Source organism: Hyla sarda, chromosome 5, assembly GCF_029499605.1.
Source record: "Hyla sarda isolate aHylSar1 chromosome 5, aHylSar1.hap1, whole genome shotgun sequence".
Taxonomy (NCBI): Eukaryota; Metazoa; Chordata; class Amphibia; order Anura; family Hylidae; genus Hyla; species Hyla sarda.
This window is the reverse complement of record NC_079193.1, coordinates 88,459,517-88,574,533: the sequence shown is the minus strand read 5'-3', so window position 1 is coordinate 88,574,533 and position 115,017 is coordinate 88,459,517. Positions and strand designations below refer to the sequence as shown.

The following is a 115,017-nucleotide window of genomic DNA, read 5'->3' as shown; positions in this document are numbered from 1 at the left end:
ACAGGAGGCTTAATAGGAGATCAACGCGGGATTGGAGGGGGAAGTATGTAACAATTTTATTGTTATTTTAACGAATTTCTTTAGTTCTGTATATACGAAGGAAGAGGGAGGAGCTGACGTAGGCCGGGTCAGTGCTGGTAACACATCATGTAATGTACTGAACTGGTTTAAATAGAGATGGTACAAGGTAAATTAAGTATATAATATATTTATATAAAATATAAATGTAAGCAAATCTCCAGGACCAGATGGATAACAACCTAAAGTTCTTAGAGAACTAAGTTCAGTAATTTCTGTACCCTTGTTCATGATATTTAGAGATTTTCTGGTGTCTGGTATTGTGTCGAGGGACTGGCGCAAGGCAAATGTGGTACCAATCTTCAAAAAGGGCTCTAGGTCTTCCCCAGGTAATTATAGACCGGTAAGTCTAATGTGCATTGTGGGTAAATTATTTTAAGGACTTATAAGGGACTACATGCAGGAATACATAGGGAGGAATAGTATTATAAGCAGGGTTCAAGTCCTACAGGAATTCATGGGAACAGAGTTCCTGCACTTTTTCCACTGCAGGAACCCTGTTCCCATTATCAAGAGGCCTGCCAGACCAGTCCTTGAGTGGAAATCTTGGGTGAGTTCCCACACTTTTTCTTCCATGACTTGACCACTGGTTATAAGTGATAACCAGCATGGGTTTACTAAGGATAGAAGTCGCCAAACCAACCTAATTTGCTTTTATGAAGAGGTGAGTAGAAGCCTTGACAGAGGAATGGCTGTGAATATAGGGGGAGATTTATCAAAACCTGTGCAGAGGAAGAGTGGTGCAGTTGCCCATAGCAACCAATCAGATCGCTTCTTTCATTTTCCACAGGCCTCTAAAGAGGCCTGTGGAAAATGAAAGAAGCAATCTGATTGGTTGCTATGGGCAACTGCACCACTCTTCCTCTGCACAGGTTTTGATAAAGCTCCCCCATAGTGTTTTTGGATTTTGCTAAACCGTTTGATACTGTCCCTAATAGACATCTGATAGGTAAGTTAAGGTCTTTGGTCTTGGAAACTTTAGTTGGTAACTAAATTGAAAACTGGCTCATGGATCGTACCCAGAGAGTGGTGGTCAATGATTCGTACTCTGATTGGTCCCCGGTAATTAGTGGTGTACCCCAAGGTTCAGTACTGGGCCCGCTGCTGTTTAATTTATTTATCAATGATATAGAGGATGGTATTAACAGCTCTGTTTCTATCTTTGCAGATGACACCAAGCTTTGTAGCACAGTACAGTCTATAGAGGATGTGTATAGGTTACAGGATGACTTGGATAGACTAAGTGTCTGGGCATCCACTTGGCAAATGAGGTTCAATGTGGATAAATGTAAAGTTATGCATCTGGGTACTAATAACCTGCATGCGTCGTATGTCTTAGGGGGGGTTAAACTGGCAGAGTCACTGGTAGAGAAGGATCTGGGTGTACTTGTAGATCACAGACTACAGAATAGCATGCAATGTCAGGCTGCTGCTTCCAAAGCCGGCAGGATATTGTCATGTACAAAAAGAGGCAAGGAATCTAGGGACAGGGACATATTACTACCCCTCTATAAAGCACTGGTACAGTCTCACCTGGAATATGCTGTTCAGTTTTGGTTATCAGTCCATAAAAGGGACTTTGTGGAGCTGGAAGGGGTGCAGAGACGTGCGACTAAACTAATATGGGGCATGGAACATCTTAATGAGGAAAGGTTAAAAGAATTACAATTGTTTAGTCTTGAGAAGAGAATTTTAAGGGGGGGGGATATGATCAATGTATATAAGTATATAAATGGCCAATACAAAAAATATGGAGAAAAACTGTTCCAGGTTAAACCCCCTTAAAGGGGTACTCCACCCCTAGACATCTTTTCCCCTATCCAAAGGATAGGGGATAAGATGTCTGATGGTGGGGGTCCCGCCGCTGGGGACCCCCGCATTCTACCATGCGGCACCCACCTGTAACGGCTTCCGGAAAAGCTGGAGGCCCTCAGGCTAATACTATCCCGACCACAAGAACGGAAGATTGTGACGTCAGGACTCTGCCCCCGTGTGACGTCACACCCGCCCCCTAAATGCAAGTCTATGGGAGGGGGCGTGACAGCTCATCCTTGCAGTTTGCTTTGTAGATTTGTCCTTATCCTACCATAAATGCAATGATAAATGTCCCCCATAGATGATGAAAAGATTCCACGTGTCTAGCTTCTGACTCTGGATTTTAAGATGAACTATTATTTAAACATCCATCCATTACTTTCATATTGCACAACCTGTCCAAAATACTGGTTCAGATGAATGAAACATAAGTTGCAGTTTCCTAATGTAAAATAATAGTGTCACATTACTTTGCAGAAGCCTTACACATATTGACTTCCATATTCTTTGCCAAAAATGGATACAGATCATAACAGCAGGAAGAAGCAAATGTTTTCTTTTTTCTCTAATTGGGATCCAGTCATCTTTTTATGATGACAAACATAAAACACAAACACATAAACACAAACAATCATAATATCACAGTAATGTGCACAGTATACGAGAAAGCCATAATGCAAACTGTGACGTCATGTGAAAACATACGTGTCACATTGATGCAGCACAAGGGAAACAGTCAGATCATTTCAACAGGCACATACTGTAAGTACAACCAGAAGTTCATAAATACTAATAGCAGAGCTGCTCATCTAAAATAGCTGTGTATATAATAACAATAATATGTGGATCGGTGCAGTTGATATTAGATCAAGTTATTAGGTTAAAGTGTCTCCAGCAACGTCAAGTTTGCATAAGAAAGAAAAACAAGGTATACTTAAATCCTGTCTATTCAAGGAAAGAAGAAAACTAATCCTCAGAAATATACCTGAAATAATGTTTTTTTGCAAGTGAAGTTAAAGGGGTACACCGCCCCTAGACATCTTATCCAATCCAAGGGATAGGGGATAAGATGTCTGATCGTGGAGGTTCCACCATTGGGACCGCCCGCGATCTCAATGCAGCACCTTGTGTTTTGAACATTATGTTCAGAGCGCTCGGTTTGGGTGGCCGTGGTCGTGCCTTCTCACCATGCCCTCTCATGATGTCACACCACGCCCTCTCCATTCATGTCTATGAGAGGGGGTGTGACGGCTAGGGGGTCCAACCGCTGGGAGCACTCCAGCCCCCACCTTCTGAGAGGTACAATTCATGGCAGTGATGGCCCTCTCAGCCAATCACTGGACGCAGTCATGTACTGCCTTAGCTGGTGATTGACTGAGCAGGCCGTCCCTGCTGAGAGCAGTTTGTCTCGGAAAGTGGGAGCCAATGCGCTTATCGGTAATAAGTGGTCACTGTTCTGGAGATTACTAAGGATAGGGGATAAGTGTTAGATCGTGGATCTTCCGAACGACATCCAGGTTCCGTGCATGGAATGAGCATTTTCGACCACAGCACAAAGCTACGGCCGACACGCCCCCTGAATGCAGTTCTATGGCAGAGCGGGGGATTGCCAAAAGCAGCACTCTGGCTCTCCCATAGAGCTGCATGGAGGAGCCACTCGGGAGATCGCAGGGGGCCCCAGCGGTCGGACCCCCCCCCCCCCCCTCCGTGATCTAACACTTATCCCCTATTCTTAGGATAGGGGGTAAGTTGTTACATCCCGGAGTTATCCTTTAATTAACCATTATAGATATTATGGATACCTTTGAAAATACCTTTTTTTAACTCTGGTTGTTAGCATGAATACAACATTTCAGCCTCACTAAACAAAGAAAACGATTTTCTCTCCAGGTGGGATATCTAACAGATATAATACTGTACAGCTTTAATAACCATGAGAAGAAACTATTCCAAAATGTATTGATTACATGACCATATATCAATACCCCATATTATACATCTGATCTGCAGAGCTGTTGAATAATATGAATGGCTATATTTTTACCTTTTATCTTTCTTTTGTACTGTCAAGGTAGACTTAGGTTTAATTATTTTCATATATCAATTGACATCTGTGTACTCTATTTCTTTGACACATATGCAATTGTAAATGTACCTTTTATTTTATTTCTCGTGTTACTTTAAAATTGTCAATAAAAAACTATGTAAAAAAAAGTTTCTTACTTTTTAAGTTGGGGCTACACAGGGACTCTCACTGGGACATGAGTCACACAGCCAGATCAATGTGCCAAACTGCAGGGATCATGCTGCATTGCAGCTTAGGAAAGTGAATGAGGTGGCATAACGACCCACAAGTGGCCATGTCCACACCCAAAAGTGGCAAAAATATTCATCAAGACAATTTGCTTGTGACTGTCAGGTTGTGACCACTTGTGAGTCGCAGTGCCACCCCATTCACTTACCTTAGCTGCAATGCAGCACTATCCCTGTAGTTTGACATGCTGATCCTTGGCCTTTTGTCCCATGTCCTGTAGTCCTTAGGCTATGTTCACACGGGCGAATGTCCGCATGCAAAAATTCTGTGTGGACATTCCCCTGACAACGGAGTGCCGGCAGAACATGCTGGCGCCAGGACCGCTTGGAAATGCGCCGTCTCATAGACTGCAATGTCAACTCCACAGAAAGAATAGACATGTCTACTCTTTCCTCCTCGTCCTCAGGCAGCACAGATGGGATATTTCATCCCCCAGACTCCATCCTAGGACCGTCCACCTAGCAAGATAAATCAAGAAATTAGCATAGTTAATTGCTGACCTGATAAGACCCTCTCCTACAGCTCACATATGTATATTAAATAGAGTTAAGTCCTTCTCCTGAGAATTCCTATTGTTCTGAGAATATTCGCTGAGGCTCCCTTGTATTTCTTGCTTAAATACTTTTAGAATTTCATAGATAAGGAATGTGTGGTAGCCTGGGGTGTAGGGTATATGGGGTGTAGCTGTGCGGTAACTAAAGGGTGCTTGCTTAACCCTTATCACTCGTGACTCCAGGGTGCGGGCACCTCTGTATATGCTTGTCCTATCGCCACCCATCCCAAGAATGATAGGGAGGTATAATAAATGATTGTCCACAACCGGAGGTTTTCATAAAACTGTCGGAACCTTTACTGCAGCTTTTGTGCCACATTAAACAGGAACAGTCTTTGTACAAGAGTCTATTACAATCCTGACAGTTGGTTGGGACCTCGTGAGTTCTGAGCTTAGAAAAGGAATAAGTGCTGTTCCGCTGGATTTAGGGGATTGAGTTTAGGTCCAGTAGGCACACTAGCTTTAGCGGGGATTGATATCGTAACTCACGATTAGATTCAGGCTGGGGCTGGCAGGCTTCAGGCCTAAGCTTGTCTTTGTAAGAAACACGGAACTCCTCTCTCTCTGATTGTCCGGCACCCAAGAGAGCGATAATTGGTTGCAGCTCCCTTACATGGGTAGTGGCTGGCCTTAAGCTCACTGGTCCATACCATCTGTCATTCACTTTACAAGGAATTATGGTCTAACCATGTGACCACGTATGAGAACTCCAAAGGTCCTTCAACACACCTTACTGGAATTAGTCATGTGACCTAAGGTCCTGCGACACTATAATACTAATTAAATATACAATTATTTATACATGTAAACATCACAGAATTGCATAAGAAAGAGGCGACTAGGGGCTATCCCACCAGGAGGATGCTACTGGAACGAAGTAACTGACTTTGGGGACCACCACACAAGGTACAGTATACAATACGGTACCGGGACACCTCAAATGCAGTTTATGATTCTACCATGTTTAACTCAGGTGGCAGAGGAAACTTCCTTTCTCTAGTAAGGATTGTTTTACCAGTCAGCTTCCACCTGCTGGCAGAGAGGGTCCAATTTTTTTTAAAGAAGTCAAGAACGCAGCCTCCTAGTCCTTACTGTTAATCTGTGAAATACTATGTCTCAAGATTAAGGCTTCAGCCTGTAACACTGTTGTCCTGTTTTCTAGTTTTACCCTTTCTATGGTTTTCTACTGTAGATCCCATTTGTGCTGCCTGAGGATGAGGAGGAAAAACAAAACTTGTCTTACCTGTAATTTTGCTTTCCTCGAGTCCTAAGGCAGCACACAAATACACTCCCAATAACTAGTTTTTCTGTCATTCATCTATATTTAATACACATATGTGAGCTGCAGGAGAGGGTCTTATCAAGTCAGCAATTTACTATGCTAATTTCTTGATATATCTTGCTAGGTGGACGGTTTAGGATGGAATCTGGGGGATGAAATATCCCATCTGTGCTGCCTTAAAGGAGTACTCTAGTGCAGAGTATTCCTGCTCCGTCCTGCCCGGGCTGCAAAATAAATGAAAATAAACCATCACTCACCTCCCTGGGTTCCCGCAGAGCGCCACTACAGCTGATCGGTCCTCCGGTGCATCTCCTTCATACTTCCGGGTGTAACGAAGCGTCACATGGCGCTCAGCCTATCGCCGGCCGCCGCGATGTTCAGCCTCGGCCGGCGATAGGCTGAGCGCCATGTGACGCTTCATTACACCCGGAAGTATGAAGGAGATGCACCGGAGGACCGATCAGCTGTAGTGGCGCTCCGCGGGAACCCAGGGAGGTGAGTGATGGTTTATTTTCATTTATTTTGCAGCCCGGGCAGGACGGAGCAGGAATACTCTGCACTAGAGTACTCCTTTAAGACTCGAAGAAAGCAAAAGTACAGGTAAGACAAATTTTGTTTTCTGTGGACTCCTGAATTGGGATTTCAGCAGCAGATGTTTCTTATTACGGCGTGTGCACAGTACAACAGAATCCCATTGCTGCCGCCTCAATGTCTGTGCGGAATTCTAATGCGGAATGCATGGAAATTCCATTGTGTGAACATAGCCTTACACAGAAAACTTTTTCTCCACAGGTCTGATCTATGGGAAAAAAAACAAAAAAATGCCATAGTCTTAGCATGCTGTGATTTTTAATCCATCCAGGATACAGGGTGTACAGGTATGCCCTCATGTCCTGGGACTTAAGGACCAAGGGCGTTCCTAGGGTTTAAACCATTATCACGAGTGGAGAATGGGTTAAACCCAGTGGGTCCCGGTTGCTATGGACAGCCAGGACCCACGTCTTATGCTGGGCACTGCCGATCGGGCTGATGCCCGGCATTAACCCTTTAGACACCGCAATCAAAGTTAATTGCGGCGTCTAAAATGCGGGGTTAACTGTGCCGGTAGCTCAGTGGAGCTGATCGGGACATCCGCGGCGACATCGTGGTCGATCTGCTGAGTGGACAGTGGAAGGGCCCTTGCTTGCCTCCTCACCATCTGATCGGTTTTCTTTTGCTCCTAGCCTGCTATGCAGGCTAGAGCAGCAGAGCGCCTATGACACTGATCTATGCTATTCTATGGCATAGCATTGATCAGTATATACAATCAGAAGATTGCATGGTATAGCCCCCTATTGGGGCAAAAAAAAAAGAAACTGTAAAAAAAAGTCAATAAAAGTGAATCACCCCCCTTTTCTCATTTTTAAATAAACTAATGTAATAAAAAATAAAAATAATCATATGTAAATGTCCAAACTATTAAAATATAAAGTTAGCTAAATGACACAGTCGATGGCGCACATGTAAAAAAAAAAAATACCAAAGTCCAAAATTGTGCATTTTTGGTCACTTCATATACCATAAAAAATTTATAAAAAGCAATCAAAAAGTCCCATCAAAACAGAAAGGGTACCGATAAAAACTACAGACCACAGCGCAAAATAATTGCTCTAATATAGCCCTGTATGCGGAAAATTAAAAAAGTTATAGGGGTCATAACAATTTTAAACATACTAATTTTGGTGCATGTAGTTAGAATTTCTTAAAGTAGTAAAATTAAATAAAACCTTCATAAATATATCCTTATAACCGAATGGACCTACAGAATAAAGCTAGGGTGTCACTTTTACCAAAAATTGCACTGCATAGAAGTGGAAGCCCCCAAAAGTTAAAAAAATTGCGTTTTTTTTTCTCAATTTCACCCCACAAATATATTGCTTTTGGTTTTGTGTTAGATTTTGTTATTAAATAATTGATGTAATTACAAAGTACAATTGATGGCGCAAAAAACAAGCCCTTATATGGGTCTGTAGGTACAAAATTGAAAGTGGTATGATTTTTAGAAGGGGTGGAGGAAAAAACGAAAGTGCAAAAACGAAAATTGGCCTGGTCCTTAACCCCTTAAGGACTCATGACGTTCTCATACGTCTTCATTTCAGAGTCCTTAAGGATTTATGACATATGAGAACTTCATGAGCTTTCCCGGCCCCCCCGCAGCCAGCTGGAGCGGAGCCGGTGCCCGATGCCTGCTGAAATAGTTCAGCAGGCATAGCGGCATATCGCCCAGGGGGGTCATGATGACTCCCCATGTCGGCGATGGCCGCAGATCGCTGTACAATTCAGCCCAGCGATCTGCGGCAGATTCCGGGTAAATGGGGTCTCCAGTGACCCGGTGACCTGGAATTACTGGCTGATCGGGGCCGTCAGAGACAGCCATAGCCAGCCATAGCCAGCAGGGGTGAGGTGGCACTGGTGTCACCTCACGATCGCCCTGATTCATCGGCCGGTTTACCGGCCGACCAATCAGGGCACCTGCTGCGGGTGTCACTCCCGAAACCCGCTCCGCCCCTCTTCCGGAGGATGTGAGTGGGTGCGGGAAATGGACCCCGGCAGCTGGGGACCCCGATCCCCAGCGTCCCTGTTGGGATCGGGGCCCCAGGAGTGGCGGCGACAAGGGACTGACATGTGTGCGGGAGCAGCAGTTGGAGGTGAGTGACAGCCTCCTTCTGTTGCTTAGCAACAACTCCCAGCATGCAAAAAGGGCATGCTGGGAGATGTAGTTATGCAACAGCAGGAGGCAGACCACCACAACTCCCAGCATTCCCTTATGGGCATGCTGGGACTTATAGTTTTGCAACAGCTGGAGGCAGATTTTTTCTATGGAAAAGTGTACCTTCAGCTGTTGTATAACTACAACTCCAAGCTTGCACAATCAGCTAAAGTGCATGCTGGGAGTTGTAGTGGTGCATCTGCTGAAGGCAACTCCTGTCGGTGACTGCTGAGAGTTGTAGTTTTGCAACAGCTGAAGGCACACTGGTTGTGAAACACAGAGTTTTTTTTACTTAACTCAGTGTTTCACGACTGGTGTGCCTCCAGCTGTTGCAAACTACAACTCCCAGCATGCACCGTACATGCTGGGAGTTGTAGTTTTGCAACAGCTGGAGGCACACTGGTTGTGAAACACTGAGTTAAGTAGCAAACCAGTGTGTCTCCAGCTGTTGCATAACTACAATCCCCAGCATCCCCAGCCAAAGTAGTATGCCTCCAGCTTTTGCAAAACTATAACTCCCAGCATGCACTGATAGACCGTACATGCTGGGAGTTGTAGTTTTGCAACAGCTGGATGTTTCTCCCCCCCCCCCCCCCCCCCACATAGGCGGAGGTTTGCAGTAAGTATCCGGCTGCAAGTTTGAGCTGCGGCAAATTTTCTGCCGCAGCTCAAACTGCCAGCGAGAAACTACTGTGAACCCCCGCCCATGTGACTGTACCCTAAAAACACTACACTACACTAACAAACAATAAAAGAAAAAGTAAAAAAACACTACATATACACATACCCCTACACAGCCCCCCTCCCCTCCCCAATAAAAAGGAAAAACGTCTGGTACGCCACTGTTTCCAAAACGGAGCCTCCAGCTGTTGCAAAACAACTACTCCCAGTATTGCCAGACAGCCACTGACTGCCCAGGCATGCTGGGAGTTTTACAACAGCTGGAGGCACCCTGTTTGGGAATCACTGGCGTAGAATACCCCTATGTACACCCCTATGTAAGTCCCTAATTTAGGCCTCAAATGCGCATGGCGCTCTTTCGCCGTACTAGGGAGAAAATTGTGTTACAAATTGTGTTCCCAAATCTTTGGGAAACCAAGCATTTTAGGTAAAAAATTTAATTTTTATTTTACATATGCAAAAGTCGTGAAACACCTGTGGGGTATTAAGGTTCACTGTACCCCTTGTTACGTTCCCCGAGGGGTCTAGTTTCCAAAATAGTATGCCATGTGTTTTTTTTTTTGCTGTTCTGGCACCATAGGGGCTTCCTAAATGCGGCATGCCCGCAGAGCAAAATTTGCTTTCAAAAAGCCAAATGTAACTCCCTCTCTTCTAAGACCTGTAGTGCTCCAGCAGAATCGGGAGAAATTGGGCTTTAAATGTTGGGAGTTATTTTCTGCTATTACCCTTTTTAAAATGTGAAATTTTTGGGAAACCAAGCATTTTAGGTAAAAACTATTATTATTTTTTTTACATATGCAAAAGTCTTGAATCACCTGTGGGGTATTAAGGTTCACTTTACCCCTTGTTATGTCTAGTTTCCAAAATGGTATGCCATGTGTTTTTTTTTTTTTTTGCTGTTCTGGCACCATAGGGGCTTCCTAAAGGTGACATGCCCCCCAAAAAATATTTGTCGCTCCTTCCCTTCTGAGCCCTCTACTGCGCCCGCCGAACAATTAACATAGACATATGAGGTATGTGCTTACTCGAGAAAAATTGGGTTTCAAATACAAGTAAAAATTTTCTCCTTTTTACGCCTTGCAAAAATTAAAAAATTGGGTCTACAAGAACATGCGAGTGTAAAAAATGAAGATTTTGAATTTTCTCCTTCACTTTGCTGCTATTCCTGTGAAACACCTTAAGGGTTAAAACACTTACTGAATGTCATTTTGAATACTTTGGGGGGTGCAGTTTTTATAATGGGGTCATTTGTGGGTTATTTCTAAATCCTTAAAATCCACTTCAAACCTGAACTGGTCCATGAAAAATAGTGAGTTTGAAAATGTTGTGAAAAATTTGAAAAATGCTGCTGAACTTTGAAGCCCTCTGGTGTCTTCCAAAAGTAAAAACTCGTCAATTTTATGATGCAAATATAAAGTAGACATATTGTATATGTGAACCCCAAAAAAATTATTTTGAATATCCATTTTCCTTACAAGCAGAGAGCTTCAAAGTTAGAAAAATGTAAAATTTTCATTTTTTTCATCAAATTTGGGGATTTTTCACCAAGAAAGGATGCAAGTTACCACAAAAATTTACAACTATGTTAAAGTAGAATATGTCACGAAAAAACTATCTCGGAATCAGAATGATAACTAAAAGCATTCCAGAGTTATTCATGTTTAAAGTGACAGTGGTCAGAATTGCAAAAAACGGCCGAGTCTTTAAGGTGAAAAAGGGCTCGGTCCTTAAGGGGTTAAAGGGGTACTCTGGTGGAAAACATGTTTTTTTATCAACTGGTGCCAGAAACTTAAAGAGATTTGTAAATGACTTCTATTAAAAAAATCTTTACCCTTCCAGTTCTTTTTAGCAGCTGTATGCTACAGAGGAAATTCTTTTCTTTTTGAAATTTTTTTTTTGTCTTGTCCACAGTGCTCTCTGCTGACATCTGATTCCCATATCAGGAACTGTCCAGAGCAGGAGAAAATCCCCATTGCAAACCTATGCTGCTCTGGACAGTTCCTGACACGGACAGAGGTGTCAGCAGCGAGCACTGTAGACAAGACAAAAAAGAAATTCAAAAAGAAAAGAATTTCCTGCTAAAAAGTACAGGAAGGATTAAGATTTTTCAATAGAAGTCATTTACAAATCTGTTTAGCTTTCTGGCACCAGTTGATTTAAAAAAAAAAATAATAATTCCCCCGGTGTACCCCTTTAAGGTCAAAATGGGCTTTGTCCTTAAAGGACAACTGTAGTGCAAGACTTTTATATATTGCTGTGCCCGGACCTCAAAATTAAACAAAATAAACTTTAACATACCTTCCTACGTGCCCCCGTTGGTCCGGCACAGGCCTCACAGTCCAGCGGTGCGAACCTCATTCAACTTCCTGGGGAAGGGGATGCCGCAGAGCCGTCAGCGTATCACCGGCTGCAGCGATGTCTCGCCCAAAAAGATGCCATATGCCAAATTTGTCATTTTTTGGTGGGGCATTGTTTCAAAAAAACAACACCGACAAAAACAAAAAAAAACTAAATGGAAACACATCCACAAGGTGTACTTATAGTCAAATTGTCGCAATTCTTTCACAAGCAGCACAGAATTGGGATTTGACAGTGAACTGTGAATCCACAATCGGCAGGAAAACGGCAGTTACAAAATCCTATACGGCCGTTAGAAAATCCCATTATAGTCTATGGGATTTTTGTAATAGACGTTTTAACCCGTTATAGCCTGTTATTGATAACGGACGTTATTTTATGACGGAAGATAGTAACGGGAGAAATAGTTCACAAAATAACGGCCGTTATTAATAACGGGCTATAACTGGTTAAAACAGCTATTAGAAAAATCCCATAGACTATAATGGGATTTTCTAACGGGCGTATAGGATTTTGTAACTGTCGTTTTACTGCCGATTTTCTGACGGAACTTCGAAAACGGAGTCATTATGTAGTGTGAAAGGGGCCTTAATAATAATGGGGGGGATTTATCCTGGCGGTTTTGCCGGTTGACAGTTTCTTTTTACCCTTTTTTTTTCACTTTGGTTTTCGTGGACATGCCCCAAATTTATCATTTGGTACAAGTTGTTAGTAATTTTGGCGCAAATGGTGAAATCAGCTGTTCACAGCGCCTTTTACACAGAACTTACCGCCACAGAGGACGCGTATTTTACCCTGTAGAGCAGCCATTTCGGAGTCCCCCCTGCAGTATATCAGCAAGCGACAGGAGTTATTTTCTTTTGTGGGGTTTATAGCCACCATGTGAAATGGATTTTGTTTTCAACTTGGGTAGTTTTTTATTTTTGTTACTTTAGTGCAGTGGTCTTAGACCTGCAGACCTCCAGATATTGCAAAACTACAATTCCCAGCATGCCCGGACAGCCGTTGGCTGTCCGGGCATGCTGGGAGTTGTAGTTTTGCAACATCTGGAGGTCCGCAGGTTGGAGACCACTGCTTTAGTGCTTACCTTTCCTGAACCTATGTGGCCATGTCCAATGCTGGCTCAACGGAGGGTGAAGGTCCCTCAGAGACAACTATGTCGCAGGATAGTATTGCGCAGCCCCGGAGGCGTTGCTGCTTTCACAAAAAAAATGTTCATGTATTTTGACGCCTTTACATTTTCTGACATTGCTAATAGAGATGAGCGAACTTACAGTAAATTCGATTCGTCACGAACTTCTCGGCTTGGCAGTTGCTGACTATTCCTGCATAAATCAGTTCAGCTTTCAGGTGCTCCCGTAGGCTGGAAAAGGTGGATACAGTCCTAGGAAAGAGTCTCCTAGGATCCACCTTTCCCAGCCCACCGGAGCACCTGAAGGCTGAACTAATTTATGCAGGAAAAGTCATCAACTGCCGAGCCGAGAAGTTAGTGACGAATCGAATTTACTGTAAGTTCGCTCATCTCTAATTGCTAAGTGTGTTTTCCATGTGCAAAATTTCTTAGCGGTGAATTGCGCAAAAAAAAAACAAAAGGCGCAAAATTGCGCCATAGATCGATTGACGCAAATGATGAATTACTGACTAAAGTTAAAATCACACACAGGACCGTGTGATTTTGAGAAAGTTGTAAAAATGACAGTGGAGAAAATGCGCCAAACTTTGGTGCAAAAAGACCAATGTCAAAGTGCCAAAGTATTGCGCCAAAGTTACGTGAAAAAAACCACATAAATCCTTTGATAAATACCCCCCAATGATCTGATCCATAATCTGGATTCTGATAATGAGGCCTGCTAGACTAGATCTACTAGGACGTGACCAGATTGTTTACTATATACTGCAGTGTTTCCCAACCAGGGCGCCTCCAGCTGTTGCAAAACTACAACTCCCAGCATGCCCGGACAGCCAACGGCTGTCCGGGCATGCTGGGAGTTGTAGTTTTGCAACAGCTGGAGGCGCCCTGGTTGGGAAACACTGATATAGTGGGTGAGTACTGCAGTCTGTCCAGTGCTCTGCTGAGAACCTTCACTGTTGCAGAATCCAAGCGATCTATAGCACCATCTACAGGTCAAGTGAGCGATTGCAGCCAGTGTTTTCCCCAGCAGCCCCGGGCCCAGTGTTCACGTGAGTCATAAGACACAGCCGAGCACTGCCTCTCCACTACTGCTCGGGACCGGGGAGGCCGCACTCTGCGCTCTGCTACATCTGCTGTGTGTCCGGCTGTGTGGAATGTGAGTACTGCGGGCAGTGTATCCTGTCGTGTGTGTGTGGTGCTGCGGTATACTGAGGGAACTTCCTGTTTGTCTTTCGGAGCCGCCCGCTTCTCTGCTGTGACTAGAGGGCAGAAGCTGCCTAGGGGGGAGCAGGAGGTTTGGCAGTCAGGGCTGTATATGTTACACTAGTGATCAACCAACCTGTGTAAGAACTACAACTCCCAGCTTGCCCTGCAATGTCACAAAATGAGAATCATTGTGCTATACAATATACAGTGACCCATCGACCTACGATGGCCCCGACATACGATAAATTTCAACATACGATGCTTTTTTTTTATGTCGGGGCCATCGCATAAACTGCTATCCGGCAGCGCTGACTGCTTCAGCTGCCACCGGATAGCCGTTTATGGTGCCCCATGTGGTCCGCTGACGATCACTTACCTGTCCTCGGGGCTCCGGCGCGTCCTCTTCAGGATCCCTTGCATCGTCAGCGCTCTCCATCGTCGTCATCACGTCGCTGCGCATGACGTCCCGTCATCCAATAGGAGCGGCGTGCGTAGCGACGTGATGGCGGCGACGGAGAGCGAGGATGTCGGGGAAGCAGAGGCCTTGCCGGAGCGTTGGGGACGCGGCAACAGCAATGCATCATCCCGCGCAGCAGTGACGGTCCGGAGCGGCGGGGACAGATGAGTACAACTTCCTCTAACAGTGGTCTTCAACCTACAGACCTCCAGATGTTGCAAAACTACAACACCCAGCATGCCCGGACAGCCGTTGGCTGTCCGGACATGCTGGGTGTTGTAGTTTTGCAACATCTGGAGGTCCGCAGGTTGTAGACCGCTGTCCTATACTCTACATTGCACGGATCTCTCAACATACAATGGTTTCAACAAACGATGGTCCGCTTGGAACGGATTACCATCATATATTGAGGGACCACTGTGGTGATATTTGGGCTACATGGGTGACAAAAATCTACAGGAGGGTGATGTGATCAAGTGCTTCTATAATTACCAGATTGCACAGCAGTGTTTCCCAACCAGGGTGCCTCCAGCTGTTGCAAAACTACAACTCCCAGTATTGCATTTCTATGTGGACTCCGCAGGAAAATTTAATTGTCTACTCTTTCTGCAGATGTGGAATCAGAAACACCTGGCGTAGAAATTCCACCGTGCGCACAGTGCAGCAGACTCCCATTAAAATCAACAGTTTTTGGTGTAGCGGATGGCTTGCATGCGCCCTAGCAATATTTGATTCATCATTTATTGAATCAGAAATTTGGGCCGCACTGCCAAGGATCTCCATTTCTCACCCCAATGATTATACGGCATTGCAGCTTAAAGGGGTACTCCGGTGAAAAACTTTTTTTTTTTTTTGTTAGAAAAAAAAAATGGAGGCTCTTAGCGCACTTTTTGATCAAAACGTGTGCCCCCCCCCATCCACCACGCGGAGGTGGCCTCATTTTGGATGGGAGACTAACACACATTCTGAGCATAACACACACCTCTGCTGGGCATATAGCCTCTGACTGGGTGACATGCTGGATCCATTATCAATTTAACCCCTTAAAGCGCAACTGTCATGACATTTTGGTGCAATAACCTGCACACAGCCTTTGTACTGTGTGCAGGTGGTGGGTATAAATGTTTTTACCTGAAATTTGGCGGCTTTCATGACTGCAAAAAAGGCTTTTATTCAAAGCCACTGACTGTCGGATAGGCGTGGCGCGAGGTACGCGATTGACACACAGGTCTTGCTGGATGACACACAGCAGCACGCTGATTAGATTAGCTGAAGGGCACATGCGCTGGGACCTGTGTGTCAATCACACAGAGGTCCCAGCGCGGACGTACGGTTGGGCGTGGCGGCTGCGGGGCATCGCTTACCTCGCGCCACGCCTATCCGACAGTCAGTGGCTTTGAATAAAAGCCTTTTTTGCAGTCATGAAAGCCGCCAAATTTCAGGTAAAAACATTTATACCCACCACCTGCACACAGTACAAAGGCTGTGTGCAGGTTATTGCACCAAAATGTCATGACAGTTGCGCTTTAAGGATGCAGGGTTTTTCCATTTTTGCATTTTTTTCCTCATCACCTTCTAAAAATCATAACGCTTTCAATTTTGCACATAAAATTCCACATGATGGCTTATTTTTTGTGCCACTAATTCTACTTTGCAGTGACATCAGTCATTTTACCCAAAAATCCACGGAAAAACGGAAAAAAAATTCATTGTGCGACAAAATTGAAGGAAAAAATTTAATTTTGTAAATTTTGGGGGCTTCCGTTTCTACGTAGTACATTTTTCGGTAAAAATTACACCTTATCTTTATTCTGTAGGTCCATATGGTTAAAATGATACCCTACTTATATAGGTTTGATTTTGTCATACTTCGAAAAAAAATCATAACTACATGCAGGAAAATTGTAAAAAATTCTCATCTTCTAACCCCTATAACTTTTTTTTATTTTTCTGCTTACGGTCCGGTATGAGGGCTAATTTTTTGCACCGTGTTCTGAAGTTTTTATCGGTACCATTTTTTTTTTTTTATTGATTGGACTTTTTGGTCACTTTTTATAAATTTTTTTTCATGATATAAAAAGTGACCAAAAAAACACTATTTTGGACTTTGGAATTTTTTTACGCGTACGCCATTGACCGAGCGGTTTAATTAACGATATATTTTTATAGTTCGGACATTTTAGCACGCGGCGATACCATATATGTTTATTTTTATTTACAGTTTTTTTTTTTTTTTTTTTTTTATGGGAAAAGGGGGGTGATTCAAACTTTTAATAGGGAAGGGGTTAAATGATCTTTATTCACTTTTTTTTCACTTTTTTTTTGCAGTGTTATAGGTCCCATAGGGACCTATAACACTGCACACACTGATCTTTTACATTGATTAATGGTTTCTCATAGGAAACCAGTGATCGACGATTCTGCCGCTTGACTGCTCATGCCTGGATCTCAGGCACTGAGCAGTCATTCGGCGATCGGACAGCATGAAGGCAGGTAGGGACCCTCCGGCTGTCTTGTAAGCTGTTCGGGATGCCGCGATTTCGCCGCGGCGATCCCGAACAGCCTACTGAGCTAACCGGCACTTTTTACTTTCACTTTTAGCTGCGTGGCTCAACTTTGAGCGCGCGGCTAAAGGGTTAATAGCACGCGGCACCGCGATCAGTGCTGCGCGCTATTAGCGGCGGGTCCCGGCTTCACTATGACACTGGGCCCGCCGTGATATGATGCGGGGTCACCGTGGGACCCAGCGTTATATCACGGAAGAGGGACCAAGGACGTACTCGTACGTCCTTGGTCCTTAAGGGGTTAAATTCTCAACCTTTTTATATGTCTTTAATGTGATAGAAAAAACGGCTACTAGGTGGCTCTGTTCTGTTCCCTGACGCAAGTCAAACTGTTAATTTGGTCTCCTCCTGGCCTGGCAGGAGACCTAACTCAGAAAGCGCATGTGGGGAATGGCGAGGCACAGCTCTCACAGGCTTCAGTAACATTGCGCCTGCTGGGGAAAGCCCACTTTCTCCTGTGAGGAGCTCACACAATGTGAGCAAGGGGAAAGGTATGATACAGTGCTTTTTAATGCTCAGAATTTTATTTTTTTTAAAGGGGTACTCCGTTACCTTGCTGTTGGAGCTCCGCTTTCCAACGTCCGGAAGTTCTTGTTCCAGACGATGTGTGTGCGGGCTTCAGTGTTCAGGGCCGCGCCTCGTGACGCCGGCGCGCCCCCTTCCCATAGACTTTCGTTGAAGGGGCGGGCATGACGTCACGAGGGGCGGCCCTGAACACGGAAGCCCGCACACACATCGTCTGGAACAAGAACTTCCGGACGCTGGAAAGCGGAGCTCCGACATCAAGGTAACGGAGTACCCCTTTAAGGGCAGGAGGGGTGTTAGGAGTAGTTAGGGAATATGATCCGACTTAGTTTAGAAAATATGGTTTGACTGGTACTGTTTAATTGAAATTCAGAACAATCCATGCAGTACAACATGGTGATCTTTTGTCATGTGTCCCCTGAGATTTATCTAAACCTGTGCAGAGGAAAAGTGGTGCAGTTGCCCATAGTAACCAATCAGACTGCTCCTATTAACCCCCTAAGGACCTGGCCCATTTTGGCCTTAAGGACCAGACAATTTTCATTTGTTTTTTTCCTCCTCGCCTTCTAAAAATCATAACTCTCTTATATTTCCATCCACAGACCCATATGAGGGCTTGTTTTTTGCGTCACCAATTGTACTTTGTAATGACATCACTTATTTTACCATAAAATGGACGGCGCAACCAAACAAATATTATTTATGGGGGAAAATTGAATTGAAGAAAACCGCATTTAGCTAACTTTGGATGGTTTTGTTTTTGCGCTGTACACTTTCCGGTAAAAATGACATGTTTTCTTTATTCTGTGGGTCAATACGATTAAAATGATACCCATGTTATATGCTTTTCTATAATTGTACCGCTTAAAAAAAAATCTCAAACCACTTTAACAAAATTAGCATGTTTGAAATTGCCCTTTTTTGACCACCTATAATTTCCTAATTTTTCCGTATATGGGGCGATATGAGGGCTAAATTTTTGATCCATGATCTGTAGTTTTTATCAGTACCACTTTTGCTTAGGTTTGACTTTTTTATTTTATTTTTTTATTTTCTTTTTGGAATAAAATGTGACAAAAAAGCAGCAATTTTGGACTATTTTTTTTATTTTTTAACGTTTACGCCATTCACCGTACGGGATAATTAACAATATATTTTTATTGTTCAGACTTTTATGCACGCGGTGATACCAAATATGTGTATTAATAATTTTTTTATGCTTTTTTGGGGGTAAAATGGGAAAACGGACATTTAACATTTTTATTGGGGGAGGGGATTTTTCACTTTTTTTTTCACTTTTTTTTATTTAACATTTTTTTTTGCTTTATTTATTTTTTTACACTTATGTCCCCATAGCGGACTATTCATAGCAATCAGTTGATTGCTAATACTGTTCAGTGCTACGTATAGCACTGATCAGTATTATCGGTGATCTTCTGCTCTGGTCTGCTCGATCTCAGACCAGAGCAGAAGACCCCGGGAGACAGCCAGAGCCAGGTGAGGGGACCTCCGGCCGCCATGCTGGATGATCGGATCCCCGCGGCAGCGCTGCAGGCGATACGATCATCCAACCAAAGTACCGCACTGCTGAAGATGCTGTGATCTGTATTGATCACGGCATCTGAGGGGTTAATAGCAGACATTCGCGCGATCGCGGATTTCGGCCATTACCGGCGGGTCCCTGACTGCTGATATCAGCCGGGACCTGCCGGGCATGGTGCTTGCGATCATGGCGGTGCGTAAATGTACGTCATGGTGCGCTAAGTACCAGGTCACCATGACGTACATTTACGTCCATTGTCATTAAGGGCTTAAGAGGCCTGTGAAAAATGAAAGAAGCTATCTGACTGATTGCTATGGACAACTGCACCACGCTTTCTTTACACAGGTTTTGATAAATCTCCCCCCAAGCCTTATGCGCAATCTTTGTGTCAGATCTGCTTTTTTCTATCGCACCAGACCGTTTTCTAATGAAAAAATCCCAGAAAGTCCCCTTAAAATATAAAGACAAAGGTTGTCTTTAACAGGTCTAGTTTTTTCTTCTGTTGCATGTCTCATCCACCCACTAAATTTACCACAACAAAATTGACAGCTTTTATTTCTGCTCCCCTTCTCTTTATTTGCATTGTGTGGGTGTTGTGTCTGTACACTTGATCAGCTGGAAGTGCTGATGTCATGTTACAGGAGCGCCAACATACTTATACTTTCAAAAGAGTTTTTATAAACCTGCAAGGGGATTTTAGTGCTCTCACTGCTGCTATTGAGTGCCTGAGAGCCTCCACCATCATGCACAGCTATGTCTCATTCTCTTTATTTAAGGGGGTGGGACCAAAGCTGGACTGTTTGCCAGCAGTGCACATATGTGAACTTTTTTTCTTCCCAGTCTTAGTACACCATTTCCTCCTCTCAGCTGTGCCATGACATAATGCTGGAGAAAGTGTTCTGGACTTTACAGGCTTGTGCTGCGCTGGGGGCTTATTTACAATACACAACTATAGATGGCATGTAAGTGATAAGATTGTTATACATTTTCTGGGTTTGCAAGGTGCTGTGAAAGGAAAATAGCAACAGCAAGGAAGAGGTTACATCATAAAAGCATCCCTGATCTAAGCAGTAAACCACTGCAGCTGAAAATGACAAGCTAAAGCGAGGGGGAAAAATGGAATGCATTAAAGAAAAACTGATAGTTGGGTCACACGCTTAAACCCAATACACAGGGTTATAGTGCGGGTGAACCGGAGTAAAATATATTACTCAGATCTGTGGTCCTGTTGTAGACTTAGAGCCTCCGTTGCAAATATGCTCCTTTGGCAATGGACATGAGGGCTGGCTTTCTGTGTTTCCCTTCCTTTCTCTGTTGCCATATGCCTGACCATCTCTGAATATGCACATCCTCTTCAGAGGAGTCACATGGGCATAGACTCTCACATCATTAGAACATGCCCACTCTGAAGAGGATATGCATATTCAAAGATATACCCAAAGACTGTATATTGCAAATGTATGGTGTGTGCTGTGGATACCACTTTAAGCCTCGCTATACTTATTTTGGTTTAAGTAAACCAGGAAGTATTTATTAATAATGGAATCGAGAATGGAGGAAAATGGTAACTCTTGCTTTGTGGTTAACATCTTAGGCCTTGTGGCTGTGGCTCTGGAGAAGTATGGCATGCCCCAAAAAAAGCAGGTTGGGCACATTAGGTTGGTGTCACTCAGCATTTTTTGGAAAAACTTTGCAGTTTTTTCTTTCTTTTTTTTTTTCAGTTTATTTGAACCAAAGTCAAAAGTTTCAAAAGGAGAGTAATACAGTAAGTGACAAAAAGTTAATAAATAAATGCACCAAGAAGGAGTTGCTGGAATTGAATGAAACTTACTGGATATATGTATATTACTGAGCTGTCAGAGTCCCTCGTATCGCTACTAGGGGTGACTGACTGTCATGTGATGGCTCCCGAGATCATCACACAAGCCTCTATACATGAACCGGACAAGAGTTGTTGCTAAAGACCATAGGGTTCTAGTCTATAGCAGTCCAGGATTCTCGTTCACGACACCACTGTAAACAAAAGAGATGATGACTGGCTGTCAATGGCAGGACAGTAACAGGACAGGCAGGCTGTCAATGGGCACTGTAAGGCTAAGTTTCCACTTTTCCTCTTTTTTTATTTTTTTAAAATTTTTTTTTTTGGGGGGAGGGGAAGAACACCAAGAAAAAAAATGCCAATTCTGCTGCATGGCATTTTTTCGGCCAAAAAAAGCTGTAAATAAATGAGAAATCACAAAATTATTTTTCCACTTTGCGTTTTTCAGTTTGGCGTTTTTTAAAAATCCTTTTGCCATTTTTTCACTCTTGGTATTTTTCAGCTCCTTGACGGTTTTGCAAAGTCGTGGCCAAGAAAAACGACATGTGGGTTTTAACATTGGCATTTATGCAGGCGGCTCTTATTATTATTTGGACTTTAGCGATCCAGAAAAGTGATGGAGATACCCTTTTTATTTTTTTTTATTTTTTATTTTTTTTATAAAATTTTAAAGCGTACCATTAAAAAATATATTAAAAAAGATAGAGTAGTGATGGAAAAGATTGTATTTAACAAAATGTATCTTTATTATAACAAAACTTTTATTCATTTTTAAACAGGGATCAATATAATAATGTATAGATGCGGCGGCCGCTCTTCTATGGTCCCCTGCACTGGTGTATATATACAAAGATTCATATTTCCCGCAGAGAGCTGTGATTGGCCAGATGGTTCCAGCCAATCACAACTCTCTGTGGGAAATATGAAGAGGTGTAAATATATGTCAGTGCAGGGGACCATAGAAGAACGGCCGCCAGCATCTATACATTATACAGGATCACAGCAGGTGTCAGGAGTGGCATTCACTGCGATCTGTCTATTAATGCAGGTACTACAGCTCCCAGCATGGAGCAGAGTGTGCTCCATGTTGGGAGCAGTAGTACCTGCAGTTAAGGACAGATCACAGCGGGTGTCACTCCTGACACCTGCTGTGATCCTCCTGTATAATGTACATCCTTCATCCCTGAGATGCAGAGCGGCTTTCTCCTGCGCTCGCAAATGTGCTCTGTACTCTGGCTGGCCACTCATCTGCCACCATCCGGCCAATCCCCACTCTGGGGGAAAATATGAATGAGTGATGTGAATTTCTATTCACGTCATTGGCCAGCCAGAGTATTGTGCAGAGATGCGAGTGCTGTATAGAGCTGCTCCGCATCTCTGCTATATTATGGACAATCGCATCGGGTGTCAGGAGTGACACCCGGGGCAATCTGTCTGTTAGTAAAGGAACTACTACTCCCATCATGGAACAGTGTGTTCCATGCTGGAAGTAGTAGTACTACCTAAAAATATTTAAAAAAGAAAAAAAAAGTGAAAAACACACACACTATTTTTATTATTGTCGGCTACATTTTTAGTGCCCTGCCCACCCACATAACTTGATCAGTTTAAAAATTTCGTAAAAAATATTTCCATCACTACTGCATTTTTTTTTTTTTTTTTTTTGGTTACCCTACAAATTTTGAAAAAAAACAAAACTCCAAAGGGGCCAAAAAATGCTATTTCACTCAAATGCAAAAACGCCAGAAAAAATGTCAGACGCAAAAAACTGCACTGGCGTTTTTTCTGGCATTTTTTTTCACACAAAAACGCAGGAAAAAAAAAACAAGTGGAGACTTAGCCTCACACCAAATATTCTTCCACTTAGTGCCTGAAAATTATCTGGGCAAAGACAGGGATGTGTAATGAAGGTGACACCTGGATCGTTAACAAGGAAACAAATTGCTGCTCCCGCTTGTTGACAGATCAAACTATCCTCTCTACTGTTGGTCTGTCTGTGCTGGAGTTTGTTCACTGTGTGTGCATGTGCCTCATGTAACCATTGTTCCCAACACCTTGTTATAGCTTATTCAACACAGCCTGGATGGCGGAAAATTGTCTAAATGACCATCCTACCTCTCTCCAATAAGCCACTCCCTCCCAGAGTCTGTAAACTGGGCAAAATGTGAAGAATGTCTAGCAGTTGCACATCTCTCACCGAAAGGTACCCTACTCAAAAGTAGCCTCTGAGAGCCTTTTTATAGGGCAGCATCCCTTTTATGCCCCCTAGTGGCAACACCCAGTGTCTAATCAGATCACAACTGTAATAATTTACATACCTGCCTGATGCGTATATTTTACAGCAATGTAACATATCTATTAGGGTGCATTATTTTATGTTGTGAATTTATCTATATAAAACTCAACGTGTGTATATGTACACTGCTCAAAATAATAAAGGAAACACTTAGATAAAACATCCTAGATCTGAATTAATGAATGTACTAATCCTATGAAATACTTTCGTCTTTACATAGTTGAATGTGCTGACAACAAAATCACACAAAAATTATCAATGGAAATCAAATTTATCAACCCATGGAGGTCTGGATATGGAGTCACACTCAAAATCAAAGTGGAAAACCACACTACAGGCTGATCCAACTATGATGTAATGTTCTTAAAGGAAAACTGTCATATGTTTTATCCTGCACTATCCACGAGTACCTGTGGATAGTGCGGGTGACGCTGAACATTCTGAGTCCTATTTTGCCCGGATCCGCTGAGCCGTTCGCCCGTTATAGCTGGTTTTCGATATATTCAAATTAGCTGCTAGCTGGCACGGGCGGGGTTACTGCCTTCAACTGGCACTGTGACGTTACCGCCTCCCGGCCTGCAGCACCACTGGCTAATGAATATTCGTACGTTGTCTTACGCTCTCTGTCTCATCTCGGCCGAGTCCTGGACGATACTGTGCATGCACCCTTACTCCAGCACTGCTCCAGACAAATGAAGCAATGCTGAAGACCGCTTCCGGGTATAGTAGGAAATCCCGCGCATGTGCAGTATCGTCCAGGATTCGGCCAAGATGAGAGAGTGTGTAAGACAACGTATGAATATTCATTAGCCAGCGGTGCTGCGGGCCGGGCGGCGGTTACATCACAGTGCCAGTTAGCAGCTAATTTGAATATACCGAAAACCAGCTATAAGGGGCGAACGGCGCAGCGGATCTGGGCAAGGTAGGACTCAAAATGTTCAGCGTCTCCCGCACTATCCACAGGTACCCGTGGATAGTGCGGGACAAAACATATGACAGTTTTCCTTTAAAACAATTCAAAATGAGGCTCAGTAGTGTGTGTGTGGCCTCCATGTGCCCATATGACCTCCCTACAATGCCTGGGCATGCTCCTGATGAGGTGGCGGATGGTCTCCTGAGGGACGTGCTCCCAGACCTGGACTAAAGCATCTGCCAACTCCTGGACAGTCTGTGGTGCAATGTGGCGTTGGTGGATAAAGCGACCCCTGAGGAAGTCACATTTGGTGACGGAACGCATGGAGTTTGCTTTTGTGGACATGTGTTAATTGGGTTACCTCCCCTTCTTCCTCCATCTGTGGCCTGCATATTGTTGTTCATCATTTTTTTGATTCATTATTTATTTTGCTATTGTATTTTGTCGTTTACAATACGTTGGTGTGTCTGTTTATTGTTTGGGCCAAAGTATTGGCTCAGGTTAAAGGGGGCCCTTATATGTTTCACCCATGTCCAGTGGTGATCTTTATAGGTCCCACTGTTGTAGTGTGGCTTTTTATAGCCCTGTTTAATTAGTTTTTATTGTCTTTTTCTATATTTGCATATTTTGTTTATAAACTTGTACTTTTGCATTACATTGTGCATTGGGTGTGCGTCCATTGTGGCATTTCAGCTTTTCCTTGTTATTTATGGTGGATGAAGCGAAACATGATGTCCCAGATGTGCTCAATTGGATTCGGGTCTGGGGAACGGGTAGGCCAGTCCATAGCATCAATGTTCCACTCCAGCCACATGAGGTCTAGCATTGTCTTGCATTAGGAGGAACCCATGGCCAATCGCACCAGCTTATGGTCTCACAAGGGGTCTGAGTGAGGATCTCATCTCGGTACCTAATTGCAGTCAGGCTACCTCTGGCAAGCACATGGAGGGCTGTGTTGCCCCCCCCAAAGAAATGCCACCCCACACCATTATTGACCCACCGCCAAACCAGTCATGCTGAAGAATGTTGCAGGCAGCAGAACGTTCTCCACGGCGTCTCCAGACTCTGTCACGTCTGTCGCATGTGCTCAGTGTAAACCTGCTTTAATCTGTGAAGAGCACAGGGCGCCAGTGAGGAATTTGCCAATCTTGGTGTACTCTGGCAAATGCCAAACATCCTGCTCGGTGTTGGGCTGTAGGCACAACCCCCACCTGTGGATGTCCGGCCCTCATACCACCCTCATGGAGTCTGTTTCTGACCGTTTGAGTGGACACATGCACATTTGTGACCTGCTGGAGGTCATTTATGCAGGGCTCTGGCAGTGCCCCTCCTGCTCCTCCTTGCACAAAGGCAGAGGTAGCGGTCCTGCTGCTGGATTGTTGCCCTCCTACAGCCTCCTCCACGTCTCCTGATGTAGTGGCCTGTCTTCTGGTAGCGCCTCCATGCTCTGGACACTACACAGACAGGCATGGCAAACCTTCCTGCCACAGCTTGCATCGATGTGCCTTCCTGTATGAGCTGCACTACCTGAGCCATTTGTGTGGGTTGTAGTCTTCATCTCATGCTACCACTTGAGTGAAAGCTCTGCCAACATTCAAAATGTCCAAAAATCAGCCAGGAAGATTAGGAAATGAGAAGTGGTCTGTGGTCACCACCTGCAGAACCACTCCTTTATTGGGGGGTCTTGCTAATTGCCTAGAATTTCCGTCTGTTCCATTTGCACAACAGCATGTGAAATTGATTGTCAATCAGTGTTGCTTCCTGAGTGGACAGTGTGATTTCACAGAAGTGTGATTGACTTGGAGTTACATTGTGTTAAGTGTTCCCTTTATGGTTTTTTGAGCAGTGTATGTTCCAGCATTCCTTCAAACAGGGCCGGACTGGGACTTCAAATAGTGTGAATTCAAATAGAGAAAACTAATGCTTCTCAGTAACATTTATTAAACAGGTCATTAGTGTACTTTATGATCATGAAGTGCAAGCCCACTAGCCATATAATGGCCACCTGTAAGTAGTGGGTCCCTAACATCCCTAGCATAAAATGGCATAGCACTGAGTGGCGACCACCACCGCCCAACACCGGTGCCCAGAGGGGGAAGGACCCACTGGCAGAGCAGCTCCAATGCCACTCAAACCAGTCCCAGGGCCACGCCTCCCCACAGACAGTGCGCTGCAGCAGCAATGGACGCTACACAGCACCACACCAGTGTGAACATGGTGTAAAAGCTCACTTACCATGTGCTCACAGTCAGAGACTGGGAGGCTGCCAGAAAGGAAGGGGCCCTGTGCAACTTCCTGCTAATTTAAATATGCCTGGGCTGAGGCATTATAGACTAAGCCACCCATTTCAGTCATAGGTTTGACTATATGAATACGGGGCCACAAAGGAGAGGGGCCAAATGTCAATCATAGTTGGGTGTAATAGGGTACCTTATGAAAAAATTATATACACACACCTCTAAATTAATCATATTGGGGGACATTTATCAATGCATGTAAACCATTTTCTGGTGTTTATGTGGTGCCAATTTTGTGCAGTTACCGAAGTTACTGCTTATTTGTGCATTTTTTTTCCATAGAGCGTTATACAAAGTGGGGGCCACCACAACCCCTCCATATAGCTCTGTGGGAGAGCCGTTCGACTATGTTCGGCTCTCCCATAGAGCAATAAGGAGTGGGTATGGCGGGGGGGGGGGGGGGGGCATGGTGTACCGCTCTGGGGGAGAGCTTGGGCTCCATACAGAATATTGTGTGTGTGTGTGTGTGTGTGTGTGGTCGGACCCCCCCCACTATCTAAAACTTAACCCATATCTTGCGTATAGGGGATGGGTTTTTCACCACAAGACTTTTTCCTTTTAAACCTAGCTCTGCAGTTCCCTGGTTGACTAGATATGCCTAATGTGGCTTGCTAACAATTAGATTTTGTGTTAGAACTTCATTTAAAGTGTCTGGTTTAAAGGGGTACTCCGTTGCTCAGCGTTTGGAACAAAGTGTTCCGAACGCTGCAGCCGGCGCTGGGAGCTCGTGACGCCATAGCCCCGCCCCCTCCTGACGTCATGCCCTCGCCCACTCAATGCAAGTTTATGGGTGGGGGCGTGACAGATGTCATGAGGGTGGGGCTATGATGTCACATGCTCCCAGCAGGAAAGCAATACAGCCATCAAATGTACACTGCTTTAGGTGTGAGGTAGAGGTCTGGTGGAGGCTAGAGCTGTGTGCTGTATTTTATTTTTTTGCGCAAAAGTTATCAAGTGCCGTTCCCAATTTGGTAAATTATGCAGAGCTGCGCAAATAACCCACCAAGCAAATGAGGGTAAAATCTCTGCTATCTTACACCAACATTGATAACCCCATTCCCCATTGTCACCAAATAACATCAATATACAAGAAGGAAATATAATCACCATACATATTACCATCATACTGTTACTGATTTTACTCTTGTATGCAGGTCAATGTTACTCATTTTATTATTGTTTGTCATTTTAGTTAATATTTTAAATATAAATTATTTATTTTTTTACTTCTCCAATATATATATATATAAGCACACTGAAACTTTTTTGTTTCCTTGTTTATGCTTCTCTGGACTTATTCATGTGACTTTGCACCCACACAGAACTTCCTGTTTGGTTTTATGTGTAAAAATGTTTCTTCCAAAATATATAGATGTTAAAAGAAATACATATGTATTGGACATCACCTATTCAATATTTATTGCTTTTATTACATCAAAATATGCCCATCAGCTACCTAACCCAGGAACCTACCACACAGAGTGAGGTAAACTCTAGGAAACATTATTGGTGCATTGCAGCTCTGTATGGAAAAATTCTTGATACATAAGAGATGTAGCGATTGAGGCCGGGTTCATACTTGCGAAGCTCCAGATAGAAAATGCGGCCAGCTGAACCACGCTAGAACCGCACAGACATTGCTGTACCCATAGACAGACAGCAATGTCTGCGGAGCGGATTCCTCCAGAACATTGAGCAGGTTCAATGTTCTGGTGGAATTTTTTGATCAGACTTTTCTGTCAGAAATTCTGACCCGAAAATTCAGCTGTGTAGATGGGTTCACGAAAAGACCCATTCACCTGCCTGTTAAAGAGGCACTGTCATTATGAATAACTTTTTATAGCTTGTTGTACTACTGATTACTTTTTTTCAAATGTACATTTATTTAAAAAAAAAAATAAAAAAAAAATATTTTACTAAAACATTAAAAATTTAAATAGCCGCCACTAGGGTAATCTATCTTTATGCAGACAGACTACTCTGTATTTTGCAGCATACTGAATACCGGCCGTAAAGTGTGTTGGTATCCAGTTTTGGAGATACTATACCACTGCAGCTGTTCCTAAACTACAATTCCCATGATGGGAGTTGTAGTTTTGCAATAGCTGGGGGTACAATCCTTGTAAAACTCTGTTTTACTGCTGTGTTCCTCCAGCTCTTACAAAACTACAGACAAATGATGTGTGGACATGCTGGGAGTTGTAGTTTTGCAACAGCTAAAGACAACACTGCTCTAGCACAGTGCTCTATAAACACTGCAGCTCCAGCTGTTGCAAAACTACAACTCACAGCATGCTTGAACAGCCAAAGCTTTCTCTGACTCCTGAATGTCTGATCAGCTTCTTTGTCATTCAGGAGTCTGTGAAAGCTTAATGACACACATAAAGACAGCTCCAGCATCCAGCTTTACTAGGAACAGATAGAAAATGTATGCAAAAAAGCTACTGTGCAGTGATTTGCAGACTGCCAGGCTGCTCTCAGACTCAGAGCAGATGAGTCATCCACAGTGAGGGAGAGAGATGGACACGCCCCCTCCACAAGGCACGAAGATAAAGCAAGTGAGCAACATATAAATGCTATTTGTTCTGGATATATAGGTCCTAGACACATAAATATTATATGTAAATGATCAACAAAAATTCCTGAGCAGAATTCTGGTCGGAAACTCCATAGTGTGAATCCGGCCTAAAGGTATGTTTACACGTGCATATTTTGCTGCTCATTTCCTGCTGCTTATTTTCTACTTATTGAAGTCAAAATTCTGCAGCAGAAAATCTGCATCAAAATATGCACATGTGAACTTTAACCCTTATCCCTATTCAGCAAGGGGACAAAGGGCTCTCATATTTGTGATCTGTAGGGGACCGCCTAGCTCCAATCCTGTGGTAAGAGATAAGGTTTAAATGAGATCTGCAGCCTAGTACAACTTATCCCCTATCTGCAGATAGGGGATAAGTGTCTCATCATGGGGGGAGTCTGAACGCTGGGGAGAGCTTTGCTTAGGCTCTCCTGTGCAGGAGGTGTGTCGGCCGCGCCGCATGACACCGCAACCGACACGCTCCCTCCATGTATCTCTATGGGAGAGGCGGAGATGCAGCGTTCGTGCATCCCCACCTCTCCCATAGAGCTGTATGGAGGGGCGTGTCTGTTGTCCTCTTAGTGAGGTCGATGACACAAGCATTAGCTGCGCAGAGCCACGACAGTGCCCCCGTACGGGAGATCGTGGGTGGTCCCAGCGGTCAGACCCCCCCCCGCGATCAGACACTTATCCCCTATCCTGCAGCTAGGGGATACATTTTTTATGGCTGCAGTACTCCTTTTAATTTTGAGATAACCTCTTTAAGGGTACGTTCATACGTACAGGAACTGCTGCATATTTTGTGTAGCCGATTTTGCTACCCATTAAAGTTATTGGGAAGCGAAATCAGCTGCACAAAATATGCAGCACATCCTGTACGTGTGAATGTAACCAAAAGGGGCATTCTGGTAGTAAGTTATAAGCTCTTCACTAGATAGGTGAAAACTGCTAGATAGGTAATGGTCCAAACAGTTAATAAATCGGTGGTAAGAATGCCTTAGCTGGCTACTTACTGTGTATCATGTGATACATTAAATCAATAATTTTTATTTATTTATTTTTTAACTCATCGCATAATTGACCAAGCCAGTTTGGCCCTTATTGACAGAAGTTAATGGTGAGTTCACATGTGGTGGATTCACTACAGATTATACTTGTGGAGATGGCCGTGTTAACTCTGCAGCAGTTACAGTATAGTCAGGGCTCCGTTTCCAGCACTGAGCACTGTTTCCAAATCTAGTTCCTGCACTATAAATACAGGAGTGTACAGGAATGAGATTTGGAAATTGCTTGGCTTCAAGCAGGCACAGGGATAGAAGGGGGGAGTGAGGAGGGAGTGACCAGCAATTTGGAACATAACTACTAGCAACAAGTTCTATATCATGCAATGTTTCCTATCATGTCCATATGTCCTCCTGCCCATCCTCAGTAGTGAAGAAAAAACTATTTTAAAACTTTCCCTTTTGATATGCTAATAAGGGTGAACTAATCATATGGGTGTTTGGCAACCAAAACAGTCACTGTGCCCCCCCCCCCCCTGCTGTAATCACACCTATCCATTCCCCAATCATGCCTACTCAAATGTGATTGACAGTCTGGGCACGGCCAAGGTCACAGCTCTTCTCACTGAATGTCCATGGCGATCTCTAACCTCCAGAGACTGCCTGACGTCTCTGTCCAACAGCATTAGGACATGGACCTGTGGGAGAATACAGTAGGGCCATGTTCACATTTAAAAGCTCCGTGTGCTAGGACCACTCAAAAATGCAATGCATTTCCGAGCGGAACCCGCAAAAATTAACTTTTTGCAGATGCTGAAATGCACAGTGCAGTAGAATGTCCGTGCGGAATATTTCTGTGGATTTCCACAAGGAAATTCCGCCGTGTGAGCATGGCCTTAACAGCGATGATGTCGGTCATACCTTGGCTGTCAATCACGTCTAGGCACGCCCCGATGAATGGTTAACCCAAGTATGGTGCAGGGGAATTTTTAAGCAGTTTTTCTTAACTATGGAAGACTGACAGGAGGATATACGGGCATGGTAGAAAACATTATTGTATGATGGAGGATTTGTTGCTGGTAGTAGTTATATAGGGTTAAACCTTATGACAGGTTCCCTTTAAGTGATAAGAGAACTGCTCCATATTTTGGCCTTTTGCATGAAGGTTGATGTCACTATTGTGTGATTGACATTTATTTTATTGGGTACAATGTAGATATAATACATTATCGTTCACTTTTCTGTGTATAAGCTAGTTAAAAGGGTACTCCAAAGAAATAAGAAAAAAATGTTTTTAAATCAACTGGTGCCAGAAAGGTATTCAAATTTGTAAATTACTTCTAGTTGAAACTCTTTAGCCTTTCAGTACTTATCATCTGTTGTTTGCTCTAGAGCAGGGGTACTCAACTGGCAGACCGCAGTCCAGATCCCGGACCTCGGCCGCCAGTGATGTGGACCGCCCGCCGACTTTCCCCTTATTCATTTGTGTAGACAGGGCATACTGTTTTTTTTTCAATAAAACAGATGCGGCTCAGACCGCTCTCAACAACTCTTCCCTCCGCATGGCCCCCTCTTGCGTAATGCTCTCCTCTTCGGCTGGTCCCCCGGCCCCAAGTAAAGTAAGCTGGGCCAGGGGTGCTGCCGCTTTAAGACGTCTGCGCGTATGCACGCCTGCCGTCATGGATGCGTCCCTGCCCCGGCTGCTACGTCGCAGAAGGAGATCCCACCGCTGCTGAGAGCTGCAGCTTTTACAAGATGCGGCCAGTACAGAGGGGTGGGCTGGTTTTGGCTGGGGATGCAATGTTTAGTTTAGGATGGCGGGGGTGTGTGTCACTGTAGGAGTATGGAGAATGACAAAGGGGGGGGGGGGTACTGTAGGAGTGTGGAGGAAGGGGGGCTGTAGTATTGTATTCAGGGGTACAGCATGTGGAAGTGTATTCAGGGGTACAGCATGTGGAAGTGTATTCAGGGGTACAGCATGTGGAAGTGTATTCAGGGGTACAGCATGTGGAAGTGTATTCAGGGGTACAGCATGTGGAAGTGTATTCAGGGGTACAGCATGTGGAAGTGTATTCAGGGGTACAGCATGTGGCAGTGTATTCAGGGGTACAGCATGTGGCAGTGTATTCAGGGGTACAGCATGTGGCAGTGTATTCAGGGGTACAGCATGTGGCAGTGTATTCAGGGGTACAGCATGTGGCAGTGTATTCAGGGGTACAGCATGTGGCAGTGTATTCAGGGGTACAGCATGTGGCAGTGTATTCAGGGGTACAGCCTGTGGCAGTGTATTCAGGGGTACAGCCTGTGGCAGTGTATTCAGGGGTACAGCCTGTGGCAGTGTATTCAGGGGTACAGCCTGTGGCAGTGTATTCAGGGGTACAGCCTGTGGCAGTGTATTCAGGGGTACAGCCTGTGGCAGTGTATTCAGGGGTACAGCCTGTGGCAGTGTATTCAGGGGTACAGCCTGTGGCAGTGTATTCAGGGGTACAGCCTGTGGCAGTGTATTCAGGGGTACAGCCTGTGGCAGTGTAGTATTCAGGGGTACAGCCTGTGGCAGTGTATTCAGGGGTACAGCCTGTGGCAGTGTAGTATTCAGGGGTACAGCCTGTGGCAGTGTAGTATTCAGGGGTACAGCCTGTGGCAGTGTAGTATTCAGGGGTACAGCCTGTGGCAGTGTAGTATTCAGGGGTACAGCCTGTGGCAGTGTAGTATTCAGGGGTACAGCCTGTGGCAGTGTAGTATTCAGGGGTACAGCATGTGGCAGTGTAGTATTCAGGGGTACAGCCTGTGGCAGTGTAGTATTCAGGGGTACAGCCTGTGGCAGTGTAGTATTCAGGGGTACAGCCTGTGGCAGTGTAGTATTCAGGGGTACAGCCTGTGGCAGTGTAGTATTCAGGGGTACAGCCTGTGGCAGTGTAGTATTCAGGGGTACAGCCTGTGGCAGTGTAGTATTCAGGGGTACAGCCTGTGGCAGTGTAGTATTCAGGGGTACAGCCTGTGGCAGTGTAGTATTCAGGGGTACAGCCTGTGGCAGTGTAGTATTCAGGGGTACAGCCTGTGGCAGTGTAGTATTCAGGGGTACAGCCTGTGGCAGTGTAGTATTCAGGGGTACAGCCTGTGGCAGTGTAGTATTCAGGGGTACAGCCTGTGGCAGTGTAGTATTCAGGGGTACAGCCTGTGGCAGTGTAGTATTCAGGGGTACAGCCTGTGGCAGTGTAGTATTCAGGGGTACAGCCTGTGGCAGTGTAGTCTTCAGGGGTACAGCCTGTGGCAGTGTTGTCTTCAGGGGTACAGCCTGTGGCAGTGTTGTCTTCAGGGGTACAGCCTGTGGCAGTGTTGTCTTCAGGGGTACAGCCTGTGGCAGTGTTGTCTTCAGGGGTACAGCCTGTGGCAGTGTTGTCTTCAGGGGTACAGCCTGTGGCAGTGTTGTCTTCAGGGGTACAGCCTGTGGCAGTGTTGTCTTCAGGGGTACAGCCTGTGGCAGTGTTGTCTTCAGGGGTACAGCCTGTGGCAGTGTTGTCTTCAGGGGTACAGCCTGTGGCAGTGTTGTCTTCAGGGGTACAGCCTGTGGCAGTGTTGTCTTCAGGGGTACAGCCTGTGGCAGTGTTGTCTTCAGGGGTACAGCCTGTGGCAGTGTTGTCTTCAGGGGTACAGCCTGTGGCAGTGTTGTCTTCAGGGGTACAGCCTGTGGCAGTGTTGTCTTCAGGGGTACAGCCTGTGGCAGTGTTGTCTTCAGGGGTACAGCCTGTGGCAGTGTTGTCTTCAGGGGTACAGCCTGTGGCAGTGTTGTCTTCAGGGGTACAGCCTGTGGCAGTGTTGTCTTCAGGGGTACAGCCTGTGGCAGTGTTGTCTTCAGGGGTACAGCCTGTGGCAGTGTTGTCTTCAGGGGTACAGCCTGTGGCAGTGTTGTCTTCAGGGGTACAGCCTGTGGCAGTGTTGTCTTCAGGGGTACAGCCTGTGGCAGTGTTGTCTTCAGGGGTACAGCCTGTGGCAGTGTTGTCTTCAGGGGTACAGCCTGTGGCAGTGTTGTCTTCAGGGGTACAGCCTGTGGCAGTGTTGTCTTCAGGGGTACAGCCTGTGGCAGTGTTGTCTTCAGGGGTACAGCCTGTGGCAGTGTTGTCTTCAGGGGTACAGCCTGTGGCAGTGTTGTCTTCAGGGGTACAGCCTGTGGCAGTGTTGTCTTCAGGGGTACAGCCTGTGGCAGTGTTGTCTTCAGGGGTACAGCCTGTGGCAGTGTTGTCTTCAGGGGTACAGCCTGTGGCAGTGTTGTCTTCAGGGGTACAGCCTGTGGCAGTGTTGTCTTCAGGGGTACAGCCTGTGGCAGTGTTGTCTTCAGGGGTACAGCCTGTGGCAGTGTTTCATTCAGGGGTTCAGTCTCTGGCAGTATTCAGAAAATACAGGAAACAGTAGTTTTACAGACTCCAGTCGTTTGGTCTATTTCCTTCATGGCACTGTGGCCACTAAGTGTGAACCAGGCCTCAGCGCTTTGCTCGGACCTTTACCAGTGGCAGACCTGGATAAGCGGACCCTCACTAAAAATAGTTGAGTACCCCTGCTCTAGAGGAAGTTGTGTAGTTCTTTCCAGTCTGACAATAGTGCTCTCTGCTGCCACCGCTGTCTTTGTCAGGTACTGTTTGGTGCAGTAGAGATTTGCTATGGGGATTTGTTCATTCTTTGGACAATTCCTGACACTGGCATCAGCAGAGAGCACTGTGTTCAGACTGGAAAGAACTACACAACTTTCTCTAGAGCATACAGCAGCTGATAAGAACTGGAAGGATTAAAGGGGTATTCCAGGATTTTTTTTTTTTTTTTACTATGCTACAGGGGCTGTAAAGTTAGTGTAGTTCATAATATAGTGTCTGTACCTGTGTGACGGTTTTCTCACAATTCTTATGTGATTTTCACCCCAATATTTATTTTTACCAGCATACAAAATGACTGTTGTCTCAGATTTTTCCCAGGCTGCAATGTGGCCGAGACCTGACTCACTAGTCAGCTGATGACAGGGACCCTGTCTGCTACAATGGGTGGAAGAAAGATCAATCTTCAACTAATGCAACAGCAGTAGGCACCCTGATCGAAAACAACAGATCTTTTGAATGGATGCCGCTCATTTATGTTTCAATGGGTGGGGTGGCTGATGTGTGGGAGGGAGGAAAATAGAATTCTGGGATTTGTAGTCAAAAAAAGAAAAATCAAACGGGAAATACCAGTTCACAAAAATCTAGCCACAGTGTTATGGTAATCTCACAACATAGCCATTTAGCCCCAAGACAAGCACAGATCCTTCCTAAGCATGTCCATTACTGCCTGCCAGGTACATACTAAAATCACCTTATGGTGGATAACCCCTTCAAGCTTTACAAATCTGTTTAACTTTCTGGCATTTGTTGACTTGAAAAAAAATTTCTTCCTCCGGTGTACCCCGGAGGGGCATTCCAGGATTTTTCTCTTTGCATATGCTACAGGGGCTGTAAAGTTAGTATAGATCCTAATATAGTGTCTGTACCTGTGTTTCATGGTGGTCTTGAAATTTTTTTTTCTCCCAATGTTTATTTTTAACAGCATACAAAATTACGTGTCGTCTCAGGTTTTCCCAGGTTGCAGTGCAACCCAAGACATTACATCACTAGTCAAGTGATGACCCGGGAGCCTGTCTTTACTTCAATGGGTGGAGTGATCGCTGGGTGGGAGGGAGATCATTCTACGGGAATTGTAGTTTTGCAACAGCTGGAGGCACCCTGATCAGAAAACACTGGTCTATTGCATAATGTAGAAAAAAACTTTGTTTAGACCAGGATTCGTGGCGCTGGTCCTTAAACTACGGCCTGGAGGACATTTATCCGGCCCGCCGCTGCCGTTTAAAAACGCAGGGGCCGCTGGGAAGGTGGCGCACGCAGGGACGTCACTGATGCCGTGCGTGCGCCCATAGCAATGGAGCGCGGAGGAGCGAGGCAGTGATGAGGACGTGCGCTGGCCAGCAAGGTAAGTGTTACCAGCGGCACGTCAACTTCGGTGCTCCGACCACCGCTCCTTCGGTCCCGGGACTTACTGCTATGTCCGGAGCGGAGGAGCCGTGGTCGGAGCACTGAAGTGGGGCAGAACACAGCCTCCAGCCATACACTGTATGGCTGGAGGCTGTGTGTCTGTGGGGGATCTATACTCCACCTAATGTGGGGATCTATACTCCACCTAATTTGGGGGCTCTATACTGCACCTAATTTGGGGGATCTATACTGCACCTAATGTGGGGGACATTATACTGCACCTAATGTGGGGGAACATTATACTGCACCTAATGTGGGGGAACATTATACTGCACACCCTAATGTGGGGGAACTGTACTGCCAACCCTAATGTGTGGGGGGGGGGGACTGTACTGCCAACCCTAATGTGTGGGGGGGGGGGGACTGTACTGCCAACCCTAATGTGGGGGGGGGGGGGGGACTGTACTGCCAACCCTAATGTGGGGGGGGGGGGAGAACTGTACTGCCAACCCTAATGTGGGGGGGGGGGAGAACTGTACTGCCAACCCTAATGTGGGGGGGGGGAGAACTGTACTGCCAACCCTAATGGGGGGGGGGGGGGAGAGAGAACTGTACTGCCAACCCTAATGTGGGGGGGGGGGGGGAGAGAGAACTGTACTGCCAACCCTAATGTGGGGGGAACTGTACTGCCAACCCTAATGGGGGGGGGGGGGAGAGAGAACTGTACTGCCAACCCTAATGTGGGGGGGGGGGGGGGAGAGAACTGTACTGCCAACCCTAATGTGGGGGGGAACTGTACTGCCAACCCTAATGTGGGGGGGGGGAGAGAACTGTACTGCCAACCCTAATGTGGGGGGGGGGGGAGAGAACTGTACTGCCAACCCTAATGTGGGGGGGGGGGGAGAACTGTACTGCCAACCCTAATGTGGGGGGGGGGAGAGAACTGTACTGCCAACCCTAATGTGGGGGGGGGGGGGGGGAGAGAACTGTACTGCCAACCCTAATGTGGGGGGGGGGGGGGGCGAGAGAACTGTACTGCCAACCCTAATGTGGGGGGGGGGGGAGAGAACTGTACTGGCAACCCTAATGTGGGGGGGGGGGGGTGTAACTGTCCTACCAACCCTAATGTGGGGGGGGGGGGGGAACTGTATTGCCAACCCTAATGTGGGGGGGGGGAACTGTATTGCCAACCCTAATGTGGGGGGGGGGGGAACTGTATTGCCAACCCTAATGTGGGGGGGGGGGGAACTGTACTGCCAACCCTAATGTGGGGGGGGGGGGGAACTGTACTGCCAACCCTAATGTGGGGCGGGAAACTGTACTGCCAACCCTAATGTGGGGGGGGGAGAACTGTACTGCCAACCCTAATGTGGGGGGGGGGGGGGAGAACTGTACTGCCAACCCTAATGTGGGGGGGGGGGGAACTGTACTGCCAACCCTAATGTGGGGGGGAGAGAACTGTACTGCCAACCCTAATGTGGGGGGGGGGGGAACTGTACTGCCAACCCTAATGGGGGGGGGGGGAACTGTACTGCCAACCCTAATGTGGGGGGCGGGGGGGGGGAACTGTACTGCCAACCCTAATGTGCGGGGGGGAGAGCTGTACTGCCAACCCTAATGTGGGGGGGGGGGGGGGAGAACTGTACTGCCAACCCTAATGTGGGGGGGGGAAAGAACTGTACTGCCAACTCTAATGTGGGGGGGGGGGGAGAGAGAACTGTACTGCCAACCCTAATGTGGGGGGGGGACTGTACTGCCAACCCTAATGTGGGGGGGGGGGGGGAGAACTGTACTGCCAACCCTAATGTGGGGGGGGAGAACTGTACTGCCAACCCTAATGGGGGGGGGGGGGGGGGGGAGAGAGAACTGTACTGCCAACCCTAATGTGGGGGGGGGGGGGAGAGAGAACTGTACTGCCAACCCTAATGTGGGGGGAACTGTACTGCCAACCCTAATGGTAGGGGGGGGGGGAGAGAGAGAACTGTACTGCCAACCCTAATGTGGGGGGAACTGTACTGCCAACCCTAATGTGGGGGGGGGGGGGAGAGAACTGTACTGCCAACCCTAATGTGGGGGGGAACTGTACTGCCAACCCTAATGTGGGGGGGGGAGAGAACTGTACTGCCAACCCTAATGTGGGGGGGGGGAGAGAACTGTACTGCCAACCCTAATGTGGGGGGGGGGGGGGGAGAACTGTACTGCCAACCCTAATGTGGGGGGGGGGGGGGGAGAGAACTGTACTGCCAACCCTAATGTGGGGGGGGGGGGGGAGAGAACTGTACTGCCAACCCTAATGTGGGGGGGGGGGGGGGAGAGAACTGTACTGCCAACCCTAATGTGGGGGGGGGGGGAGAGAACTGTACTGCCAACCCTAATGTGGGGGGGGGGGGGAGAGAACTGTACTGCCAACCTTAATGTGGGGGGGGGGGAGAGAACTGTACTGCCAACCCTAATGTGGGGGGGGGGGGGAGAGAACTGTACTGCCAACCCTAATGTGGGGGGGGGGGGGGGAGAGAACTGTACTGCCAACCCTAATGTGGGGGGGGGGGGAGAGAACTGTACTGGCAACCCTAATGTGGGGGGGGGGGGGGGTGTAACTGTCCTACCAACCCTAATGTGGGGGGGGGGGGGTGTAACTGTCCTACCAACCCTAATGTGGGGGGGGGGAGAACTGTACTGCCAACCCTAATGTGGGGGGGGGGGGAGAACTGTACTGCCAACCCTAATGTGGAGGGGGGGGGGGGACTGTACTGCCAACCCTAATGTGGGGGGGGGAGAGAACTGTACTGCCAACCCTAATGTGGGGGGGGGAGAGAACTGTACTGCCAACCCTAATGTGGGGGGGAAACTGTACTGCCAACCCTAATGTGGGGGGGGGGGAACTGTCCTACCAACCCTAATGTGGGGGGGGGGGGGAACTGTACTGCCAACCCTAATGTGGGGGGGGGACTGTACTGACAACCCTAATGTGGGGGGGGGGGGGGGGGGGAGGGAACTGTACTGCCAACCCTAATGTGGGGGGGGGGGGGGAGGGAACTGTACTGCCAACCCTAATGTGGGGGGGGGGGGGAACTGTACTGCCAACCCTAATGTGGGGGGCGGGGGGGGGGGGAACTGTACTGCCAACCCTAATGTGGGGGGCGGGGGGGGGGGAACTGTACTGCCAACCCTAATGTGGCGGGGGGGGGGGGAGAGCTGTACTGCCAACCCTAATGTGGGGGGGGGGGGGGGAGAACTGTACTGCCAACCCTAATGTGGGGGGGGGGGGGGGGAAAGAACTTTACTGCCAACTCTAATGTGGGGGGGGGGGGGGGGGGGGAGAGAGAGAACTGTACTGCCAACCCTAATGTGGGGGGGGGGGGAGAGAACTGTACTGCCAACCCTAATGTGGGGGGGGGGGGGAGAGAACTGTACTGCCAACCCTAATGTGGGGGGGGGGGGGGGGGAGAGAACTGTACTGCCAACCCTAATGTGGGGGGGGGGGGGGAGAGAACTGTACTGCCAACCCTAATGTGGGGGGAAACTGTACTGCCAACCCTAATGTGGGGGGGAAACTGTACTGCCAACCCTAATGTGGGAGGAGGGGGGGGGGAATCTGTGCTGCGTACTTAAAGGGGTAGTCCACTAATAAGATATATAAGTGTGCATAGGAATTTGTTCATGTTTTGTTATCTATAGTCCGGCCCTCCAACGGTCTGAGGGACCGTGAACTGGCCCCCGTTTAAAAAGTTTGAGGACCCCTGCTATAGATAGTCCCCTATGGGGGACATGAAAAGTGTATAAAAAAAAAGTGAAGAATTCCCCTCCCCCAATAAAAATGAAAATTGTCAGTTTTTCCCATTTTACCTCCAAAAAGCGTAATTTTTTTTTGAATAAACATATTTGGTATCGCCGTGTATGTAATTGTCCGAACTATCAAAATATAATGTTAATGATCCCGTACAGTGCATGGCGTAAACGTAAAAATTAAGTCCAAAAATGCTGCTTTTTTTGTCACATTTTATAAAAAAAAAAATTAATAAAAAATTATCTAAAAGTTTTATATATGCAAATGTGGTATCTAAAAAAAAGTACAGATGACGGCGCAAAAAATGAGCCCTCATACCGCCCTATGTACGGAAAAATGAAAAAGTTATAGGTGATCAAAATAGGGCGATTTTAGATTACTGATTTTGTACAGAGTTTTAGATACTTTTATATTTTTGTACCGCTTAAAAAAAAAAAAAAAATCTAACTATGGGTATCATTTTAATCGTATTGACCCACAGAATAGAGAACACATTTTTTCCATAAATTGTACAGTGTGAAAACTAACCCCTCCAAAATGTGCAAAAGTTTGGTTTTCATTAAAATTTCCTCCCTAAAATTTTTTGGGGGGGTTCACCGTACATTTTATGGTAAAATGAGACATTTCATTACAAAGTACAATTGGTCACGCAAAAAAAAAGCCCTTATATGGGTCTGTACATTGAAATATAAAGGAGTTATGGATTTTAGAAGGCGAGGAGGAAAAAACGAAAACGCAAAAATAAAATTGGCCTGGTCCTTTAAGGTGAAAATGGGCTTGGTCATTAAGGGGTTAAAGAATAGTAAGACTTAGCTAGCATGCTAAGTTGCAATAGATGTCTCCTGATGTGTTAGTAAGTACATGCTGACTACATTTCATTAGATATGAAGGAACTGTAGTAATAGGACTGGCTTGATGTGTAGCCAGAGCTGAGTTTATGCAACTTTACCACATACTTTTTCAGTTCCTCACCATTTCCAAGGTTTCATTTTCTGTATGATTAAACTCATTTATGTTAAAATTTAAAGGCTAACCTCTACACTGACTTGTCATGTTCACATGAACATTTTGCTACAATGTGTCATTCTAGGCTACACTTTGGGAAAACCCTTACACTTACGCAGCAGATTCCACATAAATTCCTTCCAGTTACGCAAAATTTATTATATACACTTGTCGCTTCATACATTTGCAGAAATTAGAGAAAGCCCCTGAAAAGTGCAAAAGACGTGCGAAGCTCGCATCCATTTATACGCCAGCTGGTACGCTTGCGCAAAAATAATTTTTTATTGTGATATAGTCCGGACAGCAACGAGGGCATCTGCAAGTGCAAAGCATGAGAAATGATGAAGTCAGGGCAAACATGAGAAATGATGAAGTCAGGGCAAACATGAGAAATGATGAAGTCAGGGCAAACATGAGAAATGATGAAGTCAGGGCAAACATGAAAATAGGGGGGGGGGGGGGGGCGGGGAAATGGCGCACCCAGTGCATGAAATTTTGCCGCCACACGTCAGGTGATAAATCCGCCCTTTATACGTTTTCCTCTGCGTTTACCACAGGCTGCATTTATTCTTCCATTCTGTCAGATTTCTAGCTGACAGACATTCCTGACTATTGCAGAACTTGCTTACATGTGCAGTCCTGGTCCTGTGGTTAATGTGTACTAATATATAACTATTACAACACTTTGGTTGGTCTTCGGCTTTTCGAGCGGAGCTTTTTGTTAATGCAGAAGAACAAGTGGATTCCTGCACAGCTGACCGGCGAGCTGAACCTGTGCCGTGGTTGGTGAGGATTCCTTTATTCCCTGACAGTGCTTTGGTACCAGGCTGGGTAGATCTTTTTATGGTTATGTTTAACTTGTGGAAGGGACAACTGTCTGTCATAGGTTTATACTGTCTTCAGACATTGGATTTGGTGGGATTGTATGAAGCATTCCACTAAACATGTGCCCCAAAAATGAGTGCAAAACTGCTTTATCAAACTTATCAAGGCTTTATTTTTTAAAAAGGCCTCGAAAAATGAAAGCTGGAATCTGATTGGTTGGTATCAGCAGCCACTCCAGGTTCCTCTGCATAAGGTTTCCTAAATGTCCCCCACGCAGGGGCCTATTAAATACCACTTGATAATATAGGTTCTATAGACTTCAGGAGCTATGCGGAAGGATTGCTTAATCTGTACTATATCATTAGACATTATATACTCTATACAACTGCATACATCTCATATATATGCGTAAACACATTTTTAGGGGGATTTTCTCAACCAGAAACTATTTATCCTGTTCACCATGAAACTTCACAGTCTGTGAATAGAGCAGCTCCAAGATGGGTGAGAAATAAATGCTTTACACCTTTGAAACCCCCAGGAAGCGACATATGTTGATAACGTATGGAAAAAAGAAATCCAACTTGCTGAACATGAGGTTTTGCATATTTTTTTTTTTGGTTGTTTTTTTAACACGTATGGAGGTGTAAGTTTTCAGCACTGTAGTGTAATAGTAGGGAAATATTGTTCATTGTCCTCATTGAGATATATATATATATATATATATATATATATATATATATATATATATATATATGCAGGGCAGTGCACGGAGTGAGGACATGCAGGGCAGTGCACGGAGTGAGGACATGCAGGGCAGTGCACGGAGTGAGGACATGCAGGGCAGTGCACGGAGTGAGGACATGCAGGGCAGTGCACGGAGTGAGGACATGCAGGGCAGTGCACGGAGTGAGGACGAGCAGGGCAGTGCACGGAGTGAGGACGAGCAGGGCTCTGCGGAGTGAGGACGAGCAGGGCTCTGCGGAGTGAGGACGAGCAGGGCTCTGCGGAGTGAGGACGAGCAGGGCTCTGCGACATGCCCCTGGCTCACACATCAGGATGATTGACAAACAGCTGCATTGGCAGCATTTTTCACCCAAAAATATACAACTTTTTTAACCAATGTACATTACAAATATACATGTATAATAATATATGGTATTACCTGCATTATAGTAAACGTTATGGCAAACGATAGGAACACTTTTAGTTGTATTGATCCACAGAATAAAGAAAACATGTAATTTTTTGTTACTATTTGGTGACTCACTTTTATGCCAAAATTGGTGCATTTTTGGCACACAGCACCAAATTTTGTCCCATTCCCTTTTCATTAAAACTGTGTCTGCTTTCTGGTAAGCTTTGCCTTCTTGTTGAGTGAAACAGAGAAGTTTTATAGAGTTGAAAAATGTGGTACGACTCGTGTAAGAAAATGTTTTTGTTTTTTTGTCGCATTATTTATAACCTCTTTATTTGAAAATATTATGCCTTCCAGTACTTATCAGCTGCTGTATGCTCGTGACCACAGTGCTCTCTGCTGCCACCTCTGTCCGTGTCAGGAACTGTCAAGAGTAGAAGCAAATCCCAGTAGCAAACCTCTAGTTCCTGATGTGGACAGAGGTGGCAGCAGAAAGCACTGTGGTCACGAGCATACAGCATCTGAGAAGTGCTCAGTGGTCAGACTGGAAAGAACTACACAACTTCCTCTGGACAATACAGCAGCTAAGTACTGGAAGGATTAAGATTTTTAAATAGAAGTAATTTACAAATCTGTATAACTTTTTGGCACCAGTTGGTTTGAAAAAAAAAAAATTCTCATCGGAGTACCCCTTTAAGTCACTAGGAGGCAAACATCTATCTGAAAATGTAGAAACTTTTATTTTTATCAAATTTAGAAACCTGCCACCAAGAATTCTTTAAAATGTGTTTGACATGTAAAAAACAAAATGCCTAAAAAAAATAAAAAATATATGTCCTCTATCCACAGGATAAGTGTCAAATCGATGGGGTTCCGACTGCTGGAACCCCCTGCAGTCTCCTGCCTGGTGCCCCGACTCTCCGCATGAATGAATGTTGTCATGGCACAAAGCTGTATCTCACCCGCACCCCCTATGTATCTCTATGGGAGAGCCGGATATACAGCGTTTGGGTCGACACGTTTGGTTCATCCAGAGAGTTGGAATGCTGGGCAGGAGATCATGGGGGATGGGGAATTGTATTCCTCTTCATCTAGAGGAAATTAAAAATAATAATTCTATTAAATCTTTGTCTTGCTACAGGTAAAGAAAATGGACGGTCTCAAAATTTTAACACTTTTGATAGTTGCTATTGTGGAACTAGGATATGCAAGTTCTTTAAGACACCTGTTTAAAGGGATAAAGGTTCCTCCAACAACTAAAGGGGATCCTGGAAAACCTCTATTTCTCACACCTTACCTTGAAAGTGGAAAGATCGATGAAGGTAAAAATAAAGTTTGTGAATTAGCGATGCATGGTCACCTTGTTTAGTTCTAATTTCCCTTCTCCAGTTAATAGTATTTTAAGGTTCCAGTGTCCAGCAGCTTATTTACTGCACTGGTCCAACCAGGATAGAACAATGACTTTATGACTTGGCTTTGTTGTTCTGCTCCTGCAGTCTCCATCTGGTGACTCTCTGTGTTGTGGTTCACACACAACATGTGGAATTACAGGTTCAAGAAAACTAATAATAATAATAATAATAATAATAATAATAATAATAATAATAATAATAATAATAATAATAATAATAATAATAATAATAATAATAATAATAATAATAATAATAATTATAATTATAATAATAATAATAATAATAATAATAATAATAATAATAATAATTATTATAATAATTAATAATAATTAAAGTTGGCAATAGCATTTATTAGTAGTCACAAATACGATTAGAAATGAATATCAACTGACCATAACAGTCTATTCATTGAAGACCAGCCTAGGAGTTCCAGGTATAAATAACCATTGTTAAAAGGGTTTTCCCAAGGTTAAAATATTTCCCTTATTCAAATGATAGGTGATTACTAGCTTATCACTGAGGGTCTGACTTCTGGGACCCCCCACGTCATTAAAATAGAGGTCAGTTGTGCCCCAACTGAATGGAGGAGAAGAGTGCATGCTTGGTCACAGCAATGTTCATTTCCATAGAGAATGAAAAGCTAAGTGGTAAATGCTATGTTCAAAAGTCCCAGAGACAGTGAATGGGGCAGTTGCCTAGCATGTGTGCTGCTGCTTCCTTGACTTGGGAGGATAATTGACCTGTCTTCTTCTCATCCGTGGGGGTCCCAGTGGTTGGACCACCACTGATTAGCTAGTTATCCCTATCCTGTGAAAAGAAGGATAACTTGTAGCTGGTATATGTCAGCTTGATATCATGCTCGGAGATGGGGAGATAACTGGTAGGGAGGGAGGAGGCATGCATGCTGCAGCTCAGCCTGGCTTCTACTACTCTTCAGCTTAATGGCAAACCTAATTTTATAACATTGCAAACAGCCATCAGCTGTCAGCAGCTCTGAGAATAAAGAGTTGACATTCCCTTTAATCTTTTTAAATAAAGATCCTGTACATCCATATTTTACTGGGCATATTTTACCAACAATGGCTGGTGTTGTTTCCCCCCCAAGGAATCTGCTGCTGCTATGTTTTGTGTGTAAGACATAGCAGATTGTACTGGTGTCTGTACCGTTCACACTGCCGATTGGACACTTTTCACAATGGACTCTGCCAGGTTCCAATGCATCCCATTGACTTGTATATGGTCCGTCAGGAGTTGAGCGGAGAAACCAAAAAACACATGCAGTATTTTTTTCTCCACTCAACTCCAGTCCTTTAAACCGGTGAAGCGACGGAGAACCCTTTAGCCAGCGACAGCGGGAACTTAGTCATAGGTGGGTGCAGCAATCACAGGTAAATTGCCAATGTAAGTGTTGTCTGTGTATTTTGGAGAGAAGTGCCAAAAAATAAGAAATGATTAGAAACACAAATAGAATCATCACCTGAACATCAAATGGGTGCTACCAATGTTTTCACTCCTCATTAACAACACAATGGACAGAAGGCAAGAAAAAAACACATCATGAGGCGCACACCAAAACTATCAATGTAAATACTGCTTTGTTACAAATATAAATAGAGGATATTGCACAAAGACACAGAAAAAAAACTATTAAAACACTGCTGTAATCCTATAATCCTATATGCCCCCCCATACCTTCCTCAATGGTAAGGTAGCCTGACCTTGTAAGGCCTTATTCACATTTATGTATTTATTGTTTTTATTTTAGCACGTGAACTAAGCCTCGTAGGAAAACTGCCAGGATCAAATGTCAAGAGTTATTCGGGATACCTCACTGTGAACAAAACCTACGACTCCAATCTCTTCTTCTGGTTCTTCCCTGCACAGGTATAAACACAGACTACTTTATAGATAACAATATCAGCGTTTCTTCCCCCATTCAGTCTGATACATCTAAAAGTTTTGTTGCCTATAAAGCACAGGCTGCAGAACATTGTAAAACGCTATAGCTTGTGCTGCTGCGACATTTGCATCAGGAGAAAACTTTTTTTTTTTTGTGGAATTGTAGACTAATATTTTCAGGAACTGAATTATTCAACATATTTCAATATGTAGTATAATACTTTACTCTGGACAGAATTATTGGAAAACAGTCAAAGGGGTTATCCAGAATTTTTTTTTATATATATACCCATCTCCCCTCTCCCCTCTCCCCTCTCCCCTCTCCTCTATTCTATCCTATCCTCTATATCATCCACTGGCTCCATAAACAGATTTGTAAATTAATTCTATTAAACAATCTTAATCTTTTCAGTACTTATGACCTGCTGAAGTTAAGGTTGTTCTTTTCTGTCTAAGTGTTCTCTGATGACACCTGTCTCGGGAACTGTCCAGAGTAGAAGCAAATCCCCATAGCAAACCTCTTCTACTCTGTGCTGTTCCTGAGACAAGCAGAGATGTCAGCAGAGAGCACTGTTGCTGTACAGAGAAGAACAACTTCACTTCAGCAGCTGATAATTGGAAGGATTACATTTTTTTTTTTTATAGAAGTAATTTACAAATCTGTTTAACTTTCTGGAGCCAGTTGAGAGATATATATATATATATATATATCAGCTCATTACACAACCTTTTCAGGTAGTGTTCCCTGGTATCAGCTTAGCTCCTGTTAAGGAATATAAAAAGCTGAACGGGATATATGCCAAGCCAGACTACTCCCCAAAAGGGAAGTTTCGACCCATCTGCAGACAGCTGTTTCGGGGTTTTTGTCCCTCGTCAGTACAGAGCAGGGTGATCTGGCTTGGCTGTGGTGAGAGGCCTGAGGCTTTAAAAGGGGTCAGTACTTTCCTCAGGGAGAGGACACCTCTTCAGGTGTAACGGAGATTCAGGTTAGGCCATTTAGCACTCCGCAGGCATTCTGGGTAGGGGAATATGCAAAGCAGCTCATTACACAACCTTTTCAGGTAGTGTTCCCTGGTATCAGCTTAGCTCCTGTTAAGGAATATAAAAAGCTGAACGGGATATATGCCAAGCCAGACTACTCCCCAAAAGGGAAGTTTCGACCCATCTGCAGACAGCTGTTTCGGGGTTTTTGCCCCTCGTCAGTACAGAGCAGGGTGATCTGGCTTGGCTGTGGTGAGAGGCCTGAGGCCCTTTATGTAATATCTACTGTGTCCTTAGAGGATAAAGTTTGTTTACTGACACTTCGTGCTTTTAGAACTTTGCATGAATGTACATTTTTTTGTTTGTTATTTTAAGAATAGGGCAGCAGATGGCGCTGTTACACTTTTTTAAGAAGTCATGAAATTCAGATACTATAAGTATTGTAGTTTTCTTTGTGGGTTTTAATTCCCTACAAGTATTTTTCCACGGTATTCACAAGGTTTCGCTACATTTTGCACTTTTCCCTACATTTTGCTTTTCTTTCTTTTTTTTTTTTTTTTTTTTTACATTTATTTATTTATTTTATATATACACATTGAAAAGCTGGAGGAGAATTCTCCTCCAGCCTTTCACACATGCTCTGTGGGGTTTTCCAGAGTTTAAATCCACCACATGTTCTGTGGAAACCTTAGTAAATATGTTGGGTTTTTGTGAAAAGTCAGGGATACGACCCCTTTTCCCGATGGCAACACCAAATTTGTTGGTGTTTTCTTTTTCATTTTTTTTTTTATTTATTTTATTCTGGTGCAAATCCTGGTGCACAACCAGACAAGACATGTCGGGTTTACAATAGTAAATCGGGGCCATTGCCTTGTTTTTTATATTTCTAAAACTTATTTATTTTAATTTTTTTTCAATTGTGATAAATTAGGCTTGTTTCACACTAGCAAATTACCGTATTTATCGGGGTATACCACGCACTGGCCTATAACACGCACCCTCATTTTACCAAGGATATTTGGGTAAAAAAAGTTTTTTACCCAAATATCCTTGGTAAAATGAGGGTGCGTGTGTGCGCGTGTATACCCCCAGGAAAGGCAGGGGGAGAGAGGCCGTCGCTGCCCGCTTCTCTCCCCCTGCCTCTCCTGGGGTCTAGAGCGCTGCTGTCGGCCCTTTTCACCCCCTGGTTATCGGCGCCGCTGCCCGTTCTGTCCCCCTGACTATCGGTGCCGGCGCCGACAGCCAGGGGGAGAGAAGGGGCAGCGGCACCCATTGCCGGCGCCGCTGCCCCGTTGCCTCCTCCCATCCCCGGTGGCATAATTACCTGAGTCGGGTCCGCGCTGCTCCAGGCCTCCGTCGTACGTCCCCAGCGTCGTTGCTATGCGCTGAACGGCGCGGCGCATGACGTCAGAGCGCCGCGCCGTGCATAGCAACGACGCTGGGGACGCACGACGGAGGCCTGGAGCAGCGCGGACCCGACTCAGGTAATTATGCCACCGGGGATGGGGGGAGGCAACGGGGCAGCGGCGCCGGCAATGGGTGCCGCTGCCCCTTCTCTCCCCCTGGCTGTCGGCACCGCTTCTCTCTCCCTGGCTATCGGCGCCGACAGCAGCGCTCTAGACCCCAGGAAAGGCAGGGGGAGAGAAGCGGGCAGCGACGGCCTCTCTCCCCCTGCCTTTCCTGGGGGTGTATCGGCGTATAACACGCACACAGACTTTAGGCTAAAAATTTTAGCCTAAAAAGTGCGTGTTATACGCCGATAAATACGGTACTACGTATAGCAAGTTCCATCGCTAGTTCCGTCCTAAAATCAGCTGTCACCGTCAGTAACCAAATCCTATACGTCCGTTGGAAAATCCCATTATAGTCTATGGGATTTTTCTAATATCTGTTTTAATCCATTATAGTCCGTTATTGATAACGGACGTTATTTTGGGACGGAAGATGGTACGGAAGAAAATAGTTCATGAACCATTTTCTTCCATACTATCTTCAGTCACAAAATAACGTCTGTTATCAATAACTGACTATAATGGATTAAAACGGATATTAGAAAAATCCCATAGACTATGATGGGATTTTCTAATGGACGTATAGGATTTGATTACTGCCGGTGACAGCTGATTTTAGGACAGAACTAGTGACGGAACTTGCTAAACTGAGTCATTTGCTAGTGTGAAAGAAGCCTTAGGTTTTAAAGGTTCATACCAGAAAGCATGTATTAGTTATACCAGCATTAACTAGTTAGGCCAGTGTACTTGCTGCAGATTTGTCACATGAAATTTCAATGCAGAAAATCGACAGTATTTACAGTAGCGATGAAATGGTTGGAATGTGAAAAATTCACATTTCCTGCTTCAGATTTTCCTCATTGGCCCCAATAGGGAAGTCAAAATGTGCAATAATGCACAGCTGTGGAAACGTTGCAGATATGCACCAATATCGGCATGTGTGTGTGTTTAAATATAGGGGGAGATTTATCAAATCCTGTCCAGAGGAAAGTCGCTAAATTGCCCATAGCAACCAATCAGATCGCTTCTTTCATTTTACTACGGGCATAGAGGAAACAGACTGTACAGCACTCACCAGGAACTTTCGCCGGGATGGCACTTTCATTATTGCATATAGAACGGAGTTACAGCAGCATGCTCGGAGGAAGAAGAACCGGTTCTATATGCAATAAAGAAAGTGTCAAATCCACCAGTGCGGATCTATATTGGCAGATTTTACAGCTTCAAATCCACAACTGTTTTTACAAAATTTGACTTGACTGATACTGTAATCCAGTGTGAAAATCCCATAGCAAATTTGCTGAGTGTGCATTTCACCTTAAAGCTGAACATCTTTTCATCTTTTTCACAGAGAACTTTTTAATTTTGTAAGTTTTGGGGTGAATATCGGCTGTACATGCAATAGAGATTTGTGGTCGACGAGTGATGGCTGCAAAGAGCCGCACAAACGATCTAGTGTAATCTGTGCAGCCCCTTCCACACAATGCTTGAGCCTTGTAATAGGCAGTGTAAATGATGAGCGCTGATCTGAGACCAGCTCTTATTTACACCGATCTGTGTTATAGGGCCCTTATAAAACACCTAGGGGGAGATTTATCAAAACCTGTCCAGAGGAAAAGGTGCCCATAGCAACCAGTCAGCTCGCTTCTTTCATTTTTTAACAAGGCCTCTGCAAAATGAAAGAAGCAATCGGGTTGGTTGCTATGGGCAACTGGGCAACTTTTCCTACTTTTGCTCATGGGCTGTAGCTGGTATTGCAGTTCAGTCCCATTCAGATATAGAAAACATAACAGAGAAAGTACCAGACATGCCGTAGCAATATGCCATATTAAAGGGGTATTCCGGGCAAAAACATTTTATCCCCTATCCAAAAAGGATAGGGGAGAAGATGTCTGATCGCGGGGGGCCCGCTGCTGAGAACTCACCCCCCCCTCCGATCTCCCTGCAGCACCCACATTCTCCCTGCAGCACCCCCTCCATTCATGTCTATGGGAGGGGGCGTGACGGCCGTCACGCCCCCTCCCATAGACATGAATGGAAGGGACGTGGCGTGACGTCACGTCCCGGAAGCCTGGAGGTTTCAGAAACTGGAGATTCAGCACCCGCTGAGAATGCGGGTGCTACAGGGAGATCGCGGGGGGTCTCGGCAGCGGGCCCCCCGCGATCAGACATCTTATCCCCTATCCTTTGGATAGGGGATACAATATTTTTCCCGGAATACCCCTTTAAGTTCTGCAGAGTCATTTATTTACCTTGCATAAATGAGTGTTGTCATTCCTAATTTCTGTTTGGGTAAATATTTGCATTGCCCATGAAGTAACAATTCTGGAATATCTTTTCGTAAAATTCTGCATTGTGCCGCTTCTCTGTTAGATCTTCTGGATATTTATAAATGAAGTGACAAGGGTCAAAGGGCGTTTCAGCGCAGATTGGGCACTGTCACACGGTGGAGCAGCACCCTTTTCACTATGCTTGCTGGTTATTGTGTTTTGATGTTTTTTTGATTGTTTTCCCCTTTTTTTTTTTTTTTTTTTTTTTTTTACCACCTAAAGCTGAATCCAGAGACTGCCCCAGTTTTACTGTGGCTGCAGGGAGGACCAGGAGGTACATCCATGTTCGGCCTCTTTGTGGAGCACGGACCTTACATCGTGAAAAAGAACCTGACGTGTAAGCAGTTCCCTTTTTTATGTTTGTTTTACTGCATAAAAAATTTGTAATTTGGGTTTGCATGAAAAAGGATCAGTAAGAATGTTAGAAGGAATAGGTTTGTAGTCAGTAAGCAGGAAGGCACACAGTTCTGCTTTTAGGAGCTGTACACACATCTGTGAAAGATTTTTTTTTAATTTTATGTAGATAGAGCAACAAGGGGAATAGGGTTTAAAAAGTTAGCATGAGGACATTGCATTTTATTAATTTGCATCTAAATTTGCAGAGAGACGCATATCAAAAGTTATGATCTGTCGGGGACTGTGCCGAGACCCGTACCGATTGTTATAGGAAACAAGTTGAAGCACACGGATGCGTGCTTCACTCCCTTGCTTTCTTTTAAATTCCGTCCAGTTTTACTAGATGGGCTCCATAGACTTTAATAGATGAAGATTACAGCAAGCCAGGTAGTATAGCATACAGTCATATGCTTCTCTTTGTTTGTTCTAATGATCGGCATGGGGTCTTAGAGACACATCAAAACTTTTATTTGCTTGGGGTGCTATGTCAATATGTGAAAAGTTGTTTTTCTTTTAACTGACAAGGACACTTTTAATAGCCATTCAGTTTAAAAAATACCATTTTCCTTTTTTCTTATAATTTTTTTTTTGTGTGTGTGGGGGGGGGGGGTCTGTGGGCAGTTTTTTATGGAATTCTAAAACATAATGTGAACAAAGCCTTAGAAAAACATTTGTATGGATCCTGTTTGTTGAAGTCTGTTAGATCAAAGGTAGCCATACACATAGGAAAGCTGTCAGTCAAACTCCTGATCCCTCTCCTGATCCCACCTAAAAGCGGAGCGCTTCAGGCATTCACTCTCTTGTCCGCAGCTTACAACAAAATGATGAAGCCATGTTCCCACAATGGAACTTCCATGTGGAATTTCCACATGTACATTCCGCATTGCTTTCAATGGGATTCTGCTTCACTGTTCAAGCGGCGCATTTCCAAGTGGTCGGGGGAATGTCCGCACAGAATGTTTCCATTGGGACATTCACCTGTGTGAACATAGCCTTAGGCACTTTTAATTGAACATGATGATCCTTCTCTCCTCTCTTTATTTTTCTGGGGACATTTGGGATGTCCTCATACACATCAGATGGTTGGCTATTCCTGCCAAAAACAGCAGGTTCAGCTGACAAATGTCCATGTATATGGGGACCTTATCTCGTGTGTACTTGTTGGGGAGTGCAAATATTGAACAACTGTTGCATTATATTTATGATTTAAAGCACAACTGTCACAAATTTTTCACCCCCAGACTACTACCAATATAGTACTGATGTCATAAATCGAAATACAACCATACCTTTGGCTGCCCTTGTTCATCTTTTTTCATGTTTAAAATCTTAATTTTCTGTGGTCACCCACAGTCAGATAGGCGTGGCTTGGGGTTTGCCATGCCTATCCTGTCATCACTGGAATCGCTGTGCAATAAGACACCTCGGTACGCAGTGCATGCGCCCCACTGGCTCTGACGTGCGCCTGTGAATTCAGAGCTCCCTCCCTCCCTTAGTGCTCTGTTCGCAGTATGACACCTCCGTGCGCATGTGCAGTGTTAGAGGCAGAGAGCTCGCTTGCACCCTGCCTCTGTAAATTCACACGCGCACATGTCAGAGCCACCAGGGGCATATGCGCTGTTCACCTCTGTCTTATTACACAGCGGTCCCATCACTGACAGAAAGGATGGGCGTGGCAGCGGCGGGGCTTTGTGAACCCCCAAGCCACGCCTATCCCACTGTGGGTAACTGCAGAAAAGAAAGATTTTAAACATGAAAAAAAGAGGAAATGAAATCACAGGGGGGTACACACTTAAAATATAACTTTTAATCAGACACGTGCTAAAAGCATAGGCCCCACAACAAAATTAAGCCAGTATGGTAATTGGATACCAGATCTGTATTGTGCAATACAGACCGCATGAGACAGGGTGCGTCTGTATTGAGGGATAGGGTCGGGGAGAGCAGCGTCAAAAATGGACAATCGCCCTAAAAATCCCTGTCGGGGAGATGTGGTGTAGTCTACCTCTGCTCCCACAGGGACTGTCGGAGAACTCGCCCTAGAAAGGGGACCCCTGCCCCGATCTACCCCTTGGACTACGCCCTAGAATTCCCTAGCAGTAAAAAATTATCCCTTGTTCTGGTGCAACCGACGCGTTTCAACCACATCGGTGGGTTCTTCAGGGGTTAACCAGGCAATATACAGTACTAGGATAAATATTACCAATAATTAAACTAATTACAAAAACAGAAAATTGTAAATAGTAGGGAAAAAGCGGAACCGTGAGCGCACATGTAGCTTGAGCACCTATGCGGATTATGCAATATTGGTGCCACAACTTATGCTTCTATTAGCCTGGTGGCAATGTTGCCATCAGGTGGCTACTCACGGTTACCAATGCTGCCGCAGTGGCGGTATCCCTAGGTGCACTACCACAGTGGTGGGCAGTGCCTTCAGCCGATCGGTGTCCTGGCTTACCTGCCGCGGACACCCATGCTGTATTTATGTGTGTCTGAAGTGAAAATCACACGCGCACACTAGCCGCCGCGCGTCATTTCCGGTCATGACGTCTGACTTCCGGTGACGCGTCTCTCAGCGCTGAGCGTTGCTCGTTGCTAGGCAGTGCTCAGGATAAGAGTGCAGCGCTGTCAGCAACTAGTAGAATCAAAGTATTTAGCCGGACACAGCAGACAAGCGGACCATATATACAAGGTGCGAGGTAATAAGTCATATCGCGAATAGAATCGCAAATTAGTAACTTAAATAGAGGACCTCGGTACCTGCATATATATGTGCAGAGTGTCAGTAGGACAAACGCACAAAATGGAGGTGAACGGCTGGTTGCTACAGACGAGCGGGGGGGGGGGTTATGAAATGAGCAGATTTTTAAAAATGAGCTAAAATTTAGAATAAATAATAATGAAATCATATTGGAAGTGTGTGACTAGGGGAATAGGATGTGGCCTTAAATGGAAAAGGGGGGTGTTCAGTTGGTGAGATTACTCCAAAAAGCAGGCATAACTCAGAGCCTCATTGAGTCCACTGGGAGACTGTGTCCGTAGGGAGAATATCCACAGTCTCTTTTTTGAGGATCAACCTATCCCAGTCTCCTCCTCTGGTGGGAGGTCTGACAAGTTCTATCCCCACAAATCTCAGGTTTTGGGCGTCCCCACCATGTTGACCATTGATGTGCCGAGCTAGTGGCTTGTCGGCCAGATTAATGATGTCTCTCAAGTGCTCGCCAACTCTTCTCCTGAACTCACTGATTGTCTTGCCAACATATTCCATACCACAACTGCAGGTGGCTTTGTAAACAATACCTTTACTCCGGCAGTTGATGAAGTCACGTATGGAATAAATCTGCCCAGTATTGGTGCTAGAGAATGTTTTGGTCACTTCAATATGTTTGCAAGCAATGCATCCGCTGCAACGGAAGCATCCTTTAATCTGCCTATTCAGCCAAGTTCCTTGTGCCTGAGGTGGCACATAGTGGCTCTTCACAAGCCTGTCTCTCAGACTTCGGCCCTTTCTGAAAGAAATCTGAGGATGAGATCCCAAAACATCCTTCAGATCAGGGTCCATCCTCAGAATCTCCCAGTGTTTACTGAGAATACATCTAACATCTTGTGCTCACCCATCATAAGTAGCTACCAGTCTAATGAGATTGTCTGTCTGAGTTCATATCCCGGGGTTTGGGTACAAGCAGACTAGCTCTTTCTACCTCCCTCGTTTCTCGGTATGCTTTTTGTAGAACCCAATCCGGGTAACCTCTGGCCTGAAAGCGCTGCCTCAAATCAGCAGCTTGACTCATGAACTCAACTTGGGATGAACAGTTTCTCTTCATTCTCAAATATTGCCCTTTTGGGGATGCCTCGTTTTAATGGTACTGGGTGAAAACTACGCCATTCCAACAATGAGTTGGTCGCAGTGGCCTTGCGATACACAGTTGTCTGTAGAGTACCCCTGGCGTCCTTCTTAATAAGGACATCAAGAAAGGGTAACTCGTTGTATGCCCATAGCCCAACCTGCTCCGTAAAATGCACCAGTTGTTCACCAAAGACTAGCACCTCCTCCCTCCAGCCCAGATAGAGATTCGCATATGTGGGGGCACAAGGGCTTCCCATTGCGGTCCCTCTGAGCTGGTGGAAGGTGCGCCTGTCAAATAGAAAATAATTCTTGGTGAGGGTGAAACGGAGCAAGTCTATGACAAATTGGCTATGGGGAAAAAAAGAGGAACAAGCACAGCCAAAGGTATGGCTGTATTTAGTTTTAGGACATCAGTATTATTAGTGACAGTTGCGCTTTAAGCTTCAGGCACCCTTACTGTGGGGCAAAAAAGTATTTAGACAGCCACCAATGATGAGAGAGGCCTGTAATTTTCATCATAGGTATACCTCAACTATGAGAGACATAGTGGGAAAAAAAATCCATAAAATCGCATTGTCTGATTTTTAAAGAATTTATTTGCAAATTATGGTGGAAATAAAGTATTTGGTCACCTACAAACAAGCAAGATTTCTGGCTCTCACAGACCTGTTACTTCAAGAGTCTCCACTCCACTCGTTACCTGTATTAATGGCACCTGTTTGAACTTATCAATATAAAAGACCAAAGAGCTGTCGAAGGACACCAGAAACAAAATTGTAGACCTGCACCAGGCTGGGAAGACTGAATCTGCAATACGCAAGCAGCTTGGTGTGAAGAAATCAACTGTGGGAGCAATTATTAGAAAATGGAAGACATACAAGACCACTGATAATCTCCCTCGATCTGGGGCTCCACAATCTCGAAGATCTCACCCTGTGGTGTCAAAATGATCACAAGAACAGTGAGCAAAAATCCCAGAACCATACGGGGGGGACCTAGTGAATGACCTACAAAGGCTACCATCAGTAAGATACTACGCTTCCAGGGACTCAAATCATGCAATGCCAGACGTGTCCCCTGCTTAAGCCAGTACATGTCCAGGCCCGTCTGAAGTTTGCTAGAGAGCATTTGGATGATCTAGAAGAGTATTGGGAGAATGTCATATGGTCAGATGAAACCAAAGTAGAACTTTTGGGTAAAAACTCAACTCGTCGTGTTTGGAGGAGAGAGAATGCTGAGTTGCATCCAAAGAATACTGTAAAGCATGGGGTGGAAATATCATGCTTTGGGGCTGTTTTTCTGCTAAGGGACCAGGACGACTGATCCGGGTAAAGAAAAGAATGAATGGGGCCATGTATCGTGAGATTTTGAGTGAAAACCTCTTTTCATCAGCAAAGGCATTGAAGATGAAACGTGGCTGGGTCTTTCAGCATGACAATGACCCCAAACACACCGCCCAGGCAACGAAGGAGTCATTTTGTAAGAAGCATTTCAAGGTCCTGAAGTGGCTAGCCAGTAGAGATGAGCGAACTTACAGTAATTTGATTCGTCACAAACTGCTCGGCTCTTGCGGTCTTTAGCCTGCATAAATGAGTTCAGCTTTCAGGTGCTCCGTTGGGCTGGAAAAGGTGGATACAGTCCTAGGAGATTCTCTCCCATGACAGTATCCACCTTTTCCAGCCCACCGGAGCACCTGAAAGCTGAACTGATTTATGCAGGCTAAAGTAATCAGCTGCCGAGCCGAGAAGTTTGTGACAAATTGAATTACTGGAAGTTCGCTCATCTCTACTAGCCAGTCTCCAGATCTCAACCCCATAGAAATCCTTTGGAGGGAGTTGAAAGTCCGTGTTGCTCAGTACATCACTGCTCTAGAGGAGATCTGCATGGAGGAATGGGTCAAAATACCATCAACAGTGTGAAAACCTTGTGAAGACTTACAGAAAATGTTTGACCTCTGTCATTGCCAACAAAGGGTATATAACAAAGTATTGAGATGAACTTTTGTTATTGACCAAATACGTATTTTCCACAGTCATTTGCAAATAAATTCTTTAAAAATCACTGTGATTTCATGGATTTTTTTTTTCTCATCATGTGTCTCATAGTTGAGGTATACCTATGATGAAAATTACAGGCCTCTCTAATCTTTTTAAGTAGGAAAACTTGCACAATTGGTGGCTGACTAAATACTTTTTTGCCCCTGTATGTGATTGGGTGACAGTATCAAATATGTTAGTTTTGATGTGTTTGCCATGGCCCCGAGTATTAAGGAGGTGGGGTCCAGCTGCTTAAAGTGTACCTTCAATGTTGAGGGCACTTAAAAAAAAATTGACTGTTGTTCACCGTGCTGCACTATAGTAATTTAATATGTAAAATCAGTTTTATTTTGAATTTGGGGGCGGCATGTCCCATTTAGGAAGCTCCCATGGTGCCAGAACAGCAAAAAAAAAACAAAAAAACAAAAAAAAAAACACGGCACAATATTTGGGGAAACTACACTCCTCAAGGAGCGTAACAAGGGGTATAGTGAGCCGTAACACCCCACAGGTGTTTGACAAATTTTTTTTATTTTTTTTTTTTAACTAAAATGCTGGTGCAACTGCAAATTTTTCATTTTCACAAGGGGTAATAGGTAAAAATGTCTCCCAAAATTTGTAACCCCATTTCTCTCGAGTAAGGAAATACCTCATATGTGGATGTAAAGTGCTCTGTGGGTGCACTAGAGGGCTCAGAAGGGTAGGAGCGACAATGGGATTTTGGAGAGCGAATTTTGCTGAAATGGTTGTTGGTGGATATGTCTCATTTAGGAAGCCCCCATGGTGCCATAACAGCAAAAAAAAAAACCACATGGCACACTATTTTGGAGACTACACCCCTCAAGGAACGTAATAAGGGGTATAGTGAGCCTTAACACCCCACAGGTGATTGACGAATTTTCGCATGAAAATTAAAATTTTTATTTTTTTTCTCAAAAATGCTGGTGTTATCCCAAATTTTTCATTTTTACAAGGGGTAATAGGAGAAAAAGCCCCCCAAAATTTTGAACACAATTTCTTCTGAGTATGGAAATACCCATATGTGGATGTAAAGTGCTCTGTGGGCAAACTACAATGCTCAGAAGAGAAGGAGCGCCATTGGCTTTTGGAAAGAGAATTTGGTTGGAGTAGAAGTCTGGGGCCTTGTGCGTTTACAAAGCCCCCATGCTACCAGAACAGTGGACCCCCCCCATGTGACCCCATTTTGGAAACTAAACCCCTCACAGAATTTAATAAGGGGTGCAGTGAGCATTTACACCCCACTCTCGTTTGACAGATTTTTTGAACAGGGAACATTGCAAATTAAAAATTAATTTTTTAATTTTCACGGACCACTGTTCCAAAAATCTGTCAGACACCTTTGGAGTGTAAATGCTCACTGTACCCCTTATTACATTCCGCGAGGGGTGTAGTTGCATGTAGGGTTGGAAGGGGTCCACTGTTCTGGCACCATGGGGGCTTTGTAAACACACATGGCATACAATTCCAGCCAAATTCTCTCTCAAAAAGCCCAATGGTGCTCCTTCTCTTCTGAGCCCTGTAGTGCGCCCGCAGAGCACTTTACACCTGCATATGGGGTGTTTCCATACTCAGAAAAAATGGTGTTACAAATTTTGGGGAGCTTTTTCTCCAATTACCCTTTGTGAAAATAAAAACTTTGGCATAACACCAGCATTTTAGGGAAAAAAAATCAGATTTTTCATTTTCACGTCAAACACCTGTGGGGTGTTAAAGGTTAACTCTCGAGATCCGATCGATGGCGTTCTTTACGGCCTCCTTGAATAACACTATCCCTTCATTCCTATTGGTCTGGGAGCCCTGGGATCGCTTCTCCGATAGACAGCCGCCTTGACTTTTCCCCCTCTCCTTTTTTTTTTCTTCCTCTTTTCCCTTCTCTCTCTCTCTTTCTTTTCCTCCCTTCCCTCTTCCCTTTTGTGGTCAGTTGTGTTTGTCTTTTGTGTTGTCTGTCAACTCCACTCTACCCCCTCCCTTGTTTTTGGCTTGCCAAGCCTTTTCAGTTATGTCACCTGGCGATGGATTGTTTGATTACCCTGACTGCTTCCTTGTTATTGATTGCTAGGCATTTGTTTTATTGCTGCCTACGGGCTTGATCTGATTGCCTGCCTGTATATGCTTCATATCTTGTGGATTGATTTGGGGCCTTGGCCTCTGCAATGTTATTTTTGTGTTATATTCCTGTCTGGATTTATTCACATGTAAAATCTTTAATAAAAATTACAGTATAAACAAAATAAAGTGTAGGGGGGTGTATATGTAGTGTTTTACCCTTTTGTGTTAGTGCAGACAGTGTTTCCCAACCAGTGTGCCTCCAGTTGTTGCAAAACTACAACTCCCAGCATGCCCGGATAGCCGAAAGGTTATTATCTGGCTCTTCAGATGTTGCCGAACTACAATGCTCAGCATGCCTGGACAGTCTTGGCATGCTGTGAGTTGTAGTTTTCCAACATCTGGAAGTGCACAGTTTGGAGACCACTATTCAGTGGTCTCCAAACTGTAGCCCTCCAGATGTTGCAAAACTACAACTCCGAGCATGCCCAGACAGCCTTTGGCTATCTGGGCATGCTGGGAGTTGTTGTTGTGAAACTACAATGCAGCACTTACCAGATTTTCACTGCTGTATTCTGCTGCTGCTGGTCCCCCGCTATCTGCCGCCGGTCCCCGTTGTCTGCTGCTGTCCTCCCGCTGTATGCCGCCGGTAACCTCCGCCGCCATCTTTGCCCCGGTCTGCCTGGACTTTCAGAGCGGGGATCTCAACTTTAAACCCCCCCCCCCACCTCTGCCCTGCGACTCGCTGCTCAGTCCTGATCAGCCAATCGCAGGGGATAGGAGGAGGTGGCACCCCTACCACCTCGGTCCTATCCTTTAGGATGATCGGAGCTCCGATCTTCCCTATTTTCCGGGCTATCAGGTCGCCAGAGACCCGATCATCCCGGAGAAGCCGTGATTTGCTGGTCAGAATTGACCGGCGATCGCCTACAAGGGGGGATCGCCGATATGCCGGGATGGCTGCTGATAGATAGCAGCAGTCATCCTGTTCTGATCAAGGAACACAGCACTGCAAATGTACGGCGCTGTGCGCTAAGTGACACTTAGCAGCGCTGTACATTTATGGCACTCATCGTTAAGAGGTTAACCTTAGTTTGCTCTAATTTGAGCAACTACTATATTTCTTCCATTCTTACGGCCCCAGGATGGCCATAGACTCCCTGCCGGTCCCGCTGCAAACACTGAACTGGAATTCAGGAATTACAACTCCCATCATCCCCTACATAAAATTTTTTTATATATTTTACATACAGAGCAGAGACATTGGAATTGCAAGAAGAGTTTTTCATTAATTTGTCAATTAAAACCAGCTCATACTGTATAATTACAATGACATCATCGTTCACAATTACATAATACATACATACATACATACATACATACATACATACATACATACATACATACTTGTCCCGGCCATCTGCCTCTGCAAATAACAATTTGAAGTATCTTTAATTTCTGATAGAAGTCCTCTGAATTTATGGATTTTTGGTAAATTAAGGAAACTATCAGCCTTTTTACCTACTGTATTATACATATTACTGATGTCCCTGTCCTCGTCTCGTCCTTGACCCATGCAATTATTCATGCCAGCACATCTAAATGCCCGATAAAATAAAATAAACGGGGCTAAAAAAGTAAAGTGAAAATATATATAATATCGCTCCCGATAATTTAGTCCCTGTAGTACCTGCATTAATAGACAGATCAGGACAGGTGTAAGAAGTGACACTTGTTGCGAACTGTCTATTAATGCAGGTACTACAGCTCCCAGCATGGAGCAGAGTGTGCTCCATCTTGGGAGCAGTAGTACCTGCAGTTAAGGAAAGATCAAAGCGGGTGTCACTCCTGACACCCCCTGCAATTGTCCTGTATAGATGTGGGGGCACGGCCACTCTTCTCTGGTCCCCTGCACTGACGTGTGTGTGTGTGTGTGTGTGTGTGTATATACACACCTATTATTCATATTTTCTGCTGAGAGCTGTGATTGGCTGGAACAATTTGGCCAATCACAGCTCTCTGCGGGAAATGTGAATCTGTGATGTGAAGAACTTCACATCGCAGAACATAGTACAGGATCACGTAGAAGAGCGACCAGCCGCCTGCTTCTATATATTATACAGAAGGATCGCAACAGGTGTCAAAAATGACACCCGAGGCGATCTGTCTATTAGTACAGTTACTACTACTCCCATCATGGAACAGTCTGTTCCATGCTGGGAGAAGAAGTACTACCTAGAAGAAAAAAAACAAATTAAGAAAAAAGTTAACACACACACTTTATTAAACACATTATTAAAATACATTACTAATAAAAAGTTTAACAAAATGAGTTCTATAAAAATATATTTTTATGTTTAAATGGCACCTTTCTACATTTTCATTGTCTGCTACATTTTTAGGTCCCTGCCCGCCCACATAAATTGGTCCCTGTTTAGAAATTAATTAAAATTTTGTTATAGAAAATAAAAATGTTGTTAAATACATTTTTTACAGCAAAAACTCAGTGGAATCCTAGTCTTGGAGGAATAACAAAATGGAGTGAATGAAGAAATTCTTTATTTCGAATGGAGTGGAAATTCGCATTTGGTCCAAATCTTATTTTTCATGAAATTCGGAACGAATTCCGATTCATCCGATTTCGATTCGCTCATCTCGAATTGTAATGGTTAAATTGGAAGCAAAAAAATCTTTAAAATGCAGAATATGCAGGGGTCAGGCGTCGTTGTCTTGTATAAATATTCAAAGCAGATTTTTGCTTAATGGTTAAGGGAGTTCACTGATTCATCCAAACAAGGAGTGATATTTGTATAGGAACAACATCTGCATTGGGAATATTCCGTGTTATTGTTTGGTAATGACCACATGTTCCTGTTTTCTTGTGTCCTTATAGTGGTTCATCGGGAGTTTTCTTGGACAAACAAATACTCCATGTTGTATATTGATAATCCTGTAAGTCTTATTCTTTTTATTCTATTTAAGGAGCTATACAGAGAGTAAACAAATGCCAGCTCTTAAAGGAGCTTTGTGGGTTTACAAAACTTTGCTTAAAAAATGACATTACGGGGGTATTCCAATCTCTTAAAGGAGATACTCGGAAATACAATGATTTTCTGATTGGTGGTGGGGGGTCTGAAATTTGGGACCCTAAGAATTTAGAGGCCCTGGCTATCTACAGTGCACGGGAACTGCAGCACTGTTATTGCGGCTGGCTGCAGCTCCCCTGTACAGCCAGGCTGGCCTCCATATATGTTGTGAAAATGCTGTTGATTTTCTGTTGTGACAATCCAAACCATATTCAGAATGCTGCTGCTTATGTTTCAGCACAGATGTTTTATCTGCTGAATTCACTCGTATAGTGTGTAGTACCTGATGTAGCCTGGAGATGTCATTGTCCTTTACAATTTTAGCAATTTTAAACCCTATAACTTTTCTAGATTTTTTTTTTTTCTAGATTTAAAATTTTTTAAATCTTATATTATCCAGTATACCTAAAGGGGTTCTCCACCCCAAGACATCTTATCCACTATCCAAAGGATAGGGGATAAGATGTCTGATCGCTGGGGACCCCCGTAATCGCTACTGCAGCACCCACTTGTCACCAGCGGCATGGAGTGAAGATCCTGCATAGAAAGCCATCATATGGCTCTGTAGATTGAAAATTGAGTAATGACTATTAACGTTGCAACACTGCAAACATTGAAAAATTGTTAAAACTTTTATAATAGTTGTATTTTTCTTTTTTTTCTTTTCTTTTTTTCTTTTTAGGTTGGAACAGGTTTCAGCTTCACAAGAGATGACCGGGGGTATGCGGTTGATCAGGATGATGTTGGCAGAGATTTGTACAGGTATGAGTTTTGCAGTAGTTCAAGCCACCCATTCACTTTCTACTGTAAATTCTACTGTACCACACACATTGGGCCCTTTTCATAATGGCCAAGAAGGATGAACTTTTAGTTACGTGTTCACTTTAGTCTTCTGTGACACTCCCCCTTCCCCCTCACCACTCATTAACTAGTGGTGGCATATAAATCAGTTGTCAATCATTGGTGCGTGGCTTATGAATACAGTGGACTCATATCTGTTGTATATTATGTATTCCTTGTTATTGAATGCAAACAGCATAGTGTATTATTTGTGGCTCTTTTATACCAAAGATGGAACTTATTCTGTTGAAGAAAAGTACATTGCATGGCTACTGTAACTAGGCCACATTCTGATGGCTATGATGGCTCTTTGCAGGAGTCCCCCCCAAAAAAAAAAACTTTGAGAAATGTTTCTAATTTTTCCTCCTCCTGTCTTCTTTGAATCGAAACTGTTGGATAAAAGTATTGTTATTTAACGGAGTAGTGCAGTGAAACATAAGTTATTACCTATCCTTTGGATAGGGGATAAGTTAAATGGGCACTGTCATGAAAACAAAAAATTGATATGTTGTAGTACTTAAGTACTTCAACTTATCTCAAATATAGTTTAATTAAAAAAAGTGATTTTAAAACAGTTTAAAATCACTTTTAAATTCGGCCACTAGGGGTCGCCCTCCTAGTGGCCGAATGCATTCAGCAGTGACATTACTAATGAATTCCGACTCGTTGAAGCCTGGCAACGAGTCGAAATTCAATCACTGCTGTGCTCGCTCCCGCCTGTCAGACAGGCGGGAGCGAGCGCTTTGAAGGAAGAGGACGCGCGCAGGCTCGGGGACAAGTATTATGTTCACTGTATTATGTATACATGTATACATGTATTATGTATACTGTTCACCTATACAGTATGCCTCCAGTTTCCCCACTACAACTACTAGCATGCCCTGGGAGTTGTAGTGGGGAAGCCAGGAGGGACACTGAATAGGTGAACTGAGGGGGAGTGGATTGAGCGGAGCGGCAGGGTCGGGGGGGGGGGGGCTTCAGTTGCGTGCTGCGCGGCGGGGAGCGGTATGTGCTCCGGTGTTCACCTATACAGTATGCCTCCAGCTGTTTCCCCACTACAACTCCCAGCATGCCCTGACAGCCAATAGATGTCAGGGCAAGCTGGGAGTTGCAGTGGGGAAACAGCTGGAGGCACCCTGTATAGGTGAACTACGGGCGGAAGTTTCGGCCCCAGCAGGCATCAGTGCCGTGGTGCCTGCTGGGGAAGTCTGCCTGGTAGTGAGCACACTGCCAGGCAGACAAAAAAGCATTTTTAATATGTAAAAAAAAAAAAAAAAAAATTTAAAGGCAGGGAGGGGGTTAGGGATAGATGGTTAATAGGCAGGGACAGAAAAAAAAAGTGGTGGTGGGAGCTACCCTTTAAGTTATGCTTCACTACAGAACTCCTTTAACATCCTCTGAATCTAATTTCTAGCATTTATTTTGATTGATTTTCTAGTGCGCTCACCCAGTTTTTCCAGATCTTTCCAGAGTATCAGAAAAATGAGTTTTATGCCACAGGAGAAGTGAGTATTAAGTTGTGTGATCTGTTTATATTGACAAAAAAATCTATATATATAAAACTCAATGCGTGTATGTGTGTATGTGTGTATGTATGTGTGTGTGTGTGTGTATGTATGTGTGTATGTTCCAGCATTACGTCCAAACAGCTAAAGATATTAATATGAAACTTGGCACACATGTTACTTATATGTCAACAACAAACATAGAATAGGTGATTTAACCCTTACTCACCCCCATTTGCCAGGGGCAGGGTTTATGTTCCCATACAAGTCAATGGGAAATACATGTTACTGCATAACTTCCAAACGGCTGGAGATATTTCAATAATACTTGGTCACATGTCACTTATATGTCCACTTAAAATATAGGATAGTTAATTTAACCCTTAATTACCCCCATTTGTGAGGGTCGGGGTTTTTGTTTAAAGTCCCATGCAAATCAATGGGAAATGTATGTTCCCACATAACTTCTGTACGGCTGGAGATATTTCAATACCTGGTACACATATTACGGGTCGGGAGGTCGGGATATGGGGTTGGGATATGACAACAATATATGAAAATGTGTTATGAAGTCAAAAGCTTCCTCCTTTGTTTATTTTCCTCCCCCGTCAAGGATTAGGAAGGAAAAACAGGGCAATGCCGGGTACTCAGCTAGTACAATATAAGAACAACAGTACAAAAAAAAAAAAATCAGAAGAAGCCTATATTATTAGTAAAGCACACAGTGCTAAAGATCATAATGAAAAAATCAAAACAGAATGTACGTAAACAAATAGAATGAGGGAAGCATGCTGAGGCTAAGTTTACATTGCCATTTGCAACCGACCCATTTAGGGTCCGTTGCTCTTTTTCTTTTTTCTTGCACAGGAAACAGTTTGACCTTAGCTGTCACGCCCCCTCCCATAGACCTGAATTCATAGGGGTTAACATGTCTAGGGGTAGAATACCCCTTTAAGTTTTGTTTAATGATTACCATATTGTAATGGTTTAATATTGTACACTGGCCTTTCTGAACCAGGAGCTGTCCTTGTGTGACCCTGAATGGTTGCTGAGTTAACCCCTTCATGACCTAGCTAGTTTTGGCCTTCATGACCCAGTCCGTTTTTTCAAATGTGAGAAGTGTCTCTTTAAGTGGTAATACCTTTTGGACTGCTTTTACCTAGCAGAGTTATTCAGTGATTGATTGTTTTTTCGAGACATATTGTACTTTATATTAGTGGTAAATTTTTGTTGATACATGAAGCGATTTTTGTGAAAAACTCAAAAATATTGTGAAAAATTGGAAAAAATGTTATTTCTCTATGTTTGAGACTCTCTACTTGTAAGAGAAATAGTCATGGCAAATTAATTTGTTATTAATTCACATGCACAACATGTCTACTTTATGTTGGCATAATTTGTTAAACATTCTTTTCTTTTTTTACAACATTAGAAGGCTCATATTACGAGAAGGTTGCAGCAGCCCTCTTGGTCAAAAAATTAAGGCTCTAAGTGCACTTTTTGGACAAAACGTGTCCCCCATCCATTGAGGTGGTCTCAATTCGGAGGTGGGCATATAGCCTCTGACTCGGTGACATGCTGGATCCACTATCAATTTAACCCCTCAAGGACTGTTTTTTTTTTTTTTCCGTTTTTGCATTTTCGTTTTTTGCTCCTTGCCTTTAAAAAATCATAACTCTTTCAATTTTGCACCTAAAAATCCATATGATTGCTTATTTTTTGTGCCACCAATTCTACTTTGTAATGACATCAGTCATTTTGCCCAAAAATCTACGGCGAATCGGAAAAAAAAATTATTGTGAGACAAAATTGAACAAAAAAACGCTGTTTTGTAAATTTTGGGGGCTTCCATTTCTACGTAGTACATTTTTCAGTAAAAACGACACGTTATCTTTATTCTGTAGGTCCATACGATTAAAATGATACCCTACTTATATAGGTTTGATTTTGTCGTACTTATGGGAAAAATCATAACTACATGCAGGAAAATGTATACGTTTAAAATTGTCATCTTCTGAGCCCTATAACTTTTATTTTTATTTTTCTGCGTATGGTATGAGGGCTCATTTTTTGCGCCGTGATCTGAAGTTTTTAATGGTACCATTTTTTGCATTGATAGGACGTATTCATTTTTTCATGATATAAAAAGTGACCAAAATGCACTATTTTGGACTTTGGAATTTTTTTGCGCGTACACCATTGACCGTGCGGTTTAATTAACGATATATTTTTATTATTCGGACATTTCTGCATGCGGTGATACCATATATGTTTATTTACACAGTTTTTTTTTTATGGGAAAAGGGGGGGATGATTCAAACTTTTAATAGGGAAGGTGTTAAATGATCTTTATTCACTTTTTTCCCCACTTTTTTTTTTTTTTTGCAGGGTTATAGCTCCCATAGGGACCTATAACACTGCACACACTGATCTTTATCATTGATTACTGTTTTTTCATAGGAAACCAGTGATCAATGATTCTGCCCCCTGACATGTGCCCCTCACATATAATGCCCCCCTGTCATGTGCCCCCACATATAATGCCCACCTGACATGTGACCCTGACTTATAATGTCTCCTGTTCTGTGCCCCTCACATATAATGCCCCATGTCCTGTGCCCCTCACATATAATGCCCCCTGAGGGGGCAGGACAAGGGGAATTATATGTGAAGGGCACATGTGAGGGGCACAGGACATGGGGTATTATATATGAGGGGCACATGACAGGGGGGGTCCTGTCATGTGCCTCCACATATAATGCCCCCCTGACATGTGCCCCTTACTCATCATTTGCCCCTCTCACTTATAATTTGCTCCCCCCTCCCCTTTCTCATGCCCATCACCTTTCTCCCACGCTGCGGCTGCTCCATTCCTGCAGTCAGTGAGAGCCGCGGGGACGTGATCTATGGGCGCCGGCGCGATGATGTGATGTCTTCGCGCCAGCCTGCCGTGATTGGCTCTCAGTGACTGCAGGAATGGAGCAGCCGCGGCGTGTGATAGCAAGGTGATGGGCGTGAGAAAGGGGCGGTGGAGCGGGACAGCCAACAGCTCCTGCTCCACCATGCGATAGTTCAGGAAGAGGGGCAACAATCTCGGGGGGGGGGGGGGGGGGGGCAATTGCCCCGTTGTGCCCCCCCCCCCCCCCCCCCCCGGATCCGCCACTGCCTCCACAGTGGGAGGCGACCCGGCGGCTCGGATTCGCACAGCCAGCACTGCAGAGAGAGTGAGTGAGCCATGCAGGGGCAGAGAGCTGCGAGTGCGCCCCCCCAGATGTTGTGCCCGGTGCGGCCGGCCCCCCCTGCACCCCCCACGCTATGCCTCTGGGTACTCAGTAACATTTAGAAATCTGTTTTACTTTTCGGCACCAGTTGGTTTAAAGCGTACCCGTCAGATCCCACAAAAAAACTAAACAAAACTGTTGTTACTCAATACCTCATCCTGATCATGTACATGTAATGTTTATGTCTCTATCACCCATATTTAACAAAAAAAGAGCAGCTGCTTGAAGTCTTTTCCATCTTGTCAAAGGGTGATGACTGCACTGTGGTGACTCCTCCCTCACTCTGCTGACTTACGGTTCTTGGGAGCCTGGCATCCCTGCTCTGTAACACTTTCCTCTCTGGATTTATGCTGTACACACACACACACACACAAAATGACAATTGGAGATTTTCTGTACTCTATCACCAAAGACAATATGGCGAGTGTATAACTTACATCTTCCTATGCCATTCATGTGTATCATCCTTTGCCAGTTCTGTAATGCTGGGACTAGTAGTTTCGAATAGTTGGAGGTACAGTGTTTGGCTAACTTTTTTTGCAGCATTGTTGCCTTCAGCTGTTGTGCCTACAGCTTTTGCAAACCTACAAGTCCCAGCATGCCCAGACATCCTTTGAATGTCCAGACATGCTTGTAGTTGTAGTTTTGCAACAGCTGGAGGCACATGTTTAGTAAAACTCTGTGTTACAGTAGTGTTGCTGCAGCCTTGTCAATCTCTCGTGTCCATGACCCTTGGACACACTCATGCTGCTGTGGGACTCATCAGGGTCCCAGAAGGTATGGGGACCCCTAGTGGTGGGATCTTCGGAGACAGTTTTTGTTAATAAAATGTGAAAGAAGTATATTAGAAAAACAATTGTTTTGCCAAGATCTAAAACATATAAAAAGTTTTTATATCTGACAGTGCCCATTTAAAAAAAATAATAATAATAATTTCCACCAGAGTACCCCTTTAAGCAGCCAAATGTATGGCTGCATTACACAGCTTAATAGCTTTTACTTACTAAGCATAGTTTTAGGAAGTAATTCCTAGTGTCTGTTGCACTTTAAAGGGGTTATCCAGGAAAAAACTTTTTTTTTATATATCAACTGGCTCCAAAAAGTTAAACAGATTTGTAAATTACTTCTATTAAAAAATCTTAATCCTTTCAGTACTTATGAGACAGAAAAGAACAACCTAAACTTCAGAAGCTAAGTAATCTCTGGTGACATATGTCTCAGGAACCGCCCAGTTTAGAAGAGGTTTGCTATGGGAATGGGCTTCTAAACTGGGCGTTTCCCGAGACAGGTGTCATCAGAGAGCACTTAGACAGAAAACAACAACCTTAACTTCAGAAGCTCATAAGTACTGAAAGGATTAAGATTTTTTAATAGAAGTAATGTATAAATCTGTTTTAACTTTCTGGAACCAGTTGATATATAAAAAAAAGTTTTTTCCTGGAATACCCCTTTAACTTCCCAAAAAGGTGTCAGAAATAACCTGTTGTTTACACCAAATTTCTATGTTATACATAATTTAAAAAGTAATACTTGCATATCTATATTGCATTAAAATAGTATTCCCTTTGCAAAAGATGTAAAGCAAGCCTGGCCATCTTTGCTTTTTTACTAAAAAAAAAAAAAGAAAAAGAAAAAACAGTAAAAAATAAATGTAAAAAAAAAAAAAATGGCTGGGATTAGTAGACAAATGTTACCATGCATTTTATGGCTTCGGGGTCCATTATGTGTACAGACATTTTATATTACAGGCATTCTTGTGTTCTTCGTATCCCAAGGCCTGTTTTGGTAGTTTATTGCATTGAAAAGGAAGTTTTAACTGCACAGCAGGAGGAGATCTTCATTGTTTAGTGGCAGCAGATGATTAAAGAAAGAATAGCTGCTTGGTAACATGGGCAGAGCAGTGTTATTTAAGTTCAATTTCAATGTCCATTCCCATTGAAGTGCAATGTTTATGACCAGGGAGTAAGAGTGTGAATAAGTCTATACATGAATAAGAAAGGCGGAAAGCAATCCACGTTGGCACCTTATGCTCCTGGTAAAAGTGATAGTTATTGGAATTCAGTTCTATCAGCATATCACTTATTGCCAGCTATCTACCTAACATTACATTGGTTTTTGGTATGATATTTCTGCTGTGCCTGTTTTATGTAATACCTACATAACAATATAGTGTAAATACTAAAGAGCAAAAGGAGGTTTAATTCAAACAGGCATATGGAGTCTTACAAGCCAGGAAAAAGGAGAAGAAAAAAATCTTGCTCTTCACTGCCACCTATTGGAGGTTTAAGAATGCCAGTACCAGGCCAATGGAATAAACTACTTCCAGACTCCCTGGCGCAACAAACAACATAGCGCATTAAACCCAATATGGGAGTTCTTCTTTATGCCTGAGAGCCAAAATGTTTTGAAATCTCTGTGAAGAATTTCCTTATTGTATAAATGCCCAATGATGATTGCTGCATCCCGGAGTGTGAAAGTGGTTTATTCTATTGGCCTGGTCCTGGCATTTTTGGATTCTTATACAGTGATCCCTCAACTTACAATAGTTTCAACATACAATGGTCTTTTCTGGACCATTGTAACTTGAAACCAGACTCAACATACAATGTACGGACAGTCCAGATCACGTGTCACAACTGGAGGAACTGACGAATCAGAATTGGCATTTTACTGGTAAATCACCTCTTACTGAAGTGCATGCACTGACTGGTGTCTGGTAGCGCCCCCTACAGTACAGGGAGGAACTACAAGTTCTGTACTACTCCTTACCTGTGCCAGGATTCGCTGCTCCTTTAGATACCAAGTAAGGGTGGCTCCATTTGGGACACTGTGTGTACCCTGAAGAAGCTCCGTTGGCTGTCCGGGCCTGCTGGGAGTTGTAGTTTTGCAACAGCTGGAGGCACCCTGGATGGGAAACACTGACATAGACAGTGATTACAGCTCCCAGCAGATCTTTCTTACTTTTATATGGAAGGATTTTCTTTATCTATATTAGTTATCTACTTATTTTTCTTTAATCCTCACTTTTTCCTTTTTTTTGGATGACATTTTGGAGCTTCAGAACCAATTACCAGGTTTCCATAGAGTTATGGTCTCAACATACAATGGTTTCAACATACAATGGTCGTCCTGGAACTGATTAATATTGTAACTTGAGGAACCACTGTATACACCCTGACTGAGTCAGAAGTGTGGTTCCACAAGGTGCGGCAGCTATCTAATGCTGACTGGCATTCATAAGCAATTTGTCTTACCTGCTCCATTCTCTATGGGGGTTGTACTCTGCCCTTTGTCAGTTACATAGAAAATAAATGGAGCTGAGGTGCAACTCGCCCCTCCATACATAACAAAGACCTGTGGCTCCATTCTGAAGATCACAGTTGGCATCATTGATTTAGACACCCATTAGCTGACATTTAACCACTATTTGCCTGTAGAAAGAGAATAAGCAATTTGAACTCATAATACCTTTAAAACGCAATGTTCAACCCTTAAGGAGCCTTGAAAAATGACTGCAAAGTCAAAATCTTAGGAAAACCACTTCCCCTCAGTCCCATATCAGAGGCCTTTTACCATGCCAGCCATTACCCTGCTCTGTACTGATGAGGGGCAAGAACAGCTGTCTACAGAAGAGTGACTCTCCCTTACATTTCCTGGCCATACAATCCCCAGTCATGTTTCAAGGCTCCTTAGGGGCTGAAGTTTGATTTGAAAGTAAACTATCTCCAATAGGTGGCAGTGAAGAGCAATTTTTCCTTTCTGGAATACAGTATTGAATGGCATACAAGGCCTCATGTGCCAGTTTGGTGGTCACCTCAAGGAGACACACTGCACCCACTGTCTTATATTTGGTCAAGCAGAGGTAACCCATTGACTCCAATATTTCATTTCAGTAGTCTGGAAAAGCTGGGTGGCTATGTCCATTCTATATGTAAGGCTAATTTTAAACCGGCGTATGACATTGGTATTTAGTAGTCTATATTACAGCTGCAGCTCCTGGGTCCACAACATTTCGGCTGAACCAAAGTTACAGTGGATATAAAAAGTCTGCACACCCTGTTAAAATGCCAGTCTCTGGTAATGTTAAAGAATGAAACAAAGATAAATGTCAGAACTTTTTTCAGCCTTTATGTGACCTATAATGTGATCAATTCAATTGCAATACAAACTGAAATCTGTGAGACGGGAAAGAAAAAAATAGCTGTTGCATAAGAGTGCACACCCTGTGTGCACATTTTTATTGTATTACAGCAATCAGCCCTTTTGGGTAGAAGTCTATTAGCATGGCACATCTTGACGTGGCAATATTTGCCTACGCTTCCTTGCAGAAGTGCTCAAAATCTGTCATTGCTAGGACATTTCCTGCGCACAGCCCTCTTCAGATGTCCACAGATATTTAATTGGATTAAGGTCCGGGCTATTCCAAAGCATTAAGAAATTCTAAAAAATAAATGGGAGCTCAACATAAAACATGAATTACCCAGCCGAGGATACTGCGCTGCACATAAACCCAATGTGCCAACAATAAATATAGGAAAACAGTCCTACTAGGAAAACAGTCTTACCCAGCCTAGTAGGACTGTTTTCCTATATTTATTGTTGGTTATTCCAAAGCATTAATCCTCTTCTAGTGAAGCCATACTTGTGTGGATTGGGATGCTATGGGATGTTGTCATGCTAAAAGGTGAACTTCCTCTAACGGAAGCTTGAAGATTTTGTGTTAAATCTGCCTAGTATTTGAAACTGTTCATAATATGCTTCACCCCAACTAAGGCCCCTATTCCCGCTAAAGAAAAACAGCCCCAAAGCATGATGCTGTCACTGGACACATGGACACATGGAGCTGTGTACCGAGCTGTGTTCGTCCTCGCTCTCCCCCTGCTTCTTGTGTAATGTAGAGCGGGGGGTGTGAAGCTCAGGTGAGGAGGCCGAGCATGCAGGCGGCGGGAAGGGTGGTTGTATATGTATGTAATGTATAATTAGGGGGGTGTATCAGCGGCGGGTGTATGTATGATGTGTGCATATGTATGGTGTGAGTGTATGTGTGTGTGATGTCTGTGTATATATGATGTGTGTATGATGTCTGTGTATATGTGATGTGTGTGTGATGTCTGTGTGTATGTGTGATGTGTGTGTGATGTATGATGGGGGGCAGCGGCGGGTGTATGTATGTGTGATGGGTGTATGATGTTTGTGTATGTATGATGTGTGCATATGTATGGTGTATATGTATGCTGTATATGTATGGTTTGAATGTATGTGTGATGTGTGTATGATGTCTGTCTGTGTGTGATGTGTGTGTGTGTGTGTGTGTGTATGTAATGTATGATGAGGGGGCAGCGGTGGGTGTATGTATGTATGATGTATATGTATGTATGTAATGTATAATATAGGGGGCAGTGGCCGGTGTATGTATGATGTGTGCATATATATGGTGTGAGTGTACGTGTGATGTGTGTATGATGTCTTTGAATGTGTGTATGTAATGTATGATGGGGGGGGCAGCGGTGGGTGTATGTATGATGTGTGCATATGTATGGTTTGTGTATGTGTGATGTGTGTGTGATTGTGTGTGATGTGTGTATGGTGTGTGTGTGTATGTAATGTATGATGGGGGGCAGCGGCGGGTGTATGTATGATGTGTCTGTATGTATGATGTATGTATGTAATGTATAATATAGGTGGCAGTGGCCGGTGTATGTATGATATGTGTATGCATGTATGTTTTGTACAGGGGCGGACTGACAAGTGCTGCTGCCAGTTGTGCTATTTTTTTTAATTTATTTTTAGTGGTTTCTGGTCACCCGCACTAAATTTCACCACTAGAATCTCGCCCCCTTCATACTCGCCCGCCGACCAAGAGCCCCACGGATGCACACAAACACACCCGAACCAAAACTACAACTCCCAGCATGTTGCACCATAACCTAAACTGTAGAACTATAAAGTGTAACATGCTGGGAGTTGTAGTTTTGGTTCGGGTCAGCTGCAGAGCCATAGGCTGCATCAGGGCATGCTGGGAGTTGTAGTTACTAACTGCAATTCCCTGTATTCCTTGACACAGACTATGGCTCTGCAGCTGACACAAACCAAAACTACAACTCCCAGCATGTTACACAATAACCTTAACTGTACTACTATACAGTGCAACATGCTGCAACACGCACACAACCATTGGCTGTATCAGGGCATGCTGGGTGTTGTAGTTCTCCAGTTTATGTGGTGCATTTTATTTACTCAAATTTAGGTGTCAGAAAATGCTGGAAATAGCATTTAGTTACTAGATAAGCAGAACCCCCCCAGTAACACAGCGGCGTTCATTGTTTTCCAATCAAGACTCCATATATAATACCCTATGAAGACTGAAAAATAGTGATAAAAATATTTTAAATAGTGCGTATATATGTGAATAAGCCCCTTTCCTAATAAAAGTTCTGATAATAAATGGTTCCGATAAAAACTACAGATCACGGCACATAAGATTACCCTCATACATCCCTGTATATGGAAAAATTGGAGTTATAGGGGTCAGATGGGGGGGCTTTCCTCTGGTGTAAAAGGAGCTACAGCTCTCCCACCGCTAATAGCCCGGCATGCTGCGATCTCCGTGGCCGCTATTAAACCATTAGATCACCGCTGTTAAAGTTGACAGCAGTGTCTAAAGGGATCTTATATCCATCCCTGGTGGTCTAGTGGGGGGGATCAGACTATTTTGGTTGAAATTATTTCATCTACCAGGACAAGTGGATTTTCTTGAGGGACAAGAAGATTGTGTTCTGCTTTAATCCCTTGAACAAGTAGTTTTTTTTTAATTTTTATTATTTCCACGCCCCTGCAGTCCATATGAAGGGAGCGTTCCGTCCCTGCATGATGCGGCAGCTGACACGCCCCCTCCATGTATCTCTATGGGCCATGCTGGGGACGGACACTCCCCCTTTTTTGCGTACAGGAGACCGCGGGTCCCAGCGGTCGGACCCCCCCGAGATCTATAACTTATCCCTTATTCTCCACTACACTATTCCTTTAGAATTAACCAATCACATTCAAATTCATGTTAAGCACAGCCACATCCCCATTTATACGATGGTGTGCACACTTATGCAACCAGGTTATTGGGAGGTTATTTTTGTCTTATTACTTCAAAGATTTCACTTTGTTTTGCAATTGCATTGTTCACGTTATAGGTCACATTAAGGGTAGAAAAAGTTCTGACAAAATATATCTGTCTCTCATTCCTTAACATCACAAGAACCTGTAATTTTAACAGGGGGTGTGTAGACTTTTTATATCCACTGTAGTTCACCAATGGTTTGGTGATCTGACAGTAATTTAGTAGAATATTGGAGGGTCCAGATGTTAGAGTGAGAGTCCGGGTGAAAAGTATTCATATTTATGGACATTTATCAACGGGTTTAGTCAGGTTTTCTTTACTATAATTGTCGCAACTGTGACTACGCGATTTTTCGTGCGACATTTTGACTGGAAAGCGAGAAAACCAAGTTTTCCAAAAATGAACTACGTAGTAATAATTTTAAAATGGACTACGGGTAGTCAGGTATTTATTAACTGCGACAGTCGCAACTGCGCAAAAAAAAGTCGCAACAGGGTTAAAAATTTACTAAATTTACTCCAGCTCAAACATGGAGCAGAAAAAGCTTGTACCAAAGTAAAAAAGGAAAAATTGCTTACGTGAAAGAAAATTATCAACAGGCTGAAACCATTTGATAAGTCACACATAAGCAAAAAAAAAAAGTAAGGAAAAAATTACTAAAAAAAAGAATACATAAGCAAACATTGATAAATGTCCCTCAATATGACTGCGTGAAACCAGGCGACTGAATCCTTATCTGTCCCCTCAGCTTGCAAATGTTTCTTCTGTAATTGTTACATTGCCTGTAATCTTAATGCTTACCCAGTATACAATGTTTTTTTGTTTTTGTTATTTTCCCTCTCTCTCTCCCTAGTCCTACGCTGGGAAGTATGTTCCTGCTATCGGCTATTATATCCACACTCACAACCCAACCGCTAAGGTTAAAATCAACTTCAAGGGGATTGCCATTGGAGACGGACTCTGTGATCCTGAAGTGGTAGGGCATTTTAATTCAATTTTCTATTCTTTTGATCTACAAAAGAAGGTGGAATTCCTTTCTTCCCTTGCATTCTGTTTTGATAAAGTATGCACGTTCCCTCTAGACTTTATGATCTGAAACATTTGTTAACAATGCATTACTAAGTAAGTTGCTGTATCACGTTTAGGCTAGAAAGGATTTAACATTTCTTACTGCTGTAACTGAGCAGGATTAAACAAAAAGCGCACGGCGGGGGGAATCATTTATTCTAATGACTGTTGTGTATGTTGAACAGATGTTGGGTGGCTATGCGGACTTCATGTATCAAACTGGCATGGTGGATGAAAACCAGAAGGAATTTGTTCAGCAACAGTGCGACCTGGCGATAAAATACATCCAGCAGCAGAAGTGGATCGATGCATTTGACGTATGTATTGGCAGGATTGTGTTGGCAATGTATAGAAAGTGTCCCTTCAGATGAAATCACATTTTTTTTTTTGGTACTGGTTTATCAGTTTTGCCAGCAATTTCAAGGTTAGTGCAGAGATTACATTTGTCCACAGGGCCTTATTTGTGGTAAGTATTGTAGATTGGAACTTAGAATTATTTAATATGCTTTTTAATTGCTTGACTTCAAACGCCTTACATAAACTAACGGCAATTTAGATGGAAGTAAATTGATTTCCCCGGTTTTGGAGATAAACCAACCTGAACATGCAAACTTATTGCAGATGTTGGCCTGGTTAAGTCTGAACCAGAAAAGCAGCTCTGTTCATGATGACGGAACCATGATAATGTAATATATGCTACCCCATATTCAGGGCTGCCATCAGAAATTTTGGGGCTCCTCACACAGCTCAGGCCTGGGCCACCTCGACACCCCTCACTGTACCGCCAATTGCACATTTGCGCGTTCTACAATGTACAACATGATACCAGTATCAGCATTACAAATTGGGCATGCACCTTTATCCCCCCCCCTTGATCAACCCCCCTGCTATATCATTGGCGTCCCGTCCCCCCCGCCACTTTATTTTTCCACCTCTGATCCCACTCTGCCACCTTACTGACACTAAGCTGGCCGGCAGGCTCAGGTGCAGGGGCTCAGCATATTAGTGAGCTCCTCTGTGCTGCACTGACTAGTGATGTCCTCCCACACCGCAGATTGATGTTAGGGGGGGGGGGGGGTCACTTGTCAGAGCCGGCAGCCACTGCTGCTCACTTTAAATCAGTGAGCAGTTCCAGCGGACGTACAGAAACAGTCAGGGGCGTAGCTGAATTGCCCTGGGCCTCCCCCCACTCTTTCATGATGACCACAGATGAATCCATACTGTCCCCATAAAAAAAATTATGGGAGCAGTATAGGGAAGCTAATGCTTTATTCAGCAGTATAGGGGCTTTCTACTACATGATAGATCTTCACCAAAAAAACAGGGGTCCACATACCGCTAATAAATCATTTTATTAAAACCAACCAAATTAAAAACATGTATATGAGGTATCAGGAGAAAGACACAAGTAAGCACAGAAGACACAACACACATGAAATTCAGAGATAATGGGGGAGATTTATCAAATCCTGTGCAGAAGGAAAGTGGAGCAGTTGTAGATCGCTCCTTTAATTTTTCAGAGGTCTTTTTAAAAATAAAAGGAGCAATCTTGTTGCTATGGGCAACTGCTCCACTTTCCCTCTGCACAGGATGTGATAAATCTCCCCCATTATCCCTAAATTTCATGTGTTGTGTCCTCTGTGCTTACTAGTGGTTGTTTTCTCCTGATGCCTCATATACATGTTTTTAATTTGGTTGGTTTTAATAAAATATGTGGACCCTTTTTTGTTTTGTGTAGGTACTTTGTTTTGGTGCTTTACCCTTACAGTTACAGTCGCCGGCAGATCAGCCAGGTATTGTGGCAGCAGTGGTGGCCGGTCACAGGGGGCTCAGTCATGATTGTGACTGCTGCGACCATGAGATTTATACCACTTGTGTGAAGTATATAGGTGTGTGTGTGTGTGTGTGAACTATACCCCCTTAAGGACATTAGGACTTTCTTTTTTTTTCTCCTCCACCTTTTTAGAGCCATAATACTTTAAATTTTCAACCTTCAGACCCGTATGAGGCTTGTTGCTTTTTGTGCCACCAATTGTACTGTAATGACATCACTCATGCTACCATGAAATATACAGTGAAACTTTTGGGGGCTTCGGTTTCTACCCAGTGCACTTTTCAGTAAAAATAACATTGGCCCAGATTTATCAAACTCTGTAAGAGATTTTTTTTTTCCACAACAACCAATCACAGCTCAGCTTTCACTTTACCAGAGCTTGTTAGCTGAGCTGTGATTGATAAATCTGGGCCATTATCTTTATTCTGTAGTTCCATACAATTACAACAGTTACCAGTTTTTATAGGCTTTGTTTTATTTTACTACTTTAAAAAAAATAACTTTTCGTACAAAATTAGTATACTTAAAATCATCCTCTTCTGACCCCTATAACTTTAGAATTTTTCCATATACTGGGCTGTGTGAGGGCTCTCCTTTTTGTGCTTTGATCTGTAGTTTTTACCGGTACCATTTTTGTTCTTGATGGGACTTTTCAATCGCTTTTTATTCATTTTTTTATGGTATATGAAATTACTTAAAATTAGCTGTTGTGGACTTTGGTATTTTTTAACACTGACACCATTGACCGTGCTGGTTAATTAACATTATATTGCAATAGTTTGGACATTTACGCACACGGCAATAACACATGTTTGGATTCTTAAATTATTTATTTTTTTTTTTTTTAAATGGGAAAATGGGGTGTGTGGTGGGTGTGTTAAATGCAGTATGTGTGAGTTTTCTAGTGCAGTGTTTTCCAAACAATGTATCTCCAGCTGTTGCAAAACTACAACTCCCAGCATGCCCCGAGAGCCGTGGGCTCTCCGGGCATGCTGGGAGTTGTAGTTTTGTAACAGCTGGAAGTGCCCTTGTTGGAAAACACAGATATAGTTATTTGTGTGTGTGTGTATGTACTACAGGTTACCTTCTCATGATAAACACATTTCCCTATACAGGAACTTCTTCCTATGCCTCCACAGCACAGCACAGGAGTCAGGCTCCTCCGACCCATGTGACCGATCACATGGTAATGACATCATCGAAGGTTGTCTGCCATCCCGTACACAGCCCGATGTTTGCCAGTTAATCGCTCCACTGTGCTGCTGTTGCTGCTGCCGCCTGGAAGAGCCTCCGCTCATACAGGGAGGAGAGGACAGGTGGCAGTAATTATTGGTCACAGCTGCCAGCAGAAGCAGGAGACTGCTGTTTTTACAGCGGTCTTCTGCTTCTGTGCTGGGACTGCTGGGGGGGGGGTTCAGCGTGGGGCCTGGGCCCCCGTGTGAGCCAGGGCCCCTTACTAGGGTACTGGCAGTACCCCCCTGATGGCGGCCCCGCCCATACTAGTTACCTGTAAGGAGGAGCCCAATTTAATCCTACTCTGTCAATCATACAGTATGTAAATATGTGTTAAGATTTGGTTCATCAAAGCTATCATTTCTTAAACGCAGTCCTTTTTCAGTATGCATACAGTTAAAATTCTGTATGCAATGAAAAATGTTATATAACTTAATATACAGACTACAGGCTAGCAAAGACTTATGCAACCCCACTTAAAACAACAACAATTTTTTTTATGCCCAGTAGTAATGCAGCATTATTAAAGATCTTGGCTGAAGCTCCTTCTACCGGGCAGATTTATTTCCCAGCTACAAAATCCCAGCCATTCTCTGATTCTGTTACTTGCCTACATGACTGGCCCTGATAGAGATACAAAGAGAAAATGAATTCCAATCCACACAGCAGCCACTGTGGTTATCGCCAGTCATGTAGACAAGCAGCAGGACCAGAATGACATGGTAGCTGGGAAAGACACCTAGTGAGAGTAGCATTAATACTGATGTCGAACAATGACGTTTCACTTTCAGGCACCGGTGTTGTTCTTTAAAGGGGTATTCCGGGCAAAAACATCTTATCCCCTATCGAAAGGATAGGGGATAAGATGTCTGATCGCGGGGGGCCCGCCGCTGGGACCCACGCGATCTCCCTTCAGCAGCCCGCATTTTGTGTGTAGCTGCGTCCTGAAGTTTCGGAAACCGCCGGGCTTCTGAGACGGGGACGTGACATCACGCCATGCCCCCTCCATTCATTTCTATGGAAGGGGGCTTAACAGCCATAACGCCCCCTCCCATAGACATGAATGGAGGGGACGTGGCATGACGTCACGTCCCCATCTCGGAAGCCCGGCGGTTTCCGAAACTTCAGACGTAGCTACGCATAGAATGCGGGCTGCTGCAGGGAGATCGCGGGGGGTCCCAGCTGCGGGCCCCCCGCGATCAGACATCTTATCCCCTATCCTTTCGATAGGGGATAAGATGGTTTTTGCCCAGAATATCCCTTTAACTCCTTTAAAGGAGTACTCCAGGATCCGGAAACTTATCCCCTATTCTAAGGATTCTGGGACCCTCTGCAATGTCCCGTACGGGCCCAGGCAGTCTGCAGAAAGGGGGCATCTATAGTACAATATTACAGTATTGATCACTGCCTCTGAGGGGTTAATGGTGGACATCAGCTCGATCGCTGATGTCCACCATTACTGGCAGGCCTCTAGCTGCTCATAGCAGCCAGGACCTGCCGTGCATGATGTGAGCACCACTCCTATGCCTGCGTCGTGTACAGAACGTAAATGTACATCCTGGTGTGCATTGCATCAAGACGTACATTTACGTCCGATGTCCTTAAGGGGTTAATATAATGGGATCATCTGGTGAAACAAGAAAAAGATCAGGGCAAGAGGGGGGGGGGGGGTAAAACACACAGCTGCACGCTTCTCCCTGCATGGTCTACTGATCGGTGAGGCGTATTGGCACCCATGACCAATCAAAACTTTTGACATGTCTTATGTTAGGACACTACAAAGAAACACTTCAGTGCCTGACAGTAACACACAACGGTTATATATTAGTATTAATGCTCCTCTTACTGGGTGGCTTTATTTCCCAGCTAACATACTATTCCGGTGCTGCTGCCTGCCTACATGACCAGTGCTGTGATTCGTCATAATCCAAAGTGACTGATGTGTGGATGGAAAGTCACTTTCTCAATGCTTCTCTATGAGATGCTTGATGTAAGTCAGAAGCTTATATATATATATATATATATATATATATATATATATATATATATATATATTTATTTTTTTGTGGCAGGAGCACATAAAATTAATTTTGCTAAACAGGTATGCATATTGGGATCTAAAAGTGTGCTTATTTCTCTACTAAAGAAGAATGAATTGTAGATGCTTACAGATCGCCATAGCACAGTACAGATGTTTCCAGCATCATCTTTATGGCGCATTAGGATACTGTATTGTACTCCTGACCTTGAGATAAATTAACCTAACATGTTGCGCAAACCTAATTTTACCATTAATCCTAAATTACTTTGTAGCCAAAACAAGTAATGAATAAACAAAAACAAACAAACCAAGCAGACCTATTTTCCCTAAGCTCTTTATTTATTTACCAAATTAGTATTGATAGGACATCTGCAGTTTTGTAATAGGGATACATAAGACTGCAGGACATAAGGAACATGGTGCAAAACCCTGGCTGGCCTAAGTTTAAAAATTAGCAAAGTTTCATAACCATTATCCTATATATAATGGAATTTGCCATTGTTTTGAACACAGACAAAGAATTGCTGAGGCTTATTTGTTTGTACTACTATAATTGAGAGCATATGTATTGCTTTGCTGTTGTCATGGATGTGTTAGGAATCTAGAGCCAAGGTGATGTCATGGGGCACACACATGTGTTGTCTCAGAATGCTTTTCATTAATCTGCCTTGCCTGTTCTGTCTTTCATGCACAAAGCTTAATTTAAAGTTAAAGCCAATTTCTCCATGCCCTGTAAAATAATAATAGATGGCATGCCATGTAATTTGCTTTATAGAAATGTAAAATCTTTATATAGATGTTTTATACATCTTGAGCTGCTGTCATTTAGAGATGCCGCTCTCAATCTGGGTCTCCTACTGACTGGGTATGCTGTCCTCATAGTCGATGAAAAGCTGGCACTATAGCCTTAAACTAACATATATCTGGTCTGGGGCGTTACACTGACCAGGAGCATCAATCCAACCTGGCTGGGAGCGAGAAGAGCGCAGCCTCCATAACCACAAACAGCTGTGTCTCCTCCTCTGTGACTGCATACCCCTAATTTGCATATATTGCAAGCACTGATAAAGGTAGATTTTTGGAGAAATGTGGCACCGTCTATTGAAAAGGCCCACCCACTCACCTACTGGTAATTATACAGTCATGGCTGTAGATGTTGGCACCCCTGAAATTTTTCAGGAAAATGAAGTATTTCTCACAGAAAAGGATTACAGTAACACATGTTTTGCTATACACATGTTTATTCCCTTTGTGTGTATTGGAACTAAACAAAAAAAGGGAGGAAAAAAAGCAAATTGGACATAATATCATACCAAACTCCAAAAAATGGGCTGGACAAAATTATTGGCATCCTTAACTTAATATTTGGTTGCACACCCTTTGGAAAAAAATTACTGAAATCGCTTCCTATAACCATTAATAAGCTTCTTACAACTCGAAATGTTGGACCACTCTTCCTTAGCAAACTGCTCCAGGTCTCTCTTATTGGAAGGGCGCCTTTTCCCAACAGCAATTTTAAGATCTCTCCACAGGTGTTCAATGGGATTTAGATCTGGACTCATCATTTCAGAACTCTCCAGCGCTTTGTTGCCATCCATTTCTGGGTGCTTTTTGACATATGTTTGGGGTCATTTTCCTGCTGGAAGATCCAAGATCTCGGATGCAAACCCAGCTTTCTGACACTGGGCTGTACAGTGCAACCCAAAATCCGGTGTTTATCCTCAGATGTCATGATGCGTTGCACACATTCAAGGCACCCAGAGACAGCAAAACAACCCCAAAACATCATTGAACCTCCACCATATTTCACTGTAGGTACTGTGGTTTTTTTTCTTTGTAGGCCTCATTCCGTTTTCGGTAAACAATACAATGATGTATTTTACCAAAAAGCTCTATCTTGGTCTCATCTGTCCACAAGATGTTTTCCCAGAAGGATTTTGGCTTACTCAAGTTCATTTTGGCAAAATGTAGTCTTGCTTTTTTATGTCTCTGTATCAGCAGTGGGGTCCTCCTGGGTCTCCTGCCATAGCGTTTAATTTCATTTAAATGTCGACGGATATTTCGTGCGGACACTGATGCTCCCTGAGCCTGCAGGACATCTTGAATATCTTTGGAACTTGTTTGGGGATGCTTAGTCACCATCCGGACTATCCTGCATTGACACCTTTCATCAATTTTTCTCTTCTGTCCATGCCCAGGGAGATTAGCTACAGGGCCATGGGTTGCAAACTTCTTGACTATGTTGCGTACTGTGGACAAAAGGCAAATCTAGATCTCTGGAGATGGACTTGTAACCTTGAGATTGAGGAATTGAGAACCAAAATTATGGAAAAATCTACAGAAAAATCAACAGACAGTTCTCTTCTTCTCTTTCTGTTGTCCATGCTTAGTGGCACACACACAGACACACAGTGCAAAGACTAAGTGAACTTCTCTCCTTTTTATATGCTTTTAGGTGTGATTTTTATATTGCCCACACCTGTTACTTGCCCCAGGTGAGTTTATACGAGCATCACATGCTTGAAACAATCTTATTTTTCCAAATTTTTGAAAGGGTGCCAATAATATAATTTTGTCCAGTCTATTTTTGGAGTTTGGTGTGACATTATGTCCAATTTGCTTTTTTTCCTCACTTTTTTTTTTGTTTAAGGACAACTGCAGCGGCATTACACTTATCCCCTTTCCACAGGATAGGGGATAAGTGTTTGATCGCGGGGGGTCCGAACGTGTGGACCCCCCCCCGATCTCCCTAACTGGACGCTGCCATAAGCGCTCATGGTGAGCGCTAAGGCGCGTAGCGTCGACCTAGAGGTCGACGGCGACGCGCCGTCTCCTCCCCGTCCCCATACAGTTCTATGGGGATGCGAGGAGGCACGAATGCTACCTCCCCGCCTCTCCCATAGAGATGTATGGAGGAGGCGTTCCGGCCACAACGTCAAAATTCAGGGGTTCCAACATTTACGGCCATGTCTGTATAGCCATCTGCCTGGCTCCTCTTGCCCTGTAGCATGTTGTCATAGGTTTGACAGTAGGTTGAACGTCACAGGTTCTGCTTATTGGGTTTGAAGCACCTGGTGACGAAGTTCCTAAGGATTGTCTACTTGGTGTTTCCTTTGTTTTTTATGCTGAGGTGAAAGTATGTTTAATGTTACTGCCTTTTTTATTATAATTATTCATTTTTATAGGTGTTTGATTCCTTACTGAACGGTGACAGGACTTCATATCCTTCTTTCTATCAAAATGTTACAGGTTGCAGCAATTACTTCAACTTTCTTCAATGCCAGGTAAGCATTATCATTTGGTATGAAGCCTGTAAGGGACAGCTCTGCAAAGTCATTGAGACTTTATTATATCTAGCCCAATATGTCTCAGGATAACAAGTAGCAGATTTTGTGCTATTTAACGCTGAAGCAGGACTCAATATAGTCAAGCAGCACAGATTATACATTCTTGAAAGTAGAAGTATCATATCCAAAGAATAGGGGATAAGTTTTAGAATTTAGGGTTTCCAACCACTGGGCCCCTTGCGATCTCCTGCACGGGACCCCGGCTCTCTCCGGGAATGGGGCGTCTTGACCTTGCAATCTAAAACTTATCCCCATATCCTTTCTACCAGAGCTCGTTAGCTGAGCTGTGATTGGTTGCTGCGGAAAAATCCCTCAAGTTTTTCTCTCACACAGTTTGATAAATCTGGGCCACAGTCTGATCACTCCTGTTAACCAAACCGCACAAAAGCCCTGATTTACGAAGAGTGGAGTATAGTTTTCTTGTGTTTTTTTTTTTTCCCAATTGATATTTTCCCACAATATTTAGTAATGTTTTCCTACATATTGCACTTATTTTTTTACAACTGCTCTGAGTTGTGGGGTTTTCCAAAGCTCAAATGTTTGGAAAAATGTTGGTGACACACCCCCTTTTCAGCAGCCACCCTCCGTTTTCCAAGTGGCCAGGCCCCTTTTTCAGGTTGATTTATTTATTAAATTTTTTTTTTCAAATTCTGGCAAAAAAGGTTGGGTGTGTGTGTGTGTGTGTGTGTATGACTCTGGTCAGCTCAGTTTTGACCCGTATGCGGTTTCCTGACTGGACCTAAACCCGTAGTATACTGAGCCGTAGTGAAACTGAGCTGACCGGAGTCATCGTTTGACTCCGGTCGGCTCATTAAAGTAAATGGAGTCACGGGCTGATCCGGCTGGGGTACGGGAGCGCCCGGTTTGCCCCTCCCCCCGCCGGATACGACACCCGTATGTACAAAACATGGTGTGAATGCAGCCTTAAATGGGAGAATTTCAAAAAACCCTGCTGCTGGACCTGTGCGTACCGCATTCAATTTAATGTGCAGACTGTAGTTTTCAGTTTGGCCAAAAAACGGATACGGTCGGAAAATGACCTGACACAAGTCACTAGCTGACACTGTTTGGCTCATTGAGTACACCACACAACTGCTGGAGAATGAAAACTTACAGACCTAAAAGACCTCTGCTAGGAGAAGTGCGAACCTGTTGAATTCAGGACCTGTAGATGATCCTACCTGTATTTATGTCACCTGTTTTGACAGTACTGACAACTAATTACATCTGTCATCCTAGTCACTTTAATGGATGAAAAAACTGCAAGTCTTATTATTTTTCCATTTTTAACATCAAAAGATAAATATCAAGTTTGTCGTAAAAAAAACTAAAACTGTTCCTACATTGTTTTTTTTCTAGTGTTTTGGTTAGTGGTTTAATCTTTTGTGACCTAAATTTTTATGTTTCTTTCCAGCTAATACAGTGCTACTATTTATAATGTATTTGTTTTCGGCAGGAGCCAACTGACCAACAGTACTTTGGACCTTTTTTGGCACTTGCAGACGTGAGGAAGTCTATCCATGTTGGTAACCTGACCTTTCATGATGGATCTGAGGTTGAGAAACATTTGCTTTCCGATGTGATGAAGACCATAAAGCCATGGTTGGTGGTGCTAATGGATAATTACAGGGTGAGTGTCCTGCAGCTTCAGATCTCATTGCTCACACTAACCATCAGGACGTGGCCGCTGTTGCTTCAAGGTTTGGGGGTTTAACAGCCTGTAAAATAAGATGAAAGAAACGTGCTCCACTTCATCCCATGCACCACAACAGGAAAAGGGTTCTGCAATATTGAAAGTTCACAGAATGATTCATTGCATGATAGTTTACGACTTAGGTGGTAAATTGGCATGGAGGTTGGGACGTGTAGTTCAAAAGCCATTTAATGAGATACACCGATGACCACTCTTCTCATTGCTAACCATTCCAACAGCTGAGTTGCATTTTCACAGCTGAAGATTCTGCTGGGTTTGTGGTACTATTAAATTAATTGTATTCTTCTTTCAGCCATAGGACACGGCATAAAATCAGCATCATAATATCCACTATAAAATCTACTTAATTGAAAAATTGGAAAATGAGATTTACCTAAATGAGTAAAAACAAAGTATTTGTTGGAGTGAACATATGGCTATTTTGTTGTACGGTTTATCAATTTTCCAATATTGTCTGTCGGTTGACATAATTGCTAAAAGAAAACCTTTAAAGGGTTACTCCGCTGTTAGACATCTTATCAGACATCTTATCTCCCCCCCCCCCCCCCGCCCGCAGCAGCCCTGTACCTCAGCAGCCCGGAGCAAGGCTGATGACGGGCGGTGCAGGGGACGGGGCATTGTGACATCACAGCCCGCCCCCTCGTGACATCATGCCCCGTCACCTCAATACAAGTCTATGGGAGGGGGCGTGACGCCCCTTCTATAGATTTGTAGTGAGGGGGCAGACATGACGTCACGAGGGGGCGGACTGTGATGCCATGATGCCCCATCCTCTGCACCGCCCGTCATCAGCCTCAGAGAAAACTTAGCTCCGGGCTGCTGTAGGGGGGATCGCGGGGATAAGATGTCTAACAGATGTCAATGGAGCTTTTTTTATTAGGGGTATTTGATCCACAAATGATTTACGACGGTGAGTTTCACAGCAGACAACCATGCTTCAAGGGTAGTGATTTATATTTACCTACAGCTGTCAAAAGAAAACCTAGTGACCCTGACTGCAGTAGTTTGGCCTTTTGTTATTACGCTGACCTTGTGATTACATTAAGTAGTGTCCCAGAAGAACCATTCTAGTGCGGCAGCCATCGCTTTGTGTGAATACTACCCCTGTTATCAGTAAACCTCACTTGCATTTGTGCACAGTAATGCTGGTTGTGTACTAAAACACATTAGCGAACATTGAGACAGGATCCTATCCTCAGTCCCTTGGCCAAGACTATCATAACTGCGATCAGGTCCGTCCCTTTTTGAAGTGACGAGCACAACATGAGTGTAAATATTACATAGAAATAAAGATTTTGACTTTGATACAGTATATGCACTTTACATGTCATCCAGAAGTTTGCATTTGGTCTCAGTCCTTAGACCCGCTGTGATCATGAGTTATAAGCCAGTATGGTGATCAGCAGTGCTCTTCACTCCCTGGCTGACCACCCAATCCGACTTTTTCACTACATAGACTTACTCATACATTAGCTTTCCAATGTGACTGATAGCCGGGGCGTGAAGTGTGTGATGCCTTGTAATTTACTGGCATTTAACTCAAGATTGCAGCAGGTCTCAGGATTGAGACCAGGTGTGATCTAAACCTTTGACATTTCTGGATGACCTGTCAAAAAAATGTTTTCAATTTTTTTAAAGACTTATTTTGTTGGGTATTCTTGACGAGGATGTTGCTGTCTGGTCTGGAGTGTATATCCTCCTCTCCTTAGTGGAACCACTAGGATCTCTACACACCTGCTGATTTGAAGAGTGATCTTACATTATTCGATATTGAATGCTTAACACCGGTAAGCATCTCTTAGTAAAAGTCCAAAGAGTTCACACAAACTGAGGCCCCAAGATGGAATCACACACCCAATTTTTGAGCAAAGTCCTTCGGACTAAATATAAAAAAATATTTTTTTTTATTTGCACAGATTAGGACTGTATCTGAATCCGTGCAAATAGGAAAAAAAATTATTTTAATATTTAGTCCGTCCTCACGGTCTATTTTATCTCTCTCTCCTCTCGAGAGCACCACTCCAGCCTCTATTTTCTATTTCCTTTTAACCCTGTTACCCTTTTCTATACGGGAAGGTTCTACGGAAGGTGAAAACTTTGGAAATAACTACGACTGTAATCATGCGGAACCAACATATAGTAGCGATCACCTCTGCATGTGCTGGTTATAAAGCTGTAGGACTGTCCTTTCCTCATCTGCAGCTTATTTACCAGCTAATTGCCTCTTCATTATCCTGCTCTGGGGTTTGAAGTTTTTAGCAGTTTATGTATCATTTTGTTTTTAATCTTTATCTGTTTGCTCCTTTTTATTAGCTGTGTGCTGTAATTTTATACACAGGGCATTAAGCTGACAATGTTTAGATGAATGTTCGTTTGGCCAGCAGCTATCTCTCCTGATCTCCCCATACACATGAACATTCTTGTGATGGCTTTGGAGAGGGCTAAAGCCACAGTCAGACTGTTCTGGTGCCAGCTTATCCCTCCCAGAACAAAAGGGTCAGGCGGTAAAAATCCAACCTGACCTACCCTTCTCTCTGCCGACCTCTTCTGTCGAGAGGCCTCCAGACACCTTAGAAAGTTGGCTAAAGGTGGTGGGTACAGCTGACTTTAGTATAAGGTATATGGACACCTTAAAGGGGTACTTCGGTGGAAAACCCTTTTTTTTTCCCAATCAACTGGTGCCAGAAAGTTGAACAGATTTGTAAATTACTTCTATTTAAAAAATCTTAATGCTTCCAGTACTTATCAGCTGCTGTATGCTTTCTTTTCTGTCTGACCACAGTGCTCTCTGCTGACACCTCTGTCCGTGTCAGGAACTGACCAGAGCTGGATAGGTTTGCTATGCGGATTTGCTCCTACTCTGGACAGTTCCTGACACGGACAGAGGTGTCAGCAGAGAGCACTGTGGTCAGACTGAAAAGAACAACTCCACCTCCTCTGTAGTATACAGCAGCTGATAAGTACTGGGAGGTTTAATATTTTTTAATAGAAGTAATTCACAAATCTGTTAAACTTTCTGGAGCCGGTTGATATGAAAAAAATATTTTTCCACCAGAGAACCCTTTTAAGGCCATGGTTACAAATTCACTTCCCTCCAAAAGGAAGGAAGCTATCTGATACTATCCCAAAAAAATTGGTGACACTTTCTTTGGTTTGGCTAGTATGTGAGATCTTGCAGCACTGCCTAATAAAATGTCTCTTATATCCTCTGAGAGTTAGTACCCTTCCTAAGTGGCAGCACATACTATGTTTGCCTTATATTGTGTATATTCCTATGGTGATAATATGCATAATGAAAAATATAAATTCCTGCTGCATAGGTTCAATATAATGTGCACAGAGCCTAATGCTCAGATGTCGGAGACACCTTTATAGCACCATTGTGTTTGATCATTTTGTGCCCCTTTTAAGTTTTATGTATCCAAGTAGCAAATGATTTGCTGCCACTTGTAAGTGAAGGCGTCAGTTTACCTCTGTGTGAACTATTGCCCCTGGGCAGCCTTAAAAGAAAATAGGCCTCAGTTCACCACACTTCACAGAAATAAAATGAGGGTACCATTTGTTACCTTGCCTGATAGAAATGACAAAAACAGGTTTGAGGTTTTGTGTAGGGTCAGCCCCAGGAATTGCTTTAGATTACGTTTTTACAAACCCAGAGTATATTCATAGCTACATAAATGTATACGTTTTTCCCTAAAAAAATTATGGGGTATGATTTGGAAATGTAAAGAATTATTTCAAGCTCGTCTGTCACCATAATGCTAAATTCTACATATTTATGCCATTGGACAGTTCCTTGTAGTGTCCTATTTTTAGTTTCTTCCAGTAACTTATAGTATATATCAATGTATGTCCACAACATAACTGCTATTAAATATTTGGGGATTCCACTATTGTCCTTCCCTCTTAGCCCCCTGTTTGATGTTCATTTGAGAGCACACACTCTATGGCTATGTTTACATGGTGGAATGTCCGCATAGAAAATCTCAGCACGGACATTCCACCGACAGCGGAGCTCCGGCATGCCAGCGCTAGGACCGCTCGGAAATCCGCAGTCTCATAGATGGCAATGCATTTCCTTGCCGACTCCGCAGAAAGATTAGACATGTCTGTTCTTTCTTCAGACTCCAAAACCAGGATTTCAGTGTCAAATGTTTCTGCCGAGTTCACAGTGCAGCAGAATCCTGTTGAACTGAATGGGACTCTGCTGCAAGGGAATGTCCGTGCAGAATTCTGCACGATAGTTCCACTGTGTGAACATGGCCTGTCTGTCTGGTCAGAACCATTACTACAGCTCTACCCAATAGCCCTGTTCACATTGAAATGAGTTACTGAAAAATGGCACAAGAGACCCTAAAAAAAGTCAGTTATTCAATATATCTGAATGCCCACATATGGAATATATTGTACAGTAATAATGAATTAAAAGGGTACTCCGCTGCTAGACATCATATCCCCTATCCAAAGGATAGGGGATAAGAAGTCTGGTCATGGGGGTCCCGCTTCTGGGGCCCAACACGATCTCCCACAGCACCCGGAGTTATAAACAAACGCTGGGTTCCTGCGGCAGTGGTCGGGAAGTTGCGGCCACGCCCCTCGTGATGTCACAGCACACCCCCTCCATTCACGTCTATGGGAGGGGGCGTGTCTGCCGACACGCCCCCTCCCATAGACATGGATGGAGGGGGCGTGGTGGGACATAGCAAGAGGCGTGGCCGTGATGTCATGATCACAGCCTCCAGCTCTGAGCATTCTGAACAAAATGTTCAGAACGCTGGAGCACCGGAGTACCCCGTTAAACTGCAGAAATTGTTTAGCAAACCTTATGGACACATCCGAGCCATGTGCACGTTATAATATTTATAATCTCTATGATGCTGACATGATCAGTAGTTTAAAATTCAGTGGATACACGTACAGACACAATGAGATGTTACAAAGTAAGAAAGGAACAAAAGGGTTGTCCAGGTTCCCCAAAACACAGCAGATTTCTTCTAGAAACAGGGTCACTCTTGTTCTCAGTATTGCATCTCCATTCTATTAAAGTGAATGAAACCGATTGGTAATACTACCAAAAACCTGAGGACAGGTGTGGTGCTCTTTTTGGAATAAAGAAGTTATGTTGTTCTAATTCTGGAAAAGCCATGTAACACTTTAAACCAGAGGAGTCAGGAAGGGCTTTGCTTACTAAAACTTATAATATATGACACTGTAGGGGGGTCAGACAAAAGGTAAAAGTGCTTGACTTGTATAATGGTCCAGCCATATTTTATTTCTTTATTTTTCCTATAAATGGGGTAGTGCAAATATATAATATGAAGTACATACGAGTACAGGGAGTGTGAAGATACTGTTCAATGAAGGAAGGGAGGCAGATTATTGACAGTGACAGGCCTACTTAGAGAGATGTGTTTTTAGGACACATTTACAACGATGTTGTGAATTAGGGTGTATGCACACCGCGATTTGTGCAGCCAGCGGAGAATTACAAAACTGTCTGCTGCCGGATCTGTGCCATACCTTATTCACTTTAATGCGCTAAACATTTAAATATATACTGTATGTCATTCTCTCAAATACTCCATGGTGGAAAGCTGCCTTTATCTATCAAGCCACTAATGTTCTAGTTTTTGCATAGATTGCTATATGTGTAATTAGCATAATATAAAATGTTTACATCCTTGTTAAAAGCCTAGTCCTATATAGTCAGAAAACTTGTATTCTCTGTTGCTGATGTTCTCATTGTCCCACACACAAATGTCTTCTCAAACCTAAAGGTCTGGTGAACAGATGTGGAATGAGATCTATAAAAGATAAGGAAAGCCCTAAAGGCCTTATTTATGGAAGGAAAATGTCTCCTATGTTGTGTCTCGATTATCTTGAGAATTGGATACTGGATTACATGCAGTGTACTTTTTTTCCATATGTATTTGCATTGTTTAGCACTGTATAGCATTATGTTTTCAGCATTTCTCCAGAAAGAGAGAAATATATTTTGTAGATTCTTCTTTTCCTAGCTAATAGATGAGTCCTAAATAGGCACCCCTTTCTTCTAGTGCTAAGAACTCTAAGGGGGGAATTTTCTGAAGACCAGCATTTTATATATTGTCCTAAGGGGAAGGCTTGCAAGAGGCAGCAAATTTATTTAGCAGTAAATTCCTTTTAATATATTTGCAGTCAGATTCTCACACTACAACCACTCACATTTTCAGGTAGCACGCACAAGGTCAATCCAGAAGAAAAAGGTAATGCCAGAGTTCCAAATAAAATAACATTGATGGCTACTTTATTGAAGAAACTGTAAACACAAAACACTTCAAGAAAAACCAATGTGTTCTGGGCCTGAAACGCGCTGGCCTTTCTTTAATAAAGTAGAGACTAGTATTTTATAGGAGTGGTTTAAACCTACAGCTTTTCATTTATCAGAATAGAAACCTAGAAAACATTGAAACCTAGAAAACATAGAATCATAGAAGGTGTCTGCAGATAAGAACCATTTGGCCCATCTAGTCTGCCCAATAATCTGAATCCTATCAATAGTCCCTGGCCCTTTCTTATATGAAGGATATGCTTATCCCATGCATGTTTAAACTCCTTCACTGTATTTGCAGCAACCACTTCTACAGGAAGGCTATTCCATGCATCCACTACTCTCTCAGTAAAGTAATACAGCACTTCCTGATATTACTTTTAAAACTTTGCCCCTCTAATTTAAAACTATGTCTTCTTGTGGTAGTTTTTTTTCTTTAAAATTTGCTCTCTTCCTTTACCGTGTTGATTCCCTTTATGTATTTAAGTTTCTATCATATCCCCTCTGTCTCTTCTTTCTTCCAAGCTATACATGTTAAGGTCCTTTAACCTTTCCTGGTAAGTTTTATCTTGCAATCCATGTACTAGTTTAGTAGCTCTTCTCTGAACTCTCTCTCGAGTATCTGTATCATTCTGGAGATACGGCCTCCAGTACTGCGCACAATACTACAAGTGAGGCCTCACCAGTGTTCTGTACAGCGGCATGAGCACTTCTCTTTCTACTGCTTATACCTCTCCCTATACATCCAAGCACTCTGCTAGAGTTTCCTGCTGCTCTATTACATTGGCTTCCTACCTCTTAAGTCTTCTGAAATAATTACTCCTAAATCCATTTCCTCGCATACTGAGGTCAGGACTGTGTCAAATATTCTATATTCTGCCTGAAGTAAGCCCATGTTGTTTTTTGTCTTGCAATCCATGGAATTTTAGCTGTTCCACAATCCTATCCTTTTGTAGGGTTTCCATAAATTTTCCCACTATTGATGTCAGACTTACTGGCCTATAGTTGCTTGATTCCTCCTTACTACCTTTCTTGTGAATGGGCACGACATTTGCTAATTTCCAATCTGCCGGGACGACTCCTGTTACCAGTGATTGGTTAAATAAATCTAACAGTTTTGTTAGCTCACTACTAAGCTCTTTTAACCCCTTAACGACCACGGACGTGGCCGACTCCCGATATGTGAAGCGCACTCAGAAGCTGAGCGCGCTTCGTAACTGCTTTGTCCCATTTGCTATCAGCCCGTGGCTAATACCAGACATGGCCGATCAGGCTGATGTCCGGTATTAACCCTTTAGACGCCACGATCAAAGTTGATTGCGGCGACTAAAACAAGAGAAATCCATACCGGCTAGCTCGGCGGAGCGGTTCAGGACCGCTGCGGTGAAATAGCTGTGTCCCGAACATCTTCTTCCCAGCTGTCTGATCAGCATTTGATTGCTCCATGCCTGAAATCCAGTCTTGAGCAATCAAGCGCAGAAAACACTGATCAATGCATTCCTATGGCAGTGCATTGAACAGTGCCTGCAATCAGTGTATGCAATGTTATAACCCCTAGAGGGGGCTGGAACACTGCATAAAAAACAGTAAAAAGTAAAAAAAAAAAATTAACCCCTTCCTTAATAAAAAATTTGAATCACCCCAAAAAAAACTGTGTAAATAAAAATAAACATGTGGTATCGCCACGTGCGTAAATGTCCAAACTATAAAAATATATTGTAAATTAAACCACACTGTCAATGGCGTACGCGCAAAAAAATTCCAAGATCCAATCAAAAAGTACGATCAAAACAAAAATGGTACCGATAAAAACTTCAGATCACGGCGCAAAAAATGAACCCCCATACCGCCCTATAAGTTGTAAAATAAAAAAGGTTATAGGGGTCAGAAGATGACGACAATTTTAAACGTATTAATTTTCGTGCATGTAGTGATTTTTTCTAGAAGGGTATAATTTTAATTGTATGGGCCTACAGAATAAAGATAAGGTGTCATTTTTACCGAAAAATGTACCTCAAAGAAATGGAAGCCGCCAAAAGTTACAAAATGGTGTTTTTTCTTCAATTTTGTCGCACAATGATTTTTTTTTTTTTTCGGTTCAACGTAGATTTTTGGGTAGCATGACTGATGTCATAACAAAGTAGAATTGGTGGTGCAAAAAAAAACCATCATATGGATTTTTTTTTAAGTGCAAAATTGAAAAGGGTTATGATTTTCAAAATGTAAGGAGGAAAAAACGCTTGGTCCTTAAGGGGTTAATAATTTTGGGTGTATCCCATCAGGCCCCCATGACTTATCTGTCTTCACTTTAGACAGAAAACGTAGAACCTCTTCCTCTGTAAAGACACATGCATCAAATGATTCATTAGTCTTCCTCCCTAATAAAAGGCAGAACCACGATTTATAAGCTATACTTTACATTTTTTCAGGTTTTTTGTGATGTGAGTGCTGGTAACCCTTTAGGCATGCCAATACTTTACACATCCTTGGAACTCCAGCACTACATTTGTGTGAGAGTCATATAGTGAGGAAAGAAAAACCTGTAAAAACTGCCATGACTTTGCAACACCTACAGTAAAGAGAGGCTTGATGCTGTAATCTTTCTACAGATCTATGGGAAACAACTACTCATGGAATTTCTGTAGTTTTCCACCGAATGCTCGCTCCTTTCTGGAATGTGTGATGTAACTCTTGCATTTACAACTAGTCAGCAACCTGAATACAATCTTTTCTACTTGTCATAGAACAGTATGGAAGTAATTACTAGTATTCTGCACCATTGTTCTAGTAGGATCCCATCTGCAATGCGTGTGTGAGAATGTCTGTGAGGCATGGCTTTCCATGTGGTGTGCTGAGTACTGTAAAACACAGATGACAACCAACAAAAAAGTATACTATCATTGCCACTGAAGAATTCAGGTTTCCCTGTTAAGATTTAAAAAAAAAAGACAATTTTAGCCAGCTATTGTATACAGTGGACCACCACAAAAAAAAGTATACCTCACTGGATACATTTGTTGACATTGTGGCCAATTGCCAGGCTTGCCACTGTGTGGCAATATAGTGGCACACTTTGAAAGTATATGTCCTGGAATACTCCCAACATATTTCTGTTCAGCAAATTTTTCATATCCACTTACACCAACCTGTTTAGAGGGGCCACATTCCCAAACCTATTGAATAATTTCACTGTGGTACATGGGACTGGAGAAATGGAGGATATAAGGTATTGCTTCTTTCTTTATTCAGGGTTCATTCTCAGAATGACCACTTTTCCTGCTTACCAGTGTGTATGAGAGGGAGTAGGAGCTCCCCAGGTGATGTTGTTAAAGGGAATCTGTCAGCTCTATATTGTGCTTTGCTGTCCAGCTGCAGCATATCTGCCTTCTTCTTCCCCCACCCCTTCCTAACCTTGCATGACTGATGTACAGAGCTTAGTGCTGAAAGTCAAACCCTGTATGTTACTCATACAAAGCAGGGGGGATGGGTGTAAAGGAAGAGGTGTGATGCACCCCATAGAAATGAAACCAGGGATCAACTAAACTCGCCTTCATTGGTACAAAAAGCATAGAGGATACCGGTCTTTAACAGTGTCCCCTTTTTTAAAACTGATTTTACCATAAACCTAAGTAGGTCTAAATTGATGGGGTTGTCCAGTGGAACTTTTTTTTTTAGCTGATGTGCACAGGCTGCCTCTTAAAACAAAACAAACAATAACATCTTTAACTCCTCTTTCTCTGCTCTGTGGGAAAACCCCTTTAAGTGTGATTGGGGTTCGACTGGTGGGACCCCCACAGTTCCAATAATGAAGGACAAGTGTCTCCCAAAAGACTGGAGTGCCAGCACACATGCATGTTCAGTGTTTTATTTCAAACTGAGCTTGGGATAACCCCTTTAATAAACAAACTGCACATTTTCCTATATGTTTTGTTTTGTGTTCAATATTTTTGAAGGGACTGTAAAGCCAATTTTATTATTTTTTTTACTTGTTTAATATTCTATTTGACTATATTTACTAATACACTGCAGTAAGATAGCTGCCCCAATGTCCTGGTACAAGTGCCTGTCTCGCTCCATTTTTGAGTTGTGACACAAGAAAGGCTAACCCCATGTTGGCATGTGACTGCTGATGTACTTGGAGGGAGCTTGCTGTGTGGGTCTGCTCAATAGCTCATCCAATCCCCTTCTCCATCACGACTTTGCTATTAGACTGAGCCTCCTAGCAAGCTCTTTTCAAGTATGTCTCAAGTCTAGTTGTATATAGAGTATGATTTAATATATTTAAATGAAAAATGTCCAAGCAGGGCCCTTGCTATGGACTTAATATAAATAAAATATTGTATTACACAGTACGGATATAGATAGGTTAAAAATGTCCATAAAAGTCAATTGAACAGCCACCTGTTGCGTAGTTGTATAGTAGTGTTACTGTATCCCACTTAGGGTACCCTCCACCTTGTAGTGAATGGGGTTGACAGATAGTTTATAATGTTAAAGTTGATACAATAATGCCTGTAGTAGATAAAATGTAACTTGTAGATAGTTGTTCGTAACATAGTTTGGTGCTCTGCACCACTTACCGCACCGCTGCACAGGAAAGGACTCCAGAATGATGGTACAGCTTTGTGACGGACCTCGTATCTGCAGACTGGCATGGCTGTGCAGCCAGCCCGAAGATGATGTCTGCACGGCGTGTGTAGTCACAATGTCTTCCCGGGGTGGCACAAACTTGTGTCTGGCCGGCAGATAGTATAGGATGCGGTATGGAAGCAGAGAGTGGGGATGCAGGCAAGTGGGGATGCAGGCAGGCGGCTTCCTCTAGGCAGAATGCATGCGCCCGGACACCGGTCCCAAGACTGGGGGAGTTCCAGCTGTTGCGGCAAATGTGGATTCATGTCCTTTCTCTGAGCTGGTCTTTATTATTAGTGTATATGGCAGCTAAACGCGTTTCGGGGTGACCCCTTCAGTAGCTGTATATCCGCTTTGCATCCCCACTCACCACTTCCATACCGCGTCCTACACAATCTGCCGGCTGGACGCAAGTTTGTGCTACCCCGGGAAGACATTGTGACTACACACGCTGCGCAGACATCATCTTCGAGCTGGCTGCACAGCCGTGCCAGTCTGCAGATACGAGGTCCGTCACGAAGCTGTACCATCATTCTGGATTCTTTTCCTGTGCTGTAAGTGGTGGAGAGCACCAAACAATGTTATGAACAATTATTTACAAGTTACATTTTATCTACTACAGGTATCAACTTTAACATTATAAACTGTCTGTCAACCCCATTCACTACAAGGTGGAGGGTACCCTAAGTTGGATACAGTAACACTACTATACAACTACGCAGCAGGTGGCTGTTTTACTGTAATGGACATTTTTTACCTATCTATATCTGTACTGTGTAATATAATATTTAATTTATATTAAGTCCACAGCAAGGGCCCTGCTTGGACATTTTAACGTTTTAAATATATTAAATCATACTCTATATACAACTTATCTGTCAGTTTATCCTTGTTTATATATCTAGAGGTCTGTATTGTTCTTTATTTTTCGCATTATCTTTTGGCACACAGGGCTTCGTGCAACACAAGTACCTCTAGATAGATAGATATATCTATATCTATCTATCTATCTATCTATGTGTATGTGTGTGTAATATAACATATATTCTTCATTCTGACTCCTCCCCTCCTTCTATGTTGAGACATAAATAATAGAAATTGGGGGGCTCACACTAAGTAAAAAAATGTTTTTAATAAATATATATTTATTTATTATTTTTTTACTTAGTGTGAGCCCCCCAATTTCTATTATTTATGTCTCAACATAGGAAGGGAGGAGTCAGAATGAAGCGTGACCAGTGCTCATAGCAGTACATTGAAGTAGCTAGTGTTCCGAATGTTTATTTGAAATTGACTAAACTTGCCAATACAGTAAAATACCTATTTTTTTTTTTTATCTGGTTGTACAACCTCTTTCATGTGAAAATATAAATTTTTTACATTACATTATCATCTCCTTTGTCCTCAGGTCCTCATGTACAGCGGGCAACTTGACGTTATAGTGGCTGCCCCTCTTACTGAACGATTCCTGCAAACCGTACCTTGGTCAAGACTTGAAGAATATAAGAAGGCTGCACGATCCGTATGGAAGATCAGGTCAACAGATACTGAAGTGGCAGGTTATGTGCGTGTGGCTGGAGAGTTTGCTCAGGTAGGATATGGCAGAGATGGATGTGACATAGCTATGGTTTTCATAGGTGTATTATGAATGGACATCCTGTCTGCCAGTACATGGTTTGTTCCATGATTATTCTGCATAGCCATTGAAAGCAAAGTCCTGAGTAAATATTGATACCCAGAATAAGAACATAATGATGTAGCTCCAGCAGATCAATATTTGTTCATGTCAGGGGCACAGACCCTGAAGTGGGAGTTTAAATAGAAGATCTGGTGAAGCCACCAAAGTGCTGTAGAGCCTGAACCCTGACTATGTTTTACTGGCATCTTACCTTGGGCAAGAAAGCTGTGAATTTGATATCCAAAAGACAATATAACAGGTTAATGGTTTTTTCAGGCTTTTGCTAAATTTTCCCAGAGACAGGAATGCGAAGTCCCTGACAGAAGTCCCAATGCCCCACTCTACACAGGACGCTGTAGCCAATCACTGGTCACGTGCATTTCCTATTGCACATGATTGTAGAGGCCTCTGTCTTGATGAGGTGCTTTCACAGGGAACTAAGGTGCGACTCTGGACCAGAAGCAAGTGTAGGGATATATAATTGTTCATTTTTTTAGTATCCTCCTATTTCCTAAAATATTTAAGGGTATATCCCACACCGCAGATTTTCTGCTTCTGATCTTCAGTAAATCTAAGTGTGTGAAGATACCCTTAATGGTAGGGTCACATGTGCTGTATTTTGCTGCGCATTTGCTGTTGCTTATTTTCTTACCCATTGAAGTCAATGGGTAGCCAAATACGCAGCTGGTTTTGCTACCCATTGACTTTAATGGGTAGAAAAATAACAAGCAGCAATTATGCAGCAAAATACAGCACATGTGACCCTACCCTAAGGGATTTGGTTTGATGGCCTGTCCTCAAAGAAAATTGTCTGGTAGTACAGTTCTGTCTTCTAGTGTAAAGGTGCCTATACACCTAATACTAAAGTCAGCCAACTAAGTTGTATGGTGACCTCCTAACTCAGTGAAGACAAGGGTTGGACCTGTTGGATCTCTTCCAACCGAATCCTTTTGTTCAGGGATGGATGAACCAGTGACAGGACTGTGTGGCTGTAGATTACCCCTTCTCTCTCCATAAACAACACATGAATATTCAACAGTGTTGAGCTTATATGTGTATGGTGAAGTCAGGAGCAGTAACTGGTGGCTGAATAAATGTTTAGCCTGCAATTATTGAGAATATTTGGCAGCCTTAAAGGGGATGTCCGAATTTGTAAATACTATCCCCTATCCATAGGATAGGGTAAAGTGTCTTATCGCTGCTCCCCACGATCTCCATAAGGAGGACGGGCTTTTACCTCAGAGTGCTTTGGCCCCCACCTTCCAAGATGAACTGGTTTTGGAAGTGATGGCCCGCACTGCCAGACAACAAAGTACCCTCTTTCCCCCTTGCTTACATGTGCAGTGGAGACAAACTACCTTTACCTTCAGGAAACTGCAGTTGAACTAGGCATGTGTGATCCACCTCAGTGGGTCATAACCAAGGGCAATAGTTAGCAAAACAATGCCACTTTCTACCTCAAAGTTGATGCAATGTGTTCAACAGAGTATTTAAAGTGGTATTCAAAGTCAAAGCTGTACACCAGTAATTTATGACAAGTAAGTGTCCAACTTCTGGGATCTCTGATAATAAGGTATGTTCACACGGTGGAATGTCCGTGCAGAATTTCAGATTTCGCTTGGAAATGCATTGCCGTCCATGGGATGGCACATTTCTGAGCAGTCCTAGCACCTGTTGGATAATTCAAATGGGCTATGTCCGCACCTTTTTTTGGTGGTGCTTTCAGCCACCTCGCAGTGCAGGGACTTACAGTGCACCCAATTCTCATGAATAGAGGTGTGCTGCAGTGTCCCCTGCACAGAGTGTACCCAGGGTGTCAGAATCACTGTTTGTCCCTGAAATTATTTATTTGAAAAGTGATTACATATCCCAGAGATATGCCAACAAGATGAGAGTACCACTTTGAGCAATTGATTTATCCTTCCACATAAATACTTCTGACATGCCTTCATACATAATCCCTGCATTTTATTCCCCTGAAATATAAGACCTAAGTTATTAGGATATATATATGGCAGGTTTCTTCAGTCATATAACTACAGGGTTAATTTATAAGCAGGAATACTTGAGAAGCAAGCGCACAAAATAGAAACCACATTTACAGTTTCCATCTGCTGCACAGCTTAACACAGGGGTGCTGCCTCTACAGGGGGACATTCAGAGTCTTCCGTGTAACTGTGATGAGAAGAACAAATACAAATATCTCATGGCATCTGCATGCTGTCCATGGGGCTCCACTTTTTTTTTTTTTTTTTTTTTTAGTAACGTAAAGTAGTTTGTCCCAGTTTTTAGTCTAAACTGCAGCAAAAATTGTCACATACCAAAGTTGGGCAAAGTTTTTTGCAAATGTTTCACATGTATCAAATAAAAATAACACAAGCCCCCCCCCCCCTTTTTTTTTTTTTTTGCATAAAAATCTGTGACTCTCTTTTCACACCAGCCTTTCCACTTTTTTTCATGGGCTGGGCTTTTCATAAGGAACATGGCCTTTCTCAACCCACTGTATTTAATACAAGACACTAGAAACCCACTTTTGCCAAGATCAATCAGCACTGAGAGCGTGGACCTGCTTATCCCCATGGATGCCAATGCATTCTGCACGGAATTCGGCTCAGAAAATGAACATGCTCATTCTTTTAGCAGAATCCAATTCTGCAGCGTAACTTCCATAGTGAGAACTGTGCTGCAGAATCCGATTGACAGCAATGGGAATTGAAACAGCTGTAAGCGGATTTTGCTCATAAATTTCCAAGTGGAATATCTTGGTAAAATTCCTCAGTGTGAACTGGCCCTTAGACAACCTTGAAGTACAGATGATTAAAATGCTAAAAGCGTAAGTTCCTAAAGAGAATCTGTTTTCATACTATTAAAGGAGTACTGTGGTTCTATACTTATCTCAGGAGGTGGTGGGGGGTGGATTCCAACCACTTGGACCCCCTTCGATCTCCTGCACGGCAACCCGTCTCTCCCCAGGAACAGAGCGCTGGCCCACACAACATTTCCACTTATCCCCTTTCTTACGTTTAGGGGGCAGTTTAGTAATAGGAACTGCTCTGCTTATTGGTAACAAAGTAGTGGTCAGTCAAGGTCATTTTTTTGTTTCAAATCTCTGTACAGGTTTGTGGTTTACAGATGAATGTTCCAATATTCAATACTTTATGACCATGGTTAAATCCCTATATCCATGGCCAGGTTTTCATGCCCCACGCAATCTCTTAATGTGAATTATAATGATTTTCTCTGGTTCTGTAATCATATTAAATAGATCATGTTCTTGCTTCCTTCCTCCGAATGTCACCAGCAGCTTAGAAGTCTCCTTTACTCATTTTACAGTCTTGTTCTGTATACTTTTTTTCGTAACCTGGATGGAAAAATAATTTGTCTAAGAATACGCTTTTGTTTTCACCTTACTGATATAAATGATAATGATCGGGAGAAACAAATCTCTGTGGTTAGACCAAGCCATAAAGTGGAAAATATCTTAATTTGTTCCAATGGAGTGTAGCCCAGCTGTAGCATTCATTCACTTTTGTGCTCTGTTTGCAGTATTTATAGGCATTCCAGGATTGTATTTCCTTAGTTAGGGTAGGCGTAATATAAACTGCAAGAGGTGCAGGGGGAAATTCAAAGAGCCAAGACAGTTTAGACAACTGCAGTCATAATAATTGCTGAAGGATATTTCTCCTATTGTTTTATGGAAATTGAAATGGTCTTTGAGGAAATTAGTTTCTCCCCTGATCATCTGGGTTTTCTCTTGGTGTTCTGGTTACCTCCTACAGTCTAGAACATTATACTGGAGCATTGCCTGGTCTGTAAGACTTCCTATGCCAGCTGGCTGTTTCCATGCAGAGAACCCCCCCCCCCCTCCCCAAAAGACGTATCTTGTTAATGGATTCAGTTTATGACTCAGCACAAGTATTTGCAATATTGTTTAATACTGTATTAATTTATTCTGATAAACACACAGGGTCTCTTGGGTTGAACACACACTGATCTAACATCGATCTAACACACTTACCAAACATTGACGGACGATCTATAGAAAAAGTTCTGGAACTTGTGTTAAAATATAACTCTGTCTAGAAATGTACAACTGGGACCAGAAAAGTTTAGAAAAGCTCCCGAAAATGTGAGCTTGCATGGATTTCTTGCACAAAGTTAAAGGAGAACTCAAACAAAATTAGCTTATACCCTAACCACAGGATAGGGGATAAGTAGCTGACCGCAGCGGCTCTGACCACTGGGACCCCCCCGCGATCTCCGGAACAGGACCCCAACTCTCTGTGAGGAGCGTGTGTCGTTTATCGGTAGACTCTTCACTAATCGGACCAATATATGGAGGGTTAAATTAATTTATCAACCTATAGATCCCTATTAATAGGAATCCAAAAATCCCTAATTTCCCATATATATTATCTTTATGGTGAACCCACAAGCTTTATTAAAGCTACCTCTTGATAAAGCTGCAGAGGCAGCGAAACATGTCGAGGGGGGCAGAGTAGGGACTTAATTTTAATATAAAGCAAAGCAGTAGCTCAGAAATATCTCAGCGTGCACTGCAGGCACGCCGGGCATCTCCACTTTAGTATAGCCAATCAGAATAGGCTGGAGTACACTGGCCGTGATGTACAGTAGCTAGATATTAGTTCAAACACTGAGCTGCTGCTCTGCTAATTTTTAATTCATGTGAGTCTTCATTATATGTTTATGCACAATTACTTTAATAAAGCTTGTGGGTTCACCATAAAGATAATATATATGGGAAATTAGGGATTTTTGGATTCCTATTAATAGGGATCTATAGGTTTATCGGTAGACGGCACACTTTTCTTTCATTAATTTCTGTGGGAGCACAGATGAGGCCCGAGTGCTGTACTGTAATGAATCGAGTGTGTGCCCTCTACCGTACATGCTCCCCATTAAGAGCCAGGCTCCATTTTGGAGTTCACAGGATTGGTCCCATTCTGAGATTGGACATCCTAAGATCAGCTACTTATCCCCTATCCTGTGGATAAGGTAATTTTGGCTGGAGGTATCCATTAAAGGGTTACTCCGCCCCTAGACATCTTATCCCCTATTCAAATTGACCCCCTGTGATTTCTGTGCTGCACCGGCATTGTATACAATATGTTTAGAATGCTGGGTTCCTGTGGTGGGTTGTGACGTTATACCATGCCCCTCGTAATGCCACTCCACTCCCCCTCCATTCATGTCTATGGGAGGGGGTGTGAAAATGAATGGAGGGGGCGTGGCATCATGACCCTCTCTGCGGGAACCCAGCATTCTAAACATACTATTTAGAACCCCGATTGGACCCCTGCGATCAGACATCTTATCCCCTATCCTTTGGATAGGGAATAACATGTCTAGGGTTGGAGTACCCCTTTAAAGAGAATGTAACACCTATATCTTTTTTCCTAATTACAGCCAGTTGCTGAAATTTTTTTTTTTCGAATCTGCTTTTCTGTAATCTTTTTTGACATTTTTTTGTACATTATTATTGGGACTGCCATCTTGCCTGAGCTGTTGTGAACAGCATTTAGAGATATGCCTTACAGCAGAACCCATGGACATAGACAACAATAGACTGAAGCTGTCTTATTTAGATGAATTGAAGATGCTGCTAAGCATTCTCTATGACCTTTTCAGAGGTCATTTTACAGGGAGGGGGAAACTGAGCTCTGCTGTGAATGGTAGAGGGTCCAGTGTTATCTCTCTGCTGGGGTCGCCTTTTCACTGCACTTCACAGAACAGAAACTAAAATAAAAACTGCAAGATTATTTCAAAATACAGTAAAATGCTCAGTGTAAAAAAAAAATCTCACCAAAAATTCTTTAAAAATATGATGAACATAAAAACTTGATTTAAACAATGTGTTTGTGCAAGGCATTGTCTCATCAAAAAATGACCCATCATCCTTAAAATTTAGCTTCCACAAACGATTGTCTCAGTAACTTCTGCTTATACCCTGGTCCCTGCTCGCTGCTGACAGAGCCTTCTCAAGTTAGGGCACATTCACCCACCGTTTGTGCATATGGTAGGTATACGTTTTAGGTGTATTAAAACCGTTTTATATATAGAACTTTTTTTTATATAAAGTTATATTATAAAGTATATGACCTAATTTAAACTTTTCTAGTCTAAATATTAATCTTTGGAATACTCCTTATAAAACATAAAAAAGAAGTGACACTCGATCCCCTGCAGCTACCGTCCCGGCAGCTCCCAGTCTTTACTCATAACCACTGCTTTCTGTTTATCGTAATGCTTTATCCCTGCAAGAACTGCCTGCTGAGCCAGTTACTGACTAAGGTGAAACTCAACTGTGGCCAGTGATTGGCTTAGTGGGCATTTCCTCCGGGAAGATGCATTAATTTTCAGCAACAGTAAATTATCATCCGCAACTGGTGCTTTCAGCATTTTGCCGAATTAAAAACTATCGAAGGTGGATTGTGCACTAACAAATTCCTGCAAGTCAGACAGAAGCACTGCAGGTGGACCCTGCCTGCTATATCAGGGCTCAAGTCCTGCAGGAATGTGTGGGAACTGAGTTCCTGTACTTTTTCCACAGCAAGAACACTGTTCCCATTAGCAGAAGTCCTGCAGGACCAGTGCTATACAATGCATATAACTCCCCTTGTCCTCCCAGCCCGCCACACTCACACACCCCAGAACGTTAACTTCGTTGGAGGATAAAACCTGGTGATGGGTTCCCTTTAAAGAACCTGTCCCTTTAAAGAACGCTGAGCACTAAGTAGTTATCTGGTCCGTTAATAGTCCATGCAGGTCTCCTGGGATCAGTTCACCTGAACTCGGACTCCCTGCTCGATCACTCTCACGCGGAAGCCCCCAGCCTAGAGGAGGGGGTTGAGGCCGATGGAGCTGTACAGTGGTTCCTGGGGCATGCACTGTGGCCTGGCAGGAAACAGAAACCCATGGCCTCCATGTATCTTCCCCTGTACACACACTTGCTGCCGGGTGTATTCAGGCTGTTTCCAACTAATTGCAACTCCCAGCATGTCCTGAAACAGCCCCTGGCTCTGCAACTGACCAAAAACAAAATTGCAACTCCCAGCATGTTATCCTATAACTTATACTAAGCTACTATATAGTGCAACATCGACAGAGTTGTAGTTTTTGTTTGGGTCAGCTGCAGGGCCATAGGCAGTGTCGGGGCGTGCTGATAGCTGTCATTGGTTACCTAACTGCAACTTCCAGCATACCCTGACACAGAGTATGGCTCTGCAGCTGACCCAAAACTAGTTCTACGTTTTTTTATTCATTCATTCATTCATTCATTCATTCATTCATTTATGTATTTAAGTGGGTGGGGCAAGTCCTTTTTGATTGTTATTTTGGCCAAGCACATCCAAAATTTCGGTTTCTGCCCAAATTTTCATTTCCCTGCAAAACTGGGTCCCCAGACAACCTTTGTGAGTATAGTTATTTCTACTCTGCCTGCCTCCTGGGCAGTTGTTATATACCGTATATCAGACAGAAGCACTGTTTATAAAAACTCACACAGAACTAATAGCATTCTGTTTGTGTGCATGTTGGCCTATAATACAGTATGCACTGTATGCCTTATACAAATGTTTTATGCATTAAAGAGATACAGAAAAGGCTAAATATTTGCATACTAGCCCAATTTAACGTCTTAGCAATTACTCCTGAACAGAATAGTCACATGTAAACGAAGAGAGGAAATGGAAAAATAAACTCAATTTGTGGAATGCCCTAGCTCTACTATTATTAACAATGAGTAGTGTAGTCCAAGGGACTGGATAGAAAACAGGATTTGCAGGGATTATGGGAAGTTTGGCTTTATCCCCAATCTTGTACAACAACATTAGCTGTATGCAAACAAGTCGGAGTAAATATTTGCTTGGATAACTTATAAGTGCAGTCTTTCAAGGATTGTAGGAATATTAGCAAAAGGAACCATAGAGACCCGTAGATAAAACAGGTATTTTCTGTTGTAATGAACAACACATGTAAATACTTGAGCAAATTGGCCTCCAACTGGGAATTTTTTTTTCTGTAGTTTAGGCTTTTCAGGAAAATAGTGGCGGCTCCTTGATCATATGTACATGGGGGAAAGTGTGTTTGTTTGAATTAGTTCTACACTTTTGATCCTGAGAGTGGAAGGAATTCTTGTGATAATTGAGAATAAACTTGATTAAAAGGATTTTTACAGCCAGGAAGTCTTGTGTCTTGATGATCATATAAATGGTATTCTAATAGAGCCTGTAAAGTTCACTGTATTTATTATGAAGCAAAATGCAGTAAAGCGAACGCCCTCTCCCTCCTTCCTTCAGAACCCCAATTTACATCTAGATGAACTATATTATCTTCATCTTACCTTATGTCCTAGACTTTACTGCAGACTGCGGCACTCAAGGCCTCCTGCTTGTTCAGTGTCTGCACAGTATATGTTCTGGTTATTTTCATTCTGGAAAGCGTAGCAGCCTGTATGCTAAACATGGTTCAGTAATCTTATGTAGGAAAGCCAGACTGTCCCAAAAATTAAGTGCTGTGTCTGTTAGCAATATTAGAATTAGAATCAGATGGCTGCTTGCTATTTCAGGATATATAAACCATGAAATGTTCGATGATGATTTATTGGCGTATGAAACTTTTCCCCTTACGGTTCAGATATATTTACATTTTTAGGGAAATTCTGCTTAACAAAATCATTAGAATTTGATTCCCAGATTCTCAATCAAAGAAAGCTGGTATGAGCATGCTTAAGACTATGTCCTGGACCTCTTGTCCAAGTAGTACTTTCCAATGTTAAAAGATCCTCTTCTACAAGTTAGGTACTCCCAGATGTCCAGGAGGTGCTTGACGTCATCAGTACTGCTATCCATCCCTCATTTTTCTCATAGGGGATGCAATGCCTGATGCAGGGGGGTGCAAGTTGCCAGCATTTAAATATATAACTTGATATCCTCATTTTATGGTGTAAGCAATTTTGGCCCATCTTGCCTAAGAAATGACGTGTGTTTTTAATTATTTAATTATACTAAAGATTTTTCCTAGGAATCATCCTGGAGGAAACTCACAATTTGTCTTTTATTACGAACACGTGTCCACTAACTGTGGCACTTTTTCCTTCACTGTCTATATGCAAGTGTAGCTTGTAGAATTCAATATCCTGTATTTTGAGGTTTATGGATCACATGCATTTTGCTGTTGGAATTTTTGCAAAGCTTTTGCCGTATACACAGCTAAAGAACATGCAATACCATATGCAAAATAAAAAAAAAAGAAGAAATGATCTGAAAGCACAAGGTCAAAGTCAAAAATAAAATTAAAATAATAATAATTTGTGCAATTCTTCTCCAGAAGAACATTGCCCAACTTTAAAGGGGTACTCCGCCCATAGACATCTTCTCCCCTATCCAAAGGATAATGGATAAGATGTCTGATCGCGGGCACCCAGCATTGGTTTAGAGCGTTGGGTGCAGCGCCGGAGGCTCGTCACGTCCACGCCCCGCTTGTGGCATCATGGCCACGCTCCCTCAATGCAAGTCTATGGGAGGGGGCGTGACGGCCGCCACGCCCCCTCCCATAGACTTGCAATGAGGGGGCGTGGTCGTGACTTCACGAGCCTCCATCCCGCATTGCCAGTCATCCAACACGGAGCAAAGTTCGCTCTGTGCACCGGATGACTGGGGTGCCGCAGCCAAAATCGCAGGAGTCCCCATCAGTGGGACCCCCGTGATCAGACATCTTATCCCCTATCCTTTGGATAGGGGATAAGATGTCTAGGGGCGGAGTACCTCTTTAAATTTCAGAGGCCTTTCTTTCCTTTTGGGGGAACATTTGGTGCCCTGGTTTCTGCAAGTTTCCCTCTGGGTTCTGGACTGTGTGTCTTGACTGTAATGATAAAAATTCCTTGTATTAACATTTGGCTAAAAAGCCCATTAAAAAGTAGATGTGCCCAGAGTAAACAAAGTGTGTATGGTACTGTCAAGGTCAGGTTCACACTGTACAATGGCAATAGTAAACGTGATGCACAAGCCTTAGCTTAAAACCCATGTGTATGTGTCTGTGTATGTATATATATATATCAAATATACATTGTGTTTCTCACAGATGTGGTTTACGTAATGACCATTCATTGTTCTTCAGTAACTTCCTTGTCCTCAGGTCAGACAGGAAATGTGGGTCACAGATTAATTGGCCCCGGCTCCACCGTCTGCATTACCTTTGTTTGCTGAACACTGGATGTTAGTGTGCTATCGGGCCATTTTGCTGGCAGATGTTGTTTGCTCCTTCTGTACAGTTCTTGTGGTTAATAAAGAGGCCACTGGTTACACATCTGCTCGCTCCGGCCATGCTAACCTTTGTTTTTGTTGACTGTGCAGACCGTGCAGACCACTCCGAGACATTTGGAGTTTAGGTGTTAAAAAAGAGAGAGAAAATAGGTCACAGTTTATATGAGGTTTTCTTTTTGTGTCTCTTTTCTGTAGATCAAGCAAAGTTCTTCTAAAAAGTTTAAAGATACAGTCGGTGTGAATGTAAATGTTCAGTAAAAACAGTGATATGGGTCAATAATTAAACTTCCATAGAGATCTACAGTTTATATCCCATTAATATGGAAGAAAGAAATGTAAATAAACTAAAACGCTCTGCTACATCCATTGATCTTGAATGTGGCATATAGCTGTATTTTGGTATGGGTCATGCAAAGCAAATATTGCTGGTTGTAGTTTAGAAATTAAGAGAAACGGTTTATTGTAGAGTAATAACTATCTTCTCTGAAATGAAGCCCAGAAAATCCTAGTATGTTATAGTTAACTGGACACTCTCATTAAAAATGTTTTTGCTATTGCACGCCTTATGGTAAATAAAAAAAATAAAAAAATCTTTCTAATTTACCTTGTTAAACATAGAAAGCTTTTTTTTTTTTTTTATTTGTTTCATTTAAAAATGCCTGAAAGTAATCCTTTAAAGATTGTGGGGGGATCCAGCTCTCAGAACAAACCACCCCCCCCCCTCCCTTGCGGATAGGGGATAATTTTTTTTGCGTTAGATTACTCATTGAAAGTAGACCAACTATTAGTTGGCTTAAACTGCACCAGTTGGGTCAAAATTCTGGCACGTTTTTTTGCACATGATGTTGCACCACGCCATTTTGTTAACGCCACTACTCTTTTCCGAGAGTGTCCCGATTTGTCTTAAGTGTCCAAAAATAATTGTGGCACTAAGTAACAGTAAATATGCACCTTTGACTTTTATGGACTTAAAGGACATCTGCAGCGCTCATACATTAAAAAAAAAAAAAAAAAAAAAAAGGTTTACCTCATCTGATGGCTCTTTCAAAGACCTTTCCAACGATACCTCATTTGTCAAATTTGGCCCAGCCATTCTCTTGTAATTGCCACCTGTAGCAGTAAGCAGCCATGTCATAAAGACTACATTTCCCATGACTCCCTGCGCCAGCTTCCTGTTAGCTGCTGCTCTCTCCCCCTCCTCTCCCCCCCCCCCCCCCCCCCCCGAGGAAATTATAATAAATTATAATAAAGTGACGCCCACTGCTCCTTCCCTTGTGGTTATCTCCTCCCATCCTCCCCTCCCAGCTCATTAGCCCTCTCCATCCTCACCACATGTACTGATAGGCTGCGGCCCCTAGTGCTGGGCGGTATACTGGTGAGAACCGGATACCGGTTTTCTTTTTCTCCCACGGTATGGATTTTTGCCCATACCGCTATACTGGTCGGGCCCCTCCCCCACCCTCCGGATGAATTGTAGAGCCCAGCACGGCGCCCTCATTTGTCCCGGTGTGCTTCTGTGGCCCGATAGAAGCTAATCCATTTACTGTGTCCCCCCGCTGCGCCTGTCAGCCAGTGTCCCCGCGAGCACGATCAATCCCCACCACTAGCGGGGTCCCTGTGCCCACTAGCGGTGTCACAAGAATGCCGAGCGCGGCTCTGTTCCCCGTCCCTGTCAGCTCTCAGGGTACGGGAACAGATTTAAAATCCTCACGCGCGGCTTCCGTAGTACTGCGCAGGCACAGCACTACGCAAATAGCGTAGGGCTAACGTAGGCAGCTCTAGGAGCCTAGCGTTAGCCCTACGCTATTTGCGTACTACTGCGCTAGCTGCGCGCGAGGCTTTTAAATCTGTTCCCGTACCCTGAGAGCTGACAGGGACTAGCGGTGTCACAGGAACAGATTTAAAAGCCTCGTGCGCGGCTAATGTAGTACTGCGCAGGTGCAGCACTACGCAAATAGCGTAGGGCTAACGTAGGCACCGCTAGGAGCCTAGCATTAACCCTACGCTATTTGCGTAGTACTGTGCGCGAGGCTTTTAAATCTGTTCCCGTACCCTGAGAGCTGACAGGGACGGGGAACAGAGTTGCGCTCGACATTCTTGTGACACCACTAGTGGGCACAGGGACCCCGCTAGCGGTGATGGTAGCAATCGCACTCGCGAGAGGCATTCTTGTGACACCGTTAGTGGGCACAGGGACCCCGCTAGCGCTGATGGTAGTGATCGTGCTCGCGGGAGGCATTCTTGTGACACCGCTAGTGGGCACAGGGACCCCGCTAGCGGTGATGGTAGCGCTCGCGCTCGCGGGAGGCCTTCTTGTGACATCGCTAGTGGGCACAGGGACCCCGCTAGCGGTGATGGTAGCGATCGCGCTTGCGGGGGGAACATTTGACACCGCCCAGCACTAGCGGCCCCTACTGTGCGCTCAGCCAATCGGGGCCGAGCGCATAATATTATGAATATTTATAAGATGGGAGGAGAGGGGCCGGCACGACGAGCGGCAGGGGGAGTGAAGCAATCCCCCGGCGCATTATGGGCATTTGTGACGTAGCGTCGACCAAGATGGCAGCTCCATAGAGGATAATAGGTTGACGCTACGCGCGTTAGGGCACCAGGAGATGACTTCCGGTGGCGGCATAGCGGAGAAACGGGATCAGCCAGGTAATGGATCCCATTTAGAAACTTATATAACTTGTGATATTATTACATTTGGGCCCTAATTTGCTAGCGCTGCAGTTGTCCTTTAAAGGGGTACTCCGCTGCGCAGCATTTAGGAACACACTGTTCCGAACGCTGGAGTCGGTGCTGCTCCCTCATGATGTCAAGCCCCGCCCCCTCGATGCAAGTCTATGGGAGGGGGCGTGACAGCAGTTACGCCCCCTCCCATACACTTGAAGTTGTGAATGAGTGACTTGTTTTTATACTACAAGTAGGACACGCCCACTTGACACTGTCATGTGTCATTAAAGCTGATTGTGCTTTTAGAGTCCTAAGAAACTGCAATGCTGGATAACACAGGATAAGGCTGATTTGAAAATTCCAGGATATTTTAAAAAAGACAAAAAAAAAAAAAACACAGATCCAAGGAATTGGGGGAGGGCTCAGGGCAGAGGAGTAGTGTGTGAGCTTACTACTAGTGGTTTGCTGGAGATACTGTTCTAGGTTCTGGCTCTTGAGAGAGCTGTGTGTTGTAGAAACCAGTAATAAAAATTGTAATAAAAATAATAATTCTCTTAGTTCTTTTCTGTCTAAGGGTATGTTTACAAGCTGCACTACCATTTACTGTCACAGGTCTACGGAAAATGCCACAATAGTGGCAGATTTGTAGATTGCCGGCTGACCTATTAAAGGGAATGTAGCCAGGGTCAATATTAAAGGGAATTTGTCATGATCCAAGTTGCTGACTGTGATATAATTGCTTGTACTGTAAAGTGAATAATAATTTTTGGGCAGCTGTCTGTCTTGGCAAAACAGAGAAACTTGCACTTTATATCCTTTATAAAGAGTCAAAGAGGTGTTTGCCAGCCGCATGAGTGCAGCGCTCTGGCATGCCGCACCTCTCCTCCCCCTCTCCTTCCTCGATTAATAGGAGTCTCTCTCGCCAGTGCCGTTGATTTAAAAAGCCATCACACATATGTCTCCCTTTAAATCAACGGTGCTGGCGTGACACTTGGATACGGGGCGCTGCGCAGGAGGCTGGGCCATGCATATTTATCAAGGAGGGAGAGGGGGGAGGACAGAGGAGGAGTGCCAGACCGCGGCACTGATGTAGCTGGCGAACACTTCTTTATAGAAGATATAAAGTGCAATTTTATCTGTTTTGGCAACACTGACAGCTACCACAAAGGTGTTATTTACACTATGATACATGCAGCTATATCACATTGTCAGCACCTTGAATCATATCGGAGCGCTGAAGTAAAGACCATGTCAATTGTTTCTGCCTTCTAATAAAAAACTACTGATGACGGAGTCCTTACACCAGGGTTTCCCAACCAGGGTGCCTCCAGCTGTTGCAAACTACAACTCCCAGCATGCTGGAAGTTGTAGTTTTCCAACAGCTGGAGACACCCTGTTTGGGAAACCCTGGCTTACACTGTAACACTGTTAGTCAGTTGTATAAATGTGAGTGCTGTATTTGTTAATAGTGTTTGCTTCTTACAAGGTGTAGTCAGGGCAGACTCCAGGTGCTTGTGTGCAGATGTCTACTACATCCTTAACTTGACACGTAGAAAGTATGTTTACCTAGGTTGCCCTGGGGCCCCCCCAGGCCCATTAAGCACTTTCATATGCCTGAAGAGCTGATCTCCACCATGGGTAATCTTACTGGAAACGTAAAGTATCCTAATAACACATAAGACCTTTTCATTGGCTGGCTATGGGGTGAACGAATGTGCCTAATGTTTGTTCTTAACCAGCCCATGTAAACGCAAAAGCAGTTTGTGAACAGTAAAATCATTATGACAAAACTCAACAAAGAAAGTTACAGATAACAATAACAATGGTTGCACTTTGGTTGGCATCACTATCTATGGATGTTAAAAAATTAATATGGGTGGAATTGTTTCTATATTCTGTATGCATTTTGCATAGAAAAATCATGTTTAAAGGGATACTCTGCCCCTTGACATCTTATCCCCTATCCAAAGGATAGGGGATAAGATTTCTGATCACGGGACTCCCGCCGCTGGGGACCTCTATGATCTCCCTGCTGCACCCGGTGTTCGTTTAGAGCATCAGGTGCAACTCCGGAGGCTTGTGATGTCACGGTCACGCCCCGCTCGTGACGTCACAGCCAAGCCCCCTCAATACAAGTCTTTGGGAGGGGACGTGACAGCCATCACACCCCCTCTGATAGACTTGCATTAAGGGGGTGTAGCCTCCGCGTTTCAAGCCTCCGCCCGGCATCGCCAGTCATCTAGCACGGAGTGAAGTTTGCTCCGTGCACCGGATTTCTGTGGTGCCGCAGGGGGTCCCCAGTGGCGGAACCCCCATGATCAGACATCTTATCCCCTATCCTTTGGATAGGGGATAAGATGTCTAGGGGCGGAGTACCCCTTTAAGGATGCTGGAGCCATTGTGTATTTAAAGTGAGAGTGGGCTTGCCTTACAGCTGTCAAGAGTTTGGTGCAGAGTTTCCCTATTTGTTTTCAGCAGTATTCTTTTGTCCATTTAATGTGTCCTGCTGTAGAAGCTGACCAGTAAAAAAAAAAATTGTAAGAGGATAGCATCAAATTTTTGGATCTTTATTCGGACTACAAAATAATTCCTTTTTATTTTTTTCTCTTTTCTCTTCTAGGTCATAGTTAGAGGAGGCGGCCACATCCTTCCATATGACCAACCTGAAAGGTCATTTGTGTTGATTGACAGATTTATAAGTAACTGTAAGGCCTTGAATTGTGAGGATGTTTTGTAATTGGATAAGTCGTATTGAATTGTGAAGGGTAAATAGTAATAAAATACTTTTGTAAGTAAAGTAATGCGTGTCTGTGGTAAATGGGGTGATTCAGAGGACCATTTAATACAAGTACAATGTGGAAGACTTGAGCAAAATATTGAAAGCTGGACATTTTAGGAATTTCTATAGATAAATAGTGGTCAGTTCACTGTGGTGCATCCAACTTGCTTATTTCCTTTAAAATTTCCTTTGATACATAGGCTTCATACATAGTTGT

At 43.5% G+C, this 115,017-nt stretch overlaps 1 protein-coding gene across 5 annotated transcripts; it reads left to right on the top strand.

Moving 5' to 3' along the window:
* The first annotated feature begins 1,008 nt into the window (after positions 1-1,008).
* On the top strand, positions 1,009-114,808 carry CPVL (carboxypeptidase vitellogenic like). 5 transcript variants are annotated; one of them, XM_056519883.1, is made up of 13 exons: positions 1,009-1,027; positions 44,048-44,228; positions 46,084-46,202; positions 51,262-51,376; positions 62,279-62,337; positions 63,154-63,233; positions 64,750-64,816; positions 76,062-76,184; positions 76,462-76,593; positions 84,570-84,668; positions 86,188-86,361; positions 98,793-98,975; positions 114,642-114,808. In XM_056519883.1, the coding sequence occupies exons 2-13, from the start codon at positions 44,057-44,059 to the stop codon at positions 114,756-114,758; spliced, it is 1,440 nt and encodes a 479-aa protein (XP_056375858.1). In that variant the 5' UTR covers positions 1,009-1,027; positions 44,048-44,056; the 3' UTR covers positions 114,759-114,808. The 5 variants fall into 5 exon arrangements, with proteins under 5 accessions (XP_056375858.1, XP_056375857.1, XP_056375861.1 ...); XM_056519882.1 differs by lacking the exon at positions 1,009-1,027 and adding an exon at positions 13,970-14,118; XM_056519886.1 differs by lacking the exon at positions 1,009-1,027 and adding an exon at positions 14,159-14,256.
* Positions 114,809-115,017: the final 209 nt, after the last annotated feature.

What these genes read in the sequence shown, in the direction of transcription:
- CPVL (XM_056519883.1), top strand. Translation starts at nt 44,057, where the DNA reads ATGGACGGTCTCAAAATTTTAACACTTTTGATAGTTGCTATTGTGGAA. An exon ending in AAGTGGAAAGATCGATGAAG is followed by an intron (nt 44,229 to 46,083) that starts GTAAAAATAAAG and finishes TTTTTATTTTAG; the next exon opens with CACGTGAACTAAGCCTCGTA. An exon ending in TGCTAATGGATAATTACAGG is followed by an intron (nt 86,362 to 98,792) that starts GTGAGTGTCCTG and finishes CTTTGTCCTCAG; the next exon opens with GTCCTCATGTACAGCGGGCA.